We start from the raw sequence: 144,179 nt of genomic DNA on the forward strand, positions 1-144,179 counted from the left end.
ACGATCTGTCAGTTTCCTCGCTGGAAACTTCTGTCTCATTTTGTTGATCATTTGCTGGCATGAACAAAGTCAAAGGTTCTGGGGAGGATTGTCTCTGTGACAATCTCTCATCCTCCTGGCTCACGTCTGTGTCCTCTGATAATTCAGACTCCACATTCACAGCAGGCTCCAACCTTCCATCTTCAGAGTCATCAGAGTCAAAACTCCCAGCAGGATCGATCCTTCCAGTCACAACATGTATGTATGTATGTATGTATGTATGTATGTATGTATGTATGTATGTATGTATCTATGTATCTATGTATCTATGTATGTATATGGTATTCAGCTCTGTTTGGGTATTTTCCCATGTCATTATAGTTGTGCTTTTAAAGTTGTAGCGACGTTTTGGCAGAATCTCATCTGCCATCATCAGGCTTGTGTACTGTATTCGTCTGTGAGTCAGGCTTTCACAGCCGTTTCTGTTTTAAATTTGGTGCTAGCCTCATGCTGTGTTAAAAGGTTTTTTCTTCATCCTGATTGGTTGGGAGTCTTGCTCTGTGTTTATTGGTCTTGGAGTTTGCTGTGTTCTGCTTGATTGGTGTTCTAATATCTTCTGTCTGTTTTGTAGCATTTTTTTATCTTGATTGGCTGGCAACCTTGTGTTCCTGTATTGGAGGCTTTTAGTGTGGCTTGGCTTCAAGTAAATGGTCAGCTACCATTTATTAGGAAGCTAGGTTTCCTCTGGGTGCCTGGTTGGGGTGTGTTTGAGCTGGAGGTATCGGGGGTCTGTTTGTGCCCAGGTGTTTGCTTGGCTTGTGGTGTGGAGATTTTTTTGTTTGTGAATGCAGGCTTCCAGATAATTGACAGTCTGCTAAACACAATTTTCATTATTATTTTTTTGCAACACTTCAGTATTGGTATACATATGGTTTCCATACATTTTTGTGTATATACATATATATATATATATGTGTGTGTGTGTGTGTATGTATGTATGTATCTTCTATTCATGCTTTCAGGTCTTTTTTCAATCTCAATCTATCCATCTTGTCGCACTCTAACACTTTATCACACTTTCCTCAGACAGTATATTACAATTTTTCCAATTTTGTGCATAAACGATTCAGGCCGCTGTTATTAAGTTATTAAGTAAATAATATTAATATATAAAGTTATATATTAATATATAAATTTATAAAGTTATTAAGTAAATAATATTAATATTATGTTTTTGTCATATTTTCCTGTTATTATGCCTAGTAATGTCTGGTTTTAGCTCTACTTGTTATTTGGTTATTTCCTCTACCTACTTTCTTATCCTTATCCAATATTTTTTTTATTACTGGGCACGTCCACCACATATGATAATATATCCCTTGAATCTGTTCACACTTTCAGCATTCTGGTGATCTGTTTGGAAACATTTTTGCTAGTCTTGTTGGGGATAGGTGCCATCTGTAAAACATTCTATATAGGTTTTCTCTGTATGCTGCTGACATTGTCAATTTGTAATTTTCCTCCCACAATTTTCCCCAATTTTCTAGTTCTATAGCGTAGCCAATTTTTTTTTGCCCATGTTATCATTGTTTCCTTTACAGTGTCTTCTTCTATTTGAAATCTCAATAAATAGTTGTGTAGTTTTTTAAAAATTGATTTTTCCTCTGGTCCCTGCAATATCTTATCCAAATCTAATGGTTCCTTATAAAACCATCCTTTTCTGTGTTTTTCTTGAATCTTGTCTGAATTTGCATATACAGCCACCAGTCTAACTCTATTCCCTGGCTTTTTAGTTTTTGTTTTGTTTTTAACTTTCCTTGATCGTTTAAAATGTCCTGGTATCTTGCTCTTTTTGTCTAAATCCAGCACAATGGGTTATACTAGAGCTTCCATGGTTGATAGCCAGACCAGTATTTTGTTGTAATGGTTCTGCTTTATTTTTTTCCAGGTAAGTAACAATGTATTTCTAATTTGGTCTCTTTGAATGTAGCAATGCGTTTTGTTTTTCCCATCCCATATAAATGCAGGCCAGCCAATTGTAAGTTGTGTCCTTTTATTATCAAAATTATTTTATTTTTTAGGATTATCCAATCTTTTATCCATGTAAGAGCTGCTGCTTGATAGTGCAATTCCCAATCTGGAAGCACAAAACCCCATCTATGTTTACTATCCTGTAACACAATTTTAATTTAAGATATATTGGGCTTTATTTAAAAAAAACTGTAAGCAAACTGTAAAGCAAAACCATTCTCAATTCACTGCTCAGCAATTTTAGAAACCAGTTGACTTGTTATAGAATTTATTTTAAGCATGTGCTTTATTACTATTTGAAATCCGTGTGGTACAGCAGCTGCTTTTCTTTTTTTTACTGAACAGCAGAGAATTGGATTGCCCCTGCTGACCCAAAGGTTTCTGTAACACATACACACACATACACACCCACATGACTGTTATAACTTGGGGTCATGTAATAGCAGCATGAGCTGTCTAAAAATTGGAGGGGGAGGGAGAGGAAAGGGAGGAGTTGCCTTTTGCATGTGGAATGGGAATATCTCAGGACCCAAATGTTTTGGGCAGGCCCTGGGTTTGCCACATTTATGAGAAACAGATATATATAATTAAATATAACAAAGTGATCTGCTCTATTATGATATAAATGTGCTGCCCTAATTCCCAAAAGGCAAACTCAAAAAGCTGGCTCCAAATGACATGAAGTGAAAACAAGTATGATTGCAAATCACAGCCTGCTGACACATTCCATCTCTTTTCTGGCATGTAATTAAAACCTAAAGATGAGCCTGCCAATTACCATGAAATAAATTAGAGGACTCTCTAAGCTTTTGCTATAACCTTTTTTTAAGTCATTATCAATTTCTAGACTTCAGCTTGTCAAAGCTGTGCTTGGAAATGTGAACAGCACTTCCTTGTTTGGAGATCAGCTGGGGTAGCACAGACATGAACAGTCAAGAGACTGTCAGATGCAGGAGTCAGTGAAAGAGAACAGGAGAATGCTGGAGAACAGGAGAATGCTGGAAGAATGCTGGAGACTTCCTAAGCAAAAGCAAGGAGGTAGGCATGGCATTCCCAGTTAGACATTTTCAGCCTGTTGAAAACTCTCAAGCATCCAAAACTCTCAAGTACCTTCCTCCTAATTTCAGCAAGCAGATTGTGATTGCATACACAAACTTTGAAATTAAGAGGGCTATTTAGAATACTTTTCAGCTTACAACTATAATGGGGCCTGGAATTTTTATTGTAAGTCATTGAGAACATAAACTGAGATTTTGCTATTTCCATGGAAGTTGTTAAATGGATAGCTTGCCTAATGGATGGATTTTTGCTGGAAATCAACGTAAAAGAGTGGCAATTCACAATAACATGACTATAAGATGTTGCAATTCTAAAGGTGAGCTACCTGTAGTTGTCAAGCACCTGAATTGCCAATATATGACTGACAGGTTGGTACAGCAGTCTTAAATGTGAATACATGCTATATCGTTTTTTCTGAGGCTATCATAACTTTGAACCCTCATTAAACAAATGATTGTTAGTCAAGAACTATCCCTATCCCACAATTAATTCAGATTTTGTTTCACTTAAATATTAACTTCCGTTTGCTTTTATCACTTCTACTTTTTAAAACATGGCTTATCCGAGTCCTTTTCAATACTTCCCAAGCCCCAGAGTAACAGTTGGAAGGGATTTTGGGAGGTCTTCCAGTCCAACTAGTTTCAACTAGGTCCAACTAGTTCAACTAGGAAACCCTGACTATTTCGGAGAAATGGTTGTCCAATCTCTTCTTTGAAAACTTTACACCCACAACTTTGGAGGCAAATCTTTCCACTGATTAATAGTTCTAATTGTCAAGAAATTTCTTCTAAGTTCTAGATTTGTTTTGCTCTTGAATAGTTTCTATCCATTGCTTCAGGTCCTGCCTTTGGAGAATAGGTTGCCCACCTTTTTCTTCATGGCAGACATTGAAATACTGCTATCATGTCAGCATTAGTCTTTCTTTATATCAAACTAGACATACCCTGTCCTGTAACTGTTCTTCATATGTTTTAGCCTCCAGTCCCCTAATCACTTTGTTGCTCTTCTCTGCAATCTTTCCAGAGTCTCAATATCTTTGATATATCTTGTGTTATCATTTATTGAAGTCTAACAGCTTTTTAAAAAATATTCATCACCTTTAGGTTTATAGGAAGATATGCATTTTTAGGCAGGGGGCTGCTGACATTATGCATTGCAAAATTATATTCTTCTCCTCAGAGTATTAGGAGATGACTTTGAAAGAAGTAAACAAGACTCATTATATAAGCAAACATGCCTGAAATTTTGTTTAATGCATAGGTTAGAAGGAACCCACCTGGGGAGTTAAATCTCAGTTACTCACTGAAGTAGGTGGTCACCTACATTGGGTAAATAAAAATAGAAAGCAAAATCAGGCTTCCAAGATTCTATTATACTCCATCTCAGAGGTCACCAATTGGTGGTCTGCAGACCACTGGTGGTCCATGAGAAAATGTTGGTGGTCCGCAGTACACCCGTGTCTGCAACAAGGATGATACCGGCGATGGATGGACTGATGCGTGTGGGGAGGGAGGATAGTGTGGGGGAGATCACTTCATCAGAGCCCTTCCTGGGTGTTCCCTGGCCTGAGAGGGGAGGGCATGATCTGTGCCCCTTCCTTCAGGAGCCAGAAAGCATTTGCTGCCCCTCTGGCAGCTGCCAAGCCTCTTCCCACCGTGCTTCTCTTCCTACTTGCCAGAAGCACTCACACACCCAGCAGGAAGGAGGCTTGGCAGATGCCAGAGGGGCAGTGAGTGCTTTGTGGCTCCTGAGGGGAGGGGTTGAGCCTCCCCCTCCAACATCTTCACCTGAGGGCATTGCTGGCAGCCGCTTCCTGCAGCTAAGGAGGTCCTGCTCTTTCCACTGCTGCTCGACCTTCTCAATGCAGGAGGCAGCAGCCATGACATGGGTTTGCTAGGGAGACAGCTCCACTTCCCTGCTAGCCATCTGGTCTTCAGCAAGTGGCTCATCGGCCTCAGACAGCAAATTCCCACCACCCAGCACCAGTTAAAAACTTCCTTTTCCCCCACCCCCACCCCCACCCCCGGGACAGAGAGGGGGTGGGAAAGAGAGAGAGACAAGACACACACACACAGAGAGAGAGAGACAGAAAGAGGGAAAGAGAGAGAAAGGGAGAAAGGGAAAAAGGAAAAAAGAGGGAAAGAGAGAGAGAGAGAAAGAGGGAGAAGGGAAGAAAGAGGGGAGAGGGAAAGAGAGAGACAAGACAGAGAGAGAGGGAGAAAGAGGGAGAAAGGGAAAAGGGGGGGAGAGAAACAAGACAGGGGGGGTGAAAGAGACGGGGAGAGGGAAGAGAGAGAGACAAGACAGAGAGAGAGAGAGCGAAAGAAGGAGGGAGAAAGAGAGATGAGAGATCCCGGTGTTTTGCTTTTTGTGGGAAACAGGTCCAAATGGCTCTGGGTATTTAAGGTTGCAGAAACAGGCAGTCAAGCTAAGTGCCTGAAGGATCCCATCCCGTCAGTCCAGGCACTTCAGCAAGCAGCATGCTGGATTCATATTAATGGTCTGTGGGATTTAAAATTATGAATTTGGTAGCTCCCTGAGGTCTAAAAGGTTGGAGACCCCTGTCTATCACCATACAATTCTGGCCTTCCTGGAACTAGCAGATCTGATAACGAAGATTATAGACCTTGAGCTAGAACCCATCATCTTCAATACAGACAGCAAGGTGGTACTAGGCTACATCCACAATGAGAGCAGACGCTTCTATGTCTATGTGAGCAACAGAGTGGAGCAGATCAGAAGATCTTCTAAACCCGAGCAGTGGTGGTATGTACCAACAGACCAGAACCCAGCAGACCATGCTACAAGGTCTATTCCTGCATCCCAGTTAGGAGAATTGACCTGGCTAAAAGGCCCTGAGTTCTTGTCATGCACAGACACCCTAAAGCCTGATGAATCAGAACATCATGAGCTTCTAAATCCAAACCAGGATGCCGACATTCGACCTCTAGACAAGAAAGTTAATGCACAGGCTGTCTGCATGGCAACAATGGTCAAAGAAAAGGAGGAATGCCCCCTAAAACCAGCCCGCTTTGAGCACTTCTCCCAATGGAAATCTCTCATAGTGGGTGTGACTGTGATCATCTGTGCGATCATCCATCTCCAAAGTTGCCGGAAGGGTTTCCACACAAGCTTCCTAGACAGCTATATCCAGGCAGAGAGAAGAACTCTATGAAGTGTGCAACAAGATGTATATCCATTAGAATATGAATGCCGGAAAGTGGGGAAGCCCATCCCAGAATCTAGCCCACTTCTGGGATTGAATCCATACCTCTAAGGCCATGAGTTACTTTGACTAGGGGCATGCCTAAAAAAAGGCTGAAATGGCCTTAGACAGCAAACACCCCATCATCTTCCCTGCTCGCCAACATGTAACGAACCTTTTGGTCCAACACCACCACAAAGCCATCCACCATCAAGACCGCAACTTCACAGAAGGTGCCATCAGAGCTAATGGACTCTGGATCATGGGCGCTAAGAGATGCATTGTGACTGTTCTGCACAAGTGCCTTCATTATCGCAAACAATGGGGCGTGATTCATCACCAGATGATGGCTGACCTGCCACCTGAGTGTCTCAGTCCCAAACCACCATTCACCAATGTAGGTCTAGATGTATTTGGCCCTTAATTACTGTCTGCCCGCTGGACTAGGGGTGGTCAAGCTAACAGCAAACATTGGGCTGTTCTCTTCACATGTCTGAGCATCCAAGCTGTCCATATTGAAGTTATCGAATCCATGGATGCCTCTTGCCTTATCAACACCCTAAGAAGGTTTCAAGCCTATAGAGGCTCAGTCAAGATATTCAGATATGACCATGGAACAAACTTTGTAGGAGTTTGTAAAAAATTACAGATTGATGAAAGCATTTGCCCTAACTCAGCAATTGATGGCTACCTTAAAGCTCATAACTGTGCATGGATATTTAATCCTCCCCATGCATCCCACATGGGAGGAGCGTGGGAACGCATGATCAGAATAGCTCGCAGTATCCTGGATTCCATGTTGATGAAGACACCTACGCTGACACATGAGACTCTAACCATCCTGATGGCAGAAGTAGCACCCACCATCAATGGTTGACCTTTAGTTCCAGTTTCCTCAGATCCTGAAAATCTGATTATTCTCACTCCAGCCACCTTGCTAACTCAGAAGATGGGTGACTGGCCCATACCATTAGGGACCTTCAATTCTAAGGACTTGTACAAACAACAATGGAGACACGTTTAATGGCTTTCCAACACCTTCTGGAACTGTTGGAAGCAAGAGTTCCAACAAGTTTCTACCCTACAAGACCACCATAAATGGAAGACCAAAGAACCAAACCTCGAAGAAGGGGACCTTGTCTTGCTAAAAGACAAGGATGTGCATCAGAACTCATGGCCCATGGGACTTGTGCATCAAGTCCTACCCAGCTCTGATGGACTAGTCTGCCAAGTTGAGATCCAGATAGTGAGGTCACAAAATTCTTCCTGTGACCGGCAGACTTTCACCAAGAAGCTCTACACCAGACCGGTCACTGACCTAGAGTTGCTGCGGAGAAACTTGAAGATTGAACCTCAAGCTTTGCATGCTTTGTATCTACTTCATTGTTTCATTGTTTGATGCTATGGTACTATCTAATGTTTACTTTAGTTGATAGTTAGTTGGTAGTGGAATTTGTAATTCCAGGTGGGGAATGTGCTGGTTAAACAGTATATAGTTAGTTTGGGAATGAGAGCTGTCCCTTAAGAGAATACCTCATGGGAAATGTAGTTAATGCCTCATGGGAGATGTAGTTCATGTCATGCGGTCACATCTGCACTCCTGATTGGTCACTGAATTGATCTCTGGTTGGGTTGGGGGGAGTTTTATTCATTCTTGCTTGGACCCCAGCATTGTGCTAGAGTCTTCCCTTTGCTGTATCACTATGGGATGAAGATAACTATCTTTTCACACTATGAAGACAACTATGCAAAGATTGGACATTAGATGAATCTCAACATAACTGTGAGTTATGTGAGTTAAACAAAGTTTCTTTATTGGATTATATTAGGCATCCTCAAGGTATGCCTTGAGGATGCCTAATATAATCCAATAAAGAAACTTTGTATGGAAGCCTTTGTAGAGTTTAACTGCTTATCTTAGGTATTTTTGGAAGATAAATGTTGCTTAACAACAAAGGGAGACAGCAGCAAAGACAGCATGGGCCACAGCATTGCAGAAGGTGGCCGACGACACCTCCCTCAACTTCAACCCTGGAGAGTTGGAAAGAGAGACCCCAGATAAACATGTTAAGGTCTATGTGGATGAGCAGTACTCACCACGGCATGAGCAGGATATGGCGGCACACTCAGTTGCTGTGGCTTTTCGCTCTCTGGTTTGGTGTGTGTGTTTGGTGATATATATGTCTGAGTCTTGTTGCATGGGGGAAGTTTACAGCCAACAAGAACTAATATGCTATGGACTGCAGTCTGCTGGAGCTATTGTGTTGGACTTTCAGAGGACTCACAATATTCCCAAGGAGATAGCAAGACCACCAGGATCTCCATGGATTGTTGTGGGATCGTTTAAACAGTGCAGCCGGCACAGAGAGAGAAGGTGGAGGAGAGGCTGCAGAGTGGGAGTTTTAGCTCATTTAAAGAGACAGCCACACAAACCATCATTGGCAAGTATCTTTCTCTCAAATGCTCAGTCCCTCCTCAATAAAATGGATGAGATTAATCTGATGGCAGCAAGCAATCACAGGGTAAGGGACTCCTGTGTGATAGTTATTACAGAGAGCTGGCTTCATTCAGCTATTCCCGATGCCTCACTACAGCTGGCATGTCATACCATCCACTGATAGGACAGTAATAGGACTCTGGTAAGACTAAAGGAGGTGGACCTTGTTTATACGTTCATAATAACTGGTGCACCAACAGATACTGCTCTCCTGATTTGGAAGTGATGACAGTTATGTGCAGACCCTTCAATCTACCTAGAGAGCTGACAGTGGTGATTTTTACAGCTGTTTACATACCTCCTGATGCAAATATTAGTACTGTACTTGCATATTTTTATATTACAATAAATAAACAACTTAAGGCTTATTCTGATGGGGCTCATATAATAACTGGTGATTTTAATAAGGCATGCTTAAAGACTGTATTTCCTGAATTTACTCAGTACGTGACATGTGCCACCAGGGGAAACAACACACGTGATCATGTGTATTTTAATGTAAAGCATGCATATAGGGCAGTGTCCCTTCCATATCTAGGCCTTTCAGATTACTTATCACTGTTCCTTATACAAGCATATACCCCCCTCAGAAGGAAAACTAATCCTGAAATCAAACTCATCAAGATCTGGCCAGCGGAAGCACTTGATCATCTGCAGGATTGTTTCTCAAATACTAATTGGAATTTATTTGAACAAGAGGATTTGGAGGAATATACAAAAACTGTACTGTTTTACATCTTGACCTGTGTGGATACGGTTACTGTGAATAAGCGCATCCAGATTTTTTCAAACCAGAAGCCCTGGATGAACAAGGATGTGCAATTACTTCTCAGGACATGTGATATGGCATTCAGGTCTGGGAACAGGGTTTGGTATAACAAGGCAAGAGCGGAACTGAGGCAGGGCATTAAGGAGGCAAAAAAGGAGTATAAAGGGAAGATTGAAGACTAGTTCACAAATAGGGATCCATGGCGGGCTTGGCAAGGAATTAAACACATCACTAATTACAGGGGCAGCAACCCCATATTGATCAATAAGGACGCATCACTGGCAGAAGAATTGAACTGCTTTTTCCCCAATTCGAACTGAATAGGTCTTCCTACACACGGCCTCTACAAACCACTGGTACTCAGCTGTTCACAGTACAAGAGTATGCTGTGAAAACAGGTGCTTAGAGCAGTGACTGTGAAGAAGGCTGCTGGCCCTGATGGGATACCTGGGAAAGTACTCAAAGCATGTGCTGACCAGCTCGCAGGTGTGTTTACAAATATTTTTAACCTTTCTCTCATACAAGCCATTGTTCCATTTTGTCTCAAAACTTCCTTTATTATTCCAGTTCCCAAAAAGCCCTCTCCTGATACTTTAAATGATTATAGACCAGTAGCTCTCACACCCATAATCATGAAGTGTTTTGAGAGACTAGTCTTAAAATATATACAGGATTGCCTCCCATCAAACCTTGACCCATACCAGTTTGCTTATCGGAATAACAGATTCACAGAGGATGCTATTGCCATGGCTCTCCACATTGCACAAGACCACCCGGAGCATAGTGGGAGCTATGTAAAGATGCTTTTCATTGATTACAGCTCAGCTTTTAATACCATCATTCCGGATATACTGTTTAAGAAGTTGCTGGAAATGGGCCTCTCCTCTCACATCTGCTGTTGGATAAAGGACTTTCTTACAAACAGACCCCTAACTGTTAGAATTGGCAGCTATTTTTCCTTCACTCTTGCTGTCAGAATTGGCTCTCTACAGGGCTGTGTGCTGAGCCCCCTTTTGTATTCACTCTGTACCTTTGACTGCACTCCCTCTTGTCCCACTAACTATAATAAAATTTGCAGATGACATCACGTTGGTGGGACTCATATCAGGAGGAGATGAGACGGCCTATAGGTCAGAGGTTCTCAGACTGGTCTTGTGGTGCAAGAGTCATAACCTCACCTTGAATATAAAAAAGACCAAATAATTGATTATAGACTTCAGAAGATGCAAAGCAGAGCTTCTCCCACTATATATCAATGGAGATTATGTGGAAAGAGTTCATAGTTTAAAATTTCTAGGAACTCATATTTTCAACAACCTTACTTGGTCGGTCCACACTATGGCCACTGCAAAGAAGGCCCAACAGCGCCTGCACTTTCTGAGGTTGCTGAAAAAGAGTGGTTTGGGTGAGAGGTTGCTGGTTACTTTTTACTGTTCTACCATTGAGAGCATTTTGGCATACTGTGTAACAGTGTGGTAAGCTGGATGCTCTGCAGTGGATAAGATGCTCCAGAGAGTTATAAACACAGCACAAAAATTATCAGTTGCTCTGTGTCTTCTTTGGAAGAGATTGCGAAGACCAGGCTCCTTTCTAGAGCACTAAAAATCTCCACAGACCGTTCTCATCCTGGTCATTCATATTTTCAACTGTTACCATCAGGGAGATGCTACAGGTGTCTTAAAATGAGGACTAATAGATTGAGAAACAGTTTCTTTTCCAAGGCAGTAATTGTCTTGAATTAAACAGTGCATTTCCAAGGCAGTAATTGTCTTGAATTAAATAGTGCATTTCCAAGGCAGTAATTGTCTTGAATTAAACAGTGCATTTGTGATTTAGTGCATTTGTGATTTATGTATATAAATGTTTGTATATAAATATGTATATAAGATAGATTAGATAGATAGGTTTTAGACTAGGATTATTATCATTATCATTACTATTTACTCTGTAGTGTGATTGTGATGTGGTGTTTGGGGCACTGTGCTGGAGTACCTTTCAAATTTCTTTGTCTTAATGCTCAATATTACACTTTCATTTTTCAGGGTCTCTATTTTATTGTATCCTAATTTCAGTTAATTTGTATTAAGTAAGTCCTTGAAGGAACCAGGCTTTTAAAAAGAGAAAAAAAGAAAAAATGGAAACAAATAATTCCTTTGGCCACTAGATGGCACTCTCCGTTATGTCTAAAATCAACTCTTTTTCTCCTGCTTTTTTCTCCATTTCGGGCTTTTAAAGTTCAAAAGTTCCAATAATTATCAATTACTCCCCCCACCCCACTTGACACATTCAAGTACGGCTTTAATTATGTCTTTTTGGTGTCAGGGTCATATATTTATCCCATATAAGCAAGGATCTCCTTTCGGCTTCTTCAAGATTCAAAGGCACTTTAAGCTGTCAAAAATTCCTTTCTTCACTTCTTTCTTCACTTCAATCAACTCTCTTAAATTTTTTTGATTCTGGGGTACCTTTATTTAGAAATTGTGCCCAATTCTCCTGGTTTCTGCGCCGTCCCCTTCTCCGCTCCTGCACAACCTTATCCCAGTCAGCTCACCTCTTCAGGGTGGCCATATTGGCCACTGCTACAGCCATCTTCAGAGGGGAGTACTGCCAAGCCAAGGAGGGGAGACGCTCTCCCTTTGACCCAACTGGCATTCTCCCTTCTTCACCACCTCTACAGGGTGGCTCTGGCCCCAAATCAAGATTGGGGCCCTCCAATGCGAGAGCGGGAAGCAAAACTGCGGACAATCACGGATTTTGGTCCGTCGGCAAGGGAGTCCAGCCAGAAGTGGCAGGGGACAGATTATTATTATTACTTTGTCAGAATACAATATGTGTACAATGAGATTGGCTGAGCCTCTCTTCATGCACCCTCACAACACAACTCACAGTGAGGACAGAAGTCCCTAACCCAGTCCCAATTTTATTACACTATGTGATCTTGTTGCACAATCCACCGGCCCCGCAAATCTATCATACTGTTGACATGAAGTTATTTTCCATTCAGAAGTCTGACAGCCCACGGGTAGAAACTGTTCTTCAGCCTGTTGGTGCAGCTGGCTATGTTTCTTTATCTCCTACCCAATTGTAGGAGAGTGAAGAGGTGCTGACTGGGATGTGAGTCATCCCTGAGAATTTTCCTCACTCTTCTAAGGCAGCAAGCCCTAGCGATGTCATCTAGTGGTATCAGGAAACAGCCCATGATGTTTTGTGCTGTGTGCACCACCCTCTGTAATGTCTTTCTATCCGTGTCTGTCAAGCCAGCATACCACACCATAATGCAATATGAGAGGATGCTTTCTATTGTGGATGGGTAAAAGGTCACCAATCGTTGTTCCACTTTATTCTTTCGCACAATCCTAAGGAAATGGAGTATCTGGTGGGTCTTTCTGGCATATAACTGTAAAACTAGTTCGCCTCATATTCCAAAAATAATATCAGAAGAGATGGATGTTGGTAACCAAAATGAAATTATTATTTTTTTTGGGAGGGGGTGGGGGGGAATCACTGTAAGAAGTAAGTTGAATTACTGAAAATATACAATATCCATCCTTCCCTTCCCCGTTTCTGTGGATTTGAACAAATGGGGAATCATGAATCCCTTCGATTCAATGAAATTTCTGCAAATGGACATGCTTTGTGAGGATACATAACTCTAAAGAAATATTGAAGTTACATCCAGCATTGATCATCCTCACATGCTTGATGTTGTCAAACAGTCCCTCCAATTTAACAGATAAACCTCTCCGGAAGCAGCAAGTAAAACGCTGTTTCACCAAAAGGGGTGGGGGGAATTTATTCAGCCCCTCCCTCCCCTGCCAAAGTAGAGAAACCACTCAAGAAGAGGCAAGAAAAAAACAGTGGGTGGGGGAGGACCCACCCTTTGCCTTTCAAATTTTGCCACTTACCTGCTTCCTATTTCCCAGCATGTCTCCGGGTAAATTTTGTTTTGGTGGGGTGCTGAGGTGGCTCCACGTCCATTTGTCCACAGTGACTTTTACTGCACCCACCTAGACACCCACTGTAGCCAGCCACACCAATATGATTGCATTCACTTGGCCATGCCCACACAGCCATCTTCACTTTTATAAAACTCCCCCGCCCAACATCATTTCTGCACGGAACCAATTGATTTTTCAATATAAGCCTTGTCTGGAAACACACAACAACTCCCCAAAGCCAACCAACCAACCAACCAACTGACCGACCGGCATATTAGCATTCAACAAAATCATACATTAAATAACTGGTAGATGGTGGGACATGGATAAAGTACCAAATGTCATGTATATTAACACTAGTGTCAAAAGGACAAATGTCCGTTATAGTAAATTTGGTATAGATTTTCAAAATCTCATTTATCTTTTAATATGTCTTAAAATGAAATTAATTTTCAGTTAAAATCTCATTAGGCTTATAAATAACCAAATATTTTTAATGAGACAAAACATTTCATGTAAATTTATTAGTTAAGAACTCGTATTTAAAATTTTAAGAACTGATAACCATTGCTGACATGATATTCATTAGAGATATGCTATTTATCCAGATCAAAGCCGACAACTTGGATATTTATTAATAGGATTGTTTCAGCATTGGAGGATTTTTTTTAAGAGTTGCAAAAATAATAGCATTATTTGAGGGTGCTTAGTGCACATACTAAGATATATTTTTAAAGTTAGGGACCTTCCATTCTTGTGGGTACTTTTTGTATACCTACATAGAATAGAGCTGGAAGGGAGGTCTTCTAATCCAACATCCTGCTCAAGCAGGAGACCCTGTACCAGTGATGATTAACCTTTTGGGCACTGAGTGTCGAAACGGGAGTGCATATGCACTGAAAAAGCACCGAGTGCCGTAACACGTGCACATGCAAGAAGCCAGCAGCTCCTGAGCACACATGCGTGTGCGAACACCAGGTGGCCAGCATGTGCATGTGCATTAAAAACCAGCCAGTCACCTGATCTTCACGCACACATGCACGTTTCCATCTTTGTGCCCCTCCAGCCAGTCTGCTTTTGAGGGGAGTTGTTTTTATTGAATTAAAGTTCTTGTTGGATTATTGGCTAGTGGATCAGTTAGGGACCTTCCATTCTTGTGGGTACTTTTTGTATACCTACATTGAATAGAGCTGGAAGGGAGGTCTTCTAATCCAACATCCTGCTCAAGCTCCTATTGTGGGAAAAGCAATTTATCATTGAGAAGACAGTTTTTTTCTTGCATTGAAAAAAGCAATACAGAATTCCAGCACCATGTTCAATACTTTGCTACCAAATGGTACTGGTCTTTGAGAAAATATCTTCCTTAACTTGGGAAGTTATTACCTAGCTTCATTTTGGGGAGGGCAAGGTGAGAAAGGAAAAGAAATAATGGATATAAATCAAAGAAAAAGAAGCTGCTCCAACAAGATCCTTTTATAGTAGGTTTGGATTGCTTGGATTGCTTTCTCCCCCCAAAAAATATGGTTTAAGCAGTCTTAAAAATCTTCCTTTACTCCTTGTCTTCCAGAGCAACTTCCTTCTGATTCAAAGTTTAAAAAGGCCTGCCACAGATGCATCCTAGAGCTATGGTGGAACTGATTAAGGAGTGTCATAATGACCTTTATCTTTTTTTCCATATGGACTGATCAGATATTTTTCATAAGCATTCAAAACGAAGTGTGGGAGTGGTGCAGTGGCCTAAAGGTGGAGCTCTCGCCTCACAATCAGGAGGCTGTGAGTTCAATCATAGGTAAATGCTCATATTTCTTTCTCTGGGCACACTGAGAATATATCTGCTGAATAAAACTCCACACAGGAAGGGCATCTGGCCAGTAACAAAAAATATGTATTAATCACAAGCAATCAGAAGCAAGCCCTATTAAGTTAATTGACACAGACTCTTATTGCTTTTGTATATCAATCTCATAATATTTTAGGCAATTGTGGATGCCTGCCAGTTCTGTTTCTTGCCAGCTATTGGATGTTGTCTGTTGAATCAAAAGGGACTTGAGGATATGTGTCATGAAAATATGTGACATATGGCTTTGCTTTATAGAAAATGTGATATGTGCGAACCAGCTGATACTTCTAAATTACAATATAAAATACATACTTATTATATGAATCATATTAATTTGTTAAAATGTTACTGAATGCTTCTCTTCAGTTTCAAATAACTGTTTTTATTTAGTAGTGGATCTGAAAATCAATAAAGATCCAGCATTATGTGAACGCCATCCTAAGGAAGCCCTTCAGTGAGGGCTTCATGTTTAGTTCTGAAGACTGAAGAGAGAATAACTATTAATTCTTCAGGACTTAGAGAGTGCAATGGAGGGTTCAGTGAACTGGAAAAGCTCTTCATCATATAGCTCATCAGGCAGCTCTTCAGTATCAGCAAAAAATGTTGGAAATGGAGGATTCTTAAGGTTGTCTTGGTAGGCTGGCAAAACTGTGTCAGTGACCTAGAATATAAGAACCAGAAGAATTGAAAAGAAAGCATAGAAAATTTCCTCACAAATTCCATACCTCAAAGCATTCCCAATAAAATACCCTGTCATTACTAACAAAACCAACAATTAAAAATCAAATATTTATCATAAGTTGGGGACATGTGATAAGCAGGGATGGGATCCGATAGGGTTAACTACCAGTTCAGTCATTTACGAGGTTCAGTGATTTACGATGTGCTTCCTTGCACGCTGCCGGCACGCACCTGTAAATTGTCATAAGCATGCTGCATGCAGAGAAGCAGCCTTTCAAAAAGACCTTTTTTCCTGCTTTTTTAACTGCAGCTGTGCCTCACGCGGCAGCTGAAGTTGAAAAAATCAGGAAATAAAGGTCAGGTAAGAGCCCGGGTGGGCAGGTAGGTGAAAACATCAGCAGACATAGAACTCTTCAGAGCTACCGGTTCTACAGAAGTGGACAAAACCGGTAGAAACCCACCCCTGGTGATAAGGCAAAGAAATATTGGATACAGATCATGGTTAATTAAAAAAAATTTAAAACTGAATTTACAATGCAAACTAGAACTTTTTAGAATTATTAAAGAATTGGGGGGTGGGGGAGCTGGAACTCTACTGCTATACATGATGACAGCTGCAAGAATTCTATATACCCAGAAATGGAGAGAAGTGTTAACTCCCAGAATGGAGAAATGAATTGAAAAGATGATGGAATTGGTGGAGGTGGTGAAACTGACTTCATTAATTATGAATAAGAATGTAAATAATATTGCAGTTATTTAAAAACCACTTCTGGACTTTCTGCATTAAAAACACTGAAACTTTGTTTCTTGACAACTGAGTTAAATAAATGGCTAGAGGTTATTATTTGCCAAAACTAAAAAGTTGGCATTCTAACTTTACTATATATCTTACTACATTGAAAAAAGTCAAAAGTTACTATTTTTGGTTAGTTTTTATTTTTTCCTCTTTTCTTCATTTTATCACCTCTGTTCCCTTTCCTTTCAAATTTTTCCATTGTCTTTATTTCTATTTTATATTAAGAAACATTTTTAATACTGCTTTTATTTATTTTTTGCTTTATTTATTCTTCTTCATTCAGCTATGGGAATATAGCAAGGATATCATTAGTAAGCAATGATTTAACATCATTTTCATAAAAAGTAAACTCAAAGTTTTATAGTTTGCTAATTCAAAGTTTACATCTCGGCCTTCACTATACAGGACTTGACCTACTTATTTCATACATTAATATATTTATATACCATCTATTTATTTAAACAGATTGTAAGATTTATACTATTATAAAGATTATGGACCAAGAAGCTGATTAATGTATTATAAATTTCAGTTTATTTATATTAAAAATTAAAAATAAAATTATTTGCATAGTTTTTCTGTTATAAAGGAAAACTGATATAATGCATAGTGAGCATGAAACTGTTTAAAGATAGTAATGTTCAAGGTTTTTTTAAAATTAAATTTTCAGAAAGAACTTATGCCATTCATTTAAGGTATATTCAGCTTACTAAAAAGAATGCCTTCTAAACATGTGTCTCTGTCAAGATACATATTGGCTTAATGGTTGCCAAGCAACTAAAGATTACATCAGAACACCATTTTATACCTGCTGATAATAAAGCCTCCAGCAAAAAAATATCTTTTATTAAAATATTAGTTTAGGATCCAAAGTCACTGAATTCATTTGTTAGTTTAGTTGTTCAGGATTATATACAGTACTGCCTCAATGCAGACACACAATACTCCCTTCTCCATTCCCACCCACCCCCCAACTATCATCCTGGGAGGTATGTTGGATCAAGAAGAGTGACTGAATAAAAATAAGTCAGAATTTCTATGGCTGAGATTGAAACATGAACCTGACTTCTTACCCTTGGCTTACAACAATTTAACCATTTCTCCAGACTGGCAACTCATGCATAAAAATGAGTTATTAGCTAAGAGTGATTTGGAACTGGAAGTAAATAATTGCTTCATGGTCTTTGTTTACATATGAAGTGCAATTAAGTGTTTTAAAAAAATATTTGTTGAACAAACCTTAACTAGACAGCCTATTAGGATATAATAGATGAATTTACACTCATTCTGAGCCAAAAAATCAAATTATATTTTTATAATTATAGAGTCTCTTTTCATATGACTGAACAATGAGGGTTAGACTTTCTGCTGTGTGGCATCACAATTACATTTAAAAAAAAATTCATCCAAGAGCTTCTCCTGGTTTCTCTACATCTTAATTTCAGTCAATACCTTTCTGGGACAACAGATGCTACTAGTCAGCTACTTACAGTATTACTGAGTATAGCACATTTCGCTAATCAAGACTGTAATCTTGCATGTGGATTAAATATTAAATATCTGCTCATTTTTAAAGCATCAGAAAGTTTGATGACACTTTTTAGGGCTGTTCATACTTCAGCACAAACCTAGTACAGGATACAGTTTTTCTAAAACTTTCATTAAAGAGATGTTGTTTTTAATTCCCATGGAAATAAAAGCAACACCTTTTAATCAATAAGAGAGAAATGCTGTGCTCAAGCAAGATTCAAAGCACTTCTTCCAAATCTCTGTGGAGTTGACACACTTCAAAATATGTTGAACAGAGCAAAAAGGGACAGACAATACTCTGAATACTGTTGAGATAAATAACTTCTGAAATTCACCAACAGATTACATTCTATTTTGTGTAGCTTCTTTGAGTAGAAGGGAAAAGAGAGGGGAAAAGAAAAAACAACAAACACATAAAGTTTCTGCTTCATCCTAGGATACCTATTTGCCACACCTGAGATAAGAAGATATGGAACTTCCAATTCCCCCTTATGGTGATTCTCTGTTACCAAACGAACCCCCCTTAAAGGCAGTTTAAAAGAAACATCGTTTCAGGTCAGAAAGAGACTGTTAACTCCTGGTTTAGAGGCATTGGCCATACTATTGTATGAGCATCACATTACATATAGTTGTTAATATGACAGAATTTAGGGGACCTGGCTATTGTTTGGATACAACAGTCTTTAGTATTTAAGCCTACCTATGTTGGCAGTATTCAATGTTATTGTGTTTAGAAATTACATTGTTTTTGACTGATTTTCTTTTATTTGCATGGATAATCCCCTTTTATTAGCAACTGAATCCTGGAAACTATTTCCCTGAACTGTGTGAATACACAATCACAACTATTTTACCAAAGTTACAAAGTTGTAGTCCTTTCAGTGTTCTTTATTGTTATTTCATCAATATTTCAGTAATAAGTCCTAAAGCTAAATGTTGGTTAATTTTATGTATCTCTATTTGCACCATTCCTTGATATCTATGTGAATCAAGAACAAAACAGCAATCCAAAGTGAGGGAGGTGGGAATGACATTAATGTATTGTGAGATTATTCAAGACAACTATGGATATTTCTCGGAGGGTGTGTGTGTAGAAAAATTATGCACAAAGGTTACAGTAAAGGTTACAATAAATATTTATTTATACAATAAATAATAAAGGTTAACCAGAACAATCTTGAACTAAATACACTAAAACCATAGAAATGGTAGTAGATTTTAGTAAATAGTATTATTTATACAATAAATAATAAAGGTTAACCAGAACAATCTTGAACTAAATACACTAAAACCATAGAAATGGTAGTAGATTTTAGGAGAAACCCTCCTATACGACCCCCTCTTACAATACTAGACAGTAAACAGTAGAGACCTTCAAGTTTCTAGGTTCTATCATATCTCAAGACTTAAAATGGACATCTATTATCAAAAACGTCATCAAAAAAGCACAACAAAGAATGTTCTTTCTGTGCCAACTCAGAAAGCTCAAACTGCCCAAAGAGCTGCTGATTCAATTCTACAGAGGAATTATTGACTCTGTCATCTGCATCTCTATAACAGCCTGGTTTGGCTCTGCAATCAAACATAAATTGTTTCAACTTCTACCCTCAAAATAATGCTATAGGGCACTGCACTTTATTTAATTATCCAAGGCTCTTATTATGGTTTCTCCACAAATTTCAAAGCCAAGCTTCAAATATTCAATTATTGATAGAAGTCCCAAAGAACACCTGTAAAAACATTCTCCAGTGTTCTTCCCTCTATCTTATCAAGTTCCAGTGTCCTTGAGAGAGAGTTTTTCACAGTTCTCTCAGCTTCAAATAAAGTATTTTTCAAGCCTCTAGTTGTCAGTGTTACAAAGTTTCTTTAATCCACTCCCCCTTCTTTCCCAGAAAAAGCATAATAGAAAAAGAAGATGTGTGTGTGTGTGTGTGTGTGTGTGTGTGTATTAAAAAAAAAATTACTAAAGAGAGCCTCTATTCTAAAAAATATAAACAGTCAAAAAGGAGAAAAAGAATAGGTAAATATAAGAGAAAAAAACAGTCCAGTTAACAATTGCTAAATCGTGATAGTTCAGTAAAAAAAAAAAGTAAAAATAAAAAGCCAAGCCTCACTTTGACATTTCTCTTTAAAAAATCGCCGCTAAGTCAGTTTTGTCAAAAATCTTACAGATTTCTTCTCATTCTTAGGGTGTCCTTAAGTCCCGAATATTAGTAATAAAAAAAAAAGTCCTCACCCAACCGATACACTTTCTTTTTCAGTCTCTTCCTTTCGGAGCTGTCCCAGCTTCAGCAGCTTAATGGCTGCCTCTCCGCCGATGGTAGAAGGGCTTCTCCTGAATCGACCAGGGACTTTTGCTATCACCGTCTCTATGGGACGGTTTAGGTCTGTTGGGACCGACCAGCGGCGAAGATATCAGCTGCAATCTTGGAGCCCCGAGATTGCAGCTGTATCGCAGCGACGTGGATCCGCCTTCTTCCACAATTTGTATTGTTTTATTTGTTTCCTAATATGATCTGATTGCTTATTAATAACTTATGACTATCTCTAAGTGTTGTATCATGGTTCTTAATGAATGCATTTTTTTCCCTTTATGTACACTGAGAGCATATGCACCAAAGACAAATTCCTTGTGTGTCCAATCACACTTGGCCAATAAAGAATTCTATAAAGAATTCTATAGTGGGCATTTTTTTCCCATAAGGTCATACCACTGGGAAAATAATGAACACCAAATTTTACTTATATGGAAATTGTAGATGTAGGGATTATAGAAACATTCCAAAGTGATTTTCCTTTACATATATGTTTTGCATGTTATGCACAGCTGAAAGAAATTGTTTTAAGGAGCAGGAGACAATATGGCACCAATTAGGACAAGAGAAAAAAGCAAAAACATCATCTTCCTCCCAGGAACTAGAGAAGTGATAAATCTTGCCAGTTCTGTTAGAAAGTATATGAAAATCAAGGAATTTTGATAACATTAGAATCTAAATAAGCTCTTGGGGAAATCTGTGAAATTTCTCTTATGAAAACTATTGTGCTTTATAAAAATTAAAGGAACAATATCATTTACTCACTCCTTGTTTAGCAACCAAGTTCTGTTCAAATGTTCAGGTTGTTAAGTGAAATGGAAAATAAGTGAGCACATAACACACACACACACACATGAGGGTGACTGGGAATGCTGTGAAGATTATTAGCTATTGCCATCTTTTTTTGTCAGTCTCACAAATGGAGCACATGGGAAACATGACAAGATGAGACCATCCTACTTTATTGTAAGGCTACATAAATAGAATCATGCAAGTCTGAAAGTACAGATCTCCTACTGTTTCTTTTTACTATCTAATACAGTTGTCACCAACTGGTGGGCTGAGGAGCACTGGTGGTCCGTGAGAAAATTTTGGTGGTCCGCAGAGAAATGTCCCTTCTAAAGCACCTCCCAAAGCAGTTAATCCAGGCTACATAGGAACACAAGGCTGCGCCGCCCACATGGCCCACCCACCTGCTGGCCTCCACCCTTCGGCTGAGCACAAACCTTCAAAGCACTGAAGTGCAAGTGGCACAGGAAACTTTGGCTGGGCTTCTCAAGCGAAGGCAGAATGCTGATGCCGCGCAAATGCAAATAATGTGGCTCTCCCACACCTTCCAGCCATCTCCATCGCCACTAGAGCCCACCTGTGCCTCTGCCCCCTCCTCTTGCCACAGTAGCATCATTACCTCATCCGGGCCAGCCAGGGCTGCACTGATTTTTGCATGTTGCACCACCCACAAATTTGCACATTACATGTGCCACCCTCTGCCACAAAGATTTCCAACCCCACCACAGCCCAGCCCCATATTCCAGAGCTGCAGAAGTCACAAGACTGGCCCTTTGGTCATCCCGGAGCAGCTTCTCCAGCCCATGGCAGGCCGGGTGGAAGAGCACCCAGGTGGAAGAGCAGTTGCTCTGGGATGACTAAAGGGCCAGCCCTTTAGTCATCCTACTGCAGCTCTAGAATATGGGACCGACCTTCCCACCAACATCAGCAAGGGCACTGTCAATCAAAATTCATATTAGTGGTCCGTGGATTTAAAATTATGAGTTTAGTGGTCACTGAGGTCCAAAGCGTTGGCAACCCCTGATCTGATGAATTAGAGTGGATCCTTTCTAAGTTGTTTTCTGCACCTATTTCTCATTCCCTAGACAGAATCTCTCCCCTCTATCTTCCAAGTTTATTCTCACATTCCATTACACATTCAGACAAAAGTTCTCTCAAGAGCTATAACAGTATTATTTTCAATACAGCATGCAATGTTGTCAGGCACATAAAATTGGATCTGTTATATGTGGAAATAACATATGTATTGCAAATTACACCTGAGAAAATATAGAACGGAAGGGACTCCATTTTTGTTTTGAGATGTTACCTTCTAGAATGATTTCTGGATGCTTATATAAGAGTATATCATCTTTTGTAACCAGCATATCATGTTTTGTAACTTGTTATTCTCAAAAGTGAAAAATATTATGTCCTTGGCTGGAGTGGGGGGTTTGTATTTTGGCTTGAGAATTAATGTAAGAAATGCTGGATCACCCTGACATTAACGGAAGCTTGTTAATGACTTACTGTGTTAGATGAACATAACAGGAAATATGGTGATGGGAACAAGGTGGTTTCCAGAGATGATTGTTTGGGAGGAGTTTGGGAGGATGTACTTTTCCATCCCTAAACAGGAAGAATTATGTAATCTTTTCAGTATGATATCCTATAAATGATTGTAACCATCTTAAGGATGGTATCTCCTTCTCCTACTCATTTGAGAGAGGGGGTCCTATTTGCAAATATCTTGAATAAACATAGCTTTTTATGGTTTCTTGGTTGTCAAGTCTGTTTTTTTATGGCAAATCTCTCAGGATCATAAATGGGTTCATAGGTCAGAAAATACATTTTTAATACCACTGTATTTGCAAATGGTTGATAATTTAAGTAGTCACCAAATGAAAAGTACTAGGTTGGTTTCTTTTAAATGTAGAATGGATATTTTCTGCTTGTTTTTGTTAATATTACATACAATAGATTGTTTGAATTGGGCCCTAGAAATCCATTAAATAAATAATCCCAGACATAGGTCATGTATAACTTGCAAAGATGGTCAGAAAACAAAGGCTCAGAATGAACGAAGACTTACAACTAAAGTCAAAGATACCAAAACAATTTCTTTCAACATATAAATAACAAAAGTGTCAAGGAAACAGTTAGTCCACTAAAAAGAGAACATGGCAAGGAAATAACAGGCAGTAGGGAGAAAGTAGAGCTGTGTAACTCATTCATTGCATCAGTTTTCACACAAAAAGAAACTATAATCCAACCTACCCCCCCAAAAAAACTACTGTAAAAGACAGACTAGAAATAAAAATTAAGCAAGAAAATGGTAAGGGAACACCAATCTGACCTTGACAAATATAAATCACTGGAACTTGACAGATTACATTCCAGAGTTCTGAAGGAGGTGGCAGATGTTATCTGAGAACCTGTTTCAAAAATCCCTGGAGCACCAGGGAAGTACCTGAGGATTGGAAAAGGGCTGATGAGATTCCCATTTTTTTGGGTGGTGGTGGTGGGGGAAAGACACCCAGGAAATTACAGATCAATCAGCCTAATATGAATAACTGGGAAGATCCTGGAAAAGCTATTCAAAAAACAGATCTGCAAATATCTAGAAACAAATAAAATTATAACTAGTAGCCAGCATAGGTTGGTTAAAAACAGATCATGCCAAACTAATCTTATTTCTTTGTTTGATAAAGTGATTAAATTAGTAGACTAGCGAAATGCTGTGGACATAGTATACTTAGATTTCAGTAAGGCATTCGACAAAGTAGACCACAACCTACTTCTTGGTTAAGGTAGAAAAATGTAGACAAGATCACTACAACATCTGAGATAATGATGGATCCGTAGCTGGCTGATCAACCATACTCAACAAGTAGTTCTTAATGATACTACATTTACATGGAAGAAAGGAAGCAGTGGGGTGTTACAAGGTTCCGTCTTAGGCCCATTACTATTTAATATCTTCAGAAATGACTTAGATGAGGGAATAGAAGGGTAACTCATCAAATTTGCAGATAACACTAAGCTCGCAGGAATAACCAACACCCCAGAGAACAAGCTCAGGATCCAAAAAATTCTTAACAGACTTGAACAATGGACCCTATCCAACAAAATGAATTTTAATGAGATAAAAAGCAAGGTTTTACATTTAGTCAGGAAAAACCAAAAATATAAATACAGAGTAGGCAAGACCTGGCTCAAAAATAGTAACTATGAAAGGGACCTTGGAGTCTTAACAGATGATCACTTGAATATGAGCCAGCAGTCAAAAAGCTAATAAAATCCTGGGTTCTATGAACAGAAGCACAGAATCAAAATCACGTGAAGCATTAGTACCAATTTGTAAAATCTTAGTCAGACCACACTTGGAATACTGCAACCAATTGTGGTCACCACACTACAAAAATGATGTTTAGACTTTGAAAAAGGTTCAGAGAAGAGCAACTAAGACAATCAAAGGTCTGGAGACTAAAACATGAAGAACGACAGGATTTGAGTTTAGCTAGCATAGACCAGGGGTCATCAATCTTTTGGATCTCAGGGACCACCAAACTCATACTTTTAAACTCCAAGGACCACTAATACGAATTTTTTAAAAAGATAATATATTTAATATGAAAATTTTCTTTTATATTAAATATAAATTTAATATTAAAAATATTAATATACATATATACATATACATACATACATACATACATACGGTATTCAGCTTTGTTCCGGTATTTTCCCATGTCATTATAGTTGTGCTTTTAAAGTTGTAGCGAAGTTTTGGCAGAATCTTATCTGCCAACATCAGGCTTGTGTATTGGGTTCATCTGTGTGTCAGGCTTTTGCAGCCGTTTCTGTTTTAAATTTGGTGCTAGCCTCATGCTTTGTTAGAATGGTTTTTTCTTCATCCTGATTGGTTGGGAGTCTTGGTCTGTGTTTATTGGTCTTGGAGTTTGCTGTGTTCTGCTTGATTGGTGTTTCTAATATCTTCTGTCTGTTTTGTGACTTTTTTTGTCTTGATTGGATGACAACATTGTGTTCCTGTATCGGAGGCTTTTAGTGTGGCTTGGCTCTGAGTAAATGGACGGCTATCATTTATTAGGAAGCTAGGTTTCATCTGGGTGCCTGGTTGGGGTGTGTTTCAGCTGGAGGTATCAGGGGGTCTGTTTGTGCTCAGGTGTTTGTTTGGTTTGTGGTGTGGAGAGTTTTTTGTTTGTGAGTGCAGGCTTCCAGATAATTGACAGTCTAGTGGAGTCATCTCTTCTAGTCATGCTTTCAGGTCATTTTTAAATCTCTTTGGCTTCTCTGATAATTCTGTAGCTGGGGTTTTCTATAGTGGCTTGGGTTTTGGTGCCATGGAAGTCGATGCTATGACCTGTGGCTTTCATGTGTTGGACTAGTGAGGAAGTGTGTTCCCGCTTTTTTACTGCATTTTTGTGTTCATCAAGGTGGGTACTTATTGCGGTTGCAGGCTTCGGCGGTGGCAGGAATCCGCGATTCTGCGGGTCCCTGCTGCGCTTGCCGCTGAGGTACCCCCGATCCAACTGGATTTGGGGGTTGTCGCTACCCCAAAGGGGCAGCGGAAGATAGAGGAGATCCGGGCAGGGGTCTGGGTATATCGCAACCCCTTTCCCCAGCTGGCTAGACTCCTTTTTCCTGAGGCAGTGGAGTGGCTGTCAGAAATGGTAGCCACAAAGGAATCTTCAACCGGATAAGATTTGTGCAGGAGGAAGAATCAGAAGGAGAAAGTTTTCTTGGCTGAACCGGGACATTAAGATACTTTTAAACACCTTGGAAACCTGACTTTTGGATTGATACATTTGTTTCCAAAAGAAGTTGCTAAAGTGGCAAAAGTGCTGAAAGGAAAGTTCACTCCCCTTCCTTACGGAGAAAGCAAATGAGCACTGAAAAATCTGCTTCTTTAAGGTAAAAATAAGCTCTTTGTTATAAATGGGAAGGAGAGGAGTAAAAAAAATCTTTAAAAATGTGTTAGAGGAGATGCCTTGAAGATTATAAGACCAGCAACTAACTGTAACATGGCTTTAAAATATATTTTGGGATTTTGCCCCAGGAGAAAAACTGCAAAGCGAAGAAGAGGAAATATTCTGTGTTTGTTTGGATTGTTTGATAACTTTGACACTTGGAAATTACTTTAGGACTAAAAACACCTGGGTTGTTCTTAAAAATTTACAATGGCACTATCTGTGGATGAATTAAAAATGGAATATGAAAAATTAAAGGGAAGAGAACAAGAAGGCAAGGACTCTTTGGGAGCTGTCTTCCACTTTTTAGAAATAGCGGTTTCTACATATTAGCAAATACATGAGGAAGAAGGAGAAGAAGAAGAAGAAGAAGAAAAAGAGGAAGAAGCCATTTTTAATGGACAAAAAAGTCCAATTAAGAAAGAAAATAGGAAGAGAGGAAGGAAAAATGAGAATTTAAGATTTAATAAAACAACCAAGAAAAAGAAAAATAAGGTGAAAAAAAGGTACAATGTTAGAAAGCAACAGAAAAGAGAAATACAACAGAGAGGGGAAGTTAAAAAGGTGGAGGTTAGGAGAGGGGGGTGCAAAAAGACCAGACTGGAGAAGAAAGGGAGGGAAAAAGGGAAAAAAAGGGAAAAAGGTCTGAAACAAGATGTAAAAAAGCAGATCTTTTTCAGAGACAACGGATAGAGTATAATTAAAGAAAGATTCTGCAAGAGTACATAAGATAGTATTGTTGTATTTGCATTTGAAATAGTCCATTGGAATATTATAAGATTTAACAAAATATTAAAATGTTTAATAATGATAGATCTCAATATTCAATAAAATATCAAAGAGAATGTGTAAAATGATTAATTTTTAGTTATAGTTTAATTTGTTATTGTCTTAATGTTATTATAAATTTACTGTTTCATTTTTTTATTTTAAAATAATGTATTAAGTAGAATTAGAATTAGAATGGAAATTATATATTTAACCATATTATAAATTTATTATTCTTTTATTTTAAAATGCAACATGTAGAAGGTACTAAGCAGAATCAGAATGGAAATTATGTATTATTTTAAGTGTTAATTTAGGGGAAAGATAGAAAGGCATTACACTTTAAAAGTGATTATGGGGGAAATTTTCTGTTAAAGAGAAGTGATAAATAGATAATTGGAAAAGAACGGACAAAAGATACAAGTATACTGATTTTAAAATAAGATGAAATAAACAAAATATAATTAAGAGAGTGAAAAGAAGGGAGAAGCTATATAGAAAATATAAATAAGATAAGAATAAGGTGAGCATGAATTTGATTTAGGTCTGTAAAAAAAGATGTAACCCAGGGCTAAGCCACTGTTCAAAAGAAATTTTATGCTTTATGTTTTGTGTTTTGGTTAGCTATGTTTGATTGAGAATTAATAAAACCTTGGAGGAATAAAACTAAAGGGAGAAACAATGAGAAATTTGGAAACGACATGTACAAATGATAATTAAGGAGGTTTTATGTTTTTATGACTTGTTTTATGTTCTGTATTTTGTGTGTTTATGTTTGATGGAGAATTAATAATACCTTGATAGAAAGAAATATAATTGAATAAAAGTGAAGGGAGAAACAATGAGAAATTCGGAAAAGATATATAGGTGTTTAAATGGAAATGTAATAATTTGGAACTATGCCGTATAAATGTTTATATTTGATTGAGAATTAATAAAACCTTGATAGAAAGAAATATAATTGAATAAAAGTGAAGGGAGAAATAATGAGAAATTTGGAAAAGATATATATGTGCTTAAATGGAAATGTGATAATGTGGAACTATGCCTTAAAAAATAATGTTTTATTTGCCTTGTTAAAACTTATAAGTAATTTTTAGAAAGGAGGTTTTATGCTTTTATGTCCTATGTTTTGTTTGTCTTTAAAAAATCAATAAAATTTGTTCAAAAAAAAAAGGTGGGTACTTATTCTTCTATTGGTCTGTCTGATGTATGTGGCAGGGCATGATGCGCAGGGGACTTCATATATGCCTTGGTTTTCCAGGTCAATTTTATCTTTGGGGTTTCTTAGGATGGCTGCTATTTTTCTGTCTGTTTTGAAGGCAGTCTTGATGTGATGCCTGTGTAGTATCTTACTGATTTTGTCTGTTGTACCTCTTATGTAGGGCAGCTTTAACACTGCTGGGATTCAAAAGAAGCCACATGGTGCCTGGAGGCTGGGAAGATCTGGGCGGGGAGGAACTGGCTCCCCCTCAAACTGAAGCAGAGCCCCCCACATCTGGTCTCCTGTCATTTCATATCTCCCCCAAGTAGGGGGAGAAACCTCTCCCTACTTTGCCAGGTGCAGCTGCCTGGAGTTAGGGGAAGGAAGGAGGGCTGGGCTGGAAGCCCCAAGGAAAATGGGCTCCTAATAATCAGGCAACACCCCACCCCCTTCAGCCTCCACTCCACTTAGCCCTGAGGCTAAGCTCCAGGTTTCTCCTGCCGCTTCCAAGCAGAGAAGGGTCCCTCCCTGTGTGTGAGGCTGAAAGGGGGGGTGTCAAGCCCAGAAAAGTCGAGTTCTCACCTGCACAAACAGGCTGGTTATTAGGAGCCTGTTTTCCTTGGCACTCTTTTAGTCTGGGCATTTGGTCTCCCCACCGCCCCATGCCAAAGGAAAGCCAACCGAGCTTCTCCTTCCCTCCTACCCTCCTTCCTGCTCCCTTTTCCCCACTCAATCCTATTTCAGGACAGAGGAGAGTGTTGCTAAAAATGTGTGTTGGCATTTCCAACACGCATTTCTCCAGCCCTCACCTGCAATTCTTCGCATTCCTCCAGGCCTGGCTTGCTGAGGGGGGAGAGCAGCCCTGATGTTTCTACTGCCTCCCCCATAGCTCCAGCTATCACTGCCCGGGGAAGGCACGGGAAAAGAAAGTAAGCAGAAACATAGCTCTCGTAGCGCTTTTCAAAGGTGGCAGCTTGCGTCTTCTCTTGCGCCTTCCTCAATCTCAGCTCTTTCGCTCCAGCGAGAGCTATGTTTCTGCTCACTTTTCCTATGCCTTCCTGGGCATTGATGGCTGGGGCTGTGGGACGGGGGGCAGAACAGAGCACTGAGAGAAGCAGAAAACTGACACTGACGCCCCATTCCGGACTTCTGAACTAGATGGGGAGTGCAGACTTGCCCACTCCACCCACTCCCACCACCATCACCCAGTAATTTTCCTGACCCAGGCTGTCCCTACAGCCCAGGGCAGAGAGAAAGAGCCTAGGCCAGGAGAGGCAAGCTGGAAGCTGCAGGAGTGCCGCGCAAATGCAAGTAGCGTGCACCTTCCAACCATCTCCATCACCGCTTCAGCCCACTTGTGCCACCAGCCCCCTCTTGCTGCAACAGCACCATTACCTTGTCCTGGCCAGCGAGGGCGGTGCTGCTTTTTGCAGGTTTGCACTCGGCCAAAGGGTGGGGGCCAGTGGATGGGTGGGCCATGTGGACGGCGCAGCCTTGTGTTCCCACGTGGCCTGGATCAATTGCTTTGGGAGGGTGCTGGGGGGACATTTCTCTGTGGACTACCAACATTTTCTCACGGACCACCAATGGGCTGCAGCCCACCGATTGGCAACCACTGATCTAGACAAAAGAAGAACTAGTGGGGACATGATAGCAGTATTCCAATGTTTGAGAGGCTGCCACAAAGCAGTGGGGTCAAATTATTCTCCAAAGCACCAGAGGGCAGTACAAGAAACAATGCTAGATGCTATTGTTTCTTTCATCTTTGGTTTCTCTGTCAGCTAGCTAACAAAAACTCAGAGCTTCAGTGGTAGCTTGTATATTGTATGCAAACAAAGAACTTTGACATTGTTCTCTAAAGAAGAGTCAGAATGCAAGACTTTTAAATTATTAAAAGAGAAGTGATACCCCATTAATATGCCTCACATACACTGAACAGTGTGTTTTATATGTTAATTCAGGCCCTGTAGTTTTAAGTAGATATGTTAATAATGGTTTCTGTATGTGCATATAATTATAACAGATGGAACAAACAAAGGTCTCTTCAAAGTTTTTACTTGACTGGTAATAGTAGTAATATTTCAGCTTTTTCTAATAAAGTAGAAAACAAGCAGAGGTCTGTGTGACAGAGGATCTTATATAACATGATAAGAAAATTTAGTATTTTGTAAGTCAAAAATGGCCACTGTGAGTGGGGAAAGCCAGATCCCTATTGGAGCCCTGGCTGCCCAGGCCCAGCAGAGATTGGGGGGCACTCGATCCTGGTTGGGCTTGGGTGGCCATAGCGCCGATGGGGATTGAGCTTTCCCTGCTTGTGGTGGCCGCCTTTTGTCTGCTGGGAATGGGCAAGGCCCATGAGGGGGACAAAGGAGATGACTAGTGGCAACCTGCTTTCCAACCGCAAGCCAAAAAAGATGGGATGGAATAGGCAGCAGCCGCCCCACATCCTCCTCATCTTGTTTTCGCTCACAGCGGCAGCAGAAGCCGAAGATAAGAAGCACAGGGGAGAGGCACACTGTCTGGCCTGCTGGACGCACCGGGCAGCCATCTGCTCTACCCCAGTCACATGGGATGAAGCAGTGCATCCAGTGGTTCATATCATGTGCCTCCTCCCACTCTGCCTGCCATGTCTGCTTCTTTGAGGGCCAGTTATGCAGTCCCTGGTTCTGGACACCTCCCCACCATGCACACATCTGAAAGGCTGTGACCATCCTGAAAACCATAAAGGCTGGCCTGTCCTGCCCATCCCTTCTCATCCCGGCAGGCGCACGTGTTGCTTCGGCCTGGCTCATGCCATCCTGGCAGGCACATGTGAGCACAGGAGGCAGTGGGCGCACATGCACACAGACCTGCCCACCCCATCCTGGCATGCATACAACAAACCCCTATTGTAAGCCATTCACTGTTCAAGTCCAACTTTCAAACTTACCTTTACTAAGCAATTTCTATGACCAGGAATGCTTCCGTGTACATATAAAATATTGTGCTTCACATTGACCTGCCATATCTGTAAGTTTAAAATTATCCAGTAGGAATTAACACATTATTGTTATTGACTTATAACAAACTTAAAGTAAAAAAACACATACTTTATGAGGAAGTATCTTAAAAGAAGAACAGAAACTTAAGAAAAAGACAGCTATGTAGTCTCTTTCAATAGAAGTAAAAATGGTTATATAGTTGTTGTATATAGTTGTTGTTTATGGCTTTAAATCCCTGTGTAAATATGACAGGGAGAAAAATTTGTATTCCCTTTAAATAAGTCTGTCATCTGCACCTCTATAACTGGTTTGGCACTGAAACCAATCAAGACGAACATGGACTTCAATGGATAATTAGAACTGCAGAAAAAACAATTGCTACCAATCTGCCTTCCATTGAGGACTTGTACACTGCACAAGCCAGAAAGAGGGCTGTGAAAATATCTACAGACCCCTCACATCCCGGACATAAATTGTTTCAACTTCTACTCTCAAAACAATGCTATAGGGCACTCACATCAGAACAACTAGACATAAGGACATTTTTTTCCCGAATGCCATCACTCTGCTAAACAACTAATTCCCACAACACTGTCAAGTTGTCTAGAAAGGCAGTATTTGTCAGAGTATATTCATGAACTGGAATAGAGCTTAGTAATAGGGTCAGCCAATGAGAGCTAAATTGGGGGCTGAAACTTAAAGAGAGAATCTGGGCGTGGTTTATCTCTGTTTTGTGCTCAGCTCTAAAGTGAAACAAAAAACTAGCTTGCTTGCTGAAACTGATATCTGCTCTGAGCTACTGCTGCCTGTGTGTTTGTGTTACGCTGAAAGAATCTACTAATGGTATTGTAAACTTTACTTCAATATGTTAATGTGTTATAAAGAAGTTAATGATCCTGCTGCATCAGTCATCTGTGTGTTTTCTGGACTTGAATTTCTGCTGCAAACTCTTAACATCGTTATTCTTATCTTCCCTATTATGTATCTCCTTATCTTCATATGACTATAACTTTCTTGCTTGTATCTTATGATTTATATCAGTGATGGCTAACCTTTGGACATCAAGTACTCAAAGCGCGTGCACACATCCCAAAATGCAAAGCACGTGTCATCCCCGTATGCATGCGTATGCCCCCACATACACCCCACTCCTGTGCATGCACCCCACCCCCCCACATGCACAGCAGGGACCCAAAGACCAGCTGGCTGGTGGGAGGCTTGCGCGCATGTGCAGGAGAGCTGAGCTGGGGCGACAGCTCATGTGCCCCAAAGAGGGTTCTGCATGTCACCTCTGGCATGCGTGCCATAGGTTCGCCATCGTGAATTTGTATTATTTACTTAGTATCCTAGTATGATTTATGTTGATTGCTTATTAACTATCTCTAACTGTTGTATCTAATGTTTTATGATGAATGTATTTTTACAATGATTTTGATAATAATCTATCTCTACTGCTGTTTGTACACTGAGAGCTTATGCACTGGAGACAAATTTCTTGTGTGTCTAATCACATTTGACCAATACAAAATTCTAATAATTACTTTGCAACACTGAATAACAGCTTCTCTATGCATTCTTCAGCAACTAAGAGACTTTCTGCATTCAAATTTATTGATTTCAAGATTAACTTTGTGCCATGTAAAGCTTGTGTCAGCTTCTGGTCACTTAGAAATATGATCAGCGATTATTGAATTTATGCATACAGCTATATACCATTCAATTTGTTCAACAGTCCAGTGGTGGATAATCTTTAATAGCATAAACATCTTTGACAAGATGACCATGTAAAAAACTATCTGTTTTTATTTCTGGGCTCCATTAATGGCCACATTGGCAAAAAGACGAAGAAGGTCCTTCTATAGCATTGAAGTAATGTAATGTTTTCATCATACGAAAAGCCAAGATTTTATTTTTCAAGTCAGGTGGAAATGGCAGTGGTCTCTTCTATTGTTTTGAATTTCGAGAGGAATATGCAAACTTTACTATTACACAGAAATCCCTATGCATTAAGAATTTATCAAATCAGATGAATATTTTTCAGTAGTCTTACCTTTAGACCCTTAGCTGTCCGATAGAAGTTTCCTAATTGTCCTGGCATTTTCTTTCCCTTGAAGACCTTTGCAACACCCTGTCTCAAAAATCAAAGTGAAATTAGTTAAAATATGGTTTTATTATCTGGCATAGGAATATCATGGAAGAATGGAGCCCATTAAATTACTAGTATGATTGCATTCTTCCCTGTTAATATAGGTAACCCTTGACTTATAAGCCTTCGCCTCACAACCATTCAAATTAATCACAGCTTCCAAAAACAATAGTTATGACCCAGAGAGCTTGGCAACCTGTTTTCATTTATGACAGATTGCCAAGTGACTTGTGATCATATGATTGCTACTTGCAATATTCTTTATTGGTTTCTGGGGAAATTGGCAGTGAAGATTGAAACAGAAGAGAGAAGGATTGAAATCTGTTCCATTGTGTACCAAGGGATTTCCCTTCCCCTTTCTGCAGGGAGGGGAAATCCTCCCATGCGCTTGAGGAACAGACCTCATATCTGGAGAAACCACTAGTGAAGCTAGTGCAGAGCTTTTCAGAATGCTGGCTTTCCTATCATTTTCTCCTAGAAGGATGCTAGCAAAAGAGGCGGATTCTGGGGGAGAAATCACTGAGTTGCTGGAAAAGTAAATGGATCTGATATATTGAGGAGAGGGTTTGTGAGCTGGTGGGTCTAGCTAGCTGATGCCTCCCCAACCCACAGCAGATTTCTGCGTATCAGTAGGTGATGTCAAACAATGGAGAGCTTGGATTGCAGTTGTTGAGCAAGATAGTTACAAGGCCCTTTGTTTAATGACCACAGTAATTTATTAACAAAATTTGGGGTTCCATTGTGCTCATTAAGTCAAGGACTAACTATACTCACAGATAATTAGGCACATAGAGAGGTTCCCCACGGCAACTAATACAATATCCAAGAAATTTTATTAAATTTACTCAAAATCTGTATCACTATCAACTTGTAAGGGGGCAAGCTTATGAAGATTTTGATATTACCAAGATGTCTCAATTCAGTATCTACCTTCAATTTGTATCTTTTTTGAACTGATCAAAATAATATAGATAATAAGAATACTTGCAGAACTAGAAATTGATCCAGGTCGTCTGTGTGTTTTAGTTTGGCCATGGGAAGCAGGCTGGCCAGAAAATCCCCATCTTTTCATGACTCCTTGGAAACCTTTGCCAATTCTGAAAGCAAGCAAGCCAAATTAAATCATTTTTAAATAGTCATAAACCAATTTGATAGCAGAATTATGTTTTCTAGTAGAAACAAGGCAAGTAATTTGTTGCCAATTATGGTTTTTTATTAGACATACACAGAGGTTTGTATACTACAGTTCTTGTCACTATTCATTATTGGGAATTATATGTTTTAGTTTTCAAAAATTTTATTTATATATTTTTCTTTAACATATATAAGTGCTTAGTGAATAGTGTATTGTCTGGGTCAATTTGCTTATACATAATAATAGTATTATACTATAATATTATTATACATATTGTAGTATATTAATTTTAAATTAATTATATAAATTATATTATATTATATTTATATTATAAATATTATTATACATAATAATATTTACTTGTATATATGCCTTATGGGGGACTTTAATGGAATAGTAGATGTAAACTTGGACTATACAGTCTATACGGACTAAACTTGGACTAACTCAGAAAACTAATAAACAAAATAGAAAGACTTTGCCAAAATCATTCCTCAAAATGGTAGAAGAACTAAGCATCCAGGCTGTTTGGAGGGAAAGAAACGAAAGAAATAGACAATACATCTTGTATTCTAATAGACATTTTTCATGGTCAAGAATAGATATGATCTGGATGTCAATGGATTTGATTTCCAATGTAAAAGAAGTAAATATTGAAGCAAGTACTTGGGCGGATCACAATCCAATACAAATTGAGTGGCAAGGGCAGAGGAAAAGATCTAGATGGACTTTGAACAATACAAAATTGAAAGAAAAAGAATTTCTACAAAAAATGGAAGAGGAATTGGCTTTCTTTTTTAAGGAGAATAATAAAGAGGACACCTCATTGCAAAACTTATGGGATACCATGAAGGTATTTGCCAGAGGTCTGAGTAGATTATACAAGGAAAAAAATATTAAGAAAAAATGAATACAACAGAGATTAGAGGAGGACTATAGGGAACTTGAGAAGGACTTACAAAAATATCCACAAAAAAAGAATATCAAAAATCAAATGGACACAATTAAACATAAAATGGGGCTGATGGAAAAAGAAGAGTTAGCCCAAAAAATTAGAAGTGCTAAACAAAATTTCTTTGAAAACGTAAATAAACCAAGCAGGTGGTTGGCGTACAAGCTGAAAAAAGAGAAACAAAAAAGATAATGCAACTAACAGATAATCAAGGAAGGGCATGTAATGGAAACGACAAAGAGAAAAAGATAATACAAAAATACTATGAAAAATTATATAATCAAGAGAATATTGATGAAGAAAAAGTGAAACAATATTTGCAAAGAGCAAAGTACCTCAGATATCTGAAGAGATTAAGATAATGCTAGAGGGGAAAATAACAATGATGGAATTAACTGAGGCATCAAAGAGCCAAAATGCTAGAAAGGCACCGGGACTGGATGGGCTGCCAGCGGAATTTTATAAAACCTTGCAGGAATCTTTTATGCATTCCAATGTTAGATGTGATGAATGAAGTCTTGTTTGAAACTAAAATACCTAAATCATGGACAGAGGCATACATTACCTTAATACCAAAAGAGGATACTGACCCACAACAATTTAAAAACTATAGACCTATTTCCCTGTTGAATACAGACTATAAACATTTTGCTTCAATAATGGCAGAAAGACTTAAGAGATATCTGAATAATTTTATACATGCTGATCAAAATGGATTTCTGCTGAAGAGGCAAATTAAGGACAATTTGAGAATAATTTTGAGCACTTTGGAATATTATGAAACACACTCTGAGAAACAAATAGCTTTAGTGTTTTCAGATGCACAAAAAGCATTGGATTATGCAAATTGGTCGTTTATGTTATCACAAATGGAACAAATGGGATTTGGTGGAAAATTTGTTGAAGTTATGAAGGCAATATACCAAAAGCAATCCACCGAAGTAATGATAAATGGAGATTTAACAGACAATATCAATATTAGGAAAGGAACTAGGCAAATATGTCCACTGTTGCCTTTGCTGTTTGTTTTGATCCTTGAAGTATTAAACAGAAACATTAGAAATGATAGTGAAATAAAAGGGATTAAAGTAAAAAAGAGGAATATAAGCTACAAGCATTTGCAGACTATCTGGTTTTTATATTAGAGAAACCACTAAAAACAGCACCCAGATTAATAGAGAAGATTGAAGAATGTGGACAAGTAGCAGGATTGAAAATTAAAAAAGATAAAACCAAGATTTTAGTTAAAAATATGGTGGAAAAACAAAAGAAGGAATTGACTGAACACAAGATTTTATAATGAATGAACTGAATTAGATGGGATTTTGACAGGTACTAATGAGAAGGTGATTAAAAATTATATGGATATTTACTTGGAGTTAAACTAGAAGAAGAACAAGTTAAAGAAACAATGATTGCCTGGAGAAAAAAATTTGGATATGCGATAGATTTAGAAAGATGGCAGAAACTGTGGTCTCAAAACTATAAAATAACAATGTCAACAGCATATAAAGAGAATTTGTATAAGATGTTTTACAGGTAGCATCTACCTCCGGCAAGGATAGCAAAGATATTCAAGAATAAATCAGAGAAATGTTGGAAGTGTCATCAGATACCTGGATCATATTATCACATGTGGTGGATATGTGTGGAACCCAAGAGATCCTGGACTAAAAATTCATACATGGCTGGAAAAAATGACAAAACAGCATACAGACTTGAAACCAGAAATATTTTTATTGGGTATCTTACCTGAAGGACAAAACATTTATAATCAAATGTGTTGTCAAAACATTTATAGTCAAATATGTCAATTCTTTACTGTTAAAGAATTGACATATTTGATTATAAATGTTTTGACAGCAGCTAGAATTGTATTTGCTAAAAACTAGAAAAGTGGGAAAATACTGATAGATGATTATGAAAATAATGGAATGTGCAGAAATGAGTAAATTGACATTAGCAATTAGAGAGCAAGAAGACAAAGAGTATTATAAAATTTGGGATTTATTTTATCAATGGTTAGAAAAGAAAATAGGGAAATAGGATACAATATAATATAAATACAATGATAGAGTAAAGATGTAATGTAATGTAATATGTTATAATGGATTATAATGAAATGAATGATATTATGAATTGAGATATCTTAAAAACTGAAATTTGCTCGAAAAGGATGATATAGTCTATAAGTAAAGTCCAATAAGTAGTTAATAACAATATAATATGCATATTCATGTAAAATAAATTTTAATAATGTAGTTAGGAAGGACTGTTGATATTTTGCACAAGGTTTGTACTGACCGACACAATGTACAATGGAAAGAAGGTTTTATGTTTTATGTTTATGTTTGTTTATGTTTGTTGTTAAAAAATTTTTTTTAAAGTTTGCCTAGTTTTTCAATGTCAATTCCATATTTCTCCATGTCTTTTTTGAATCTTGAATGCAGCTACAAATATGGCCACCAATCTATAGATATTCCCTGATTCTTCAATTCTATTTTTTAATTTCCCTTGATTGTCTAAGATTTCCTTGTATCTGGCCATTTTACCTACATTCATTGTGGATGTTGGGGTGAATCATTGTTTCCATGGTGGATAGCCACCCTGGGATTTTCATATAATGCTTTTTTAAAAATCTCTCTCCACATTTGTAGCAAAGCATCCCTTATTTTATGCCTATAAAAATATAGATGTGACTTATTTTCCCTATCCCATGAGAAAGTATGCCCCCCAAAAGGGTTGAGTTTTAGATGGCTGATACCAGAGGGAATATTGGTGACCTGGAAGGAACAAATAGATAGACTAGATTCAATAGAAAAGGCGGAACAATTCTCTGACCATTATTTTAGTTCACAAGAGGAAGAGAGAATGAGGGAGGAAGAAGAAATTAGATGTCGAGAGGAACTCACAGGAGAGAGAGAGATAAGCAACAAAAAGGAAAGGAAAGAGACAGGGAGGAAAGAACAAGAGAAGGAACAAAACCAAAAGAAATAAAAGAAACAAGAGTGATAAGAGCAACAAAACCCAATTATAAGTAAAGCTATGCAGGAGGAACTAAATATCAATTAACATAAATGGATTGAATTTGGTAATAAAAAGGAAAATGCCTTTTAGTAAATTACAAAAATTAAAATTTGATATAATCTGTTTACAAGAAGTTCATATAAAAAAAAATAAAGCAAAGTATTGGACTATCCTAAAATTGGGAAATTATATACCTCCCTTTCACAACAAAGCAAAAGAGGAGTAGCACTCTACATTAAAGAGACAATAAATGCAAAACAAATTTTTATGGATGAGGAAGGGAGGGTTTTGATGGTAGAAATAATGCTGAATTATAAAAAGATACTTTTAGTGGCAATATATGCACCAAATATATCCACCAAGAGGGTTTTTATGATAAACTTCATAAGAAAATAATAGAATTGGAATATGAAAACATATGTATCCTAGGAGACTTCAATGCAATAGTAAATGCGGAATTAGACTACAAAACTAAAAAAAAAATCCAAAACCAAAACAAAACAGTAAAACGCTACCAAAATTTTTCTTTAAAATGGTGGACGAGCTAGCCATTCAGAATGTTTAGCAAAAAACACATCCCAAGAACAATCAATAAACATTTTAGTCAAGCAGACAATTGTCTTGGTTCAGAATTGATATGATACGGGCATCAACAGAATTAATATCTAACATACAAGAAATAAACATTGAAACAAGTACTTGGGCAGATCATAATATGAAAAAAGATATATGGAAGGAACAAAGAAAGAGATAAGATGGACAATGATTGATTCAATATTGAAAGAAAAGGAATTTACTAAATTTATGGAAAAAATTGGACTTTTTCTTCAAAGAAAATAGAAAAAAGAAACTTGATTAGAAAATGTATGGGAAGGCATATATTAGAGAGTCAACTATAACATATGAGGGAAGGAGAAATAGAAAAAGGAGACAAACACAAAAGGTACTAGAAGAGGAATACAAAAGTTTAGAGATGGAATTGCATAAAAACCCACAAAAAAGAGCATGAAAAAATCAAATGAATTTAATAAAATATAAACTGGACTGAATAGATAAAGAACTAGCACAAAAAATTAAAAGGTCTAAACAATTTTTTTGAAAATGTAAATAAGCCAGAAGATGGCTGGCATATAGGTTGAAAAAAGAAAAGGAAAAGAAACTGATTAATCAACTAACAGATGATAAAAGAACTCTTTACTATAGAAATGAAGACAAAAAGGAAATAATATTATGAAGAATTTTATGAAGATCAAGAGACAATCTCAGAAAGAGAAAAAAAAACATACTTAGAAAAAGCAGAATTACCTAAAGTACTAGAAACAATTAAAACGACATTAGAAGAAAGAATTAACAATGATGGAATTAACAGAAGTAATAAAAAGACAAAAGAACGGTAAAACACCAGATCCTCACGGGCTACCAGCAGAATTATATAAAACAGAATTCTTTTAGCAACACAATGTTGGAAGTATTTAATGAAGTATTGATAGAGGCTAAAGTACCAAATTCATGGATGGAAACAAATATTACTCTCATACAGAAAGAAGATTCTGATTTGCATCAGATAAAAATTTATGGGCCAATATCTTTATTGAACGCAGATTATAAAATATTTGCCTCAATAATAGCAGAAAGAGTAAAGAGATTCTTAAATCAATTCTTCAAATCAATTTAGATGTGCAAATCTTCTTAGATGCGCATAAGGCATTTGACAATGTGAACTGGCAATTTATGCTAGCATAACTGAAAGAAATGGACTTTGGTGCATCACAATGGTTTGGACATAGGAACGGTGACTCCGTTCTGAATGTCTGATTTTTCTGCATCTGAATGCCCAAAGAAGTGACAGAGGACCCTGGAGAGGTCTGCAATACAGATGGGAAGCTCTGAGGGAGGGCAGCGATCCTCCACTCCTGTAAGAGAAACCCCTTGAAAACCGCGTGGAAGAGACCAGCCTTAGAGACAGGCCTTAGGGATGGAGGCGTGACGGCCCAAGAAACAGTGAAGGAAGCAAAGAGTGAGAGAAGCAATGAGTACGAGGAGTGAGATTTGATGGACAGAGGTACCTAATCCTCAGAGATTCAAAGACCTGGTGAGAGTAACAGATAAGTGAGTCTTCCAGTGAAGGAAATTTGACAATCTAGTGCTGGGAGCGGAAGATTAATGATTGATGATAGCAATTGTCTGTTGGAGTGGGAGAAGTGACTAGAGACTAAAACTTGAAGCTGATTTTAGCTAAAAATAATTCAAGACAGACTGTTTGATTATTTGAATGGACTGGAGAGGGCTGTGTAAGCAGATCGGAAGGAGGAGACACATAAGGAAAGCTGACGAGAAGTGCTGAAGGAGAGTAAAGGAAATACGACCAGGACAGTGATTGTGCAGTGACTGTACATATTATAAGGAAGGTGACATTTTGTAACGAGGAGAGCTGATGGTGAAAGTATAAAGAACATTAAGTGCTTCAAATTTTTCTAATGATTCTTGGACTTTTCAAATAAAAGGACAAATATAAAAACACTGAAAAGAAAGAACAACCGTGCAGGATCAGGCTAATATAATCTCTGTGTAAAAGGAAAGGGTCATTGGTTCTCACCTGATATGACCTTTCTCTTTGGGTAGAGATAGCATTCAGGATTAGGATTGGGTAATCAGTCATCGTTTGCTGATTGGACTGAGTCTGTTAAGTCTTTGAAGATACTCCCCCTGTTGCTAGGGACATCCCAGAAATTGGTGAAGGAATAGGGACAGGCTGACGTGTGCAATAACAATAACATATTCTATTAGATTTGGAACAGACCAAAACAGTGTGGCACTGAATGCTATCTCCACCCAAAGAGAAAGGTTGTATCAGTTGAGAACCAACAACCCTTCTCCATTGTGGTGGAGATAGCATTCAGGATTGCGACATACCAAAGCTGACTGTCCTATGGGTGGGCCTGGTGCGGTCCGAATCCCCTAGACAGGATGGATCTTTTGAAGAACTCTCCACTCAAAAGCTGCCTCAGCAGAAGCAAAAGAGCCCAGCTTATAGTGTCTGATGAACGGAGAAGGTGAGGCCCAGGTAGCCGCCCTACAAACTCCTCCAGAGAGGCCTGAGTGGCCCATGCTGCTGATGTGGCCGCACTTCTCATTGAATGTGCTGTTATTCTTGGGGCAAAAACAAGTCCTTGCATTTGGTAGGCTTTGGATATACACATTCTTATCCATCTCCCCATAGTTGTTGCAGCCCATAGTAGAAGGTTGAAAGGAAATAAAGAGGGATTCGGACCTCCTAAAGAGAGAAGTCCCCTTAACATGAATCCGCAAGGCCCTTCGAAAGTCCAGAGTGTGCCATCTTCTTTCTAACGCATGCACAGAATGTGGGCAAAATTCAGGTAAGATTAGTTCCTGGGCTCTGTGGAACCATAAGTTCACCTTTGGTACAAACGAAGGGTCTAGTCTTAACACAACGCACTTGGTATGGAACATACAAAGGTCTTTCCTGACAGATAAAGCTGCCAAGTCTGAAATCCTTCTGGCAGAAGTAATTGCTACTAGGAAGGCCACCTTACAAGACAAAAACTGCAGGGAAGTGGATCTCAGTGGTTCAAAAGGGGCCTCAGTCAGAGACTGCAGTACTTTAGAAAAGTCCCATGTCAGATATTGATGAACCAATGGAGACCTCAGGTTTGTAGCACCCTTCAGAAACCTGCGGACTGTGGGATGTCTAGATAAAGATTCCACTCCCTCGAAAGAGACACAGAGGACAAGGCAGCAACCTGCCTCCACAATGTGTTGGGTTGAAAGTCTAGGCCCTCTTGGGGAAAGTCCAGCACCTGGGCAATCGAGGCCCCAGTAGGGTCCCTATCAGATCTAGAACACCATTCGCTGAAAGCCTGCCAGGTTGCATCGTAGATGTGATTGGTGGAGGGTCTCCTAGAGGCTTGGATGGTTCTTATTACCTTGGAGGAGTAATTGTCCCGGATCAGAGATCCCCATTCAACCTCCAAGTGGCCAATTGAAGCCACTGGGGCTCTGGATGCAATACTGGTCCCTGGCTGAGTGATACTCTGTCCTCCGGTATCCTCCAAGGCCTGGAGACAAAAAGGTTCACTAAGTCCGCAAACCATGGTCTTCTGGGCCAATGAGGAACTACAAGAATAAATTCTGCTCTTTCCCCCAACAGTTTCTGGATCACCCTTGGGATCAAGGGCAGAGAAGGAAAGGCACAGAGAAGCTCCTGTGGCCAAGGGCTGCGTAAAGCATCCCTACGTCCCTAAAACCACAAACCTGGAGTTGAATCTCAGGAGTTGTGTGTTGTCCTGGGAAGCGAAGAGATCCACAGCTGGAAGCACTCCAAAACATTCCAACAGCTCCTGAAACAAAGTGGGGTGCAAACACCACTCTGCATGGTCTATGGTGGCTCTGCTAAGCCAGTCGGCCTCAACATTAGCCACCCCTGCAATGTGTTGAGCTTTGAGCGATTTGTTCTGCTTTCTAGCATCAAAGGCCATGAATATGTCCAACTTTGGCGGTTAACATGCGTCTTGGTTAATATGCGCATTGTCAGTCAAAACCAGGATGTCCTTATCTGAGACAGCATCCTCTAAGTGTCTCAGGGCCAGATGGACCGCCCTAAGTTCTAGCCAATTAATATTATGGCCCAAATCCTCCTGGGACATTGTCCCTGGACCACCCTGGATTGAATATGGGCTCCGCAGCCATAAAGACTGGCATCTGTGGGTCAGTACTAACCTGTCAGGGTCCTTGAATAAGAGTCCCAGGGAAAGATGACCACCATTGTAAGGAACTAAAGAGCTGAGGAGTTAATCTGACCTGTAAAAGGGAACAACTCCTACATGTCTTCTGATAAGGGATAAGAAACCATTGGAGTGCCTGGCATGCAATCTAGCCCAGGGCACAATATTAATGCATGATATCATTTTCCCCAGGAGCTTGGAAAGCGTAGCCAGGGACATCTATGTTTAGATTTTACTTGCCCAATTAACTCCCGGATACTCTCCTGACGTTCCTGGAATAAGGACACCTTGCAGGAAATGGTATCTATTACAGCTCCCAGATGGAGAAGTGTATTGGTGGGAGTGAAGTGGCTTTTGGCCTCGTTGACAGAGAAGCCATGCTCTTGAAGCACCTGAATGGTGATTTCCAAATCCTCTGTTGCTTGAGATGGGGAGGATGACTGGACCAGTATGTCACGCAGGTAACACTGGACTCTTACTGGGATGGCCTTAAGATGGGCTGCCAGGGATACCAACAGTTTTGTAAATGTTCTGGGGGGCTGATGAAAGCCCAAAGAGTAAGCCCCTATATTAATAATGCCTCCCATTATAGCGGAACCTGAGGAATTGTCTATTGGCCAGAAGAATGGGGATATGAAGATAGGCCTCGGTTAAATCTATGGAGGTCATGAAATCCCCCTTCCTAATTCCCTCCAGAATTGACTGGAGAGAATGCATCTTAAACTGCCTGTATTTCACCCGCCGGTTAAGACACTTCAAGTCCAGAATTGCCCTCCATCCCCGATGCTTTAGGGATTACAAACAAGATGAAATAAAATTCCGTGCCCTGTTGACCCTCAGGCACTGGCTGAATAGCCTGGATTTCCAACAGGTACTGAACAGCTGTTTCCATAAGGACCTTCCTCTCTCTGTTCTTAGAGACAGGACAATGAATCAAAAACCTTGGGAGTATACAGAGGAACTCTATAGAAAGGCCTGAGCGGATCGTCTCCAGGACCCAGGTGTCTGTGGTTACTTCCTCCCAACACCTGGCAAACAAAGCTAGACATCTCCCAATGGGAGGGTTGGTATCAGATTTATCTGAACGGGTGATTTCTATCTGTCCTGTCCTGGGGTTGATCCTGTCTGGGAACGAAAAGCCTCTGGGGCATAGAAAACCCCCCTCCTGCTTCAAGAGCCCTATAGTAGGGACGTCTGAAATAGGGTGTTGATCTGAATTCACCCCTTCTGGATCTGGAGGGTAAGATCTTCCCCTTGTCTTTGGAGTCCACCAGCACCTTTGTATGTTGGTGTGACCTGACATTGTCCAGTGGAATTCTCTCCTGCAGCTCTTGAAGCCAGATGAGAGACACCCTGTTAAAAAAGGATGTGGCCATGGAGGCCCTCACTGCCCATGCTACTGACAGGTGTGTTCTCTGCAACATTTGTTTAGCCCTCTTGTCCTCTGCCTTCAGTGAGTCCTCAGGCTCCCCAGGAATATCAGTGTTGGCTTGTAGGGCCGCCACTGGGGCATCCATAGCAGGCACTTCCAGGGCCTTGGAAACATCAGCTCCTGTGTTGAACATCTTTCTTTCTTTCCAGGGAGGAAGGGCTTGGACTCAACCCAAGGGATGACTACTGCCTTTGGATGACTGCGATGAACAACTTTGGACCTGGGATGACATCTGCTGTGATGTTTTTTTCAGAAAATAATGGGTCATTGGGGTCTTCCAAAGGGTCTGTAGGCTTCTGTGGTTCAGGAACCAAGCCCCTTACTTAGCCTTGAAGAGGAGCGACTTTAATATGGCCGGCTGGAATAGGCCTGGCATAGAGATTTGGTCAGAATCGTCAGGCCTTCATCATCTGAGTAGTTTCTGTCCATCAGCTGGCCACTGTCAGATGGGATGATCATGCAGCTAATGTGTTGTGGTGATTCCACCATCTTTCTATCCCGATGCTGTAAAACCAGAGCTTCCAGAAATTATTATTGCGGCTTCCTAACTCTACGCTAACAAACGCTACTCTAATTACTTTGCTTGTTAGGCTGCAAAGAGATTTTCTGTTTCCCTGCTGTCTTCTGCCCCTTTAACGTTGCCACGGTAAAAAACAGGCATCTGCTGTGGCCATTTGAAGCCGCTGAGAGCTCCTTCCAAGCCAAAACGCGGGGATACAGTGTGGATGGTGTTTCTATACACCTCCCACTAAAATACCTCTACCATTGTAGATTGGCCTTCAGCCGATCTGTTGTCCAATGGTCTGGGCCGAACCCCCAACCGTGCTGTCTTTAGCAGCTGTCAAACAAGTAGACCAGTCCTTAATTGTCGATAGTATTCAGGATTGGTGATATTTTTCCTTTGTTTTTTGAATTGAATTGATCCAAATTTGGTTCTTTGAGGAACAGAAATTAGCATGTCATCCAGCAAGCTGACTGAGTTAATTTCTGGGATGTCCCTAGCAACAGGGAGAGTGTCTTCAAAGACTTGACAGAATCAGTCCAATCAGCAAGAGGTGACCTAATCCTGAATGCTATCTCCACCACAATAGAGAATAAGAGGTATCGTGATTGGTGGACTATGACTTATAATTTATGATATATACCGATATCTATTTTTTGCTTCATTTTTTCCCCATATACGAATTTATAGTTTTATACAATTGAGTTAATTAGATTAATTATAATAAGACTGTGAATGAGGTTATTACTTAATTATTATTAATATTGGAAATTGTGTTGGTATCAATTGATTATTAACTTTATTAATTATCTATTACTAATTACCATTATAATTACACCACATGCAAAATATCCTCCAGTAGCATCATAAATGTGATTGGTAGAAGCTTTCCTAGATGCCTAGTATCTAAGACCCTGGCAGAGAAGCTGTCCTTGGTTAATGATTCCAGCTCAATCTCCATACAGCTAACTGAAGCCATAGAGGCTCTGGATGTAATAGGGCCTCCAACTGAGGGAAATCTTGGACGGGGGAACCCTCCATGGAGGGGACACCAATAGGATGATCGGGCCAATGAGGGGCCAGGCACCTCTGCCCTCTCCACCACAATTTCATGATTACAAATGGAATAAGAGGAAGTCTTCATACAGAAGACTCTCCAGCCACTGGCACTGAAGGGAATTGATCCCTTCCACACCGGTGTGGGCAACCTGGTGAAATACCTGGGGAGGTGGGCATTGTCTGGGGAAACCAACAGGTCCACGATTGGGGATCCAAAAATCCCAGTTATTTCCCGAATAGGTCCTGATGAAGAAGCCATTTGGAGTGGTCTATCTTGGTCCTGTTAAGCCAATCTGCCTGTACCAAAATTTGTTGACCCTGGACCTGGTCCCCCTTTTATGGTTGAGTTGTGCCTTGTCTGCCACAGTGTCCGTCATTGTAAGTACATGGGTCCCAATTACTCTGCCTCGAAACTGTTTGAGGGCACCAGATGGCTGGCTCTGAGCTCCAGCCAATTAATGGGGTGAGTGTTCTCCAACTGAGACCACTGCCCCTGAGACATCTATGAATAAAGATTAGCTCCCCAGCCGCAAAGTCTGGCATCGTGGAGATGGCTACTTGGCTGGGCACCTTGAAGAGCTGGCCCACACTGATGCTTGGTGACAGCCACCACCGGAAGGACCTAAGAACCGCTCTGGGGATCGACACTTTGATGGCCGAATGGCTCCTGCCTGACCTTTGATAAAGAAGAAGGAACCATTGTAAAAAGAACGTGCATGAAGCCTTGCCTATGGTACAATGGATATGCACAATACCCTCTTGCCCCAAAAGCTGAGATAGAATAGACAGGGGCACAGTCTGACATTCCTGAATCTGCTTGGCCAAGAGCTTCCAGTTCTGCTGACGATCTGGAGACAGGAAGACCTCACAGGACACCGTGTCTAACATTGCTCCCAAGCAGAGGAGTCAGTTGGTCAGAAGCAGATGGCTCTTCTTGATGTTTATCAAGAATTCATGACTTCCAGTTTGTTCGTTGACTGAGAATCCGTGACCATGCATGGTTTCCCCCAGCTCACTTGCTGGAGGGTCCCAATTGAGACCAGAACCACCCTGGAGGGGTGGTGAAGAAGGGAGGAATCACTTGGAAGGTTGAGGAGAGTCGCAACACTCCTACCTGACAGGAAAACCTCTCCCAAAGGCAAGCTGCAGTGGTGGTCTTAAAATGGCCATTACGAAGATGAAGAACACTCCAGGAAACTAAGACTGTGCTGGAGCGAAGAAGCAGCAAGCAGAAGACATTGTTTTTGTTGTACCCTGGTATTAGAAATAAAGGACTATTTTGGGGGAAAGTGTGTGGAGGCGGTGACCAGAGAAAGTGAGAAGGAAATTGGATTTTATAAAATTCGGATTGAATTATTGTACTGGATTAACTTGGAACAGAAAATTTAAAGGAAAATAATTTAACACAACAAAGGTTTAGAAATTAAACTGGATAAATATTGAGCTATTGGCACTTCAAGGGCATAATTAAATGCTGAAATTGAGTGTGTTAAAAAGAAAAGAATTAATAGCTAATTATTGAATTTAGCGAACTTAATAAAAGTATTATACTCAATAAAGAAAGGTAAAGGTAGAAAGACGCAAGAGCGCCACCCAATGGTACAGGAAAATTTCAGTATTTTTTAAAAAACAGTGTCTGGTCTTCTCAAGAGTTTGGATTTTGTGACTTCTGGTTTGGGTCTCTTCAGCAACAGACCAAAATCCGTGATCGTGCACAGTTTCGATCTGTGCTCGCCACTGGAGCACTCCGGTCCTTTGGATTCAGGGCTGAAGCTACCCCATAGAGGGGGTGAAGGGGGGGAGATTGCTAGCCGAGTGGAGGGGAGCTGCATCCTTGGCTGGTCTAAACTCCCTTCCCCAAAGGCAGTTGCAGCGGTGGTCAGAAATGGCCACCTCAAAGAAGAACGTGACTGGATAAGATTGTTTCTAAAGATTGATAAAATATTGAAAAGAAATGTGAAAGATTTATAAGGAAATTTATATCAGTTATTAGAATGAATTTGAATACTTATTTTGCTTATTAATAGTAAATAATTTATAAGATAAAACTGTATGACTATCCAATGGTATGCTTATTAACAGTTAAGTAATAATGAAGAAGGGAGGGAAACATTTCAATTGTTCTCAAAGATAGATAGATATTGAAAAGAAACGTGAAAGATTTACAAGGTTCATACCAGTACTAGAATGATTTTGAATAACTATTTTGTTTACTAATGTTTATATATATATATATACATATACATACATATACATACATACATACATACATATATATATCTATATATATAGTTTTTGCTATGTTTTTAGAATTTTTCTTTTTACATTTTCAAGGGAAAGTACCAAGCAGAGTCTGAATGATGAGATCTACATGATATAAAATAGATATTAGAAATTGAATGTTATAATTTTAGAATGCACAAATTCAATGTTTAATGAGATTTCATATGATAAAAACAATAAGATTTAAAGGTGTTGCACTTCGATTGGCAATCATAGGGGGAATTTTCCTTCTTAAGAATGTTGGAAGAGAACATATGAAATTGTAAACAAGACAGACAAAAGTATAAGTACAATGAATAAAAAAGATATAGAAATTTAGGTAAAAGAAATACAATTGAATAAGAAGAAAATGAGTTAACCATAAAAAAAAGAGAAGTAAAGGGAGAAATAGTGAGAAGTTGGAAAAAGAGTAATAAGATATGAAATTGAATACATAAGATGAATATGCACAATTGTGTCTGTATGGAAATGTGACAACCCAAAACGATGCTGTACTCAAATAAGATGTTTTATTTGTTTTGTTAAAACTCAATAAAACTTTATTAAAAGAATTTGGAATTTGGAATTTAAAAGAAAGTTAAAAACAAAACCTCCATTATTGTCATAGAATCATCCGATAATTGGGGAAATAATCAGAAAAGGGCCAATTAGAAGATCTGGATTGTTGAAAAAAAGGATATTGGCTGAAATAACACACTGGACTCTGGGATTGAATATATTGATTAAAGAAGAGGATTATAGCTATTAAGGAAGAAGAAAGAAAAAGAAAAAGGAGAAGATATAATGGAGGAACTATTTGTTGATATAAGATTGGACTTACAAGATATAAGATTGGATTTGGAAGATTTAAGGGATATGACAAAAATTAAACTTGAAATGTGCAACTACGCATTATAGAAATTAGAAATGGCGACTCAGCATACACAAGAACAAAGTAAACCAGAGGGGTAGGAGTTAGTTCTACAAAGAAGAAGCCAATTTTGAAGGACAAAAGGAACAACAATTATTTAAGCAGGGTGAAAAAGGAATTAGAATTAAGAATTTGTGGTCTGTTGGAATGATAAAAGGGAGAATCGTTTGAAAAATGGAAAAAGAGAGGGAAAAAGCTGAAAAGGGAAACAGAAAGAGAGAAAGAGAAAAGTTTAACAATTGGAATGAGAAATGGAGGGGAATAGGAATGGGGGAAAAGGGAATTAATAGAAAGGGCCGGAAAATAAAGAGGAACAGGAAGCAAACAAGGATGAAAAGAGACTACATTGTTAAAAGAGAGACAAAGGGTGAAAAAAAAGGATAAGGAGATTCTGCAAGGTAATGTGATGTATAAGAATATGTTGAAAGTAGAAAAGTATTTTATAATGTATAGATGATTTATAAAATGTTAAAAAAATGTAATGCAGAATCTGAGGAAAATATATAGATTTGTGTTATATATCAAATAGGGAGATTGATATTAAGGTAAAATGAAGGTGGTTAGCTCAAATTATTAACCAAAGAGGACAATTATATTCATAGATAAGGATGGATAAAATAACAAATGTGACAGGAAAAAGTAATATGAGAAATGAATATAGAAATGAGATGAGAATTCTAGATAACATTGTAAAATAAGATAGGAGAATATACTAAGAAATGTGGAAGGAGGTATAACATGAATTGGAATTGAATAAATGAATAGAAATGAGATGAGAATTTTAAATAACATTGTAAAATAAAAATAGAAGAACGTACTTAGAAAAATGGAAAGATATAACATGAATTGGAATTGGATAAGCTTAATATTTAATAATAATAAAGATGATGTAATATGAAATTAAACAAATTAAACAAATAAGATCATATTTGTATTGAGATGTGAAACCTGGAACTACACTGCTTGCCAAATAAGAATTCTTTATGTTAAAAAAAATTAGGTATGTTTAATTGATATGGTGGTAGGCACTTGGAGAGAATATTGAAAGGTTGAAAATAAGCATTGTTGGATTGTGATTTAATGTGAACACAAGCATTGAGAGACATGATTGGTATTATTAATTTTGTCTATATTAAAATGTATGATATATTGATGCCACACTGTTAATGTATTGTTATGTATGTGTAGATTGAATTTTGGGCAATAGCTCAAAATACCGTATTTACTGGACTATAGAGCACATCGGAATATACGCCGTGCCCACTAAATTTTAAAAGAAAAAAATATTTTTACATATATTAGCCGCACGACTATAAGCTGCAGATATATACGTTGTGAAATGACATATTTACACAGAAAGAATGCTCTTCGCATGTGGCCAGTTTTTGTGAATGATTTCTCACCGCTGGTCATCCAAGCCTCCCACTCACCTCGGAGTGCTGCTTTAAATGCACGATTCAAATTGATGTAGAATGGCTGCAAAAACTTAGTTGTACCTCCAGGAATCACAGTTGGAATTGAGTTTGTCCTCTTGATGGCTGCTTTCACAGAATCTGTTATATGGGCCTTCATACTGTCCAAAACAAGCAATGATTTTTTCCGGTGAAAAAATCTTCCCGGGTGCTTACTGTAGCACTCCGTCAGCCATTCAGTCATTAGGCTTTCTATCATCCACCCTTTTTTGTTAACTTTAACGACTATGCCTTTCGAGAGTTTTACTTTTGGCATAGTCATCCGCTTAAAAATCACCATCAGTGGAAGTTTCTCTCCGGATGCGGTGCAGCTCAAAACACCCGTGAAATGTGTTCTCTTGTGGCCAGTTGTTTTCACCATAATGGATGATGCTCCTGTCTTGTTAACAGTTCTAGTTAGAGGCAGGTCAAATGTTAAAGATACTTCATCCATATTTATGATGTCATCTGGTCCAATGGAATTCACAGCTAGTTTTGGTTCAATAAATTTGTGGAAGTTTGCAACTTTTTCCTCATAGTCGGAAGGGAGTTGCTGACAGACAGTTGTCCGCGCTCTGATGGACAGATCTTTTCGTCTCATAAATCTAAAACACCATGACGGTCCACCTTTAAAATCTTTTGTTCTGACCCAAACCTTTTTCCAATAAGACAAACCAAAGGGAACAGAAACTTTTTAATGAGTCTTACGAATCCCCAGTTAAAAGTCTGCTGCAAACTAATTAACTTTGATAAGCACAAACCTTGCCAAAACTGTACGAGACTGCCAAGAATCACAGATAAGAAATATTTCAAAACACAAGAGTCTTCAAATACTCTAATGTCCATGAGGCTGAGTTTCAAAACGTCTTTGCTTCCTGCAAAGAACGTTTGCTTCACAGCTGGCTTTTATCTTCTTGAAGGAGGGGCCATTACCTTGCAGCCTTACTCCCGAGTCGCCCTTGCTGTTGCAGCTGCTCTTTCCTGTGAGCAATCCTGTGCGCACACACACTTGGCACAGGCTCCTGGGGAACCTCCTCATTGCTGCTATCAGCCCCCACAATCTCTGAAGGCAACAGTCCATTCCCTAATGGTCCTGGCCCCGCATCTGAGTCCTTGCTCTCCTTGGCTGTCCACACCTGCTGTCAGCTAACCACAATACCTTTGCTCCCGACCCTCTGCAAACTCCTTTCAAGGGTCTCATGCCTTCTTTTCTCTACATGTTCTCCGTTTAAATTTTTCCCTTCGTGGCAATAGGCCTGCCTCTAATTCTATCTGCTGTTCCTTAAGCTGAGAAATCTTCTCCTTCTGTGCCTTGAAAGGCCTATGCCATTGCAGGGGATAGGTTTTCTTCTGTGCCTGCTTCCCCTTCCATAACTCTGCTTAAGGTACTGCCAATCCAGTTACTTTCTGCTCCTGCCATGCAGGCTAGATAGCTGTGAGGCTGCAGAATAAGGCAGGGATTGATCTCTCCACCCTGTGATGAGCACCAGTCAGCTGTGGCAGGCTGCACCCTGTGATGACCACCAGTCAGCTTTGGGCAGCGTTTAAAAGGAGAATTAGTCGATTAGAGCAATGTAACCCCTATCGCCGCTCCACTCGCTCCCCACAACAAGTTATAGTCTCGTAGGTTTGTCCACTGGTGTCCTCAGCGCCAGGAAACTATCTCTGGCCCTGGAATCAACTTGGGGGAGGAGAAGCCCTTCTAGCCCTCACACGGTCCTCTCAGCGCTCCCGAGTCTCCAGGACTCAATACTAACTTCACGCCGATCATCTGTTGTTTTTAAAGCTGATCACAGCTTTTTTCTCTCAAATTGATTTTTTCTAATTTTCAAGGCTTTTGGCTCTAAGAGAGCCCTTAGAACACAACTAGTTTGATGAGTGAACTGAGTAGAAAGCTGGGGTAACCATAGCAATGGTGGCAAGGTCAATAATTTGGCAGACTCAGTCATGTGACGAGGAGACAAGGACATCCCACACTAGACTCTCGCAGCAGTCTAACAGAGAATTATCAGACTTACTGCATCAATTGCATTGTATTATATTGATTACTTTATATAATCAGAATACTGATTATACTATTGGGATATAACTAGGCCAAATTAATTACTGATGTATAACTATTTAGAATTAAGTAAATGATATATAGTTGTTAAGATTAATACAGTACAGAAGGTATAAAAATATAGATCCTGGGGCTTCAGAGTAAAGGAGTCTTATAGACAGTACAGTACATATTTTACATAAATTACTATCATAGATATAGATATAAGAATAGTGCCCAGTTTGGTTGGAAATATATGGTATTTTGGACATAGTTATATGCAATCTTGAGAATGTCAACTACTATTACGATGACAATGAAGACAGGGAAAAAAATCAACGTCAACGATGCCTTCTCCATCAGGCCAAATGTTGATAGAAAGCATGCTGGGAAGAGAAAAATCAGGAACAACACTAAGCCTACAGAACTTACAAGCAACTTTGAACATGATGCAGGAAATGATGATGAAAACACAAGAATCTATAACAAATAACCATGAAGAAATGAAAGGTGGCATGGACGAAATAGGAGGAGACATTCGCAAACTAGATGATAGGATGGGATCAATACAAGAAGCAATAGCGAAGAATGAGCAGAAAATAAAAATGATGGAAGTCAGAACAGGCCACTTAGAAAAGAAAGTAGAAACGACGGAACAAAACTTTATGGAGGCAAATAGGAATCTGGAGGACACTATTACACACCTAGAAATGGAAAGATCATCATTCTTCCTACAATTTCAAAATATAGTTGAACATAAAGAAGACCTCCCAAATCTGATGGCAGAACTGTACAATGCACTACAGAAGACCATGCAAGAAATGAGAAATGATATTGACGAAGTCTACAGAATTTACACCAATTATGTGCCGAGACTCAAGCTACCAAGAGAGGTACTTGTAAAGGTTCGCAAGAAAGACTACCAGAGATGAAAAAAACAAGGGAAGAACATACAAAGGAAAAGAAATTGTGACGCTAAAACTGGTCCCCAGGAGGCTAAGGGAACAAAGACAGAACTATAACTTCTTATCATCATGGCTAATTAAAAACAGAATAATGTTCAGATGGCTTATCCCCAAAGGTATTCTGATTTCCTGGCAGGAAAAGAAAATTTGTATTGAAACACTGGACAAAGCACAAGAATTTTATGAGCACTACTTGACATTGGATGAAGAACAAGATAGTAGAGAAGAGATAGAGAGCAGAAGCCAGGAGGAACAATCAGTGGAAGAAAAGGGATCAAATCAAGAAGTGAAAGAATGACAAGAAATTGAACAACAAGAAGTAGAGGATAAAGACATGGTTGCAAAGAGAGATAAGAACAAGGAGAGAACTCAGTACAAACAATAATATGGCCAAAGAAATTATTCTTTTATCGTTTAATATAAATGGACTAAATGCTCCAACTAAAAGAAAACAAGTATTCACTAAACTCCAGAAACAGAACGCTGATATTATCTGTTTGCAAGAAGTTCACATTGAATAACAGTATAACAATATTTTAGAATCATCTAAATTGGGAAAGTTACATCTTGCATTGGCACAGAAAAAGAAAAGAAGGATAGCAATGTATATAGAAAAATGGTTAAACCCGAACCAGATATTTGCTGACAATGAAGGAAGAACTTTAATGGTAGAAATACAAATAAACCAAAAGAAAGTATTATTAATAGCAATTTACGCTCTGAATAGCAACTAAAAAGAATATTACAGTAAGCTGCATTGGAAGGTAGTAGAACAGGAAAATATATGTATATATGTATCATAACTGCATCGTCAATGCAGTTGTAGATATAGAAAAAGACCACACAACTAAAAAAAAAACAAGAAAAAGAGGAAAACGCTATCAAACACATTTCATAAATTGGCACAAGAATTTAATTTAAAAGACACGTGGAGAGAACTCAACAGACAGGAGAGACGATACACATTCTTCTCAAACGCACATAGTTCCTTGGTCTAGGATTGATATGGAGTGGATGGATTCAGAAAATCCATCAAAAGAAAAATATAGAGAAAATAGAAATACTGCCGAACTCATGGGCAGACCATAATCCACTTATAGTGAAATGGAAAGGGAGAAAAAAGAGAGGAAGATGGATTTTAAATCAGAAATTCCTTTAGGGATAAAAATTATGTACAAATGTTAGAAAAAGAACTAAAACTATTTCTTAAAGATAATGCAAAAGACCAAACAACATTACAAGATCTATGGGACACAACCAAAGCATACATTCAAAGCCTAAACAATCACATATGTAGCAAGAAAGAATAAAGACAAGAAAAACAACAACAGAACTACAAGAGAAATATGAAGAATTGGAACATAGAATGCAAAAAGAACCACAAAATGAAGAAATTAAAAAGGAGAGGGAAGTGACTAAACATAAAATAAACCTAAATTTTACAGGATGAAATGGTACGGAACTTAAGGATGGTGAAGCAAAACTACTCTGAGCATGCTAACAAATTGGGGAGATGGTTGGCCCATAAACTGAAAAAAGAGAAGAAGAAAAAAATAATACAAACCCTATAGGATGAAAATGAAATCCCACACCATTTGGCAGAAGAAAAACAAACCATTGCTCAGAAATACTTTGCAACATTGTACACTCAGGATGAGATACCGGAGGAAAGGATTAAACAATATCTGAATGAAAGAAACATACCTACAATCCTAGACCTCACAAAGGAAATGTTAAACGCTGAAATCACAATGACTAAAATTAAAGAGGCAATCAACAGACAAAAATGTAATAAATCACCGGGACCAGATGGGATTCCCACAGAATTATATAAAGAAATTCAAACGCATTGGAACAATTATTATTATTGGACTTATACAAAGAAACATTAGAACAGCAAAACTCCCAAATTCATGGACAGGGGCCTATATTACCCTTATTTTAAAAGAGAATACTGATGACCAACAGATCCAAAACTATAGGCCGATTTCATTACTCAATGTTGATTACAAAATATTTGTTACAATAATTGTGGAGAGGGACAAAAAAACCTTACATGAATACATCCACCCCAATCAAAAAGGATTCGTCCCAAAGAGACATCTAAGAAATAACACCAGAATGATAATAAATGTACTAGAGTATTATGAGGTGCACCCGGATAAACAATTGGCGTTGATGTTTATGGGTGCACAAAAAGCCTTCAATAATTTGAACTGGAAATTTTTTATCAACTAATTACATCTAATGAATTTTGGAGAAAAATTTATGGACATGATTAAAAACATATACACCACCCAAACAGCAAAGATAATCTTGAATGGCGAATTAACTGAGAAATGTAATATATCAAAAGGAATAAGACAGGGTGCCCACTATCGCCACTACTATTTATCATTGCAGCAGAGGTTAACACAAATTAGACATAAGCAAGAAATAAAGGGACTGAGAATCAGAACAGAAGAATATAAAATGCAAGCATTTGCTGATGATATGGCATTCATTATAGAAGACCCTTTGGAAACAGGAAATATATTGTTCCAGAAAATTGAAGAATTTGGCAGAGTGGCGGGACTAAAAATAAATAAAGAAAAAATGAAGATATTAACAAAGAATATGACTGTGAAGCAGAAAAAGGAATTGGAGAAGAAGTTGGGGATCCAAACAACAACAAAAACTGAAATATATTGGGATTGGCTGACAGCTAAATGTTCATCGATAAAAGTAGATAACTATGAAAAATTATTAAAACAAATACAAAAAGATCTGGAAAATTGAAGGAAACTTTAGATATCATTGATAGGGAGAACTGCTTCTATTAAGATGAATATACTAAGTTATTATTCCTCTTTCAAACAATTCCCCCCCAAAATAGGCAAAACTTTCTTTGAAGAATTAAATAAAACAATTACAAATTTATTTGGCAAGGGAAAAAGGCCCGGATAAAACTAAAACTCCTGCAGGATAGTAAAGATAAGGGAAGATTCGGACTTCCAGATTGGGAACTCTACTATCAGGCTACAATAGATTGGATTAAAGATTGGGTAAATCTGAAGAAGAAAAAGAGTTAGAAGGACATTAGAAGGACATGACCTGCAGATTGACTGGCACGCGTTCATATGGGAAGGGAAAAACAAATTTCATTCGTACTTTCAAAGACATCAAATTAAAGATACCTTACTAGGGGTTTGGGAAAAATTAAAATGAAACCACTATACAAAGATCCCAATCTGGATGTCCACCATGGAAAACTATGGTATATCAGAATGTGCTAGATCTAAATAAGACACGGAGCTATAAAGAACTATTAGATGAACAAGGAAAATTAAAATCCAAACTATAAGGAAAAATCCAAACTACAAGAAACTACAAGGAACTACAAGGAACACAGGTAGATTGGTGGCCGTACCTACAGATCCAAACCAGATATAAGATATAGAACAATATGAGATATATTTGGATCAACGAGAATTGGATAAAATCTTATAGGGGGTGGAAGGAAAAATGATTACCAGAACGTATAAGTATTTGTTAAGGTATAACCTGGAAGCAGAAACTGTGAAATGATAACCTGGGCCAAAAATTTTGGATATAGTATTAATTTGGAAGATTGGGAAAACCAATGGAAAACAAATTATAAATCAGCAATGTATAAGGAGAATTTATATAAAATGTTTTATCGCTGGCACTTACCTCCAGCAAGGCTCGCAAAAATGTTCCCCAATAATTCAGCAAATTGTTGGAAATGTGGCCATGAGCAGGGAACCTACTACCATATGTGGTGGACTTGCCCAAAAGGAAAAAAATATTGGCTGAAAATCAGAAATTGGCTAGAAAAAATTACAAAAGTAAAAATCGAAATGAAACTAGAATTATTTCTATTAGAGATTTTAAAAAAAATAGTTTAAAAAACCCTCTTTTATATTATATTCCATATACTAACAGCAGCAAGAATTGCCTTTGCCCAAAATTGGAAATGTGAAAATATGGTCATAAAGAAAACTTTGACATCCCTGTTATAGAATGAAAGTACCAATAAACTCTTGGAAGACTGCAAGCAACAACTTAACAGAAATAATAATAGTCATTCAGCACTACTTTTTGTGTAAACAAAAGTATATACAAGTGTTAGTCTCAAAGGCGCTTTTCAAAAAGCAAGTGGAGCCTTTATGAGAAGAAAAACATCTTCAAGGAAAAAACAAAGCCTGTTGAAAAGCACTTTTGGACAATCATGACCTGGATGACTAAGACTGTCCATTGACATAGAACTCTTAGATATCACTGTCCCATTTGATAGATGTCCTGATGCCAGAATTGTTTCCCCTCTCAAACTTTACAGGCAGTGGTCTCACCCTGAAATAAATTGTTCATTATATGTTTCATGGAACATCTGTTTTACAGGTGGGAAAGTCAGAGTAGGCATCCCAATAGAACATTACTAGTGATATCAACATGAGATATTTCAATCTCATATATATTGTACACTTTATTCTTGAGCTTCTCAATGAATTAGGAGTATATTAATGCAAAACAATCTTTGATTAGAGATATAACCCCTTACAGATTTCTTGCATCAAATCGAAAAAATGCACTTCTTAAACAAATTTAAATCAATCCAGCAACAATCAAAAAAGTCAGGAGAAGACTTCAACATTCCCAGTCTCAAATTCTTTCAACACTGAAATTAGGATCAGAAATGATTAAGACAACCTTATTTAAACATTATTTGTAAAAATGTTATACTGTATATTAAGGGTTCTAAAATGTCAGTAACTATATAATCTGAATGCTGTTTCAGTCTTCCAGTTTAGTTGTCTTGCCCAACTTCGTGTAATTTGCATATTTGATAATTATTATTTCTATCTTACTAGTTGTTACTGTGAAAAATTTATATAATATGAAAAAATGCCAGATTGTAACTAAAAATAAAATATTAATAAAAATGTTGGCCAAATGACTCTAGATCCAATCATGAAAAAACTGAATTGAGGAAGAGCTGACCTCTATCTTTTACTTATGTGTTAGAGAACATAACCATCTATAATGTGGATCTCATAAAATTGTAACATTTTTTAAAAAAGAAAACATATTTAGTTAGCTATCTCTGCGTCAGTTCATGCTAAGTTTTAGCTTTCCTGATATTCTCTAGATTTATGATGCCAAATATCTTCTGCTACCCTTTTTAATGAAGCAACAACATTTAGTCTTGGATTTTTGACCATCTCTCTGTTAAATTCAATCAAGCAATATAATCTCTGGTGACAAAGAACTAAGTGTCCATTTCAGTAGTTTTAGCTAGATGCCCCTTTTTTTATAAAACAGCAAAGATGGGAATTATCCACATAGCCCACAAATAGTGCCTTTGATGGGATAAAATCGAAAGGCAATTTCAACACACAAATTGCATACATATAAGAGGCAGCACTCCTGGAACCATTTTTCTTCCTGTGTCTGCTTCAGGTTTTAACAACTTCTAAGAATATGTAAATGGCAAGCTTCAGCTCTTAATAGCCAGCAGATTGTTAGTTATTATTGTGGTGCATACACTGCCTCTCTTATGGATCCTTTCAATATAATACATTTATTGCATGGACCTATTTCTTCACATGATGAAAAATTAGTCAATGAAAAGTAATATATCGCCTTGGATACTTTCAGGCCTTTTGGTCACTTTTTTAAAAATCTTTTTTTCTCCTTTTATTTGGGGTAAATCCTGCATTTACATGCTCTACCTCATTAGACATAATGTCCACACAATACATATTTCTTTACATGTGGAATTCTATTTTTCAATACAGAACATGAAACTAATTCTGATGTTAAAAAAGTTAAATATATGAATAATCTGTGTGAGCTTGTGCCATAATACAATGCTGCACTTTTCCTAGTAAAGCTAAGGAATCTGAGTAACTTATTTAACTGAGTAGGTCATCACTCTACTAGTTAAGTAACAGATGAAAAACTTACTCTAACTCTAATAAAGACAGTGGTCTTCTTACTTTTCTACCACTGGTAACTTCTAAAGCTTCTTCATGGATTACTGCCTTGTTGTGATGAAGAGGCTTGCATACATAGCTCAGTGAAACTATGAGCTATGCTGTGCAGGGCTACCCAAGATGGACAGGCCATAGCAAAGAGCTCGGACAAAATGTGATCCACTGGAGAAGGAAATGGCAGTATCTTTGCCATGAAAACCCCATGGACAGTACCAAATGGCAAAAAGATATGACGATGAGCCTCTCAGGTCAGAAGGTGTCCAATATGCTACTGGGGAAGAGCAGAGGGAAAGTACTAGTAGCACCAGAAAGAATGAAGCAACTGGGCCAAAGCCCAAAGGTTGCTCAGCTGTGGATGTATCTGGTGGTGAAGGAAAGTCGGATTCTGTAAAGATCTATACTCCATAGGAACCTGGAATGTAAGATCCATGAATAGTGCAAAGAAATAGAAGAAAACAATAGAATGGGGGGACCAGAGATCTCTTCAAGAAAATTGGGAGATATGAAGGGTACATTTCATGCAAAGATGGGCACGATGAAGGACCAAAATGGCAGGGACCTAACAGAGGCAGAAGAGATTAAGAAGAGGTGGCAAAATTACACAGAAGAACTATACAAAAACGAGCTTAGCCTCCTTGATAATCACAATGGACATCCTAGAATGTGAAATGAAATGGGCCTTAGGAAATCTGAGCAACAACAAAGCTAGTGGAGGTGACAGTACTCCAGCTGAGCTATTCAAAATCTTAAAAGACGATGAAGTAAAAGTGCTACATTCAATTTGCCAGCAAATTTGGAAAATTCAACAATGGCCACAGGGTTGGAAAAGTTGTTTATATTCCAATTCCAAAGAAGGGCAATGCCAAAGAATGTTCAAACTACCACACCATTGCACTCATTTCACATGCTAGTAAAGTTATGCTCAAAATCCTACAAACTAGGCTCCAGCAGTAGGTGAATCAGGAACTACCAGAAGTACAGGCAGAATTTTGAAGAGCAGAGGAACTAGAGATCAAATTACCAACATACGCTGGATCATGAAGAAAGCTAGGGAGTTCCAGAAAAACATCCATTTCTGCTTCATTGACTATGCTAAAGCCTTTGATTGTGTGGATCACAAAAAATTGTGGCAAGTCCTGAAAGAGATGGGAGTACCATACCATTTTATTTGTCTCTTGAGAAACCTATATGCAAGTCAAGAAGCAACCGTGAGAACTGGACAAGGAACCACTGATTGGTTCAAAATTGGGAAAGGAATTTGGCAAAGCTGTATATTGTCACCTGCCTAATTAACTTATATGCAGAGCACATCATGAGAAAGGCAGATCTAGATGAATCAAAAGTTGGAATTAAGATTGCTGGGAGAAATATCAACAACTTCAGATATGCAGATGATACCACTCTAATGGCAGAAAGTGAATAGGAACTAAAGAGCCTCTTGATGCAGGGGAAGGAGAGTGCAAAAGTTGGCTTGAAACTCAACATTAAGAAAACTAATATCATGGCATCCGCCCCCCTCAATTCCTGGCAAGTAGATGGAGAAGAAATGAGGGTAATGACAGATTTTATTTTCCTGGGGTTCAAGATCACTGCAGATGGGGACTGCAGCCAAGAAATTAAAAGACACTTACTCCTGGGGAGGAAAACTATGACAAATCCAGACAGCATACTAAAAAGCAGAGACATCACCCTGCCAACAAAAATGTGAATAGCCAAGGCTATGGTTTTCCCAGTTGCAATGTAATGGCTGTGAAAGTTGGACCATAAGAAAGGCTGAGCACCAAAGAACTGAGGCCTTTGAACTATGGTGCTGGAGAAGACTTCTGCAAGTCCCTTGGACTGCAAGGCAACCAAACCGGTCAGTCCTAGAGGAGATCAACTCTGACTGCTCTTTAGAAGGCCAGATCCTGAAGATGAAACTCAAATACCTTGGCTACCTAGTGAGAAGGAAGGACTCACTGGAGAAGAGCCGAATGCTGGGAAAGATTGAGGGCAAAAGAAGAAGGCGACGACAGAGAATGAGGTGGCTAGATGGAGTCACTGAAGCAGTAAGTGTGAGCTTAAATGGACTCCGGAGGATGGTAGAGACAGGAAGGCCTGGAGGAACTTTGTCCCTGGGGTCTCGATGGGTCAAACATGACTTCACAACTAACAACAATAACAATAACTTATCAAGATGAAAAAAAGCAATCAGATAATAAAGACAAAATTGAACAAATACAACAGGTCTATAACTTAGTGATATGATAAATCTCTAATTCTAGTTGGGACATTTCAAAACAAAGGTACTGACTTATAAATCATACTGTAGTGGGAGGGCAATTAAGTAAATGTTGCTCTATTTTTTAAAACAAAACAGAAACTAAAATCCGTGTATCTGGGTAAAGAACCAGAAAGACAGCCGATTTGTTATAACAGTTAAAAGCATAGAAACTGGATGACTTTGGGCCAATTATTCGCTCAATCTTAGAAAGAGACCAATGGCAAACCAGTTCCTCAAAAGAAAATTGCAGACTTGCCTCTGTAATCATTGGCAGTCAAGGTTGATTTGAATGACCACCGCCACCACACAGAAATGCAGAATCCTTCTCTTCTTGATATATGGATTTTTTTGTTACCAATTTATGATCGATAATGTGTTCAAAGTAATACAATCCAAACAAAGATTTATTTCTAAAATCCAAAGTATTAGTAGGGCAGGCAGGGGAATGAAAAAAATTTTTATGAAGAAAGTATCAGCATAGTAGGAAAAAATGCTTTATAGATAAAACCTGTTACTTTTTAATACTACTGATACTGCAAAAAGTGTTTCATAAACAAGAACCATCATTTGAAATAATATTAATAAGCTATATAATGAGAGAAAGTAGACAGATAAACTACCTTGCTTTATTTCTCAGTGCTGTAACTGAAGCTGTCTTACTCTACTGACAACTCGCCTAGAACTAATTCAGCACCATTTTGTCAGAGTAGGAAAAAATGTGATTTCCAGCAGCAGGTTTATCATATTTATAAAAACTCATTAGTGTATATTATACATATTTTATTCAAATAAGTTAGGAATGTTTGAAGAGCAGTCTAACAATAGCTTAATTAAAAATATAAGTCTTTCAAGAAAAACTAATTAAATTGTACTTAAAACTTTAGGATATAAAAGTAATAAAATTTGAACTAACGTTTTAGCAGTGATGTCCACGTACTGCCCAGGGCGGAAATGAGCTGCATATAGAGGTGTACCTTAAAGTAAATGAAGAGAAATTAAACAATTTAACTAAAAAAAAATCACATAGGAAACCATTAATGTCTGCCTACAACTATGAAGATTAAGTAAGGAATAGTCAATCTACTTGGTACTTAATATCAACTACAGTAAAACACATCTATTACAGTTTCTGCATTTTGAGAAAAGTATAAAATATCCTGCTGTAATGACATGACTCTATTCTAATTATTATTATTTCTACAAAGGGGTTCCCTCTCTAAAAGTAAATGAAACAATGCAAAGAATTGCTTCTCATGTATTTATCTGCAATCTGATTGTTCCAATTACAGTTTATAACCATTTTGCTCTGGCACTAAAATATAAATATTCTGTTATTTTGAAATAATAGAAAATATTTGTAGCTCAGATTTTTAGATTTTAGCAATGGTTTGCTCTCCCATCTTGTTTCAATTTAGTTTTTGAATGTTTCACTACCAGATTAGATAACATCAGCAGCATCTTGTTCTATTCTCCTTAGCTTATAAATGTCTTGTGTGCCAGTGTGGTTAGTTGGTTGTGCTATTGGTTGTTCATTTGGAGCTATATTTAAATTCTGAACAGCTGATTGATTTTCTTGTTGATTGGTCATTGGAATGGTCTGGTTTCCTATGTATTCATATCATGAATCGAGATCAATACGTTTGTTAATTGCTCCTTTGGTAGAAAAGCAGGCTTCAATAAATGGGATCAGTTTTACAGGTGAGGAAGAAAAAGAGCAATGACTCCCCTTCCTAGATATTGATATAACAAGACAAGATAGCAGCAAATTAACAACCACACACACAGACAAAATTCTAAATTTCATTATCCCACTGAACATAAAAAGAGCTGCATCCAGACCCTTTTCAAAAAAGCCAAAACACACTGCAACACCAAGTCATTAAGAAAAACAGAAAACACTTTTTCAATGTTTTTCTCCGCAATGGCTATCCAAAAAATTTCATTATATGATTCTTGTCATCTAAACCTCAACAAAATACAAGGCCAAACACAACACAAAAACAATCCCGCCATACATCAAAAGAACATCCAAAATGGCTGCCAGAATTTTTCCCTATGGCAACCCCTAGGAATAACGATAGCTCATAAACCCATATTTACACTCAGAAAAGAGCTATCTAAAGTCAAAATGCAGAAGGAAGACAACAGCAATGTAGTATATAAAATCAACTGCAACAATTGTAACCAATTCTATGTGGGACAAACAGGAAGGCAATTGAAAACAAGGTTTCATGAACATCAACTAGCAGTTAAATGGTATGACCCAAAATCCCAAATAAACAACAAAAAGGAACAAAAATCTAGCACCTGCCACACATATAAATTTACTGAAGCCTGTTATTGTACCAAAGGAGTAATTCACAAGCATATTGACGATCTAGCATATGAATACATAAGAACCCAGACCATTCCAATGACCAATACACAAAAGAACCAATCATCTGTTCAACATTTAAATATAGCTCCAAATGAACAACCAATTGAGTGATCAACTGACCACAATGGTGTCACCATTCTGAGTCTGCCCAGCAAAGGAAGACACCATACTGAGGGCTTCAACAGAAATCTTTAGGCTTCTGGTGGCGTTTCTGTAAGCGACAGATTGGAGACTGCAATCGTTCATGGCTTCGATCCGTGTTTACCTTGTCAGAGGGTCCCAAACGGGACCAGATCCACCTCAGAGGGATAGGAAAGAAGGGGAGACCTCCAGCTGGGTCGAGGGGAGCTGCATCTTCCCTTCCTGGCTAGGTATACTTCCCATGAAGACAGGAGTAAGTGGCAGTCTTTAATGGCTGCCCTGAAGATGGGAACCTATTCGAGAAATAAGATCGTGCTGGAGCGGATAAGAAGCAGACAGCATGGAGACCAGGCAAACTAGCTGACATATGGACACTAATCCACTAATATGGACACATTTGGAATTAAGCTAAAAAGAAATTTTAAGAAAGATAGTAAAAGTAGTGACCAGAGAAGGGGGGGAATTGACAGCTGAAAGTAGCTTTGAACTTTGAAAGGAGCCAAATTCAAGATACTTGTTTAAATTGGACAAATATATGATTTTAGCACTAAATAGGCATAATTAAAGGCTGAACTTGAATGTGTCAAAAAGAAAAAGAACAGAAATTGATAATTGGATTTATTGGATTTTTGGAATTTAAAAGCCTTAAACAGAAAATAAAGTGGAAAAAAAAAGGATGGAATTTGGACATGACAATGCCATTTAATGGTAAAGGAAAAATTTCAGTGACTCTTTAAGAAATGCCTGGTTCTTTCAAAAGTGGATTTTGATACAAAAGTAGAGAAACTTTGTTACAACAAAACAGAAACCCTGGAAAGTGAAAAGTGAAAACAGAGAATATCAAAATAAAACAAAGAAGTGTGAAGAAATTACTCTGGGACTGTTTGGTGATTTTGGAAAAACTTAATGAGGAATTAATAGAAGTTCATTGTCGGAAGTAAACGCTGGTCAAATTAAATTACTGGACAATTGGTTTGGATTTAAAGACTAAAGAAAGGGATAAATAAAATTTAAAAGAAGTTTAAAAATGGCACAACTTTTTTGGGGAACTAAAAATGGAATTAAGAAACATAAAAGAAATGTTACATGAAAGAGGTGAATCGTGCTGCCTAGCTTTGCAATCATTAGAAAAGGCTATTCTGGAGTATGAAGAACAATAAGGAGTGCCAAAAGGGGAGGAGCTAATTAAAGAAGAAGCCAGCTTCAACGAACAACTGGAGCAAAGAACATTAAAGCAAAGGAGAAAAAGAATGGGAATTAAAACTTGAAGATTTGAGGAGACAATTAAGAAGGGAAGTATTTGGAAAGCCAAAGCAAATGGAAATAGCAGAAAAGGGGATTATAGAGGAAAATTTTAAACAGGGGGGGATAAAAACTGGAGTAAGAAAGGGAGGGAGAAAATGGAAGAAAAATGCAATAAAAGAAAGGACTAGGAAATAAGGAGATATGCAAATTGTTTAACAAAAGAAATTGTTTAGTCAAAAGACAGATAATAGGTAGATAAGGATTAAGAAAGGGGATTCTGCAAGGTAATGTGGTGTAATATAATGGCATTTGAAGTAATAAATTATCTAGGAGATAGAAAAATATATATTTTCAAAATGAAAAGATTGGAACTGATATTCCTTTGTTACTAGACTACTTGTTATTGTTAAATTACATACAGAGATAAATGGAATAAATGTGAAAAAGAGAAACTATGATGAGTATGCTAAATATGTTTAATAAATTTAAGAATATAGTTAAAATGAATTATGAAGACTTATAAAAAAGACTAACATCAGTTTTTTATGATTAATTGAATAGATTAATTTATTTGAAATTATAAATGATTTAATCAATTGAAGGGGAAAAATACCATGCAGAATCTGGCTTAAAATGTGTATGTGTTAAATAGTTATGAGGAGATTATTGTTATTAACTCTTAAGGTGATAATTAAAAAGTGATTATATTGTGATAAATTATTATGAGTTAAAGAGGAGTTAACTAAATGTTGTATAAGATAAAGGGGTAGTACACTCAAATTAGTAATTAAAAGGGAAAATTTTTGAATTATTAGAATTAAGATGGAAGTTTTGGAATAATGAAATAAGAATATGTAATGAAATTGCAAATGTGACAGATTAAAATATAAAGTATAATGAATGTGAAGATATGAGAACTATTTAAAATTTAAAAAATTAAGAAAGGAATAGAAAATATATAAAATAAATTTGAAGAATATAAGAATATCTGAGAACATTTATAAAATATGAAATATAATGATACGGTATGAAACCAAATGTGAAAGATGAATATGTAACTAAGGTCATGTTTATATGGAAATGTGAAAACCTGGAACCATGCTGTTCACTAAAAGAGATGTTTTTGAAATATAAAAAAACTTTTTACAAAAAAAACAGAAATCTTTACTGGCCTTGGCTTGGCACACAGTGAATACAAAAAAAAAATGTTTCTAGCCAGCATTACTGGCTTCTGCCAGACACCTAGCTATGGGGGCACGACAGGCCCCACCCACACCTGCTGCTGGCCTGCTCCAACAAGCACTCTTTGCTGGCTCTCTGCAGGCTCCAGCAAGCCTGGATTCATGGCCTTTGATCCGTCTGCAGCAGTTTCTCTCTTGCTGCCTGCTCTGCCAGCCTGCTCCAGCAAATACTCCTCACCGGCTCTCTGTAGACTTCAGCAATCCTGGATTCATGGCATCTCATGTCTCTCTCTTCCTAACCCTCCACCAGCATGAGTTCATTACAGCACTCAGTACCCAATTCCCAACAGTTCGCACCTCTCCCCTCCACAGTTTGTGGCAACTCCGACTCTCAGACAACTGACCCACCGACATTTATAAGCTAAGGAGAATAGGATAAGAAAATCTTGCTGATTATGTTACCTAGTCTGGTAACAAAACATTCAGAAACTAAATTGAAATAAGCTTGGAGACCAAACCCTGTCAAATTCTGTCATTTTTTCCCAAGATTCTTAGGAACCCTCCCCAAGGTTTTTAAGGATCAGAATCTATTAAAACTCTTCTTGTTGTTCACCTGTTGTATGCGGTTGGCACTACCTATTGATAATTAGGGCTCTCCTGACCCCCAAATATTGAGACCATTTTTAAAAGCTTTTTTGCCTTCAAGATGTGATTCCTGAAATACCTCTCACTTCCAGCCAAAAAAGTGGTTCATCAACATATCTAAAGCTATATCTGTTATTTTAATTGCTATTTCTATTTCTAATACATCATTTATAATTCTATACTTTAAATACATTAGGTGACAGTACACAACCTTCACATACTTTCCCAATTCTGAATCAGTTGTTTCATATTCGATTCAACTTGTTGCCCCTTGACCATCGCACAAATATTTAATAGGAAAAAGAGATGGTTTTAAAAGCTATTCACAATTTGCTGAGATTTAATAAAACCTTTGCCTAAATGAAAAATGGTAATGTTTTTAAAGTCACTTCACTTTGACTCAAGGTTATTTCAAATAAATGTAAGATAACAAGCACCTAATATAATGACAATAATATTTTTTCTTTGGAGAATGAGAAGCTTTTAATTCTTTCCTTTTACTTACATGGTATGTATTATTTTTTGAGCAATAGAATACTAGTTTAGCAAATAATTATTTGTCTGCTAAATAGATTTTAATTATTAAGAAGAATGCAATGAAAAACTATATTCCTAATTCTGCACCTTGTTAACATTACCTGGCTTAATGATAGCATTAGGTGATACTCGAAATATTGACGTTTTCTGTTTTGGCGGGAGCCCTAGTTCTCTGTTCATTTCCATGACAGAAGAACTTCTCTGGAAAAAACAGAAGTACAGTAAGCATAGAAAAAAGTGGAATTTATATAATATGCAACCCCTTCAAACAGTAAAACTAGAATTTAACTTTTTATTGCTCTCACAAATGTCAGACAAATGTCAGAGTCACAAAACGACAGAGCGCATCATTGCTTGTAATTGTATAATAGTCTCTATTAAAAAGTGCCAATGTTCTAAATGAAAGTTAATACTCAATTAAAAAGCAAAGTACAATAATCTTAATTCCCTTATTAAAATTTTAAATGTAAAATGTTTGAGATACTATATTAGTTATTCTATCTGTTCTAGCAAAAACTGTATGCCATGAGAACCCATCTACATCTACAATAGTGTTCATTAGTGTGTCTTTTTATGAAAATGAACAAATTATAAACTTATGACAGAATAGGATTTACATATAATAAATATTTAATAAGTAAGTATTTAATAAGCATTCCAGGGGTATGATATGAATTAAAAGCATACCGATACATGTAGGTCTCATGTTCTCGCTTCATACATTTGTGGGAGCAGAAATGAAAAGTATGCTCCCAAATAGTCATTTTCAAAATAAAGCTGGCTTACCCAATATTAAAAACAATAGCATCATCACCCTGAGATCATATAGCTCAAAAGATAACAAGCAAGTAACAGCACAATCGTGTGTATTAAATAGACCACATACATGAAGCAAGCATATTATTCCTTTCAGTTCTATTTTATTGGAATCAATATTATCTTTATAAAAAAATCAATTATAAATATGTAGACCAAGGGCAAACTTATATCTTATTAGAGGCATATAAAATAAATAAAATGTCATTTTTGTGCAATAAGTAAAGGTGCCCCTTTTTACGCACTATTCTACTTCTAGATAAATTCTTACCTGGAACCTGCATGGATGCATCTTTTTTACAAAGAGGCATATAGCATGTATTCTTTTTTCTCTATATCACACTTTTAAATCACATAAGTATTAAGAGTCTTTCAGCAGCTTTCTTGAAAAAAACCACCTTAATAACATAGATAAATCTTAATTACAACACGAAAGGAGTGAGCATTATTTCAAAAAGGGCTGCACATTCCAGAGGGCAGGTGCTACAATAAAAAACCCAACTTCCTGGATCCCATAAAATATACAGAAACACATTAAAAATTGTATTGTCATATATCTCATCAAAGCCAGCTGCCTTGTTGTTAGGGCTTCTAATTGTCATCTTTACTTCTTCAGTTGTAATTTCACCATTATTCATCTCTTGTTGGGAACACTTCTCATTAAAATTGTATATAGCAGGTAGATTTTGCTGATTAGAGTTTCCAGGTAGTGTTCAACCCATCTTTTTATTCAGCTCATCTTCAATAATCAGAAGCACATTAACTCTGCCATTGCCAATCTCAAGTGCAAATGAGAAAGAAGGAGAGTTAGGCATCAGGCTATCCATCAGGCTACCCATCCCTGTAAAAATTTTAACCACTACAGAAACAGCTAAAAGAATGTCAATAAAATTTTGATCAGGGGAGAGATCTGTGTGTAGAGACAGAAAGAGAGAGAAATAGGGAACACAATTTTTATTATAGTGCCTGTCCTCTGGAACAAAATATTTCTATAATTTTTTTTCAGACCCCACCTAATTTTCTTTTTTTTTAGATGAATCATTAAAACCTGACTCTTTTTACAGACCTTGTACTACACTGGATTATGGCCACCTTGTGGGTTATCTCATTTGTAAAATTATGGCAGTTTTATCTGCATATTATCTTGGTATAAAGATTATTTTATTATAATTTTTATACAATATGCTAACCAAAATTGAAATGGAGTTGTATCTGTAAATGTTTGAAGATTTGACACTCCTACGAGATTAGGCAATTTTTTGAGAAAAATGTTCTAGCCTCTATGTTAAAGAATGGTTTATTTCTCTGTGAAATCTGTGTATATGACATAGTAGTACACTATAGCTGCAACATACCTTGCATTAATATGCAGTTTATGCAATAGTGAGATATATACACTTCAATTATAATCGAAAATTATCAAAATTGCTACCCAACAAAAATTTCACTAACTCCTAAAATCCAGGTGCTGTATAAGTGATAATATATTTTTTACAAAATAAAGTAGATCTAAGTTCAGCATAATATTGTAATGGCAGTATTAGGTAAAAGACTCTATAAAGTCAGGAATTTTAGTCTAAATTAACAAGAAGAAAATCAACCTTAATGACTTCTGCTTAAGTTAATAGCCAATATTTATTTATTTATTTTATTTATTTGTCAATTGTTTACGAGATAGTAAGTAAAAGTGTATACATAATTATGAATACATGAAATGAGTACATATAAGAAAAATAAAAGAAAAATAAAAGAAACAATAGGACAGGGACGGTAGGCACGTTGGTGCGCTTATGCACGCCCCCTACAGACCTCTTAGGAAAGGTGTGAGGTCAATAGTAGACAGTCTAAGGTTAAAGTTTTTGGGGTTTGGGAAGAAACTACAGAGTCGGGTAGAGTATTCCAGACATTGACCACTCTGTTGCTGAAGTCGTATTTCCTGCAATCAAGCTTGGTGCGGTTAACCTTGAGTTTGTATCTGTTGTGTGCTCTTGTGTTGTTATGGTTGAAGCTGAAGTATTCATTGACAGGTAGGACATTGCAATGTATGATTTTATATACCATGCTTAAATCAGACCGAAGACGGCGTAATTCAAGGTTTTCTAGTTCTAGAATTTCCAGTCTGGTGGCATAAGGTATTCTACAACGAGTAGAAGAGTGGAGAACTCTTCTTGTGAAATATTTCTGGACTTTCTCAATTGTGCTAATATCAGATACGTAATGTGGGTTCCAGACTGATGAGCTGTATTCGAGTATTGGTCTAGCAAATGTTTTGTATGCTCTAGTTAGTAGTGTGATATTACCAGAGAAAAAGCTACGTAAGATTAGGTTAACAACTCTTAATGCCTTTTTGGCTACGTAGTTGCAGTGGGCACTAGCACTTAGATCATTAGAGGTGAGTATTCCAAGGTCCTTTACAGAGCTTGGATCATCAACAAGATCTTGACTATTCAGCTTGTATTTTATTTTCGGATTTTTTTTGCCAATATGTAAGACAGAGCATTTATTTGTTGAGATTTGAAGTTGCCATTTGTTTGACCATTCTGATACATAGTCAAGATCTTTTTGAAGGGTAGCAGTATTGTCTGTGGTATTGAACAGCTTTACATCATCAGCGAAAAGAACGCAGTTGCTCTTAATATGATCACAGAGGTCATTTATGTAGAGTATGAAGAGAGTTGGTCCTAGAACACTGCCTGGGGGACACCACTATTGACAGGTACAGAATTTGATAGGACACTCCCAATTTTGACCATTTGTTGTCTGTTTGACAGGAATGCTTCTATCCAGTTATGCAGTTGTCCAGAGATACCATAGGATTTTATTTTTAGTAGTAGTTTGTCATGTACCACTGAATCAAAGGCTTTACAGAAGTCTATGTAGATTGCATCTATTGTTTTGCCCTGATCAAGTTGTGTAGTCCATATGTTTTTGCAGTGTAAGAGTTGCAGATTACAGGATAGTTTTTTCTGAAACCAAATTGTTTATTGGAGAGTAGGTTGTTTGTCTCTAAGTGGAGGATGATGGATTGGTTAATAATTGATTCCATGACTTTACAGGTGACGCAGCATAAGGAGATTGGTCTGTAATTTTCAACTAGGCAAGGGTCTCCCTTTTTGAAGATGGGGATGACTGTGGCTTGTGACCATAGGTTAGGCAAGGAACTGGTCCTTAAAGATTTTTCAAAGATTATGCTTAGAGGTTTGGCTATGGCAGTGGATAACTTTTTTAAGAAATAGGCACATATTCCATCCGGTCCAATAGATAGGGATGGTTTTAGATTGCGTAGTGCTTTTTCAACATTGTCTTCTGTAAAATCAATATGTATTAGATCACTGTAGTTATCTGTGGTTCGGCTAGGAAATGCTGGGCATGATCCATTGCTGTTTACAAATACTGAGCCAAAAAATGTGTTAAAGATGTTGGCTTTAATGGTGTCGTCGTTGCAGTCTTTACCATATATAGAAGAACATAATTTATCAGCATTTCATTGTAATAATTCAAAAGCTCCCCTGAGCTTCCTTATTATAGTAACTAAATGGAAACTCAATGAATGAAAATTGAAAATGCAAGAAATCAACATAGAGGAACTTTGTGGTTAAATGGATTGTTGCAGAAAGCAATTTACATGACTGACAGCAGTAGCACACTTGGATAATCACCACCAACCAAAAGCTATCAAAGATTTTCCTGTAAAAATGCCTTATCTTTCAGATTAATTTTGAAGACAGATTGCATTGCCAGAAAACCTGTAGATTATTAATCCTCTATAATTCTGTGAAGAAAAGTCTCACAAGATCATTTTGGAGATCAAAGCTAACTTAAAATAATTTAAACAATTTCCTCTGAAGATTTTATAACACTAAAAGTATCCATCCTTTATTAAACTTCACTGTAATCAAGATTTGCCTCTGGCCTAATATTTTGGCAAATCAAGTCACTGTGGTGTATAAATCTGGGATAACATGGCTTAATCTATGAAAATGCATTCAAGAAATAATTAGCTTAAAGAATGATTTAAAAGCACAAATTGGTCAGCTAGCAACATAACTCTGTTATTTCAGAATCTCCTTTGATACTTTTCTCTGTCTCTGCTTCTAAAAAACCTTTAATTCTATGTGTCTGTTTGATAAAAATGCACAGATAGGAGCATTTTAAGATCTCTGTCAGAAAACAAAATGCACTCTACTTCATGCCATGTGAGAATTGGTTCTATTTAATGCACTGTCAAGCCTGCCTCCATTCAAAACCCAAGAAAGAAAACCCCTGACTTCCCTGAAGTATTGAAGAGGTACTTTTACTGAGTTTGAAATGATAGCAACGAAAGCAAAGCAAGATCTGAGCCAAAAGGTGCAAAAGTTACATATTGAAAGTTTTCCCAAATCCCTCCCCCCCAGGGACCCAGGTTGAATGTCCAATCCACACCCCACATAATGTCCTGTGAGGCACATCTTCAGGTGTTTTCATCCTTCTGGAGTTCTAGGATGGTTGGCCTTGACTGGGTATAAAGAACTCCACTCAGCAGTGCAGTAATTCTTGAGAGCAAACCTCCCTTTTAGTTCACGTGGGTATTCCTCATACCAATACACTTCCCAAACCCCAGTGCCATGCCCACCCCGCTTTACTAAGGCAGGCGATAGCAAGCAAGCATCAAAGGGAAAACCCATCCTGGAGATCCAGCTGACATGCACAATTAAAGTAACTTATATAAAAAAAAATCAATGTAAAAATAGTGGAAAATCAGACACTAGGTACATAATATACTAAATAAGCACAGAAATATTGCTTGCAGAATGGAAATCAGAAGTGTTTTTCTAACTCATTAGCACATATACTAATTATATTTTACTCTAATTTGAGGAAGGGAGGTTACTAATCTATGGTTCATTACATGATAGGTAGAATTACAGACATTTGTTTCATTGATATAAACTGTGTTAACCAATTAAATAAAAATAACAGAAGAATATTGTTACTCAAAGGAACATCTTGGAGTTCACACCCAACACAGTTTTATATATATGCTTTAGGCCCCATCATCAAATTTTGTGTTTCAACAAGTTCCTAAGTAAACAAAAACTGCAGATATTTTTCAATTTATAATCTGTAGCTTACTAGGTATAACAGCCCTATCTGGGGGATACTTATGACCCAGATTCAAAGTTCTGCAGTCACTTGACTAATCTTTGGGTGTTCTGTAGCTGGCATTTATAGCAGTTTGCAGCATCCTGATTGTAACCACAGGATTTTACAATGGTTTTCCTAACATTTACTTCCAGTTTTTGACAAAATTGGCTCATAGAAAAAACAGATTTGCTTAATAATCATAGCATTTACATAATCATAGCCACAAAAAGGGTCATAAAATTGGGTTGGTCATTTAGGATCATGATGTGCAATTTCTTTTATGGTCATAACTCGAGAACTACCTATATATGGTACAAAATATTATACCGGTGGTAGGAAGAATGATTCCAATTAAGTATCAATATACCCTAAAAGTTAATATCTCTTAGTCAGAGAAAAAACACAGTTTTTTCAATTGTGGTTAACTGTTTCACCAAAGCAGCAAGCTAAAAAAGCTCCAGATTAGTCATGAAGTACATGTATGTAGCCCATGCTTAATAATGGTGACTGGGGATTGTAAAATGCAATGTCATGTGATCCTGCTAACTTCTAACAGTTGAGGCAATCCCAGTTGCCTTTTAGGCAAATTCTGTACTATTATACGGTAGTCACATGATCACCATTTGTGACAGACTGCCACCTTTCCCATTGCCTTTGCCATTTGTGTCTTTTACTGCTAGCTTCCAACAAGCAACCACATGACTGTTGGATATTGTGATCATTATAACTAAACTAGTTGTCAAACACAACTAGTTGTGTTGATCAAGTGACAACGGCTACTATGGCTGCAACCACAAAAACTCAGGGGTGGGATTCTTTATTTTTTTTAAGACATAAGAATTTATTTGTCATTACACTCGCAAGCGGGTGCAACGAAATGAGGTGCTCTTCCACAAGTAAAACTGGACAACACTATTGAAAGAAAAATAAAATTAAACACAACAGACCATACAATAATCTCTATACAATTTAAAAATGTAAATACCCCATTACTTTCAGCCATTAAATTCCACAAAATCTTATGACCCTGCATTCAAACTCAAAGCTGCACTTGGATAAAAACTGTTCTTAAATCTAGTCGTCCTTGTTCTTAATACCCTGAATCTCCTTCTCGATGGTAATAGTTCAAAGAGCTGATGTCCCGGATGAGAGGAGTCATTCAATATATTAAATATCTTCCTCTTACATCTATTCCTATACCGTTCTTCCAAAGAGGGGAGTGAGCAGCCAATGATGTTTTGGGCCATCTTAATCACCCTCTGAATTGCCTTTTTCTCTGCCACTGTGAAGCTCGAGAACCATACACAGAGACAGTAGGATAATATACTCTCAATTGAACTCCGATAGAAGGTAGTCAGTAGACTCTCAGCCAGTTGTTGTTTCCTAAGAATCCTTAGTAAATACAACCGTTGTTGTGCCTTCTTAATTAAAGCAGCGGTGTTTGCACTCCAGGTCAGGTCATTTGTAATGATGGTCCCGAGATACTTACATTCAACCACCTGTTCCACACGAACTCCCTCTATATACAGTGGCTGAATGTCTGCTCTTTTTTTCCTATAGTCCACTATAACCTCCTTGGTCTTCTTAATGTTAAATAGAAGATTATTATTTTTGCACCAGTGGGATAGCTGTAATACCTCATCCCGATATGCAGACTCATCATCCCCAGAAATAAGTCCTACAAGCGTAATATCGTCTGCAAATTTTATTCTACAGGTTCGCACCTATTTGCTTGAACCAGTTGTTAACATTCTAAGAAGTTCGGAGAACCGGTTGTTAGAAGAAATTACTGGCCTACTCCTGTAAGGAAGGCAGGAAGGAAACATTCTGGTGTTGCTTACAGAAACTGCCTCTCCATTATTATTATTACATTCTTGGCAGGACTAGACTCCCTGTCTCAGGAACTTCTCTGGAGTTTTTTTTTTTCTCCTTTGCTGGTACTTTGCTTGTGTGGAGTAACCATTCAAAGTTACAATGGCACTGAAAAAAGTGACTTATGACCGTTTTTCACACTTATGACTGTTGCAGCATCCCCACAGTCACTAGAGGCCAGGTGAGGAGATGTGTGCCTCAATGTGAGTGATGTTGAGTTGACCACGCCCAGCCAGTCACATGACCACCAACTAAGCCACGCCCACAGAACCAGTTGTTAAAAATTTTGAATCCCACCCCCGCAAAGACCCATCGTCAGTCCTTTTTGTTTAGTGTTGTAGTAACTTCGAATGGTCTCTGGATGACTGGTTGTTCAATGAGGACTAACTGTAAAAGTAAAAAAAATGGAATGGACTTCACATTCTCCAGATTTGAGTATTACTGAGACCTCAAGCATGCAGTACATACAAGTTTTCTGCGCTAGAAAAATTCTATATAGAAGGATGGGGAATAACTGAAAAGAATGAATAAAAATATTCTTAGCTGTTTTAGGAAACAACTATAATTATTTCTGAGAAGTTAGAACACTACTTGCAAGTTGTCCAAACTTTTGTCTTGTTTTTGTCATGTTTTCTTATTCTGACTCTATAGAAAACTGCATATAAATAATAATTACACACTCAAAATTACAGAAAGATGTTCAATTTTGTACCATATAGGAGTTGTGTCAGCTTCTTTTCACTTAGCAAATAACTGGAGCACATAGTTTGAGGACTATCTATAGCACACAATTATATGCACATGTTTTAAGAAGACTGTAAAATGAATGAATAAAACATTCTTGCATAGCCCAATATGGCACTATTTATGAATGATAATTTATACTATGTTTAATCATTAAACTAAATAAAACACTAAAGGTACTAGAACACAAAAACAAACATGTCTTAGTTTCATAAATGTTCCATGAAAAAATGTATTAAGGTATATAGGATTATCTTCAAGAAATTATGACAAAGCCATAAATAAAGTTTTCTTAAAAAGACAAAAAAAAAAGACAGTCTTTAAAATTTTAAGACATCTTTCTAAAAATGCATTCCTTTGGATAATACAATAAAAATTGCTATCCCATCCCAAAAGAAAAATAAACCAGACTTACATGGAATTCAGACACATTTTTCCCTCCAACAGTTAGACTGGGAGTTTTCCCATCAAATTCTTCTTTGGGTATGTATTTTATAACATGGCAGTCTTGAACCTACAAGAAATTATTCAAGTTTATCACATATTACATAGTTGAGGAAAGACAGCTTTAATCCAAAACTTACAAACTATTTTGGCTTCAACAATCCATTTGATATCTAATTCTAGATCAAGATAATGATGTGAGATTCTATTCTGGTATGTTTATGTGTGGATGATTTTATTTATTTATATGACTGCTATACTAAATGCATAACTTTCGACAGCAAACAATTCTAAAATCATCATAAAAACTCATTAAATTAAAATCATCCAACAAAAAGAAAAAAACTGTTCAAAGCAGCATCTGAGGTCTCTCAGGCATACAGGGATACATAAGGGAGTTTAGAACCCCTCCCCTTATCTCGATGTGTATTTAGTGAAACAAAAGCCAGTATGTTAATTCCTCCCCACCCCTCTTGTAAGAACGATCTCTTCACAGTTTCCCAGGGCATACCTAATTTCCCTACCCCACCCCCTTTTTAGAACAAACTAGAGATTCCCAAAGTACAATCTCACTGTGGAATTTTTATGAACTTCTCATCTCCTGGTTGTGCCTCTCAGAGGTGATAGTTCTGACCATCTGGCATTTCTCCCTCCATCGTATCATGTGTGGGTTATACAAATTTGATATAAGATTAAATATATTCATGTTACATCAAGAAAGGATTTCTTTATCAGCCTCCCCCCCCTTTTCTTCTTCCACTGAAGAAATGACAGATACACGGATCTGACAAAAACTGAGGCACTATCCAGTGTTTCAAGGAAAGCAGATACGCATATTTACTATTTTATTTATTTGAATTCCAGTTTTATTATTTTTGCAAATACCTCAAGGTGGGAAACATATCCAACAGACGTCCTCTTTCTATTTGTCCCCACAACAACAACCAGTGAGGTGGCTTGGGCTAAGACTGACCCAAAGTCACCCAAGGGCTAAGTCTGGGCTTAGCTGATTGTCTCCTGCTGTCTAGCCTAATGCTTTAAGTACTAGACCAAATGTCTGGGAGGAAAATCAGGCTTTAACAGCCTGCTGGAAGATGAAGATGGTCTATTATTAGATTCTACAACCTGAGGTTTTGTAATTCTCTTTGCAACCTAGAATCTCAAAGAATTAATGTTGAGAATCCTTGGTTTGTTTAAAAATAGTATAACATAAATCCCACTTCAGAGATGATGCTATTTTCTTTTTGGAAAATTCATGGACATTGCAGCGCTTCTAAGGTGGCGACCAAGGTGGAACTATCAGGCAGCATACACTAGCATAACTGTAAACAAACATTACCAGCACTTCAGCTTTGAAGCAAATCCAGCAACCCTCTACTCTAAAAATCCTGCTTTATCTGGGTGGGTAAGTATTATTTACACTATTATCATTTTATGGATTGTACTTTTATCGATTCCTGATCAAAGATCTCTTTCTGAATTTATTTTTTCTACCTGGACTGTTATTTTTGTATTGAAATTTTTATGTTAAGTGGAATACATAACAATATAACTATTATGTATTCTCTGCCTTACCTGAAGCATCGTGACAGGTATTTTTTTACCCTGCTTAGTCCATAACGGCATCATTCCCATCTTTACTGCAATAATACCGACTCTTTTAGAACCTGTGAATAAAGGTATGAAAAAATCCTTTCTTAAATTTCAAGGCTACTGGAGTTCAGAAAGTCATGACAGATTAATTCTTAATTCACAGCATGTACAAATCCTACAAACAGCATCTTGCAACACAATCAATTTATTCAGGTGGCAACTACTACTATTTAATAGATAACATTTAAATTACACTGGACATATTATGAAAATAATGTCAGCTATTTTAATATCTAATTTTTTAAACATGAAGGGGCAATAAGTACCCTGTGATGTTTCTGTGTTTTAACTGCATTGCCACCCTTCATTATACATTTAACAAAACTATGTCCCTCCCATTGTAGTGTGAACATATAACTGGCATTTGCATCTCACTATAGAATAAAGGTCAGGTTACTTGAGGGACTACTATACTTGTCCAGCTTATTTCATCCTGCAGGGTTGGCACAAACCAGGTTTCTTCAAATAAGCAATATCATCTGTCAGGATCTTGGAAGTGTATCGTCTTGGTAGCAGCATCTGCCATCTGCAATGAGAACCAGATGGCTCCCAATCTGCCATTGTTTAGAAGAGGTATGTCCAATCTTTGGCGAGGAAGAGTAATACTACTTGCTTCTTTCCATCTAGTCTGTTGCACTTCACTAGCTTTTATCTTTAATGTTTTACTGATTTTTTTGTAATTTCTTTATTTGATTCTCAAAGTCATTGAGAATCAGGCAACAAATTAGTTTATTATCATGGAGATACGCATAAGAATTCCCCAGAGTTGGGCATTAGGAACTTGTTGAAGTAACTTTTATTTTACTTGCTAATAATTGGCATAGACTTTCACCAATTACTGTAAAATATATAAACTTATTAAAGTGGAAGTAAAAGAACAGAATCATAAGATCCAATTCCAGTAGATCCAATTCATTCATTTGAAATATATTTTAATTAAGGAATTAGATATATATCCAATCAAATACATCCAGAATAACCCTTTATTTTACTCCTTTAATTTATTGTATACCAACCTGGCTCCCATGGGTGCAGAGGCCAAGGTTCATCTTTTAGAGGACAAAGTTTACTAGCAGTTTGAGCTTTATATTCTTCTGTTGAAAGTTTCTTAAGGAACTCAACATTTTCTTCTGAAAGATGCTCATCCCACCATGTGCTATTATAAATAATATGCCGAACTGTGACCAACCACATACCCCTACCAAAGAGAAGAAAGGTTAGTTCAGAAAAATTCATGTTTGCATTTTCAAACTTCCAGTGCAATAATCTTGACTTGTTACTTTTATGCCCAACCTACCAATAATAAAGAAAGGGTCAAGAAATAATGATCATAATACATGGCTAAGAAACTTTTGCAGTTTGTATCATAAAAGAAAAATATATAACTGGGGAGGGTTAGGTTCTTAGAGCAATTATTATCAGCTCACGTTGAAATGCACAATTTTTTTAGATGAAAAGCAGCACCTAAATTTTGACTGAAACACAAGGGCAGTGGGTGTTTTTTTCAGAAGCATCTTGCCATTGGCTCTTTCCTAGAAGGAAAAGAAAGTGACTAGCTCAAGGTTATCCACTGACTTCATCCATAGAACACATGGTCTCCTGATTTCTAGCCACTACACCAAACTGGCATATCCTGGAGGTTATGGAGCAATTTATAATTATTAATTTGTGACTTGAGGATCCAATCTGGGTAATATTATTAAAACTGGGGAAGAGTAATTGGATTCCACTTTAAGAGCTATTGTGATAGGAGCTGCACTTAAGGAAGTAGGATTAGAAAAAATAAATGGACAGAGGAACATCAAATGTAGATCTGATTCTATGTAAACTAATTTTAATTATAACAAAATAAAATTATCTCTCTCTTCTCTGAATCTTTCAAATATATATATATATATATATATATATATATATATGTTAACATACTGAAGATTAAGTGTATGGTACAATTATACTGACAAACACAAACCCCTGTTCCATTTGGATGAATAGGGAGATCCTAGAGGTTTATATGGGCTAGAGATTTGGGTTGCATTATTTACAAATACTATAACTTTTCCCCACTTATTTGCATCAAGAGTATGCCTTTTCATTAAATCATCCCATGCTGCCAACTCCCACAAATTTCCAACGAGCAACAGGGATAAATATGCAAACCTGAAAATGGGGCTCAGTTTCCTGCTACATTATATTATGTACATCCTTACCATGCACTCTGTCGAATTCTTTTACTCTCTCCACTAATATGACCCCAGCGAAAATGGGGATCACGAAAAGGAGAGAAAAGAGGAAAACTAATTTGATAGCATTATATGCAACACTACTTGGGGAATACTACTGACCCTGAAGATCCGATTACTCAACTCAACACTGGTCAATGCCTTTCTTTGAACTCTTGTCTCTGCATTAAAACTGTCCCCCAGCTTGTCTCACGTGCAGTTCCTGGAGGTAGAAAAGCTTGAACCCAATCATGCGTAGACACGAGTTACTGCTGTTGGGTTTTTACTTTTCTTATCATTAAGCGAAAGACAGACCTGGCAGCGGGGGGAGAGCTAAACAGGAATATGTACATAAAAGGAAACTTAAAAAATTATAGATGTAGAAAAACAAGTCTCCTCGGCTTCATCCAGTCACAGACTTACTGCCGTTTAAATTCAACTTCTGCAGCCTCCGCTGCCCCGAGAACTGAATTAAGGATGCTTCCAGGTACCAACCGTCGCAGTCCTACCCGACACAGCAGGCCAATTCCCGACATGATTCGACACCAAATAATCGGTCAAACAGCGTTCAACCAAGAAAATCTTCCTTCCTGCGGTCCCCGTTCTTAAGTTCCGGAAATATTTCATTCCTACTTACTCCACTTTCAGAGGAAAAGGTGGAGCTTATACTTAGCTCATAGAATCGCCGAGGTCAGAAAAAGCGCTATAACTCGGAGAAAAAAATACAGTTTGGGTCACATTAGTGGCCTCTGCAGAATGAAACTCGTCACTGCATGAAAGGCAGTATTAGTCCGTTCAGTTCTGCTGTAAAAAGAGGTTTATGAGAAAGCTAGGAGACGTTGAAGGTTTTAACGTTTTAGGGTTTAGGTGAAACTCCCTCAAAAACAGTACAAGAAGGAACGCGCTTCTTAGTTTATTTTATTGTCATTGCGCTTCGTACAACGAAATCAAACACCATCAAACACATCATGACCATGAAAATAAACACAACACACATCCTTCACCCTTCACACATTGAACCGGAAACCCCAACACCACACAAACACAGCAGAATTCAAAAGAGCTACTGCTCTGGGATAGAAGCTGTTTTTCAGCCTATTTGTCCTTGTTTTTATAATTCTGTACCGTCTGCCAGGTGATAATAGTTCAAAAAAAGGGTCCCCAGGATGAGATGGATCTTTGAGAATGTTTTGAACTTTCTTAAGCAGCTGGAGCTATAAAGCTGTTCCAAAGAGGGGAGAGGGCAACCAATAAACTTCTGGGGAATGACATTAACCCTCTGGGGTGTTTTCCTATCTGCCACTGTGCAATTGGCAAACCATACAGAGGTGCAGTATGTTAAAATGCTCTCTATGGTGCAGCGGTAGAAGGTCACTCATAGAAGGATCTCTTCTCTTATATCACTTTTTAAATCTATCGTAAACTGTTTGTTCTTTGAACCCCTTGCTATTTTTAAAAATTATGCAGGACACCAAAAGAACTTTTATTTTTATCAGTTATATTTATTGTACTTAAAATTAAAATTGACACATTTGTAGAATATTGAATCATATAAAATGACAATATTAAACCCATATTAACATAAATAAAATATTTTTCATAAAAACTATTTTAATAAATAAAAAAAGAATGATATTGTTTTAAAATTTTGCAAATATCTTTAATATCTGGCAATTTTGATTTTATTTATTTTTTTTGAGAGAGAGAGAGAGAAGCTTTACCATTTTGGAATGGATCTAAATAGGATATGGATTTACCTACTGCAAAACTATTAAATCAGTATTATGGAATAATGCTAGACATCTCAACAGCCCCTATTGTTAAAACTATTATTTTAGCTAAACCTGAAACAGATACTGACACTGACTCCCTTCCAATTGTCTTCCTAACCAGAAAAGAGAAATCTGGAAACCCACATTTGTAGTATAGAAAGTTAGCATCCACTCCACTCTTAGAAGAATGAATATTTTGAGAAATATTAAAAAGGCAGAATATTATATTTCCCTGGATGAGAAATGGAGAAAAATGTTTTTAAAGGGAAAAAGCAGCCCCCACCTTTTCTTAATAGCCCAAAGCAGGTGTCAATGCTTCATAAGCAAATACTCTCACCCAAGATCCAACTGTTAAGTCTGGGCGGTGGGTCCCAAGGAGAGACGAGACTCAAAATAGTGACAACAGCTCTTTATTAGGAAACCAGATACTGAGACGAGACTCCCAGCCGAGGCAGCTCCTTTTATAGAGCTGGCTGCGGCTAGGCAGCCTATGACATGCATTTGAGCTTGCCGCGCTTGTTTTTACCCAATCGCGGCAGCCGAATAAGAACCAATCAGAACGCTTAGTTTTGTCCAATCACGGCCCGGCTTTTCCGGACCAATAGGAATGCAGGCCTACAAGCCTGCTAGTATGGAACACCCCTCCCCTCTTGGTTCCGTCCAAGGGGCGGGGTAACGTAATCACGCAAGTAGGCGGGTCTTCGTACCTGCCTACTAGACTTGCGCAGTTCATAGTGTCTCTGTTCACCATCGGATTCAGACGGGCTCTGCGTCGCTCTCAAGCTGCAAGATGGAACTGCCTGAAAGGGTGAGCCGGTCCTCTGGCGGCGACTCCCACCTGGTGATTCCGGGTCGGTTGAGTCGTCTACTCTGCTGCTCCCACCTGGGTTCTCTGGGCTGGTGGAGCTTGTCCGGCCGCTGCTTCCAGGTGAAATGCCCATCTGCCACGACTCCCTTCTGGCTGGTAACTATTGTTGGTTTTTGTTTAATGTCTGTGGGGGGGTGTTCTACTTGTGCAGGTGTTCATTCATTTTCTGAACTTGAGGTTTCCCCCCTCTGATTTCTTGGTTAGAGTCTATGAGCGGGGAAGCGGCCAGCCTGGATCTTAGCTGGTCAATATGACGTTTCCACAACCTCCTATCGGTGGTCTTGACCTGGTAGGAGCGGGGGCCTGTGACTTGGGTGATTTTTGCAGGGATCCAAAGTGGGTCCCCTCTAAAGTTTTTGGCAAATACAGTGTCTCCTACCTTGAAGGCGCGGTGCTTGCTGCTGGAACCAAGGGGTTTTTCTGGAGTGTAAGTAGGGTGCAGGTGGTCTAGAGGTGACCTTCTGCCCATTAATAGCTCTGCTGGGCTCTTGTTGGTGGTGGTATTTGGTGTGATATGTTGTAGAAGAAGCATCCTGGTGATCTTCTCGTGTATGTTGCCATGTTCCATTTTGTGCAGAGGTTTTTTTTGTAAATTGAACCATGAGTTCAGCTCTACTATTCGCCACCGGGTGAGCTGGCAATGTCAATGCATGTCGGATACCGCGGTCTGCCAAGTATTGTTCAAAAGCTAAGGCGGTAAATTGTGGCCCATTGTCAGAAATGATAACATCTGGCAGACCATGCGTTGCAAAAAGTCTATTTAATTTCTTGATGACAGCTTCTGTGGTGGTTGTCTTCATTGTGCTCACCTCGAGCCAATTTGAATAGGCGTCAACAGTGATTAAGAAGGTGTGCCCCTTGGTTGGTCCTGCAAAGTCAATATGGATGCGTGACCAAGGGCCTCTGTGTGTTTCCCATTCTAATGGTGGGGCCTTAGGGGGAGCTGAGTGAGTTTCTTGGCATCTGTTACAAGCGGCGACCCAGGTTTCAATTTGCTTGTCCATGCCTGGCCACCAAGTGTAGCTCCTGGCCAGGGCTTTCATGCGCACAATACCAGGGTGCCCGTCATGCAGCAAGTCTAAAAAAATTTTCTGTAGTGTCTCTGGTATTACTACCCAGTCTCCCCACAACACGCAACCTTTTTGCAAAAAGACTTCAGTTTGCCGGTTTTTAAACGGTTTAAAAAGTTCATTTGACTTGGTTTCTGGCCATCCCCTCTCCACCCAGCTGAGAACTCGCACCAAGCGTCCGTCCTTTCTAGTTCCGTGGGCGATGTCTTGCGCGGGTTACTGGTGGCATGGGGATTGTTTCAATTTGCAAGACTGGTAATGTGGGTGCTGGGTCCTCTTGCAAGTCTGGCAAGGGGGAGCGGCTTAAGGCGTTGGCATGCGAGATTGTCTTGCAGGGGGGATGTATCAATTTGTAATTATAAGCGGCAAGAAATTCAGACCATCTTGTCATTCTAGGTGACAAGATGTGTGGAGTGGGTTTGTCACCCGCCAATTTGCCAAGTAGGGGCTTATGGTCTGTAATAATGGAAAATGTCCTACCATAAATGTATTCGTGGAATCTCTTTACTGCTGAAACGATAGCGAGGGCTTCTTTGTCCAGTTGGCTATAGTTCCTCTCAGGCTTGGACAATGTTCTGGAAAAGAATGCAACGAGGGCTTCTGTTCCAGTTGGTAAAACGTGGCTCAGGATGGTGCCAACCTCAAAAGGTGATGCGTCGCAAGTAACAGTCAGAGGTAACGTTTCATTGTATTGCATGAGGATTGCGTCTGAAGTCAAAAGGTTTTTTATCTGGTGAAAAGCATGCTCTTCTCGCCGTCCCCATATCCAGGAAGCCTTTTTATCAAGGAGTCTATGCAGAGGTTCTGCAACAGTTGCTTTCTGGGGTAGAAAAATGTTATAGAAATTAATGGGTCCGAGGAAGGCTTGGAGGTTCGTTTTATTCTTTGGTCTGGGGGCGTTTTTGATGGCTTTCAATTTTTTATCTGTGGGGTGAATTCCTTGTCTGTCAAGGAGGTAGCCAAGAAATTCAACCCTTTCAGTGCATAATTGGCACTTTTCCTTTTTCACCTTGAGGCCAGCATCTTTGAATTTCTGTAGGACCGCCCTCAGTCGTTTTTTCAATTGTTTTTTGGTAGGGGCTGCTCTCTCCATTAGACTTTGAAAAATGCCCGGTGTGACGCTGACCCCAAACTGGAGCCGGTTACATTTGAACGCCCCTCTATGTGTCACTATTGTTTGGGCTTTGGCGGTTTCAGCATCGACTGGCAGTTGTTGATAAGCTTGGGCCAGGTCGAGCTTTGCAAAGAACTTGCCACCCCCTAGTGAGTGCAGGAGATGTTGGACTATTGGCACCGGGTAGGCGCTCTGCTGCAATGCGTGGTTGAGGGTGGCCTTGTAGTCACCACAAATTCTCAGGGAGCCATCAGGTTTGATGGGGGTGACAATTGGGGTCTCCCAACGGGCATGATCGATGGGTTCTAATACGCCTTGCGCTATTAGTTTGTCTAATTGTTCGTCTATTTTAGGCTTGAGTGCAAAAGGCACTCGGCGCGGCTTGAGACGGATGGGAGCAATGTCAGGGCTGAGATTAAAGGAGATAGGGGACCCCTTGTACTTGCCTAGATGTTCACTGAAGACTTCTTGGAAGTCCTGGATGAGCGTTGTTTCCCAGTTTCCGTCTTCTGTGTGGTTGATGCCTGCCATCTCGATCCCCAATGGTGCGAACCACTGCAACCCGAGTAGGCTGGGTCTGTCTTTATCAACAATTGTGAGTGGGTAGTATGGTGGTGTGGTTTCTGAACGAGACTTGAAAATGTCCAGTGCCAACGACCGGAATGTGATTACCTTGATAGTCTCTTAATATTAGCTTCTGGTCGTTAAGCTCTTGGCGGCGGATGCTGGGAATTAGTCTTTTGATGGTCCTCCAGGAGACCATAGAGAGAGAGGAACTGGAGTCTACCTCCATGGTGCAAGGCTAATATTCGACCTCTACATGTATCTTTCGTGCATCTATTGATGAAGCATGGCCGATGGTGACTGTTTGGTGCGTTTCTTCCCTTCTGGGTGCCTCGATGAACTTCCTGGGTCGGCTGTCCCAGTTCCATCGGCTGTCATTATGGCAGTCCCGGTTTATGGTGGGGGTGCCATCTCTTCTTCTTGGGCTGTTTCCCCATCGTCGGGGGCTGGAATTTCATTTGTTACGGCATACTTTGGCAATATGCCCTCATTTTTCACAAAAACAGCAAACAGCATCCAGGAACTTGCATTTGGAACGCAGGTGATTTCTTCTGCAGCCGGCACATTGGTAACTCGACTTACGACCGCGCTGGTCTCGTCGCTCGCGTTCTGACTGAAGTCTGTGAATTTCTTCCTCTTTGCTGTCAGAGGGGGATTCGATGTCGCCGTGGTGGGTGGATGCTGCATATTTGTCTGCTGCGGTTGCCGTCTCGCTGGTGGGTTGGTGGTCATTTCCATTTGAATGCTGCATTCGCGCCGCTGACTTACGGGTGGCCTCGGCTGCGGTGGCTTTGGCTATGGTGTCGGCGAGGGAGATGTCTCCTTTAGCCATCAGTCTGCTCTGGAGAGTTGGGTCTTTCAGGCCGAGGACGACTCGGTCACGCATGGCCTCGTCTAGATTGGCGAATCCGCACAAGCCTCCTAGGTCCCTCAGGTTGGCCACGAACTCTCCAATGCTCTCGCCCTCGCGCTGATCCCTCTGGTAAAAGTCATGCCGATGGATGAGAATCGGCACCGCCGGGGCATAGTGGTTCCGAAGGATGGGAGCTAGGGTATCCCAATCCATGGTCTTGATGTCTGTTGGCTTCACGAGTGCCTTGGCCATTTTAAAAATGGTGGGTCCACAGTGTGTTAGAAAAACCGCTCGCTTCTTGCTGCCGGTGGCGTCCTTCAGGTTGTTTGATTCCAAGAACATTTGGAAACGATCAATGTAGGACTCCCAGTCCTCGCTGGCCGGATTGAATGGTGCAGGTGGCACGGCGCTGCTGGCCATCTTGCAGGTCGTCTATGAACTCTCTGCCACGTGCTAGTCAGCTCTGTTGTCTCAGTATCCCACCTTCGTCACCAGTGTTAAGTCTGGGCGGTGGGTCCCAAGGAGAGATGAGACTCGAAATAGTGACAACAGCTCTTTATTAGGAAACCAGATACTGAGACGAGACTCCCAGCCGAGGCAGCTCCTTTTATAGAGCTGGCTGCGGCTAGGCAGCCTATGACATGCATTTGAGCTTGCCACGCTTAGTTTTACCCAATCGCGGCAGCCGAATAAGAACCAATCAGAACGCTTAGTTTTGTCCAATCACGGCCCGGCTTTTCCGGACCAATAGGAATGCAGGCCTACAAGCCTGCTAGTATGGAACACCAACAGAGGAAAAATACCATTAAGCCACAATAGGAATTACCCAACACCTTTCAGAACAGGAGCCCCTTCATTGCATCACCCTCAGAAACTTCAACAAAACTTAGCTCAGACAAACACCTATGATTTGTACTTTGCCTATAGAGCCAGCTATGACCCCTACATAAACCCTATATGGCCCTATGGGAGTCTGACATCAGCCAATAGAATACATGTTCTTGCACAGGAACAGTAAGCTCAACTGCAAAGCCCAAGAGAAGGCATTAAAAAAAAACCCACTCTCAAATCCACACGGTCTGCTTTATTGTTAAACCATCTTTCCAATCAGCCACCATGTTTCCAGTGTTTTTCTCCCGGATTGGAACGGAATCAGGTGGCTATTTCTTTCCACAATAGCCTATAGAAAAGTAAGAGAATACAGCAAAGAACCTAAAAGTGAGAAGTAGATTCTTGCAGCCAAACTCCCCATATATACTAAGTCCTATGACTGGCCAATGCTTTTCCTATCGACTAATGATTTGCAGTAAAGAGAGTGTATCAAAGTCAGAGCAATCATGCACAATCAGTCCAGCATTGTTCAGCAACCAAAGCAATAGAGGCAATATAAGGACCCACAGTGAGTGCATCTAACTGCAAGGCTGATTTGCTTTTCTGCTGACTCAGGTTGGGCAAAACACTCTTAAACCCAGCAGTGGGAAAAATAAATTCATACATAAACAACAAATAGAAGCATCTTGGATTTTATTACAAACATTGAAACATTGGTTCTGATCATGAGCTTTTAATGAATTTGTTAAAAACAGATCATGCCAAACAATCTTATTTCATTTTTCAATACAATGACGAAATTAGTAGACCAATGAAATACTGTGGACATAATATACTTAGACGTCAGCAAGGCATTCAACAAAGTAGACCACAACCTACTTCTTGGTAAGCTAGAAAAAATGGGTTAGATAGCATCACCATTAGATGGATTGGTAACTGGCTGACAAACCATACTCAATGAGTAGTCCTTAATGGTACTATATCTACAGATTCTGAAGATGGCACCTAACTAGGAAGGTAAGGCTCTCACTCCGCTGCTCAATTTATCTTGAGTGGGGCTCTCACCATTTCCCTTCCTGATTGAACTGGATAATCGATCATAAATAGATTTACAGATCATCCCCGATCTAAATAGCTCTGTGGAGTCACCGCCTGCATCAGTTGTTGCAGTAATCACCTGATCCCGTGACAGAGGGCCAGTTTCTGGAGCCCTTATCTCCCATAAAAGCTGCATGCACCAGAGATCCATATATACTAGACAAATATATGCTGTGCACTGTGCAGACCCAAACTAGACAAATATATTGCTCTGTTTGAAAGAATTGATACCATAAAAACATGTATAACATCCCTTGACACCATAGTAGCATCCCAAGACACTATACAAGCAAGATTAAACCTTGAAAAAAAAAGACACAGCACAAATAAATGAACATCCAACAACTACAAACCACATCTGTACCCAACAATCACAACTAAAACCCAATCCACAAAAAAATCACAAATCCTACAAATACTTTTTTTTAAAAAAGTTTTTATTTTAACAACAAACAAAACAACATAAGACATACAATATAAAACATAAAAAACATCATCCTTCTTCATAAATTTACAAACAGTGTATCGGTTGGTTTACCACTTTTTTTTGTGCATCCATTTCCTAAACGCTAATATAATTATATTACATAATAACTCATATTATCAATCAATAATTGTATAACCCAATATCATCACTAAGAAATCATTTATCTATAATTTTATTAACTCATACTTTAACGAGATAACTATAATTTACTTAATTATTTTACAATGAATTGTAAGATCATACCAAATCTATCTTAATAAAGTTTTATAAAAATAATATCAAAAAAAATTATATCCTAAGTCTTAATGTTCTATTATTATGTTTTATTATCTAACCATTGATAAAAAAGATCCCAAACTTCATAAAATTGTTTATCTTCTTGTTCTCTAATTTCAAATGTCAATTTACTCATTTCAGCACAATCCAATATTTTCTTAATAATTTCTTCCTCTGATAGAATTTTCTCACTCTTCCAGTTTTTAGCAAATACAATCCTAGCTGCTGTTAATACATTTACAATCAAATACTTCAAATTTTTATTATATGTATCAGGTAAGATTCCCAATTAAAAAATCTCTGGTTTCAAGTCTATATGTGTCTTTATCATTTTTTCGAACCATATGCGAATTTTAGTCCAATATTTTCTAGCATCCTCACAAGTCCACCACATATGGTAGTATGAGCCAGGTATCTGATGACATTTCCAGCACTTTTCAGATTTGTTCTTGAACATTCTTACAATTCTTGTCGGGGGAAAATGCCACCTGTAAAACATACAAGTTTTCTTTATAAGCTGTTGACATTGTCATTTTATAATTTTGAGACCACAATTTTTCCCATTTCTCCAAATCAATCCCATATCCAAAATTCTTCCCCCAAACAATCATCATTTCTTTAACTTGTTCCTCCTCTAATATAATTTCCAACAAATAACTGTATAATTTTTTAATCCACTTTTTCATCAGTACCTGTCAAAATCCTATCTAAATCAGTCAATTTATCATAAAATCCCTCCATTTTAGAATCTATAAGATACCTTGGACGTATTTGCGCATATGAAAACCAATTCATCTTTATGCCTTGTTCTTCTAGTTTTTGCACTGTTTTAAGTTCACTCTTTTCATCCAATATTTCCCCATACCTAACTGTTTGTTCCTTCTCATATATTATAGGATAAAAAAAGGCTTCAATAGTTGATAACCAGACTGGGATTTTCAAATAACATTTTCTCTTAATTTTCTCCCAATTCAACCATAAAGACTCTCTTATATAGTGCCTTCTAAAATAGCCCTGCGATTTAGTTCCCTTATACCACAGAAAAGCATGCCATCCCAGTAATAAATCATGTCCTTCTAATGTCAACAATCTGGTCTTTCTTAATGTTATCCATTCTTTAACCCACATTAAGTTTGCAGCTTGGTAGTACAACTCCCAGTTCGGAAGGCCAAATCCTCCTCTAATTCTAGCATCTTGTAGAAGTTTTAATTTTATTCTGGCTTTTTTACCTTGCCATATAAACTTCAACACAATTTTATTTAATTCTTCAAAATAACCTTTACCAAGTCTAATTGGTATGGTTTGAAACAAATATAAAATTCTGGGTAAAATATTCATCTTGATTGTTGAAATTCTACCTATCAATGACAATTGTAAGTTTTCCCATTTCTTCAAATCAGATGCTAGCTGTTGTTTAAGTTTAATATAGTTATTCTCTTTCAATGTAGTACATCTTGACATCAAATGTATCCCCAAATATTTAACCTTATTTGTAACTTGAATTTTCAATAAGTCTGCCAGTTCATCTCTTTGTTTTAGTAACATATTCTTTGTCAAAATCTTTGTTTTATCTTTGTTTATTTTCAGACCCGCCATCTCACCATACATCTCTATCTTTTCCAATAGTTTTAAAGCTGTTTCTAGAGGATCTTCCGGACTAAAAACCAAATCATCCACAAAGGCTTGCAGTTTAAATTCCTCCTTCTTAATTTTCATTCCTTTTATATTTGGATCCTCTCTAATATTTCTATTCAGCACTTCCAAAGTCAATACAAATAACAAAGGTGATAATGGGCATCCTTGTATTGTGCCTTTTCTTATATTAATAGAGTCTGTAAATTCTCCCTCTATCATTACTTTTGCCGTTTGCTAATCATATATGGCTTCTATTGCTTGAATAAATTTTCTAGCAAAGCCCATCTGTTCCAATAACAAAAACATGAATCTCCAGTTCACATTATCAAATGCCTTTTGGGCATCTAAAAATATCAAAGCCATTCGTTTTTCAGGATGCGCCTCGTAATATTCCAAAGTGTCCAAAATTACCCTCATATTATCCCTAATTTGTCTCTTTGGCAGGAATCCATTCTGATCAGGATGAATAAAGTTATTTAAGTATCTTTTGAGCCTTTCTGCCAAGATTGAGGCAAAAATTTTATAGTTTGCATTCAGTAAATAAATAGGTCTATAGTTCTTAATTTGTAATGGATCGGCCCCTTCTTTTGGAATAAGTGTAATATAAGCTTCTGACCATGTTTTAGGTATTTTCTTATTTAACATGACTTCATTCATGACTTCTAATAGTGGAGTGCTCAACGATTCTTGTAATGTTTTATAAAATTCTGCCGGGAGCCCATCTGGGCCTGGTGCTTTTCCGTTATTCTGCCTATTGAATGCTTCAGTTAATTCCATCATTGTTATGGTACTTTCTAACATTTTTTCAGTCTCTTCAGATATCTTAGGTAGATTAGCATTTTGTAGATAAAGTTTAATTCTTTCCTCATCAAAATCCTCCTGTTTATATAATTGTCCATAAAAATCTCGAATAATTATCTTTTTCTCCTTATTACCATAACACATTTGACCTTGATCATCTATTAGCTGTGATATTTTCCTGGATTCTTTCTCTTTTCTCAATTTGTATGCTAGCCATCTATCTGGTTTGTTTGCATCTTCAAAATAGTTCTGTTTAACACTTCTAATTTTTTGTGCCAGTTCTTCTTTCTCTGCCTGACCCATCTTATGTTTAATTATATCCATTTTGAATTTAATATCTGTGGCATATTCTGCAGTTCTTTTTCCAATTTTTTATAATCATCTTCTAAAGCTTTAATAATTTGCCTCTTCCTAATATTCTTTTTCTTTGTATAGTCTTTGTATAGTCCATTATTAATCCTCTCGCATATGCCTTCATTGTATCCCAAACATTCTGCATTGAAGTATCTTCTCTTTTATTTTCACTGTAAAAGAAAGCCAATTCTTTGCCCATCCATTGTGTGAAATCTTTTTCCTTTAAAATAGTATTGTTTAATGTCCATCTAGATCTTCTTTTTTGTCCTTTCCATTTAATTGTCATTGGGTTATGGTCTGCCCATATACCCGTTTCAATATTTATTTCTTGAATATTAGATATTAATTCTGATGAAGTCCAAATCATATCTATTCTGGACCATGATAAATGTCTATTTGAATAAAAAGTATATTGTTGGGTTTTACCGTTTCTTTCTCTCCATATATCTTTTAAATTTAATTCATCTATCATTTTGAAAAAGGATTTAGGGAGAGTCTTTCTATTTTGTTTTGAAGCTGTCGCTGTATAGTCCAGTTTATTATCTACAGTTCCATTGAAATCTCCCATCATAACTATATTGATATAGTCCAGTCCAATTGTTTTCATATGTAACTTTTTATAAAATTCTTCTTGCTTATCGTTCGGAGCATAAATTGTAACCAGGAGTGTTTTTGTATTGTTATCTGCTATTTCAACCATTAATACTCTTCCGTCTTCATCAGTATAAATCAATTTTGCTGCAATAGTTTCTTTAATATACAGGACCACTCCTCTTTTCTTACAGTTAGTCAAGGAGGTAAAAATTTTCCCCAGTTTTGGTCGTACCAATAATCGTTGATGTTGTTTTTTAATATGTACTTCTTGTAGGCAAATTATATCAAATTTTAACTTCTCTAATTTATGAAAGATTTTTCTTCTTTTAATAGCTGAGTTCAGACCATTTATATTCATAGAAATCAATTTTTTTTCCTCCATGGTTATGTTTTGTATTTAGGTCTAACAGTTCTCGTAGATCTTACTTCACGTTGTTCTTTGGTCTCCATTTGTCCACCTACCGCACCTTCTTCTTTTCCCATTCCCATTTGGTCTTCTTGGGGTTCAGTCGGGATAGTCTCTTTTTCTGTCTCTATTTCTCTTCTTCCAAAAAATTCATTGTAGAATGTTTCTGCTTTCTCAATTGAGTCGATCCTACAAATATTGATATCCTCATCCTCATCAAAGAAGCCATCGAATGTGAATGGAAGCATCCCAACGACATCTTATTTGGTCTAGAGCAGGGATCACCAACCTTTTGGATCTCAGGGACCACCAAACTCATAATTTTAAATCCCGAGGACCACCTTCGCTCAAAGCCCAGCTGAAGTTTCTTCTTAGTTTTCCCATTATTTTAAGATGTTACCTACCACAGTAATCAACTCATTAAGTCATATGCACTCCATATTCCAAGCACAAAAACATCTGCAGATGTTAAATCCCTGTGCCAAATGTTTCAGCACATTGTGTTGATTACCAGGCATGAACTTATAACATTATAATATTTCAATTTATAGATCTGATTCACCTTCTCTTTTGCTGAAGTCTTAATTTTAAGCATTGCTATGGAAATGGGTGGCCGCCGAGGGACAGAAAGGTTGCCGGAGCGGCACCTGAGGTGCTCCAAGCATGAGCGGCTCCTGCCGCTGCCATTTCTTTCTTTCTTTTTTATTTTGCAAATAATTTTATTGTTTTCCACCAGTACACATCTTAATTACATTTTCAACAGTGATTGCATCAACATTCAGTATTAATCTACATTTCCATCATCTATTCGTACATACTTTTAATAGTTTTTGTCTTTCTTTATAATTCTTATTTATTATCTGTCTTTATTTATTTTATCTTTCTACCTATCTATGTATTACTTTCTTGAGGTTTCTTCTATATAGTCTTTATCCATTCTTGTTTCTCTTTTCTAGCCATATGTACCATCTATGCAAACTGAGTAATAGTCAGATTCTTTAACTCTTATTTTTAGTGTGAGCATATCCATTTCTGCACAGCCTGCTATTTTTTATAAAATTAATTCTTCCGTTGGGATCTTATGTTCTTTCCACATTTGTGCGTAAGCTATTCTGGCCTCTGTCAATATATGGAATATTATATAATTTATCTTTTTTGGATATTGTTTTTTGATTATGCCCAGTAAGTAGAGCTCCGGTTTGAATTCCACTTGGTGTCCCATGATTTCTTGTATCCAATCTTTAATTTTAGTCCCAAATCCTGGCCTCGGGGCACAGCCACCACATGTGATAAAAGGTACCATCAACTCGTTTACACTTCCAACATTTTGGGTTTGAGTTTGGGTATATCCTAGCTAATCTTGCCAGGGCTAAATGCCATCGGTAAAACATTTTATACACATTTTTCTTATATGTTGAGGCCGTTATTAATTTATAGTTTGTATTCCATAGTTTTTCCCACTCGTCTAAATTTATATTATAACCAAAATTCTGCACCCATGCTATCATCGTATTCTTAACTGTTTCCTCTTCCATTTTGAAATCCAAGAGATATTTATACATTTTGGATATACATTTTTCTTCCAGTCCAAGCAGAATCTTGTCCAAATGATTTTGCCCAGTATCAAATTCAAATTCTTCTGAATCTGCTTTATATCTATTTTGAATTTGAAGATATGGCCACAAATCAATTGTGATTCCTTGTTCTTTTAGCTCCTGATTTGATTTTAGTTTTCCTTGGGCATCTAATAAATTATTATACTTTATCATTTTGCCTAAGTCTAGTCTGTTCGGGCCTCCATGGTTGACAACTAGCATGGTATTCTCACATAATTTGTTTTTGATTTTTCTCCATGTTTGTAATAATGAATCTCTTAATAAATGCCTGTTGAAATATACATGTGTTTTCCCCTTTTTCTCCCACAAATATGCATGCCAGCCTTCATGTAGGTCATGACTTCTATTGTTAATATTCTTTTAACACTTAATTTGACCCAATCCTTAACCTAATTTAATATCGCTGCTTGGTAGTATAATTCCCAATGTGTTTTTTTCTTTCATCTGACAACAAATATTCCGTTCTTTATCTTTCAATTGTTGGATTAATCTTTTTTCCTTTTCTATTTTTAATTTATGGGCTAGCTATCTACCTGGTTAGCAGATTCAAATAAGTTTTGTCTTATAGATTTTATGTTCTGCACTCTTTCTTCTAAGAATGTTAAATTTAATTTATGTCTAGTCTTCATCATTTCTTTTTTCATTGTCATATTTTTAGGATCTTTTTGAAGTCCACTTTCTAGTTCTTTAATCTTCTTCTGTAATTCATTTTGTTGTTTCCGTTCTATCTTATTTTTCCTAATTGTATAGGCTATTGATACCCCTCTCATATAGGCTTTTGCTGTGTCCCATAAGTTCTGCAAATTAATGTGTTCCTTTAAATTTGTGCTAAAAAATATTTCCAATTCATTTTTAATTTTTTGTATATGTTCTTTTTCTTTTAGGATTTGCATATTTAACGTCCATTTCATTTGCTGTTTCCTTTACCCCTTCCAAATGATTTTTAACGGATTATGGTCTGCCTATATGTTGGGCATTATTTCTACTTTATATATTTCATTTCCAATTATCTTGTTTGTCCACACCATATCGATTTCTGACCAAGATTGGTGGGGGTTTGAGTAGAAAGTATAGTCTTTTTAATTTGGGTATCTTTTCCACGATATATCCTCCAAGTTGGTTTCTTTTATTAAATTAAAAAATGGTTTTGGTAGACAATTATTTTTTTTCTTCCTATTTTGTTCCATGCTTCTGACTGGTGGGCCGTGAGAAAATTTTGGTGGGCCACAGAGAAATCTCACCCCCAGAGCATCCCCACAAAGCAATTAATCCAGGCTGTGCAGAAACACAAGGCTGTGCTGCCCACATGGCCCACGGAAACCCTCCCCACCCACTCCTTACCCGGCAAACTTGCCTGCTAAATTTCTATTTTTCCTTTTTCTGACCCCATCATCTGTTCTGCTCTGCCGGGAGATTTAGATTAGCTAGGAAGCAGAAAATAGTTGGATTTCTTGCTTTCTAGCTAGTCTTTAGATCTTTGGCTCTGCTTTTAAGTACAGCCGAACTTCCCTTACGACTGAAGTTTTGCTTGCAAGCAAATTCAGTGCAGACTAACGGCAAGCAAATTTGAGAGATTGAGCTAGCCGATGGCAGATAGATAGATCACTGAATGATTCTGTGAGCAACTCAATCTGCCTGCTTTGCCTGATTTTGAGTAAAAGTTGCTCTTTTTTAAATAAAAAATCCAATATTTATATAAATATTTATAATATTTACATACAAGCCATGCCCAGCCAGTCACATGACCACCAAGCCACACCCACAATTCAACCCATTAATATTTATTGAAATTAATTTCTTCCTCCATCTTATTAATAGTAGGTCTGTTTTAAGTTATAACACTTAATATAATACATAACTTCTGTTCGGATTCTGCTTGGTACATTCTAAAACTACACACTGTATTTTAAAAAAAGAAAAAAATATAAATATATAATATAATTAAAACAACAATCCATACCAATTCAATTCTATCATTAATATTAATATTCATTTAACTCTTAAACATTTTACACATTTCTTTTCAAATAGGTATCATACTTCTATGGGAACACTTATAAACTTTCCATAGTTACCTTCCCCCCACTTCACTTATATTTTATAAAACATTGAATAATTAAAATGTTCCCATTCCTTCCTAATTCAATTCTCTCATTTATTTCATTTCATTTATTTTGTTTACAAAATTTTCACTGAATTACACTGACTATTTTATCCCACTTTTTAATCATATATTGTTTCCAATTTTCTAACATTATTTCTAATACAAATATAATTAAAACAACAATACAATCTTATGTACCTTTGCAGAATCGCTTTTTCCGTTAAATTTTCACCCATTATCTCTGAATAAGTCCCATTTCTTTGCATCTTGCTCCAAACCTTTGTAACTTCTCTTCCCTTCCTTCCTCCCTTGCTTCTCTCTCCCCTTTTGCCCCCTTGTCTCTCCACCTCCATTTCCCTCTTCCGTTTTCCCCTTTTCTGTTGCTTTCTAACATTATATCCACTTTTCACATTATTTTTCCCTTTTTTGGCTGTTTTTTTAGGTCTTAAATTCTCCACTCTCTTTCCCCTCTTTCCCCTTTCTTCCCCAGATAGAGTTACTTGTTCATCAAAGATGGCTTCTTCTTTATCCCAATCTTCTTATTGCACAGTCTTTTCTTGTAGCTTCTCGTAGGTACAGATCGCCATTTCTAAGAATTGAAAAACGGAGCCAAAAGAGCCCTTCCCTTCTTGTTCTTCTTCTTTATATTTTTTAAAATTCCATTTTCAGTTCATCCACAAGTGATGCCATTGTAGAATTTTTTTAAACAACCACCCAATTGTTTTTAGTCATTCAAATATAATTTCCAGAAGTCCCAAAGTCACCAAGCAATCCAAATACACACAAGCTGTTTCTTTTAACACTTTCTTCTTTTTTCACTTTCTCTTCCTGGGGTTACTATTTAGTTGCATAGTTCCAGTTAAAATGTATCTTTTAGAAGTCTTGTTTACATTTAACTTTAGATTCTTTTGAATTCCAGGCAGGCTCCTCCTTCCAAATCCTGCTCTTATTCTTTTCCTCTCCCTTCCCACTTATAGCAAAAAAAAGATTTTTTTAATATTCAGAAATCTTGATTGTCCCCTTGGCATTTAATTATATTTCCAGTTTAATTACTTATTGGTGCCAAAGTGGGTTTTTCCGATTTCTCATTCATCTCTCATCGCTGTCAACGTAAGGAAGGAGAGTGAAAAAAAAAACTTTCCCTTTTCACTTTCATTTGCGGCTTCCGAATCTTCTTTGGGAGCGATATATCTTTTTTAAAATTTAAAATCCGGGATACCTTAGTTGTTGCTTCTTATCCCGGTCAGCCAAAACTTTCACTTCTTAACTTCCTCCTGCACTTTCTTTTCCGGATGAGTGCTTCTTTGAGGCAGCCATTTCTGACCACTGCTCTTACCGCCTTCGGGAAAGGGAGTTTAGCCAGCTGAGGAGGAAAGATGCGGCTTTCCTCAACCCTGCTGGGATCTTCCCCCTCTTCACCACCTCTATGGGGTGGCTTAGCTCCAAAGCCAAACTGGCTCAGGGCACTCCAGCGATGAGCCCAGGGAGAAACTGTGCACGATCGCGGATTCCTGTCTGCCACCGAAGCCCTGCAAACTGGAAGTCAATTCCTGTGCCTTCTTGATGGTATCAATTCTTATTCTTCTCTCTTGCCAGGTCACAAGCATTCCTTCTGGCACCAACCATCTAAACCAGACGCTTTGCTTATTTAGAAATGATGCTAAGAATTTGTATTCTTTTCATAGTTCTCTCACTTGCCTTGAGATCTGCTTTAGGGTCACAATTTCTTTGTCCTTGTAGATCATCAGCTCATATTTCGTCATTTTGTAAACAATATCTCTCACATTTTTCCATGCAAATCTTACATGAATCTCCCTTGACAGTTTGTTTCGCTTTCATAGCTCATGTGGACCCTATAGACCTCATCCAATTGTCTTGTAATTTCTTGTTGGTCTCGTTGCAATGCTTCTGCGATCAGTTGTGCCATTATGGCTCCCAGGTCTTCCTCTTTCATTTCTTGCACATTTTGGAATCGCAAATAGAACGCTGCGCGCTCCATCTCCAATTGAATTATTGAGTCCTCCAAATCTCTGTTCATTTCAATCACTTTCCTATCCATTGCTTCCACTCTCTTTTCAGTTTGCTCTGCTTTTGCCTCTATATTTTAAATTTTCTGTTCATCTTTTTCCATTGTTTGTTGTATCATTTCTAATTTTTCATCAAGGTTCTGGATGTTGCCTTTCATCTCCCCCATTTCTGTCTTCAAGTCAATATGATTTGCTGACATTTTCTCTTGTACTTTAAGCATCATTTCTTGAATGGGTAGCAGCATCACTTGCATTGTTTGCATGTTCACGGAATTGCTCGCCTTGTATGCAGCAAACATCTCCTCTACTGTTTTCTGTCCTGCTGGGGATGCAATAGGTACTGATGAGCTTGAAATTGGTTTCTTTCCTTTTAAAGTTGTTGTAGTCATATTTTTTACTTTATTGTATAATTCTTCCCAATTTACATCCACAGTTTACTTCTGTCCACTTTATTGTTTTTATTCAATATTTCTGTATATACTAATTCAAATTACTGATGTAATATTTATAATATATTGCTGGCTTAATGTATTTTATAACAAGTAATCAGAGGTTTTAACCTATTAATACTACAAACCAAATAGTAAAAATATTAAGTACAGAAGAGGGAAGAAGATAATATGTAGGAAAAGGAATGTTCTGTAACTAAAAATTATTTCAACAGTTTTAACTTTAAATTCTGTAAATTCTATAAATTCTTTCCTCTATTCAATTGGATGTCTCTAGTCTCTAGTCTCTATTCACCAATATTAATTTCTATTAATACTATTTTTATATATACACAATCAATAAATTTTCTCAGTATCTATCTATTTGTTCCAAAGGTTTTCTATGATTCTTAAATATTCTTCAATTCCTTAATAATACTTAATTCATTAATCCCAATATTCACAATAAATCAATTCCTTACACTAGTTAAACATTCATTAATCATTTAACATTTTACTATACCATTTCTTTCTTATTCAAAACTAATTCCCAAAATTAATTAACTAGTTAATTAAACCATAAGTTTATATCTTACAACTGATTATTTCTGATTCTCTATCCAGACTAGATAATATGTTACATTCTTAAATAATAAATAATTAGTTAATCTAAATTATCAATTCATTTAGCATTCAACAGTTGCAATTATTCAAATTCTCTTTCTTTCTGCGGTTTTTATACAGCATTCCTGTTAGTATGTCTTTTTTGCTTTGTCACTCTCTATTGCATCAGCTTTCTTTCCTGTCTTTCGGAGTCAAAATGGGCGTCTCATTTCTCAGTCCAATTCTTTTACTGTTGTTTTCTTTCTTCTGATCTTCCCCACACTTATAACATCTACCACAAATTCTATTTTCATAATCTTTCAATCCTCCAATCCAGTACTCAAAATCCACTACAACGCTGTTAGGTAACCAAATCCCTTCGGCTTTAGCATCCTATCTTAAGTCCAGTGCTCTCCCCACTGGATCACTGCTTCTCAAATGGGCTTCTACCCCTGCTCCGAGACTCACAGTTCTGCTGCTCAACTCTCAATTATCTCCTTATTAAGGATCATTCACCGCCTCTGCACAGTCACGTTTAATAATGGGTTTGGTGTCAATGCTGCTGTCACTATTGTTCCTTCCTCATTCAAAGTGCTCGCTACAGTTTTGGTCAGCTTGTAATGGCCAATCACTCACACGCTGGAGTTTCTGAAGTTTCCTTGCAGTGTAGCAGACAGTCTCCCTCCATCTGCTTCCACCTTAAGGCTACAAAGGCGTCTATTGGCTAAGGGGATTTAACCCTTAAATTAGCAATTGAAGAATCTCAAGCTGCTGAGCTGTGAGCACTTTCAGCAGCAGAAATTCAGGGAAATCCCATTAGTCAGAGTAGCTCAGCCATCCATTACGATGAAGCCTCCACAGAGGAAGGCTCCAAAGAGGCTAGTGATGTAAATCGCCTCAGGCAACCCGAAACCAGTCAAGGGGAAAACAGGTCAACCACCAATCAACTTCCACAGTCTCAGCCCATCTGTATAAGCTGTGGGGGAAATCACCTCAGGGCATCCTGCAAGTTCAGGAATGCCATTTGTCTAAAATGCCAGAGGAAGGGTCATTTAGCCAGGATCTGTCAGGCAGGAAAGACTTTTACTCAACCACAGAAATCTCAGACAGCTCAGCATTCCCAAAGACAAATTGAAGACTGTTTCACCTGCTATCAAGCCAAGCTGACAAAGGCTCTAACAAAATCAGTGTTTTTGTTTCTATAGAAGGGAAACCTTGCAGGATGGAGGTAGACACTGGCTCAGCACTGTCCATCATCTCATGGAGCACCTTGAAACAACTGTTTCCCAGAATGGCTAAGAAGAGACTTCAAGACTGCAACTTAACCCTACGTGACTACCAAGGTAGAACCATCCCAGTCATTGGAAAAGGCAAGTTTTTTATTCAATTTTAAAATTTTAAAGGTCACTTGCCTTTAGCTGTAGTGGATGGTGCCCTCCCAAGCCTGTTGGGGTTAGACTGGTTCCCTGCCCTTGGCCTCCATACAGGCAGAATCCACTCTATTGCAAATTCAGAGGTGGACGTCTTGTTTAGTGACTATGCTGATGTGTTCAGCGAGGGCCTGGGTTGTTACCTGGGAACCCCAATATCTTTCAACTTGGACCCTCTAGCAGTCCCAATCCATTTAAAGCCTTGAAGGGTACCTTTTGCAATCCACCCCAAACTGGACATGGAACTAGACAAATTAATTACACAGGGCATATTAGAGCCTGTGGACTTCGCAAAATGGGAAACCCCAATAGTGACACCCTTGAAGAAAGATGGCAGTTTAAGAATCTGCGTGGATTACAAGAGCTCATTGAATAAATATTTACAAATCAGCGCTTATTCAGTCCCAATTATCCAGCACCTGCTGCATTCTTTTGAGTCAGGAACCATTTTCGTGAAACTAAACATGTCACAAGCCTATCAACAGTTCCCTGTTGATGATACAGCCGCTGAGGATCCTATTGTAATGCATGGGGCGCTTTTAAATGTAGGCGCCTCCAATTTGGTGTTGGTATGGCCCCAGGAATTTTCCAATCATTAATGGAAAGACTACTTCAAGGATTACCTGGCGTAATACCTTATTTCGATGACATTTTAATATCTGCCCCTGACAAGCCTCAGTTACTGCAGAGAGTCAAAGGGGTCCTCGATTGTTTCAGAAAGTATGGTCTCCAATTTAAAAAAGAGAAATGCACTATTGCCACCCCGCATGTCGAATTTTTGGGATACAGAATTGATGCCTCTGGTATTCACCCAATCGAATCCAAAGTAAGGGCTATTCACGAGGCACCCACACCAACTAACAAAACCAAACTCCAGGCTTTTTTAGGACTTCTTAATTTCTGCACTTCATTTTTGCCACATGAGGCTTCCATTGCAGAACCTCTGCATAGACTCCTGGATAAACAATCCTCGTGACATTGGGGACCTAAGGAAGCCTATGCTTTCAATGCGGTCAAATCATTGCTTACATCTGATGCTGTTCTAATTCAATTCAACAAAAATTTGCCTTTAGTCTTAGTAGCAGATGTATCACCTTTTGGCATAGGAGCCGTTTTAAGTCACAGACTGCCTAATGGTTCTGAGGCACCCATTGCCTTTTTCTCCAGAATGTTTTCCCCAGCTGAGCGCAACTACAGTCAAATTGACAAAGAGGCTTTAGCTGCAGTTGCTCTGTCAAAGAATTCCATGAGTTTCTATATGGACACCATTTTGAGTTAGTTACAGATCATAAGCCTCTGTTAGGTCTTCTGTCTAGTGATAGACAAACTCCTCAGATTTTGTCTCCAAGAATGACCAGGTGGACTTTGTTTCTGGCTGCATATTCCTCTAAGCTGGTTCATCGAGCAGGCAAGAGCCTCAGCTGATACCCTTAGTCGCTGCCCCCTGCCTGTTCCAGTTGAGGATCCTGCTCCAACTAATGCTGTATTCCTGATCAACGATCTCAAGCTTCCCGTCACCGCCTTTGATATTGCTGCCCACTCTGCCAGGGACAAGGTAATCTCCCAAGTCCTTGACTGGGTGGGAAGGGGATGGCCTGCAGTTCCTTATTCCCCCAAATTCTTGTCCTTCAAAGTTCGCCAGCAGGAATTGTCTTCTTTGCAAGGCTGGTTACTTCAGTTTTAAAAGTCCTGCATGAGGGACATCCCGGCATTGTCAGGATGAAGGCTCTAGCTTGCAGTTATGTATGGTGGCCAGGCATGGATGCTTAGATTATTAGCTGGGTGAATGCTTGTCAGCCATGCCAAGCCACCAGACCTTCTCCACCAGCATCCACTCCAGGCACATGGGAAGATCAGGGACCCCCTGGTCCTGGGTGCATATTGATCTGGCTGGCCCTTTTCATGGACGTACTTTCTTGGTGATCGTTGATTCTTTTTCTAAATGGATAGAGCTGACCTTAATGACCTCCACAACTTCAGAAGCTGTCACTAAGGCCCTATCAAGGATATTCGCTACCCATGGCCTCCCTTATTGTGTCTGATAAGGGCCCCCAGTTTACTTCCTGTGAATTTGAGGTTTTCCTAACTAACCAAGGAATCAGACATGCACTTACAGCTCCTTTCCACCCTGCCAGTAATGGTCTGGCTGAAAGGGCAGTCAGATCTGCTAAGGAGGTTCTGGAAAGGCTTGGGCCCATAGATTGGTACTCTAGGCTTGCTAAATATCTTCTAACCCAGCACACGACTCCCTGTGCCACCAAAAATAAGTCTTCAGCTGAACTTCTCATGGGTAGACATCTGAGGACTACTTTAGACAGACTCCATCCATATTACACCCCAGTCATACCCCTAGGATCAAATAGCCAGACTAGGAAGTTCACTGAGAGTGACCAGGTCTATGCCAGGAACTATGCGGGACACCCTTTGTGGATGCCTGGGCGGATTGTGGCAGTAACTGGTCCTAAGTTTTACAGGGTCCAATTGCAAGATGCTCGGATTTGGCGCCGCCATGTTGACCAACTTAGGGGGTCAACAGATGGCCCTCAGGACATTCCTGCTGCAGAGAAACCACCGGCACCCGAAGAAACTATCCACGAACCCAACAGCAATGCAAGCCTACTGGGCAGTCATCAGTTCCTCACCCAGAGCTGCCTGAAGCCGAGATGCCAGCTTCGTCATCGCCAGAAACAGCCTGCCAAGCAGAGGAGTGCCATCCAGCAGCAGCTCTGTCAGAGCCCAGAAGATCTGGCCACCTACACAAGCACCCGAGTTACCTAAAGGACTATGCATGCTCCGTTCTGGGGGAAAAGAGTGTTGCATTCAGAAAAGACTGAGCCGAAGTCTCCACTCCGGTCCGTGTTTCCAGCTGGAACACGGACTGTTCCTATTGGCTGATGCCATTGACAGTGGATTATAAAAGGGAGCTGTCAAACGGCATCAGCTGTTGCTCACCAGCTGGCTCCCCTGTTAGCGTGGCAGTCATGGCAACCCTTTATTGTTACAGTAAAGTTAACAGCTGAAGTTGCTCTGCGTTCGCCTAAGTTATTCTGCTGCTCTACAACACTTCTTATTTTCACTGATCCCTCCAAGATCTGTGTGCCCCTTGATGGGCCACCAGATGCACAGATTGGGGACAAAACCACCCCACACCGCTGCAGCACCGCAATCAGAAGTCCCTGCCACCACCATTTCTGAGGGGTACCTCGGTCACCATAGAAGTCCGGTCAGTCTTCTGAACCAGGCCTCTCCACTGGTCAAAACCTCCTTGGCTTCCCCTTCTCGCTACCGCCTGGTGTTGGAAATTGACTCTCTCTTGAGGACTGCTCACAGAAGCAGCGTGGGAAACTTCGGCCAGGCTCCTGAGATATGAGAGTGACTCTGGCTGTTTCTCTCCGCAAGTGCTCCTCAAAAGAGAAAGAGAGAGACGATTTTGCAGATAGCTTGCCTGAACTCTTCCCAAGCAAGGTGGGGAGTGTTGTTGGTGACATTCAGGACAGGGGATTCAGTTGGTGTGAGGTACTTTGGGGAAGAGCCAGGGAGAATTCTGGGAAGCTAGCCCCCCGCTACCACTGTCCTGTCCGAAGTGCCTAAAACTATTCAGCATCACCAACAATGCTACCATCCTTCAAAGCAACTGTGATTGTCTGAATGGCCAAACAATTGGCAACTCCAAATCTCAACCAACAAATGTTCTGTCCTACACATTGGTAAAAAAAAATCAGTACACCAAATACAATCTAGGTGGATATGACCTTGTTGACATTCTGTCAAGGACCTTGGAGTACTCATATCTAACGACCTAACTGCAAGAGCTCATTGCAACAACATTGCCAAAAAAGCTTCAAAAGTTGTAAATCTAATCTTAAGAACTTCCTCCTCTGGTAATACTAAATTACTAACTAGGGCATATAAAACCTTTGCTAGACCAATGCTTGAATACTGCTCGGCTGTCTGGAATCCGCATATCAGACATTAATACAATTGAGCATGTCCAGAAGTATTTCACAAGAAGATTACTACACTCCTCTGTTCGTAACAGAATACCCTACACCACCAGGCTTGAGATTTTGAATTTGGACAACCTAGAACTACGGGGTGTGCATAAGTGCACAATCGTGCCTACTGTGTGGCTGGCTATGGAACTCTGCTGGCCTCCTTGATTAATGTCAATGGAATCGGCTTAGGAAAGAATGGGGGTGGGTCACGTGTGTGAGAGGCTGGGCGGGGCTAGGGAACATTTCAAAAATAGTGAGATGTTAACTGGAAAGTTAGTCCTGACTTTGAATTTACAATTGATGTATGTCAGTTCATGCCAATGTTTATGAGATATAAAGAAATTACATTTCAGAACTGTGTTTTGAATTTTTTTTTCTCACTTTACATTGGAACCTGACATAGACTGGGTAAAATCAAACTTAATAGCAGTAAATGTGAGAGGAATCTTGGAGTCTTTATAGAAAACCAATTAAATATGAGCCAGCAGTGCCTTTGGAAGTTGTGGGAGCTTCATCGCTGGAACAATGGTGGGATTAATTTTTTTTTACTACCAGTTCTGTGGGCGTGGCTTGGTGGGTGTGCCTTTGTGGGCATGGCTTGGTGGACATGGCAGGGGAAGGTTACTGTAAAATCTTAATTCCCACCCCACTCCTGGAGGAAGGTTCAGTGGTGGGATTCTACCGGTTTGTTATGATTCTGTGTAGTTCAGAGAACCGGCAAATAATGCCCCTGGTTGGCCCCACCCCTCTCTGCCCACCGCTCCCCTCCCCACCCACTCCCCTCCCCATCCTTATTGTGCATGCACAACATTGCTGTTCTGATGAGTCCCCTCCTGTCTTACTGCTTCAACCAGGAGGCTTCCCTGAGGCCCAGGAGGCAAAAGAGGGAGGCGGGGCAGGGGGAACGCTTCCTTTTTAATTTTTTATTTTATTTATTTGATTTGTCAATCACTTACAAGATAATAGGTATAAGTATATACATAGTTATGAATACATGAAATCGGTATATATAAGAAAAATAAAAGAAACAATAGGATGGGGATAGTAGGAACGTTGGTGCGCTTATGTAGGCCCCCTACAGATCTCTTAGGAAAGGGGTGAGGTCAATAGTAGACAGTTTAAGGTTAAAGTTTTTGGGGTTTGGGGAAGAAACCACAGAGTCAGGTAGAGTATTCCAGATATTGACCGCTCTGTTGCTGAAGCCGTATTTCCTACAATCAACTTTGGTGTGGTTAACCTTGAGTTTGTATCTATTATGTGCTCTTGTGTTGTTATGGTTGAAGCTGAAGTATTCATTGACAGGTAAGGCATTGCAATGTATGATTTTATATACCATATTTAGATCAGACCGAATATCGCGTAATTCAAGGTTTTCTAGGTCTAGAATTTCAAGTCTGGTGGCATAAGGTATTCTACAACAAGTAGAGGAGTGGAGAACTCTTCTTGTGAAATATTTCTGGACTTTCTCAACTGTGTTAATATCAGATACATAATGTGGATTCCAGACTGATGAGCTGTATTTGAGTATTGGTCTAGCAAATGTTTTGTATGCTCTAGTTATTAGTGTAATATTACCAGAGAAAAAGCTACGTAAGGTTAACAACTCTTAATGCCTTTTTTGGCTATGTAGTTACAGTGGGCTCTAGCACTTAAATCATTAGAGGTGAGTATTCCAAGGTTCTTTACAGAGCTTGGATCATCAATAAGGTCTTGACTATTCAGCTTGTATTTTATTTTCTGATTTTTTTGCCAGACAGAGCATTTATTTGTTGAGATTTGAAGCTGCCATTTGTTTGACCATTCTGATACATAGTCAAGATCTTTTTGAAGGGTAGCAATATTGTCTGTGGTATTGAACAGCTTTACATCATCAGCGAAGAGAACACAGTTGCTCTTAATATGATCACAGAGGTCATTTATGTAGAGTATGAAGAGAGTTGGTCCTAGAACACTGCCTTGGGGGACACCACTATTGACAGGTACAGAATTTGATAGGACACTCCCAATTTTGACCATTTGTTGTCTGTTTGACAGGAATGCTTCTATCCAGTTATGCAGTTGTCCAGAGATAGCATAAGATTTTAGTTTTAGGAGTAGTTTGTCGTGTACCACTGAATCAAAGGCTTTACAGAAGTCTATGTAGATTGTGTCTATTGTTTTGCCCTGATCGAGTTGTGTAGTCCATATGTTTTTGCAGTGTAAGAGTTGCAGATTACAGGATAGTGTTTTTCTGAAACCAAATTGTTTATTGGAGAGTAGGTTGTTTGTCTCTAAGTGGAGGAGAATGGATTGGTTAATAATTGATTCCATGACTTTACAGGTGATGCAGCATAAGGAGATTGGTCTGTAATTTTCAACTAGGCTGGGGTCTCCCTTTTTGAAGATGGGGATGACCGTGGCTTGTGACCATAGGTTAGGCAAGGAGCTGTCCTGAAAGATTTTTCAAAGATTATGCTTAGAGGTTCTGCTTTTTTAAGAAGTAGGCACATATTCCGTCCAGTCTAATAGATAGAGATGGTTTTAGATTGTGTAGTGCTTTTTCAACATGGTCTTCTGTAAAATCTGTAAAATTCTGTAAAATCAATATGATATTTGGCCTTCCTGGGCCCCAGGGAAGCCTTCTGGGAGCAAAAATGCTTCTCCAGGAGGCTTCCCTGAGGCCCAGGAGGCCCAAAAACAGAGTCTGTGTGTGGGGATGTGCTGCACCCCCCACTCCATTTTTTGCCTTCCTGGGCCCCAGGGAAGCTTTCTGGGAGCCAAAATGCATCCACCCAGTCACATGGCCACACACACCTAGCCATACCCATAGAACCAGTTGTTAAAAAATTGAATCCCACCCCTGGAAGGTTACTGCAAAATCCCACTCCCTTCCCATCCCACTAGCCTGCTTTCCAGCTCTGTTCTCCTGTGCAGGGCAACAAAGGAAGACCCAGCTGATCAGCTGAGGCTCAGGAGGCAGAGAATAGATGGTGGGGGGCAGTCAGAGGTGGGATTTGCCGGTTCTCTGAACTACTAAATTTCTGCTACCGGTTCTCCGGAACTGGTCAGAACCTGCTGAATACCACCTCTGCATTGGAAGCTTTCAAAAAGAGACTGAACTGCTATTTATCAGAAATGGTGTAGGATCTCCTGCTTGGGCGGGGATGGGGGCTGGACTAGATGACCTACAAGTTCCCTTCCAAATCTGTTTATCTGTTATCTGCTAATTGTTCAACAAAATTGTCGTATTGGATTCTTCAAAGAAGAATCTCATTCTGACTCAGACTCAAAAGCATCCATAGCAGAGGTGGCATTCAGCAGGTCCTGACCAGTTCTGGAGAACCAGTAGCGGAAATTTTGAGCAGTTCGGAGAACCGGCAAATACCACTTTTGACTGGAGATTTTACAGTATCCTTCCCCAGCCATGCCCACAGAACCAGTAATAAAATTTTTTGAATCCCACCACTGATCCATTGTGTGTGTGTGTGTGTGTGTGTGTGTGTGTGAGAGAGAGAGAGAGAGAGAAAGAGAGAGAGTGTGTTAATATGGCAGCTGTGATTATGCAGACTCAAATGCATTATAAAATAATGCAGATTTTCAAACCCATAAACCCATAATCGCTGCCAGTGGTGAGGTTCAATTTTTTTTACTACCGGTTTTGTGGGTGTGGCTTGGTGGGCGTGTCACGGGAAGGATACTGTAAAATCTCTAGTCAGAGGTGCTATTTGCCAGTTATCTGAACTACTCAAAATTTCCACTACTGATTCTCCAGAACTGGTCAGAATCTTCTGAATACCACATCTGATTGCTGCCTTCTTGATTGCTTTTTACTCCTGACTGACAAGGTATTGGGGAGCTCTTTGTGTTAACCATCATTCTCACATGAAATTTAATTCAACAAAAGCAAAAATGAGAGATCTGCAGTCCCCCAGGAGCCTCTGAGCTACAAATGTGTAGGAAGCCTTGGAGATGACCTTGGAGAAGCCATCTAGAAGCTATTAAGGAAACACCTTACTGAAACACAGGTAAGATGCAGAAACTCCAGATTGAAAAATATTGTTTCAAGCACTATTAAAAAAATAAAACTGACAAAGAAAAAGGATGGTTAAAGTTGGAATGGAAAAAAGCTCAAAGAAATTCTAATATCCAATTACATTATTTGCCTCCCTTATTTTCTGAAGTGGCAGGATTGACCAAATGAGACTGTAAACTTTTTACATGATATACTCTGATGCTAATTAATACTGGCCACCACCATGAACACTTCTCCCAGCAGGAAAAGCATTTGCTATCAGTTCATTTAGTGTGGAAACTACTCCCTTGGTCATTAAACTGAAGCTTCGGAAGTGTAAAAATAACATCAAGGAAAATGTCAAAATGGCACAGGTTTCCTTTGGAGAAGATCCATAAAAAGAAACAGGGCACTTCACCATTCATTTATATATTTATATTAAATTAATAACCAAAATATAAAATATTGTCCAGTTGAGATGAAAACAGAAAAGTGTTTTTTCTTACTGCACTGCAAAATAAAATAATTTCCTCCTACTCCTTAAACCAGAAAGTGATAGTGACGTGGAGATCATTATATCTGTTAGTTTCTGCCTTGTATATGAACACTTTAATTGCTACCTTTGTCATTATTTTAGCTTACTACCTCTTATTATAAATTTTTCATCTTTACCAATGAAATCAATTTGGTTAATTGCTTCTGAATTGAACATGAAAGCTTCTGTATCATTTGATTGACTCATCACATTACATTGTAAAGATGGGATTAACTTGCTAATAAGAGACAACTCTAATGATGATCTTATTTTGAAGACTGATAGATTTTCTTCCAAGATACCAGGAAATCTGACCTAGCTGATTTTTTTGAAGTGGCCCTAATATAAGCCCAATCCCAAAAATAAGGGGAATGGGCATGGCAGCTGGCTCCTTGGTGCAGTGCAGATACTATAAGTCCGAGCATGGAAGCAGAAGCATGGGGGTGGGGGGAGAGGTGATCCCAGCTGCGTGGCTCATGGGAGGCTCATGGAAGGCTTGCTGGAGCTTGTGCGGCACCACTGGCAGCAGGCGGAGGGGGGAATTCCAATACGCCATCCACTCCATTCCACTGTCTCTCAGCATCCATGCTGTCAGATGTGCCTCCATTCAAAACCCAAGAAAGAACCCCCCCAACTCCATGTTTGTAGAGAAGAGGTACTTTTACTGTGTTAGAAGTGATAGCAATGAAAGAAAAGCAAGATCTGAGGCAATAGTGCAAAAATTACATATTGAAAGTAATCCCAAGTTCCCTCCCCCAAGGATGCAGACTAGACATCCAATCTCCAGTGTCTCATGTGGGGTAAATCTTCAGGTGTTTCCCCCCCATCTGGTTGACCTTGGCTGAGCAGAACAAGTCCATGCAGTTGTGCAGTGAGCATGAGAACATCCCCCCACACTTGGTTCACATTCCACTCTTCAGCAAATTTCCCTCCCAAATGCCAAACTTTCCCCCTCCCCATTTCTATGGCAGTCGACAGCAAGCAAGCATGATGGAGGCTGACAAGCGCGGAGCAGGCAGCCGCATGGGGCATCAGGATTGCCTCCCTCACCCCTCCCTTATGCCTCTGCCTGCTGCTGGCACTGCTGCACAAGCCTCCCATGAGCCAGACAGCCATGCAATACGTCCAGATTGCCTCTCTTCCCCCACATGCTTCTGCTGCCGATGGCACTGTACAAGCCTCCCACAAACCTCCTGTGAGTCAGGTAGCTGTGCAGCACATTTGGATCGCATGTCTCATCCCCTCATGCCTCTCCTTCCATTGCTGCCGCTAGTGATGCACAAGCCTCCTGCAAGCCTCCCATGAGCCAGGCAGCTGTGCCTGGCATCCAGATTGCCTGTCTTCTTCCCCCATGCCTCTGCCTCTATGCTTGGAATGAATGGTATTTGTGCTGTGCCAAGGAGGTTGAGGCATGCTGAGAGCTTAGCCATTGCAGCTGCAGGCAAGCAGACAGTAGGATGGAGAGGTATCTGCAGTATTCCTTCTCCCATCAGCCCCCATGCTCATTGCCTCCTGTACTTAAAAAATAAAAAACCTTTATGAAGATAAGCCCGAGTGCTTATTTTCAAGCCCAAAAGAAAATAAGACTGGATCTTATTTTCAGGGAAACATGGTACCATTTGACTTTTCTTGGAAATGTTCCTGACACAAAGGCCTCCCTATGAAAGTAGCCATAGAGCAGAGGTATCAAACTCAAGGCCTGTGGGCCAAATTTGGCCCACAGGATGCTTAGATCTGGTCTGCGGGGCTGGCCAGGAAACAGCAAAGGACTGGTTTGCAGTGTTTCTGCCAGCAAAACCAAGCTCAGGGGAGCCTCCTGCAGTCCATTTTCACTGGCAGAGGCCTGCAGGAGGTCATGGCAGCTGAAAATGGGGCACGGGGGGCAGCACACGGCTCATCAGAGTTCTGTTTTTGCTAGCAGATGGCTATCAAAATAAACTAAAAACAAATCAAAAGTAAAATAAGGAAATAGGGGAAGGAAGAAGGAAGGAGAAGGAAGGAGGGAGGGAGGGATATTATAAAGAGAGTGAGGGAGGGTTTCAGGGAAGTCCTGCCTTGACCACCACAGGTTTCTCAGACATGAGTGACATTGAGCTGGTCACGCTCACCATGGCCATACCCACCCCCAGGCCTTCCAAAGTCAAATACAACTTTGATGAGGCCCTCAATGAAATCGAGTTTGACACCCTGCCACAGAGTACATTGGTCCCCTGCGACGAATAACTCAAGTTGATCCATATGGAGTATTTTTGTTTTTATAGTTAGCTGAATAGCTGCAGTATGAAAATGCAGGGTATGCCCTCTCTTATCTGGTTGTTCTCCAGGCCATATTTCCCCCCAGCCCTGCCAAGGCCATTCTCACTTACCATTACAAGTTGGTACATTTCAAAATATACCATTACAAGTGGGTACATTTAATATTGGAGAATGATAACAGTATTAGATACTCCAGATAATCCTTGTATAGTAAGCATTCTTGGGAATAAATTAGAGGTTGGCATTTTGTTTGACTTGGCATTATTATTATTATTATTATTATTATTATTATTATTATTATTATTATTATTATTCACAAAAACAACAGTGTACACAGCAGATAAGATAACCATGCTGGGCTTCGTATCACAAATCACTAGTCAAACATTTCCCAAGTGTTTAGGACTGCGTGATGTATCAGCAGATTATGCGAGCAGATCCCAGTAAGGTGGCCTTCTGCAGCTGACCAATGGTGATCTTGTCAGCACCAATTGTTTTTAAGTGCTTGCCTAGGTCTTTAGGCACAGCACCCAGTGTGCCGAGTACCACTGGAACCACCTGCACTGGTTTATGCCAGAGTCTCTGCAGTTCAATTCTCAAGTGCTGATATCTGGTGACTTTTCAAGTTGTTTCTAATCGATTCTGCTGTCACCAAGTATGGCAATGTCGATGATACACACTTTTTTCTTCTCCACAATAAAGATATCCGGGGTATTGTGTTCCAAAACTTTGTCAATCTGTATTCAGAAGTCCCACAGTAGTTTTTCATGCTCATTTTCGACCACTTTTTCAGGCTTATGAACCCACCAGTTTTTTGCTACAGGCAGATTTTAGTTGTGACACAGGTTCCAGTGGACCATCTGGGCGACTGTGTTGTGATGTTGTTTGTAGTCAGGCTGAGCGATTGTCTTGCAACAGCTCAGTATGTGATCAATGGTTTCATCTGCTTCTTCGCAGAGTCTGCATTTGGGGTCATAAACAGATTTTTCTATTCTCGCTTTGATTGCATTTGTTCTGATGGCTTGTTCTTGGGCTGCAAGAATCAGGCCTTCTGTTTCTTTCTTCAGTGTTCCATTGGTCAGCCATAACCAGGTCTTTTCCTTATTTACTTTTCCTTGGATCTTTTCAAGGAACTGTCCATGCAGTGCTTTGTTACACCAGCTGTCAGCCTGAGTTTGCATTGCTGTTTTCCTATATTGATTCTTTGTTTGCTGCACTTTGAGCAGCTTCCTCTTGTTGACCTCCATCAAAGCTGGTTGAACACTGTCTTTCACATAATCTGCCAGAGCATGCTTCTCTTCTTCGACTGTCTGCGTCACTTGCAAAAGTCCTCTGCCGCCTTCTTTTCTGGGCAAATATAGCCTGTCAATGTCACTACGTGGGTACAGTGCAATAATGTATGGTCATCAGTTTTCTTGTTTTCCTATCCAGGCTGTCCAGCTCTGCCTGTGTTTAGTTTATGATCCCAGCAGTATATCTGATGACGGGTATGGCCCAGGCATTTATAACCTTGATGGTGTTACCGCCATTCAGTTTGCTTTTTAGAAGTTTTCTGACCCTTTGTGTGTATTCTTTGCTGACCACATTTTTCACTTGCCCATGCTTGATATTGTCCAGCTACAGTATGCCCAGGTATTTGTAGGCTTCGGGTTGGTGGCACTTGATGGTTTGTCCATTGGGCATTTCAATTCCATCACTTTCTATGATCTTCCCTTTCTTCAGTGCCACTGTGGCGCATTTGTCCAGGCCAAACTTCATGCTGGTGTCAGTGCTGAAAATTCTAACTGTATTGGTCAGTGACTGGATTTCAATTTCTGATTTTCCGTATAACTTCAGATCATCCATGTACAGCAGGTAAGAGATTTTCTGTGAATTTTTAGCAGTTTGATAACCCAGGTTAGTTTTCTGTAAAATTGTTGACAGGGGGGTCATGGCGATGATGACCAGCAGAGGTGACAAAGAATCACCCTGGAAAATCCCTCTTTTGATGTTGACCAGTCCATAGCTTTCACTTCCAATAAACAGTTCTGTTTTCCAGTGCTTCATCGCATTTGCAGTGAAAATACCAATGCACTTGCATATTCTGATGACATCCAGGCACTTGATGATCCAGCTGTACAGTAGTGAATCAAATACTTTCTTGTAGTCAATCCAAGTTGTATGCAGATTTGTTTTTCGGCTTTTGCAGTTCTCTAAAATCATTTTGTCAATCAGGAGCTGATATTTTGTGCCTCTGCTTCCTTGTTTCTTTCCTTTCTGCTCTATTGGCAAGATGTTGTTTGCTTCTAGGTAGTCCTGGATCCTGTCAGCTATGATGCCAGTCAGCAGCTTGAACATGGTTAGCAGACACATTATTGGCCTGTAATTTGCAGGTGTTGCCCCTTTTGCTGGATCCTTCTGTATCAAGTAGGTTTTCCCAGCTGTTAACTGATGTTTCCTGTCTGCAGCATCTTATTGAATTGTTCGGCCATTTTTCCGTGCAGGCTGGTCAGGTATTTGAGCCAAAAGCCATGCAGTTGATCATTTCCAGGCAATGTCCACTTTTTGACTGTTTTCATTCTGTTGCTTATCATTTCAATAATTATTACCAGTTGGTCCATTTTGTTCTTGGAGAATTTCGTCTCAAAGTTTCTGATCCACCCAACATTTTTGTTGTAACATTTCTCAGTCTCCCACAGGTCTTTCCAAAACTGAGTAGTTGCTGTTTTCTCAGGTTTTTCAATTTTCATATCCCCCGTCTGATTCAGACTCTGATAGAACTGTCTTTGGTCTGATTGGAACAATTGATTTTGTTTGTACTGGATGACTCTGGCTTCATATCTTTCAATTTTTCTTGCTGTTGCTGTTATCTGCTGCTTCACAATTTCCAATGCTTCATCAATTTTTCTTGTGCTGTGAGCCCATATTCTTTTTATCAGATGTTTCTTGATCTTGCTGTTCTTCAGCTTTTTCTCCAGTAAATGCTTCAAGTTGCTTGCATCTGCTTGTGGGCTATTGATTTTCAACTCCAATCTGATTTTCCACTGCGGTTTTCCAGTTGATTTTCTAGGGGGCTGCGGCTGTTGAATCCCCAGTTCTTCTGTTACTATGACTATTACCATGACAGGCAAGCTGATTTATTTATTCAATTGATGTTATCTGGACTGCTGCAAGTGCATAGTTCACATCTATCATCAATGGTGCCATATGTTTTCTCTGCACAGTTTTCAGTGTTGGAAGCCCTCTTCTTTCTGCATTTGTTGCAGCATGTGCCAAGATTTTAGCTTCCAGTTCTTGCTGCCTGGCATTGAGTACTCCTGGTGTTTCAATGAGGACTTCAGGCTCTTGCTGATCCTGTTTTTGTAAAATATTCACATTTTCTTCGAATTCAGGCTGTTCAGTTGCTCCAGATGTTATTGGAGTATTTTCTGCTGCCACTTCAGCAGTCTGCTGTTCAGCAGTCTGTGTTCCCATTTCACAATTTTTCCGTATTTCTTCAAGTTTGTTTTCACTGAGCACTTTGTTCTGAGTGATGAATCATCACTGATTGGCTAATTATAATTCAGTTATCCTTGAGTCTGGGTATTCTTGTTTCCATAACTTGTACATCCTTTTTTTGGTGGTCTCGTTTTTCTGGTTCTGTTTTGTAGTAGCATTTCATTACAGTGCGGTTCTCTGACATGGTGTATTTCTGCCGCTTCTAAGGTTGTTCAGCTTCCAGTAACCCTGCAGGCCCATGCCCTGGTTGCCCAGCTATCAGACCCATGGCCTGTAGCCCACTCATCGATAGATGCCCAGGTTCCCCAACACTCAACGCGGTCCTTGTTAACTTGGGCAATGACCTAGCCGGTACAGGCTTAGTTCGATTGTGTTTCACCATGATTTGGGTTGTTGGGTGCACTCAGTTCTGCTCCTCGGCTTAGACCTCTCTGACATGGTTGGACCTACTGGTAGTTTACACTACCACCAGCACAGCTCTCAGTTATTATTATTATTATTATTATTATTATTATTATTATTTATTATTATTATTATTAATTATTATTATTATTTGCACAGTCAGTCAGACTGGGTCTGGCATTTTGTCTACCTATCGAGTCCTTACCAAGAACACATGATAGGCAAATCTGGAAGTTTGATGGTGTTACAGATATCGCTGCAGGATGGAAGATGTTCCAAGTAAAGCTGTCTTCTGCAATTGACTGATGGCAAATTTGTCAATACCTATGGTGTTCAAGTTTTGGGATTGCACCCAAGGCACCTATTACTATTGGTGCCTTGCTTGCTTTTGCCATAGTTGTTCTATTTCTATTTGTAGGTCTTTGTATTTTGTTATCTCTTCTCTTCTGCTGTCTCCAGGCACTGCCACATCCATTATCCAGGCTTTTTTGTCTTTCTTATTGACAGATGTTAAATCCAGTGTGTTATGTGGCAGGTGCCTAGATTCTGAATTCCCAGACCAATTTAACTTTTTCATTTTATCTTTTTCTATTTTATGGTCCCACCAGTTCTTGTTTACAGGCAAATGATATTTCTTGCAGATCTTCCAATGCACCATTGTTGCTACTTTGCCATGCTGCTGCTTGTAGTCAGTTTGTGCAGTCTTCTTGCAGCAGCTTACCAGGTGGTTCACTGTTTCTTCAGATTCTTTGCATAGGTGGCACTTACTGTCTGTTCCTGTCTTCTCAATTCTGGCTTTGTATACATTTGTCCTTAAGGCTTGGTCTTGTGCAGCCAGAATTAATCCCTCGGTCTCTTTCTTTAACTTTCCTGCTCTTAGCCATTGCCAGGTTTTGTTATTATCTGCTTTCCCTGCTATTTTTTAATGTACTGGCCATGTAGTGCTTTGTCTTCCCATGTCTCCATACTGTTCTTCATTTGGTCTTTCTTGTAGGTCAGTTTGCTCTCTTCAGTAATCAGCAAGCCTTCCTGGCGTGTTAAATGCATCTCCCCTCCCTGGCTAGCTTTACTCCCCTTGAAGACAGGAGGTAGCGGCAGTCTTAATGGCTGCCCTGAAGAAGGGAAGCTTCCAGGATTTAAGTGTGTGCTGGAGTGGTGAGTGGTGTGTAACCAGGCAAAAGATTTTGAATTTTTTCAAGACAACCCCAAGAAACAGAAGGAAAAAGCCCTCGTTTAAGAGTGTGGCAGCGGCGAATGGAAAATAAGAGGAAATTATAAGGTAAATAAAAAATTGGACTATAAAAGGACTATAATGGAATTAGAGACCAAATTTGGAACAAGATACAGAAATTGGCATTAATTAGGCATTGGACAGAATGCTGGACTTGCCCGGAATTGACTATATTTAAAAGAGCTATGGTTGAAAATTAGTGGAATTAATATAAGTGAAAAGGAAAACAAGAATTTTTAAAAGTGGAAAGCGATGTAAGAGCACCACCTAATGGTTAAAGGTATTTTTTTCTTATGATTTTATGGAAAATTACTGGTCTTACAAATGTGTGAATGAGAAATAAAATGAAATAAAAAACTATATTATAACAATAACACTGGAAGCACAAAAAAGGGGGGGATTGCAGCAAAGGGACAAATAAAGATAATATCTTGAGACACTTTGATGTTGATTGTGACAAGGAAACAGAAGGAATAACAAGAGGAATTGAGATAAATGGATATTTTTGGCAAGGATTAAAATAGAAGACACCGACTTTTAATAAAATAGAGAATAACTCAACTAAGTAAAATGGAAGAATTATGCAAAGAATTCAGATTGGAACTGCAAACTGTGAGAGGAATGTTAAAAGAAAGAATGGAACTATCAGATATACTAGCAGAAAAATTAATGGCAATTCAGTTCATAGAAGAACAAAGAAAATTCAAGGAGAAGGAGTTAAAGAAAGAGGGAATCAGCCCAGAAGAGCACAAAGAACAAGGGACATTGCAAAAAGACATGAAAGGAATTAAAATTAATACAGTGATGATAGATGCGATAAATAAAAGGGAAAATATTTCCAAGATTAAACAAAAGAAGAAGAAGCTGTACAAGAAAAAATTGCAAAAGAGAGAACAGGAAAGGATGGGGGGGACAAATGATTGGAAAATGAAAATAAAAATAATACTAGAGAAAAAAAAGGAGTTAAGAGGAAAAACCAGAAAAACTCAGGGAACAGGGAAAACTGGCCAAAATTACAAGATACTCTTAAGACTGAGAGATTTAGAGATGAGGGTTAAAGATAATATAAAGGAGGGATTCCACATGGAAATATATTTTGGTATTTTTTAGAAATATAGATTGGGAGATTTGAAGTTTAAAATTTATTGGGAATTACTTAAAAATTAAATAAGTTTAATTGGAATTAAAAGGGAATAAGACCTCACTGTAAGATTATTATATAATTATATATGAGAAAAATGATAGAGTAAGAGAAATGATAGAGTAAGAGAAATATATATATATATATATATTCTTAAGTTTTCATGGTACTTACATGTGTGGTATTCAGTTTTGTTGGGTATTTTCCCATGTCATTGTAGTTGTACTTTTAAAGTTGTAGCGTTTACGTGCAGATCTCATCTGCCATCATCAGGCTTCTGTATTGTACAGAAGCCTGATGATGGCAGATGAGATTCTGCCAAATGCTACAACTTTAAAAGCACAACTACAATGACGTGGGAAAATACTCCGAACAAAGCTGAATACCATATATATATGGTATATATATATATATATATATTTATATATATATATATATCCAAAAAAAAGAAGATTACCCACCTAATCCAAAAAGAAACCCCAACCAAAATCCAAGACAGAGAACAAGAGAACAGCAAAGCCCTCCTCCCATATATAAAAGGCACTACAGACAAAATCAGCAAGATCCTCCAAAAACACAACATTAAAACAGCATTCTGCACAAACAGAAAAATATCCACCATCCTAAGAAACCCCAAAGACAAAATCGAATTAGAAAACCAAGGAGTATACGAAATCCCGTGCACTGCCTGCCCCACCACATATATTGGACAAACTAACAGAAGAATAAGTGCATGCATCGAAGAACATAAGAACTCAATTAAAAAAAGAAGAACCGACCTCTTCCCTGGTCCAACACCTCAAAGCCACAGGACATGAGATTGACTTTAAAAATACCAGAACTATCGCCAATACTGAACACTTCAACAGCAGAATAATCAGAGAAGCCATAGAGATAGAAAAACGCCCACACAGCATGAATAAACGAGATGACACCTCCCGCCTACCAGCCATTTGGAAACCCGCCCTCATGAACAGACGAGTACCTAACATGAAGAATGACACCAGACCCACACCCATGAGGGCCACACAAGATGCCACCACCACACTTCCATGCAGAAAGCAGACTCACACCCACACAGAAGATGAGACACAACCACGGACCAGAAGCCACACTGCAGCTGCATCACTACCCACTTCAAACCCTTCCGAGCCATACATGAAGCAAACTTACACCCACCATGAAGATGCAGCACGACCACAAACTTGAAGCCAAACAGCAGGATCACAGCTCACCAGCTCAAATCCCCCAGCAACTAAGACTAACCTGAGCACAACCAAGCCCCCACCTGAACAGAACACGCCTCCAGCCAATCAGAACACGGCCAACCCCCCAACCAATCACAACACAGCCAAACCCCCTACCAATGTGAACACACCCCCACCCAATCAGAACACAGCCAAGCCCCCACTCAATCAAGTCACACCCCCACTAGCAGTTAAAAGGAAGAAGCAGCTGCAAGCTCACATCACTCTGAGAAGCACAGAGCCGAAGACAGAAGCCTGAAGATGATGAATGAGACTTCATCGAAACGTTGCCTAGATACTTCGAATCTTACGCGGGAGAAAACCCGAACAACCAAAGATCCACATACAAATACCCGAGAACCTCAGAAAACAAATATTGCACCTCTATGGGGAGGAAACCCACCATCTGACCAGGACTTATGAAAAACTTGAAGTCCGAAGAGCCTCCATTTTATGTGACCTTGCATTCCTATGCAACTGCCGAGATCAAAATTTAATTCCCACAAGCTTCCAATTGAAATTCCACACCAACACAGCAGCCACCAAACGCATCCTAAAAAGAACAGAACTGGCCCTAATTAGAAATGAACTTCACACAAAAAGGTTTCTCCTAGACCAAATCAACAAAGATCTCCTCACACTCCACCTCAGACTCAGCAACAAGATTCACCCCCTACTTTGGGACAAATCCAAACAACTCGCTGTCTGGAGAGCCGAAACACAGACCACCCTCAAGACAGACACACAAACCAACAAACTCAGGAAACTACAACAACGCCAGAAACCAACTCCTCCCCCCACAGCCACACATGAAACAAACAGTGCACAACATCTCAGACAAGATCCTCACTGAAGCTGAAACCAAGGTCCTTTCAAAAGGATTCAACTTTGCTGTCGCTCCCAAATACATCCCCACAGAAACCATCATATGCGGAGTTGAAACCAGCCTGACCAAAACCAACCCTGACGATGCTAACAAAATCAGACTCGAAATTACCAACATCCTCTGCACTAGCAAACCACCCAAAAGCAACTTATTCAAAGAAGAACAAACTGCACTACTTAACCTGAAAGAAGACACCAGCATAATAATCCTACCAGCAGACAAGGGCAACGCGACAGTGGTTATGAACACATCTGACTACCAAACCAAGTTAACCAACCTACTCCAAGACCCCACATACAAACCCCTAAAGACAGACCCCACCACCTACCTAGAAAAAACTACCAAATCCAAAATAAAAGCCTCCCCATCAGTGAAGAAATCCAGCAAAGAATCATACCCAGAGAGAAATCATCCAGATGCCCCAAGCTTTATGGTCTCCCAAGATACACAAAGAAGGAACCCCACTCAGACCAATAGTCAGCTCCATAGGCTCACCTCTACAAAACCTGGCCAAATTTCTCGCCAAACAACTACAACCCTATGCAGAATCCATCAACTCACACATAAGAAACTCATTCCAGTTCATCGAGATCATAAAGAAACAAAACTTACAACCTAGCGACCTACTAGTAACCTTCGATGTCATATCCCTCTTCACCCAAGTGCCAATAAAAGAAGCCTTGACAGCCATCCAAAACAAATACAACCCCGAAGCACATCCTAGATCTGACCAACCACTGCCTATCCAATACATACTTCACCTACAATGGACAAAAATACAAACAAATAGAAGGAGCACCCATGGGATCACCCTCTAACCTGTCATCACAAACCTCTACATGGAACACTTTGAAACACAAGCTCTAGAAAAATACGACCACAAACCCAAACTCTGGCTCAGATACGTAGATGACACCTTCATAATCTGGCCACACGGGAAAGAAAAACTGAACAACTTCCTCACACACCTCAACAGCCTACACCCCAAAATACAATTCACCATGGAAACAGAAGCCAACAATCAACTTCCCTTCCTAGATGTCTTGGTATACAAAAGATCCAATGGCTCCCTAGGACACACCATCTACCAGAAGAAAACACATACAAACCGCTATCTACATGCACTCTCACACCACCACCCAGCACAGATCAATTCCGTAGCCAAGACACTCATCTCCAGAACAAAATGCTTAGCCGATGAACAACATCAAAAAACCGAACTACACACTCTCACCAACGTACTTACAGCCAATGGATTCCAAAGAAAGAAGATTACCCACCTAATCTAAAAAGAAACCCCAACCAAAATCCAAGACAGAGAACAAGAAAACGGCAAAGCCCTCCTCCCATATATAAAAGGCACTACAGACAAAATCAGCAAGATCCTCCAAAAACACAACATCAAAACAGCATTCTGCACAAACAGAAAATATCCACCATCCTAAGAAACCCCAAAGACAAAATCGAATTAGAAAACCAAGGAGTATACGAAATCCCCTGCACTGCCTGCCCTACCACATACATTGGACAAACTAACAGAAGAATAAGTGCACGCATTGAAGAACATAAGAACTCAATCAAAAAAGAAGAAATGACCTCTTCCCTGGTCCAACACCTCAAAGCCACAGGACATGAAATTGATTTTAAAAATACCAGAACTATCGCCAAAACCGAACACTTCAACAGCAGAATAATCAGAGAAGCCATAGAGATAGAAAAACGCCCACACAGCATGAACAAACGAGATGATACCTCCCGCCTTCCAGCCATTTGGAAACCCGCCCTCATGAACAGACAAGTACCTAACACGAAGAAGGACACCAGACCCACACCCATGAGAGCCACACAAGATGCCACCACCACACTTCCATGTAGAAAACAGACTCACACCCACTCAGAAGATGAGACACGACCATGGACCAGAAGCTGCACTTCAAACCCCTCTGAGCCATACATGAAGCAAACCGACACCCACTATGAAGATGCAGCACGACCACGAACTCAAAGCCAAACAGCAAGATCACAGCTCACCAACTCAAATCCCCAGCAACTAAGACTAACCTGAGCACAACCAAGCCCCCACCTGAACAGAACACGCCTCCAACCAATCAGAACACGGCAAACCCCCCAACCAATCAGAACACAGCCAAACCCCCTACCAATCAGACCACACCCCCACCCAATCAGAACACAGCCAAGCCCCCACCCAATCAAGTCCCACCCCCACTAGCAGTTAAAAGGAAGAAGCAGCTGCAATCTCACATCACTCTGAGAAGCAAGAGCCGAAGACAGAAGCCTGAAGATGATGAATGAGACTTCATCGAAACGTTGCCTAGATACTTCGAATCTTACGCGGGAGAAAACCCGAACAACCAAAGATCCATATATACCATATATATATATACCATATACATATATATAAATGGACAATGTAATTGATTATTTAAATGATATTAGAAAAACAAAGAATATGGTAAACTAGAAATAATTATGCTATAAAATATTTGTAATGAGATTGCAATGTTATGACCAAAACACGAGGAATGAAAATTAAATATAATTTCATAGGTTAAATTTGGTTAAATGGAAACAAAAAGGAAACTCAATTTTCTCTCCCCCCCCTTTTTATTGTATACATGTTAGACATGAAATAGAAAATGTACTTGATTATATAAAGGATATTAGAAAACAGAGAATATGGTAAACCAGAAAGGATTATATTGTAAAGTATTTGTAATGAGATTATTATATCATGATTAAAAAGGAGGGGAATGAAAATTTAATAAAATTTCATAGGCAAAATTTGGTTAAATGGAAACGAAGAGGAAATATGAAATAGTTATATGAATATCTCTGGAATAAATATAAGATTTACTGTAGATTGGGGAAAATACCATGTGGATCCTGAATATATTAGTTCTATTTTATTTTTATTTTTTTGTTTGTTTATTATACATTAGCTTTGAGAAAGTTAATGAAGATAATAATATAAAATAAAATAGGTGGTAAGCTGGAAATGAAAATAATGGGGAATAAAGAGTGGAAAATATATGTGAGGATGAAATGCTTTTGACATTGGATTAATGAATTGAAAATATGAAGTGAGAACTTATTCAAAGATCAGTGGAATAGATAATGATTTGATATGAAATTAGATAAGAAAGTTGGAAATGTAACTATGACTATGTATGAATGTTGTAATCTGGAATCACATTGCTCACTTGAAAAGATGTGTAAAAAATAAAAAACTTTTATTAAAAAAAGTTGGATTCATGCATTTTGTTAAACCAAAGATGGCTCAGTAAGAAATCAGAATCCTACACCACCAAGCTGAAGGCGTACCTACCAGTGAAGATGGGAAAGAAAAAGAATTAAAAACATCAAGGAAGCACTCAGAACACGTGGCTATCCTAAGTGGGCCTTCATCAAATCTCAAAAAAGGAGTTTCAGGAACTCCTCCATAAGACGACGAAGCGAACAATAAATGAAGCAATGTTGTCATTCCATATGTTACAGGAATATCAGAAAAGCTCAGGAGGCTCTTCAGCCACCACAACATATGTGCTTCAGACCCAAGAATATATTAATGCAGAAGGGCTTCTCCACTCCAAGGATAAAACACCCAGGCACAAACTGAGCAATGTGGTACATGGAGTTGTCATGGAGTACATGAGCCATGTGCAGATCTATAGATTGGGGAAACAAAACAACCACTTCATAAACACATCACACAACATAGGAGAACCAATTCATCAGGACTAGATTCAGCAGTCCAAACAAATGCCACTCTTTTGAAGACAGCAAAGTCCACATTTTGGACAGGGAGGATCGCTGGTTTGAAAGAGGTATCAAAGAAGCCATCTATTCAAAATTGAACAACTCTCTCTCTACAGAGGACGGAGGGATAGGACATTATCTAGTTGCTTTTTGAAAATCCAGTCAAAGCTGAAGAAGCTTTTTGAATGAGTAGTGAAACATTTTCAAAGAAAAGAAAATCTAGTTGCTTTTTGAAAAAAAGCACCTTTGGGACATTTGCTTGATTCCTTGATTTAAGGTTTCTGGGAAATTAGCCGGTATGTTTTGTAAACTAGAGTTTAAAGCTTAATAATTAACTGTGGTTTATTCAAGTAAATCATGGTTTAATATATGTGAATACCACCATTAAATAATATTGCAATAACTATCTCTTACCCTTTATTTCACATTATCACAAATTATTCCTACTCTTGGCTATGTTTGGCCACATTTCTTATATGTAAGCAATTATCATGCTTGTTATATATATCTTAGATTCATGTTTGAAGTATAATTTCCTGAAATAGTTTAAGGAGGTTTTGATAATAGGAATTGTCACAATCTGAAAATGGAATTCTTTATAAAGACATCTGAACAAACAGCTTTGTAGCAAGAAATACACACAACAACTGCAAAACTGAGTTGTTTTTATTTTGGAACATGCAAATATAATCCATGCATCTGCCACTTGGAAAAAAACTTTTCATTTTAATAGCAGATAAACCCAAATATATTTTGGCTATCAACTTCCAGGAAATGTTTCAAAATGCTTTACAGTGTAAAGATAATAAGAAATTTAGCAAATTTTCAACAAACCAGTATAAAAAAACAGATACAGATAACTTTTCATTTCAAGATGACATGCTGTAAAGAGTAATAATTTTGTTTTTGTTTTTTTCCATAAAAAGTCTTCAACATACAGTAGCTTAATCTTTACTTGTAAGCCTTTAGGCTACACATGCAAAAATGAAAGGGAGTGGAAATTTAAGTAAAAATCACAAAAACGTGCTATTTTCATTTTAAGTACAATAGTTGTAAATAGTAGTTCATCTGGACTCTGTCAAGTATGTAGGAAAGTTCATGGAGCTAGTGTCCTGGAAGACTCATATTCTGACATACATTTTGGTTTAATTGCTTTCCCATTATAATAGTCGACCACTTGATTTGGAACTTCAGCCAAAACACTTTTTGCTAATGCAGCTGGGGATGCCTGCAAGAAATGGCAGAAAATAATGTATGTTACTTCAGGTCTAATTGTTCCAATGTTTCTTTATAACTAACAGTGCTGAGTACATAACTCCCCTGTAGCACTTGTTTCTTATGTTTCTCAGCTTTCTTTTATAAATCAAATGGTGCATACTGCATAGGTGGAAAGGAGGATATTATTTTATCCATACAGCAATCCTGTGAAGTGAGATTTATTGATTGACTTCCCAGTTCAAGGGCAGTCTCTTAGTCACTATTTTGCACTAACTGATGAAAGATGTTTTACTTCAATCCAGTCATTACTTCTAAAAAAACCCCAGCACCTTATGCTAAACTTACACTATATTAAAAACTATACTATAACATAGCATTTACCAGAAAAAAAGCAAACCTGCCCTCTTCCTCCAAATAATTAGATTGAAATACCTTGAGAAATATTAATAGAGGAAGATGTCATTGCAAGTGAGTAAATGCAAATTTGGGTGAAAATAATGAAGTGATTGAAACAGAGAAGAAAGGGGGGAAAACAGTAGTTTCATCTCCTATTACCACCCATTGTCCATTCTCACAATTTGTTGAAGTTGAGGATCTGTTCATGAAGTGCCACCATCCAAACAAGGAATTTTTTTAAAAAACAAACCAGGATCCTCAGGAAGAGTCTCTATAGCAGATATTCCCGTTATATATAACAGATTACAAAAAGAAAATAATTATTAACTGAATCCATCCTTAGAATGGTATGTCCAGTCCACCATTCTTTAAGCTCTTAGAATAGATAAATACTGATATTACATTATGTCGTGTCCCCAGTTATAAGGCTTTACATGACATCTATGTCTTCCCCCCTTGGAGGGGAAAGAACTTTCTCTATTTTTATATAGTGTACTCAACTCACCTCACAAGATTGTTCTTGTGGGGAAAATAGGAAAGGAAAGAATATTAGATATATTTGCTAACCTGAATTATTTATAAAAATAATAAAGGTGGACCAAAAATATTTTCTTAAAAATTGTTTAGGAAGAAGAGCCAGTGAACTTAACGGAATGTATTACAAAGCAAGCCTTTTTCTAGATGACTCCAGATTTCTAGTTTTTCCAAGGTAAATATATCTCAGAATTTGTAAATGTATGCTTATACAGACATACAGACATGGACATGCAGATACAGAGAGGGGGGTGGGGGGAAGGGAGAAAGAGAGAGATGATTCTGTATAGTTACATGAATGTAAAGATTGATTTATTCATTAAATCAAGATGCCATACATTTCATATCTAAGACAACTCACAATAAAAATATAAAAATTAAATTAAAAAGAGCTACAGAAAAGCTAAGACCGAAGATATAAATGACATGAGATTGCGGTCTTCTTATCCTGTTCAACATTTCCAGCAAGTAGCCCCCATTGGGACCCAGGCCAACCAACAAAACCATGTTTAATGCCCCTCCAGAAAGCCATGACAGTGGAAGCAGATCTGACTGCTGACAATAGAATTTTCTACAGGGTGGGGGCCACAGTGAAAAAGCCTCTTCTATTTTCCAACCAGCTGAAATTCCTTAATAGACATACACTGCAGTAAGACCCTTCCATTGGACCAAGTAGGGTGGGCTAATCCCATTGGGGCAAGATTATAAGATAGGCAATTTGCATTAATTTTTATGAATAACAGGTAAATTGATAAGATCAAGAAGCTGATCAGTGTGCAGGATATTTTGTACTTTTTTTCTGTTTAATCTTCTTTTAGAGGAGAAGAATTTGTTCAAAGGTGGTATTCGGCAGGTTCTGACCAGTTCTGGAGAACTGGTAGCAGAAATTTTGAGTAGTTCGGACAACGGCAAATCCCACTTCTGACTGCCCCCCCCCCCCATTTTCTGCCTCCCGAGTCCCAGCTGATCGGCTGGGTCTTCTTTGGTTGCCCTGCACATGAGAACGGAGTGGAAAGCAGGTTAGTGGGGTGGGGAGGAAATGGGGATTTTGCAGTAACCTTCCCCTGGAGTGTGGAGGGAATGGAGATTTTACAGTATCCTTCCCTTGCCATGCCCACCAAGCCACGCCCACCAAGCCACGCCCACAGAACCGGTAGTAAAAAAAATTGAATCCCACCACTGAATTGGTTCCTGAACTGATATCAAGATAGTATTCTTTTTGTAGTAGGTTTAATAATATCAAAATAGATTACATTTTTAAAAGTCTGAATGATGATTTTTGTTTTGTGTTCATGTTATATTGTTATTTCGACTAGCATATATTTCATCTTGTTGTGACAATAGTAGTGTTCTCCAGTGCCAGGTTGTAATTCTGTAATACCCAAACCAAAACTTTTGAGCGTTACATTTCCCTCTTCCTCATATTAATCATCATTCTGTAATATTTTCACTGTTTTATGTTTCTATATGCTAATATTGACTTTTTGAGAAAATTACAAATTTACTTTATCAAACAAGTATTATTATGTAAATACACATAATCTACATTTAACTGATTTATTGGTCAGTTGTTTTCTGGTGGGCTAGGATACATATTCAAAGTGACAAGTATTTACCATAAATTTTACTAAAATCACCCTTGAATTTCTATCTGAATTATGTGTGAATATTATTGTGACAGATATAATATTTATGGGTGGAACCCCTGAACTAAGAAATAATGCCTTATCAAAAAAATATGGTTGAAATAAATCTTACATGTTTGAAGTTTCTGAATGGCACAAATTGAACAATGTCTCGTAGAACTGGTTCTCCCTTGGGAGACCGCAGGATGCCATCGTCCCCATCAAGCATCTGCATGTCACTGAAATCAGCATTTCCGACTCCAACAATGATGACCGACATGGGGAGGTGAGAGGCATGTACAATGGCTTCACGCGTGTCAGCCATGTCTGTGATGACCCCATCCGTCAGAATCAACAAAATAAAATATTGCTAGAGGGTAGAAAGGGAACATCAGCATTTGAACATATTTCTGACAATTGTTGATAAAAACAGTGCTGCTGAGATTTCCTGGCAATTGCATACTGTAACTAATTTTATTACATTTTTCACTGATGATGACTGGAGATGGAAAGTTAAATAAATATAATCAGATCAAACAAAATATAATAAAGGAGGTATGAAGGCTACAATAAGATAATATGCTTCCTTGGGAAGAGGGCTCATATAATATGGTAAACTCCTTTGTGATTTAGCTGGCTTTGGTTCATGTTGTTTGAATCAGCAGCTATTCGCTAATTCATAGTATATAGTACGCATGTTGTGTGAACCTACCATAATTCAATCATAGGTATTTTGCTGAGTAAGTATCAGGAAAGTATCTGATAAAAAATAGAATGTATCCAAAGAAAAAAAATCCAAAGATTTCTGAAAGTAATTAATTTAATGGCACCATTAATTTTAATTAATTTGGATGGCAATTATAAGAATTTGATAGTACCAAGGAACTACTTTCTCAACTTTTATATGAATTGCTGGCTGCCCGATTCTCTTGCTGACAAAAAACAACATATATATCTTTATATTATAAAAGTTAAAAAAATTATGAGCCATATAAAAAGTGACAATAATTACCTTTAATTATTACCTTAAAAGAAATGGCACAATTTTTTTCATAACTTAACTTACAATGAAAATATATGGAATTGTACAATTGCACAAGAATTGTAGCTGGACTGGCACCAACTACCGTGTGTATAAATTAGAAACAATATAATATAGTATAATAAGACAGTCTGTTTTTAAATTACACACAAAATAATATCATGAGTACCTCTTTTATAATAGAAAGCTAGGACATAATTAGGGGCTAACATGATGCACAACAACTATGCATTCAATTGTAGTTAAACATAGCTAACTTAACTATAATTTGTATTCATGAAGGGGTAAGCAGATATTTTATAATTAGTATCAAATCTAATTAACAATACCTTATAATAGCAAGAGCAATTAGATTTATATACCATTTCACAGTGCTTTACAGCTGTAAGTGGTGTACATTGCCCCCAAATCTGGGTCATTTTACCAACCTTGGAATGTATAAAAGGATGGAAGGATGGAAGGCTGAGTCAACTTTGAGCCTAGTGAGATTCTAACTGCCAAACTCTGCAATCAGCAGAATTAGCCCACAACACTGCATTCTAACCATTGTGCCACCGTGGCTCTTAAAAACTTAACTTAGTTTTTTTATACACTTTTGGAAATGGATACTCTTATGACCATTTCCACAATGAAAGCCATCACGAATAAAAAACATTGAATGGGTCCAGTTGAAAGAGTGAGGGAAATTATCTGCTTTTATGTTTGTACTGTCCAGATGCTGAAGCATCAAAAATGGCTTAAAGTATGTTAATGTGGATCTAAACTAATATTTTCTGCTCTCAGAAGGAATGGTTTCATAAAGTAGTTTGTTGTCTTCCATGATCCTTACCGATGCCTCCTTGGTGTTTGTTTCTTCTGATGCTGATTTAGCCACCTTTTGGATGATGGGAGCAATGTTGGTTGGTCCATAAAGCTGAAGTTTTGGGAGGCAATTCTGATATGCTTCCACAACCCCTTGAATCCCTTGTATAAAATGACAAGATGGAAGAAGAAAATTGGGATGAAGGCAAGGACTGAGCAAATTCCTTGGGAAGGAGGACATGACTCCAAGTTTTCTTCCTAGTAAAGTTGTTTTAAACAATTAATGTAATCTTATTCATTAAAGTGATCAGCTAGACAGCCTATTTAATCTTCCCAGCCATGATTCTGAAATAGTTGAAAGAAAGTGACTCTCCCCACTGATCTGACCTCATTTATATGACATGTAATATATAATTCATGAACTAGCTCTTTTCCTTGCTGTCAGCATTCAACTGTACATTTTATAGATATTAACCATTACAAATATTAGAAGCTTTTGCAAATATGATTATTTTACATGCCATAGAAGCCTTTGCTAATAATGCGAGCAAAAGAAAAATCTTATAATATTTGAAGTTTATAGAGATTAATTATTAAATGGAAATTACCTGATACATTTTGTTTTCTCTGTCCTTAGTACTTTTGGACTAAGCCATTATATGGCTTGCTAAAGACCTGCATTTTATCAAGAAATTTGAAAACAAAATCTTGGAATAAGAACTAGATCTTGAATAAGAAAGACTTGTCATGGATCATTGCTATTGCTGCATTCTTCTCAAAGAGAGCTATATATAAAAATCTTCTTCTTTTAGAAACACAATCTAGCATAGCAATCAAATATAAACTAAATAATTAAACTGAAGATCTACAACAAATTAAAACAGGAGTTTAGCAACAAACTTATTCTAAGGTCAATTATTAATTTACAAATTATTGAATTTCTATTCTCATTTAATAGTTCTATGTAATGTTTTCTGGCTTCTTTGAATGGTTCACATTTAAGAATATGAAAACAACACCTATAAAGGAATTTGTCTTAATACTGAGTTCAATTATTGAAGGTCCAATCACCTACAGTTCTGCAGGGAGATATCATTCCCAGCTATACCTGAAGCGCTGGACATTGATCCTGGGAAATTCTGTGTGAAGTGCATTACATTTAACACTTCTCATATCACCCTTTCACTGAGTATGAGCTCTAAGAAGCAAGTTCTGTACAGATACATAGACTGAAATAAACCGTTTGGGCTTAACAATTGATGTAAAATACAGTAAACAGCAGAGCTGCATTAATTTGCTTGCTGAGAAAAAAAGCTGGTTACCTGCACATTCTGGATTATCTTCATTAAAGTTGATTGCAAAATCATGAGATACCTGCGAATAAAGCCAACCCCACCCACCCCCACCCAAGAATTAGATTCATTTTTGCTCTAAAAATAATTCTTGTTTCTCATTGGCAAGTGGAGAATTCAAATTAATTTTCTTTTAGAGATCAATACCAAATGCTTTCCAAATAATTATTTATTAAGTGGCTTCAAAGTTGCAGATTTTGTGTGGTGCATTAAGGAAGAGCATTTACACAAGTCAAGAATATTTTCTAAAGTAGAAGAAACAAGAGTGGAAAACGTTCAGTGAATTCATATCAAAATATGAACTTACCTAATTTTGTATTTACCAACCGTTATATGATTCAAAATTTAATTACATTCAAATTTGCAGTTCTTCAAGTTCTGCACTACAGTTTCTAATAATAGTAATATTAAAGTCTGTAAATTATAGAAAAGTATTTATGTACATATTGCAAAAAAAACTACATATACCCATGAAAATAATGCACAAGCATTTTATTGGGGAAACTATTTGAAGAATGTTTATAATACCAAAGAAACTATTTTGCTACAAACTTGAATTAATGTTTATAAAACCATCCTTACAGCCAAATTTTCAGTAACTGCAAACAATAATCTCCAAAATTAATCTCTTTAGATTGAATTGACCCATCCATTAATTTCAACATAGGAGAAGTTGCTCTTGATTTAGTGAAGTGAAGGAGAACCATGGTCAGTACCAATTGTACTGTTCGATGATGCTTCCTATTTCATGTAATAGTGTCTTTCTGAAATCAATTGAAAATTGGTTGAAACAGAATTTTTCTGAAGAGCATAATTAGGTAGGCCATTTTTATTCCTTGCTGTTTTAAGTGATTTTAAACTTTTTTTACATATGATATGTTTGTTTTTTATTATACTAATCACAGGAAATCATTGGTGGTTATGTAATAATGAATGAATAAATAATTTCTTTCCTGTTGTTTTAATTTAGGCTAGGTCAAACCATAAGGTACATTAACAGGCCAATAAATATTAATACCCTAGAAAGTAGAATGGTCTAAACAGTCATTAAAGAAATGCACCTTTCTTATCTAATGTTATATAGGTTAGTAGTGCGAGGACCCTTGAGGGCCACAATGTCATCACAGGGGTTCCACAAAAACTCAAAGAATTTAAATCTTAAGTCTTGGGGACTGTGACCATGGTCCATAAACATTACATATATTAAAAGTGGTCTATGGTAAAGAAAAGGTTGAGAACCACTGGTACAGGTAATTTAAATACTTTAATACAGAGGTATATAATGTGATGGATTAGTTTATATTATCATATAGCTAAGACATGTTCTCTGGTGTTGATAAAGGGAGTCATGAAGCCTTTAAGACAACAGGTAGAAAAGCACGTTAATCCCAGCGATGAAAAGGTATTAGAAAAAGATTGATTTTCCTATATTGCCTGAGGAATAAAAGAGAAGGAAGATATAGAAAGTTCTATTACTATAGCTTATCTCAATAAAATACAGTTGTAGTCTTCCTATGGAGTCATTTCTCTCGTCTGGCCTATTTTGTAGGGCTAACTGTTTATGAGATCACTAATCTGTCTTTATTTCATTTACAAGATTCTTTTCAATTAAAAGTTAATGGAAGATGACATATTGCAAAGCAACATCTTTCTGCAATCTGACTTCTGGGCTGATATAATAAAATAAAATAATAATGATCAGTATTCACTAATTTATTTGAAGCATGTGGGATATCAAACAGAACTTCGAGAGTTCTGAATGGGTGGTTGGAACAATACATATGTTATCCTCCTCCCAAACATATTCAGTTATTCACAGTTATATATTTTTTTCAGCCATTTATATCCACTTGCCCCAAAGATTGTCTGTATGGGGTCCTGTTAATTTTGCTTAATATGGCCTCCATCTTCCTTTTCATCCCTGCTCATTCCGTAGTTACAAAATATGGTCATATTTGTTCAGAGATCTTAACAAAACAAAATTCTTCTCAAAAGTTATTTTAATTCCAGCCTTCAAAAGCTCTGATAACCATCCAAAATATCAACTGCTAAAAATAAAACTGGTCACAACAGGAAGAGAAATTGAGTGGTATGAGAAACTTTCTCATGTGGAAAGTTTTAAAGTCCTTAAAGTTATCTTCATTGGTTTGAAATTCAGAATTATGCATAACACGAAGCTATTTGAGTGGAGAGCCCCCAAGCTGTAAATGATGCAGATGAATCTAAAATTGCTTCTGCCTTGCCTCTTTATTCCCTCCTGCCATTCACATCATTGCTTCCCTCTCCAGTAACTTACACATTATGCTAGAGACATCAAGAAAATGAGGAAGCTTCACCTGTTCACCTACTTTATAGTCGGGAGGTATCCTGGCTCCAAAGCCATACACTGGGAACATTTTATCACTGAAATTAAGATAGACAATGATTGTTGATCTTTGTTATACTGATCTCATTTCATTTTTCCTCCTCCACCAAATTCATAAATAAATTACAAGGCAGAAAAAAGTTATGAAAGAGAAAGGACCCACTACATAGCAATTACATAGGTTTCACCTACCTCAGCTTGCAAATATAAATTTTCCTATATGAGATAGCTAGGTTCCTGCCTCTCCTTTGATAACTAGTAAGCCATTATGGCAATTAGGGTCTATTCTGTTAAATAAAAAAACAAACAAATAGTCCTTTGAACTGAACTTGACTTCTGCTGATTGCACCTGGATTTTCTAGAAGTTTTATGGAAATAATTGGCTATTGCCTTCTTGAGTTTTTCTTTACTTCCCACTGCATTTAGCAATCTTAGAATTCCCAGTCATTTCCAATACTAATAGAGGCTTTTCATGTCAATTGACTAGATGTCATTTAATAACGTACCCTTCAAGCTAAGTAATTTGTCTGAAGTATTTGAAAGCATAAATATTTGGCCTGCAAGCTTGCATTTGATGATATAATTCTGCTGAATTTGATTAATTTGCAGTTTATTTAAAAAAAAAAATTCACTTCCAAGTATGTATTAAATTGAAACCATAATATTTTTAATAAAATAAGTTTGTACAACTGCTTCTCTTCACCATTTAATAGCATCAAAAGATTTTGTATGTGTATACATGCTATTCTATTCTATTATATATTGACAGTAAGTCTTGGGAATCTGTGCTAGCATCTTGTAATTAGCCTTTATATCTATAATGATATCCATATCTGTATCCATATTTACCTCTATCTGTATCAAAAAGTGAACTAACCATTAATTTTCTGCTAATTATCCTACTGTTACCACTTCTTGAATAAATGCTGATTTTTAAAAGTTGTCAGTGCTATAAGAAGCTCTTAATACCTGGCTTTCCCCCAGGAATGAGATGGGGTATTGTGCTCATTCTGTTTATTTTGGTTGTCTTATATGCAGTAATGTTTTAGGATTTTTGTTTGCTTGTTTTTATTTTTTTGAAGCTATTGTCATATTAGTTTTTATCTAGCGTGCTGCTCTGAATTGCATGTGATTAGGCAGCTATATAAATTGAGTGATAGATTAAATATACATATGTCAAGTATAAAGATTGATTTCTCAATTTTACATAATTTCTATGTTCAAGAAGCCCTAAAAACCTAAAGTAAGATGACATAATTGCTGCAAGATAAGATTATTTTAAAATAAATATTGCTTTTTTAAAAAAGAAATTAAAATATAAGCACCTACTTTAATCACTGTTGATTAAATTGTTAGTTTTATCTTAAAAAAATAAAACGAATTGCTGCTCGGGAAGCTGAAGTTGCTGACTAGCAGGAAATGTGTGCTTACAATTGAGCATTAACTATGTGAAAATAGAAAACACAAATGTGCTATCTACAAAAGGAGTAATTAATGAACATGAGGAGCCCTAACAGAAATGTTTAAAAGGTGTTTCCTAATGAATTAACCAACAAATACTATACCCACAAATTTATCTGGTTAGCAATAACAGTAGCACTGCTGACAAAGGAATGCCTACCTCCCCTACTTATTAAATGAGTCTCAAATGTTCAGCCTAACCACAAAATACATTATCAACACATTTTTATCCATGAATATACTGTAAAGCAAGGAATAATTGTGGGATTCAAAATAAGAAACAGTGTAGCTGCAGCCCCATAAAATGGTAAACTGGGATTCAATATCTGCATTTACTTGTTATTTATGAACACAGACGACCTGAATGTCCTTAACTATATTGATTGCCCATGTTTTGTGATAGATTATAAAATCTCTCTCTCTATATATATAAAATCTCTCTCTCTCTCTCTCTCTATATATATATGGTATTCAGCTTTGTTCAGGTATTTTCCCACGTCATTATAGTTGTGCTTTTAAAGTTGTAGCAACATTTCGGCAGAACCTTATCTGCCATCATCAGGCTTCTGTATAGTGTTTGTCTGTGAACACTATACAGACGAACACAGATGAACACTATACAGAAGCCTGATGATGGCAGATGAGATTCTGCCGAAAAGCGTTGCTACAACTTCTTAAAAGCACAACTATAATGACGTGGGAAAATACCTGAACAAAGCTGAATACCATACATATAAATACCCAAAAACTTAAGAAAATAAATATATGTGTGTGTGTGTGTGTGTGTGTGTACACACACACACACACACACACATACATGTCAGCATATAAAATGCTTATTAATATCCAGAAACTTCACAGTAGATAAGAAAATTGGTAAACATGTGTTAGAAGGCCAATAGTCTATTAATACAAGTTGGTTGTTTGCATTTTGGTCCTCCTAATCGCCAGGATAATAAATATCAAACCCCAACAATCACCATGTGCAAAAATCCATCTAAAACCAAGTAAGGCCTTCACTTTACTAGAAAGCATTCAGTCTCCCAAAGTAGAAGCTGAAATTGAATAGCAGTCAGGGCTCTCTTTTAAGATATCACAGGTGTTGTTCCTTTAAGGCTGCCACTTGCTCCAAAGCATCTATTGACAAATGAATCTGCAGTGCTGCATAGCCTTAATAAATATTAATTAAAATCCTAGTTCTGTTATATTATGATAGAAGAGCACAGAATGGTCTAAAGCAGGGATTCAACACAGGTATAATAAATGGTAAAGCTATGCAGCCTTTCAGATTTAAGGACAAAAGGTACTTTGCAACATTCTTGGTATAAATATGTCCTCTATCTGCAATTCTTTCAGGAACCTGTACTTTCCCTCAGACTGGAAAACATACATGCTGATGTATACCTATACAATTATTTTATCATAACTTGGGATATTTGAAAAGAAGGAAAAAGTATATTTTTAAATATTAACAGAGCAACTTCAACAGGTTTCCAAGTGGAAATTCATCCATGTACATCAGTCACATTATTACATCAGTGTTTATGACTGATATAATTTGCATTACCTACAGACTTCATGACCGTAACTTATTAATTGTAGCTTATTCATGTTACTGAATATTTTTCTCAACTCTAGCTCAGACCACCTAGATTTTAGATCACTTACTCTATACATTAAAGGTAATATGTTTTTTTAGCTCTTGAAAGTTACCAATGTGCTCAGTCACAATAAAATTATGACAAATCATGTTGCAATCCATTTTGAAAGCAAATGTAGAAAAATTAGAGGCTAGCAATAGTTTCTTGGTTCATATAAATAATCTATGAGCCATGGATTTGTTATCTTTGCCATAAATTATGTAATTTGGAATGAAAGGCAAGATAGACAGTACCTAGGATTAGGTCAAATTGTAAATTAAAATCACAAGTTTCAAAAAAAGGGAAACATAATGATTCCCAGGAATATACATTGTCATGAGAAAATTGAAAATTTCAGGTACCCTTCTGTGCTCATCCTGACTCATTCTAGTAATCTTACACTTTGTTGAATGGATTCTAAATTGGAGAATTTATCTATTGATTAAATAGGCAGTTCCAAAAACTATATTAAGATGTATCATTTTGTGGACAAAGCGTTGAGTGTTGGCCCTTGATTATAATAAATTCTTATCAATGTCTTTGCCTGCCACATATGTAATTGTTCCCACTCTGGAGATTTTATTTTAATTTTTAGAAGTTTCATTTATGCTGCTCCAGCAGTATTGTATTTAATTCAAGTCCTTCACATCTTTGAAAGGCAGCATCATTATGATGCAAATAGCAATGCCTTGAAGTAGCTAATTACATGGAAGACACCAGAAAATGCCTCAAGGGTAAACCAGAAGCAATAACAGTTGTCAGCATTGACAATCTGGTATTTCTATCTGTTATGCACATTCATGCTACTTCATGACAGACATTATAATATATTTCAAGTGAACAGAAGAAATGTTACTACTTTACAGAGAAGACAGTTAAATCAAATCACAGTGTTAAACATAACACAGATTTACCCAATAAATAACATGCAATTTTACTTCATCACTATATAGCACTTGCAAATCAAGTGTTTAATAAAAAGTCTTGGAACAGCCAATACTAAAGGCTTAGAATTTTTTTAATCCTTAGTTTGACTTACTTATCAATAATTATTTGAGTCATAATTCAAAATAAGGCTCAAATGAGTATTATACCAGATCAGACATATGTATGTACGTTTTATATTTTACTTTTCCTATAGTAATGGAAGCTGTGGGAGCTATTTGAAAATATGCATGTCCAAGTTTAAAGAAATAGTTGGTGTTCAGAATCTAAACTTCTAAACAATATTTATGAAGTTGTAGGGATTTCTAATGAAGATATCACTACTGGTAATATTTATCAAAACTGTATGTACTTTAGTGCAATTATACCATAATGCTTGTTGTTTTTAGCAATAGAATTAGTATTGCTATACAACTACCAATATCTAACTATCAGCTTTATAAGTTTACTTGACAGATATTTAGAAACTATTCTAAAATAACATGATAATTTTTAACCTGTCATAGTCCTGGCAGATTTCCCCAACAGCAACTAGTGCCTTCAAGTATTCATTTGGTTGATATGGATGTATATAGTGGAGAGAACAGCTGTTCCGAGGATCACCGTTGGAGGCTGTAAAATCTATAGCCACCTAGAAAATAAAACCAAAAAGAGTCTTAAACATCTTACTATGCTTGTATCTAAATAGGTAGTCCTCAATTTACAACAGTTCATTTAGTTCAGCTTGATGTTATAATGGAATTGAAAAAGTGACTTATGACCATTTTTCACACTTGTGACTGTTGCAGCATCCCTATGGTCATATAACCAAAATTCAGACAGTTGGCAACTAATATTTATGATAGCTGCAGTGTCCTGGAGTCATGTGACCACTTTTCATGACTTTCTGATTAACAAAGTCAAGGGAAGTCAGACTCACTTAATATCTGTGCTACTATCATAACAAACTGCAGTGATTCACTTAACAGCTGTGGCAAGAAAGGTCATAAAGTGAGGAAAATCACATAACAGCTGTTTTGCTTAACAACATGAATTTGGGGCAAAATTGTGGTTGTAGGTTTGAGAACTACCTGTACTTCATGGCATCATCTCCTATCACAATCAATGTCAAAATCTGGAAATTGAAAATGTGAAACAAGAGTTTATTGTGCAATACATCTATTTTCTGCTACATTCCCTCATCAACTATTGGTTATGAAACCAATTTCTTTATAATGTGCTGTATTTAGCAAAATTGAACATATTATAGACTATATTATTTCTTACATTATAGATTATTTCTTATATTATATATATGTATATTTTTATCCAGCCTTCCTAGTAAAATACCTAGGCAGCTTGCAGGAAAAAAAGAAACCCACCAACCAAACAAAAAATGATTCATAATATAACAACCGTTAAAACCAACACACATTTAAAGTAGCGATAGCTAAAAGCAAAGTAACTGAGACGATATAAAAAACAGAAATCATGTTCTTTTCATCCTCATTAAGTGCTTTTCAGTTAGACAGATCATAATATGTCTGTATTAAATTTAATGTTTCAGATTTTCTTTTCACCCTAGGTTATGCTGTAAAACTCTTTGGCCATGAAATAACATAATCAATATTGTGTAAAATCCCTAACAGAACAAATGTGAAAATGATCTTTATGCCACCATAGTTCCCAATGGAGGGGTAGAAATCCTAAATAAACAAACAAAGAAAGAAAGAAATTTTATGTGTTAGTTAGATTTATATTTCAGCTTTCCTCCAAAAGTTCAAAGGTATGCATATATCCATTTTACCTAACAACTGAGCTTGCAAAAAGTTATTTTTAATCCATCTCTTTGCTGCCATTTAATGGACATTTGGAGGTTTGCTGCCCACAGATGCCAGCTTTACTTTCCAGATGTTTTGTGAGAAAACAAACTTTTATAAGAAAGCGTTTGTGGTGGGGGATAGTTTTAGAGATTTGATGAATATTTATATAACATTACTATTTGTTATTATTAGGAGATGAACTTAGGTATATAAAAAACTACCCTCAAACACTGCCCTTTTGCATATACTGTTCTTAGATATTTTGATGGACCTGTAAGTACAGGATGCATTTGGACTCATGCTCAGATTAAGTTTATAGACACAGATCTATTAATATAAAAGTTCTTGTTTTCTCACATATCATTTTGACTTTAACAGCTGATAAAGGAGGGGGAATGTCTTTTCCTCCACTATGGTTGAACTGTTGAGAATTGAATATTCTTCCTCTAAATCTGATACTCAAAAGAGTTGTCCTCTGATTTTTTTTCCTTTAGATTTTTGCTAAAGACACTGTTCCATATCGACAGACTTGAAACCCTGCATTCCTATTGGTTCGACTAACCGCTACCTGATTGGTCAACCCGGACGATTGTGCTTGGCTCACTAAGAGTCTGCTGCATTGGTTAATACCAAGCGCTGGAGACTCAAAGCAAAGTCATTGGTACACTAAAAGCCCGGCGCAGCTCTATAAAAGAGCGCCGGCTGCTATTCTTTTGAGCTGAATTTTACCGATAAATAAAGAGCTGTTGTTACTGAACCGGAGTCTCTCGTCTTTATGAGCCCAACCCTTCGAACTTAACACTGGCGACGAGGGTGGGATAGAGAAGACAATGAGACTAACCAGCATGTGGCAAACGGCGAGAGCAACCACCAAGATGGCCAGCAACGCCACGCCACCCGCACCTTTTAATCTGGCCACAGAGGACTGGGAGTCCTACATCGACCGGTTCCAAATGTTCTTGGAATGCAGCAACCTGAAAGACGCTAACGGCAACCGGAAACGGGCTGTATTCCTAACACATCATGGACCCGCCTATTTTTAAAATGGCCAAGGCTTGGCAAAACTCTGGATGTCAAGGCAATGGACTGGGACGACCTCGCACCCATCCTCCGAAACCACTACGCTCCAGCCATACCCACACTTATTTGCCAGCATGACTTTTACCGAAGAGACCAGCGCAAAGGTGAGAGCATCAGCGAATTCGTGGCTGATCTAAGGGACCTAGGAGGGTTGTGCGGATTTACAGACCTAGAAGAGGCCATGCGAGATCGGGTCATCCTCGGCCTAAAAGACCCCACACTACAAAACAAGCTGATGGCAAAAGGTAGCATCTCCCTCGCTGACGCCGTAGCTGAAGCAACTGCAGCAGAAGCTACCCGCAAATCAGCGGCTCGGATGCGATGATCAAATACAACCGACCGCCATCCTGTCAATGAGACGGCCTCGACACCGGAGAAACACACCACCTCCACCCACCATGGCAACATCGAATCCCCCTCTGACAGCGACTACGAGGAGGAAGAAATCCACTGGCTTCAATCAGAACGCGATCGACGAGACCGGCGGGGTCGTAAGTCGGAGTTCCAGTGCGCCGGATACAGAGGCGATCACCCCCGCTCTGAATGCCATTTCTTTGACGCCATTTGTCGGGATTGCAAGAAACGGGGGCACATCACAAAAGTTTGCCAAAATAAACGCAACCACAGTCCCTGGCGCTGAGGCAGCAGCCCTAGATGACGAGATGGCACCCCCCCAAAGCATCGGGATCGCCAGACTTACAGTCGATGGAGCTGAGACAGCCGGACCAAACGCTTCGAGGCGCCGCGGAAAGAAGAAACCCATCAAACGGTTGTCATCAGCCATTCTTCAACCATAGACGCCCGAAAAGTACGTGTGACGGTAAACATTGAAAACCAACCGTGCTCCATGGAGGTAGATTTGGGATCCTACCTCTCCATGGTCTCCTGGCATACCATCAAGCGCCTAATACCCAGCATACGCCGACACAAACTAAGCGACCAAAAGCTAATTCTCAGAGACTACCAGGGAAACCGCATCCCCGTTACCAGCTTCGGGCACTTCAAAATCACATTCAAAGACCGCACCAACATATTGCCGCTCACCATCGTGGACAATGACCGCCCCAGCTTGCTCGGGCTACAGTGGTTCAAGCTGCTAGGGATTGAAATGGCTGGCATCCACCACACAAACGAAGAGGATTGGGAAGCGGCACTTGCACGGGACTTCCAAGAGGTCTTCGACAACACCTTAGGCAAGTACAAGGGGTCCCCAATCTCCTTCAATCTTAACCCAGATGTCACCCCTATCCGCCTCAAACCGCAGCAAGTGCCATTTGCACTCAAGCCTAAAATAGACAAGCAACTAAATAAGCTCATTGCCCAAGGGGTATTGGAGCCTACTGACCACACCCGATGGGAAACTCCCATAGTCACCCCAATCAAACCAGATGGCTCCATAAGAATTTGTGGAGACTATAAGGCCACCCTCAACCATGCCCTGCAGCAAAGTGCCTATCCCATGCCAGTAGTCCAGCACCTCCTGCACTCACTGGGGGGGGGGAGGCCGGGTCTTTGCAAAGCTCGACCTGGCACAAGCCTATCAGCAGCTGCCGGTCGATGCAGAAACTGCCGAGGCACAAACAATTGTGACACACCGGGGGGCATTTAAATGCAACTGCCTCCAATTCGGCGTCAGCGTAGCGCCTGGGATTTTCCAAAGCCTAATGGAAAGGATGCTGCAAGGCATTAAGGGAGTAGTGCCTTACTTTGATGATGTATTAGTGGCAGCAGCTAATAAAAAACAACTAGAAAAACGCCTGAGGGCAGTACTCCAAAAATTTAAAGACTCTGGCTTGAAAGTTAAAAAAGAAAAATGCCAACTTTGCACTGAGAGGGTCGAGTTTTTGGGGTACCTAGACAAACACGGAATTCACCCCACCAAGAAAAAACTCAAAGCCATCAAGGAAGCTGCCAGACTGAAAAACAAAACGGAGCTTCAGGCGGTTTTAGGACTCATTAACTTTTATAATGTTTTCCTACCCCAAAAGGTGACCGTGGCGGAACCATTGCATAGACTATTGGACAAAACCACCTGCTGGACTTGGGGAAAATGGGAGGAAAATGCCTTTCAACAGAAAAAAAACCTCTTAACCTCCGACGCAGACCTCATCCAATATAGTGTGACACTACCGCTGACAGTTACATGCAACGCATCGCCTTTTGGAGTTGGGGCAATTCTCAGTCATACCTTACCAGATGGGAAAGAGGCACCCGTCGCCTTCTTTTCAAGAACCTTGTCCAAACTGGAAAGAAACTACAGCCAGCTGGACAAGGAAGCCCTAGCGATCATTTCTGGAGTGAAAAGGTTCCATGAATACATCTACGGTGGGACCTTTTCAATTATTACTGATCACAAACCTCTGCTGGGCATATTGGCAGGCAACAAGGCCACCCCAAACATCCTCTCACCTCACCTGACGAGGTGGTCTGAGTTCTTGGCCGCCTATAATTACCAGCTCATACACTGCCCCGGCAAGGACATTTTGCACGCCAATGCTTTGAGCTGCTCACCCCTTCTGGACGTACTCAACGACCCAGCACCCACCACTCAAGCACTCCAAATAGAAACCCTACCCAGCCCACTCCTCACCATGCCAGACATTGCCCGCCAGACAAAAAAAGACAGGCGGCTGGCGCGAGTCTTAAGTTGGGTAGAATGGGGTTGGCCGGAAAATGATAAAGATGAACGTTTTAAAGCCTTCAGGAGCCGGCAAACTGAACTCTTTGCTCAAAAAGGGTGCATTCTTTGGGGAGATCGGGTGGTGATATCTGAAACATTACAAAACACAGTG

At 38.4% G+C, this 144,179-nt stretch overlaps 2 protein-coding genes across 4 annotated transcripts in view; both read right to left on the bottom strand.

Annotated features, from left to right (window-relative positions):
* Positions 1–15,679: 15,679 nt before the first annotated feature.
* On the bottom strand, positions 15,680–81,907 carry MRPL3 (mitochondrial ribosomal protein L3). Its single transcript, XM_026721420.2, has 10 exons — positions 81,681–81,907; positions 80,055–80,236; positions 78,961–79,052; positions 77,357–77,455; positions 68,487–68,586; positions 63,173–63,233; positions 34,490–34,598; positions 33,406–33,483; positions 31,304–31,381; positions 15,680–15,979 (listed from the first exon to the last, which is right to left on the bottom strand). The coding sequence occupies exons 1-10, from the start codon at positions 81,791–81,793 to the stop codon at positions 15,827–15,829; spliced, it is 1,065 nt and encodes a 354-aa protein (XP_026577205.1). The 5' UTR covers positions 81,794–81,907; the 3' UTR covers positions 15,680–15,826.
* Positions 81,908–125,774: 43,867 nt separating this feature from the next.
* CPNE4 (copine 4) overlaps positions 125,775–144,179 on the bottom strand; it is a 413,546-nt gene continuing 395,141 nt past the window's right edge. For 2 of the 3 annotated variants that reach the window (XM_026721419.2, XM_087916705.1), the window contains 6 exons: positions 139,003–139,136; positions 134,443–134,497; positions 132,065–132,116; positions 130,771–130,904; positions 129,033–129,269; positions 125,775–126,354 (listed from right to left, as the gene is read on the bottom strand). In XM_026721419.2, the coding sequence (XP_026577204.1) occupies positions 126,223–126,354; positions 129,033–129,269; positions 130,771–130,904; positions 132,065–132,116; positions 134,443–134,497; positions 139,003–139,136 (744 nt within the window). In that variant the 3' untranslated portion in view covers positions 125,775–126,222. Of the gene's footprint in view, positions 126,355–129,032; positions 129,270–130,770; positions 130,905–132,064; positions 132,117–134,430; positions 134,498–139,002; positions 139,137–144,179 lie in introns of all 3 variants that reach the window. The other variant, XM_026721417.2, reaches the window with a different exon arrangement.

The sequence above is a fragment of the Pseudonaja textilis genome, chromosome Z (genome assembly GCF_049901715.1).
Source record: "Pseudonaja textilis isolate UNSWEBS1 chromosome Z, rPseTex1.2, whole genome shotgun sequence".
Taxonomy (NCBI): domain Eukaryota; kingdom Metazoa; phylum Chordata; class Lepidosauria; order Squamata; family Elapidae; genus Pseudonaja; species Pseudonaja textilis.

Bases quoted from the DNA above. Each gene is read 5' to 3' on its own strand.
- MRPL3 (XM_026721420.2), bottom strand. From the start codon at position 81,793: ATGTCGGGAATTGGCCTGCTGTGTCGGGTAGGACTGCGACGGTTGGTA. The intron at 77,456-78,960 runs GTAAGGCAGAGA...AATTTCTTGTAG, and splicing joins TACCTGTCACGATGCTTCAG to GTTCAAGACTGCCATGTTAT. The intron at 63,234-68,486 runs GTAATGTTAACA...ATTTACTTTAAG, and splicing joins TAATGCTATCATTAAGCCAG to GTACACCTCTATATGCAGCT.